The sequence below is a fragment of the Meles meles genome, chromosome 3 (assembly GCF_922984935.1).
Source record: "Meles meles chromosome 3, mMelMel3.1 paternal haplotype, whole genome shotgun sequence".
NCBI classification, from domain to species: Eukaryota; Metazoa; Chordata; class Mammalia; order Carnivora; family Mustelidae; genus Meles; species Meles meles.
The window spans coordinates 158,360,384-158,475,425 of NC_060068.1; the positions used below are offsets into that span (position 1 = coordinate 158,360,384).

Consider the following 115,042-nt stretch of genomic DNA (forward strand, 5'->3'; position numbering starts at 1 on the left):
CTACTTCAGGTCCCTGTTGGCAAGGGCAAGAGAAAGGTCTTGGCTGAGTGACAGCCAAGCCCAGAGGCTCTGGGGCTTTAAGGGTCTGACTGTGTCTCTGCAGGAGGATGACAACTCCAAGGCCTTCCAGGCAGAGAAAGGGTCTCTCAGTCTGGTGCTCCTGGCCTCCAGCCTAGCTGGGTGGCAGCAGAAAGGCGGGACAGACCGCACAGGTGGAGTGTGGAGTGGGCAGAGGAAGGGGAGATGAGGGGGCAGTGTGACAGCTAGAAAGCAGATTCAAGGTAGGTGGGAGTGGGGGAGCCGGGGTACAAATGACTGTATTTCCAAGATGTATGCAAATCAGATGTACTTAGAACCAGGTTTTTCTTTTAAAAAATCAATTCATTATACAAGGAGAACTTCTCAGCCACCACAAAAGGACAAATAAAGTCTTTCCCACCTCTTAGAAATTCTGGTCCTCCAGACCCTTTCTCCAAAGCTGAGCAAGTCCTCTAGAAGCAGCCTGATTATGCAAGCGTAGACCCAGAGGCGAAGGTGTAAGGAGCACAGTCCGGAAAGACCCAGCCTCTACTTCTGGTTATTTCTGACATAAAGGAGAATAAGGGCACTTAATACAAGTTCATTTTGCAAAGTTGGGATTGTTATTATTCATTTGTAATAAATCTCTATGTTGAAATGAAACTGGCTTTGGAATAGAAGTCGGATGAGTCTGGATATGGCCCCGTGGTTGAGGAGTTCTGTGATCTTGGACAGGTCACTTACCTCTCTAGACCTATTTCCTTATGTATACAGTGGAAGAATGGATTGGGTGGTATCTTATTTTACTGATTCTAAGATGTATGGTTTGTGGGTTGTTGCTGTTATTTTTCACATTTTAATATCTCTGAACTTGGAATGCATATATAATAATTATAATCAATTTTGTCTTACAATTATTACTGGCATAGTTATTTTCCTTCCTGCTTTTACAATCTATGGCAGATTAGAACCAATGAAATCTATTAAATGACATTTACTAAAAATTTACTTCTAGTCTGGGAGACTTCTGGGCCCTAGGAGAGACCTGACTCGGAGATACCAAGTACCTAGAAGAACTGTCCATCATGAACTGGGTATTATCTTCTCCCACCAAATATAAAATGAAACACATCTAATACCATCCCAAAATAAAAGTGGTATTTATATGAGACCAGGCTGGAGCAAAATACACTATCACAACCAGGTGGCCCAGGATTCCCCTGTAACTTGCTCCTAGTACTTTGCTCTCTCTTCCTCCAGTCATTGTTAGCTTCACCGGGAATCCCTATGATCAGTGAATGAAAGAGTCAAAAGTGGAAGAATCTTTGATCAATCTGTGTGCCATACTGCTTCCAGCTAGAACTGGAAGATTTTTGTCTTACTGCCGCACTCAGGGTAGCCCTGAAATATAGTTGTAAAGGAAAATCCTCCCAGAGGGCATTCCCAGAGGATTTAAGGTATATGCCTTATTATCTACTTCATGCGTAAATAAAGACAGACTGAGCATAGATCGATATTTATTAATGAGCACTGGCTAGTAGCTTGGCCAGCTGAGCAGGGACTTGAGAAAGAACAAGCCTAGAAAATGGTGACAGTAAGATCCAGGGGAGAGGTACCTGGGTGGACCTTTCAGAACGGTCACTGAATATGAAAATGTCCCCCCTATCCCATGTGTGGAAGGCAGAATAATGGTCCCCTAATCTATATTCTCTTACACGGCCAAACAAACTTGCGAAGGTGAGTATGTTAAGGATCTTGAGATGAGGAGAGTATCCTGGATTTCCCAGGTGAGCCTAATATACCACAAGGGTCCTTAAAAGAGGAAGACAGGAGGGGTGCCTGGGTGGCTCAGGAGGTTAAGCTTCTGCCTTCGGCTCGGGTCATGATCCCAGGGTCCTGGGATCGAGCCCCGCATCAGGCTCTCTGCTCAGCGGGGAGCCTGCTTCCCCCTCTCTCTCTGCCTGCCTCTCTGCCTACTTGTGATCTCTGTCTGTCAAATAAATAAAATAAAATATTTTTTTAAAAAAAGAAAAAGACAGGAGTGTCCGAGGCAGAGAGAGATTTGGAGATACTCTGCTGCTGGCTTTGAAGATGAAGGAAGGAACCATGAGCGAAGTAATGGGGGTAAACTCTAGAAGCTGGAAAAGGCAAGGATATAGATTCTCTTCTGGGGCTTTCTAAAGGTATGCATCCCTGTGACACTTTCATTTTAGCCCAGTGAGATTTCTGAACTGCAGAATTGTAAAATGATATGTTCGGTTGCAGGTCAAGAAGTTTATAGTATTTGCTATAGCAACAATAGGAAACTAATATGCCATGTAAATACCCACAACAGTGTGTTCCCAGTGGAAGCAGCACTCTACTAATCAAGTAGACTAGATGACCCATTTTTTTTTTTTGTATGTCAGTTGTCCTCTTTCCCAAGCCACCCCAATGCTAGCTTGAAGTGTATATATAGTCACTTAATCCTCCAAATCACACCAAATTTATGACATTAGTACTATTATTATTTTCCCCATTTTATAGATGAGGAGAGTAGGCACAGGAGGTTGAGCAAATTGGCTAGTCATATAGTAGAGTCAGGATTTGAAGATCATCTGATTCTAGTGCTGTACTATCCAATATGGTAGTCATTAGCCATATTTAGGTGTTTAAGTTAAACAACACTAAAATTCTGGTTTCTATCACCAATACGGCCTTCAGCATCACTCATTAATTTCATATCAATCTCTAAATGAGATCACAGGGGCACCTGGGTGGCTCGGTGGGCTCAGGTCATGATCTCAAGTTCCTGGGATCGAGCCCCTCATCAGGCTCTCTGTTCAGTAGGGACCCCGCTTCCCACTCTCTCTCTCTGCCTGCCTCTCTGCCTACTTGTGATCTCTGTCTGTCAAATAATAAATAAAATCTTAAAAATAAATAAATAAATCAGATCACAGCATGGCTTAGCCTCTTCTCCAAGCCCCTAAATACCTATTCTTCCAGGCTATTTTGAATTCTGCATGTTCTTTTGATTTCTTAGAATGTGTTACTAACACATAGAAGCCCTTACAACACTGCTGTTGAGATTTGGCAGCGGATAATCCGTGCGGAAGTATCAAGGGAACTGGGAGGACTAAAACAGGTTGAACTTCTCATATGTGCCTAGTACTGTGCCAGGTCATAATTAGAGGAGTGTAATGGGAGATATCAAAAATACATATCATAAAACCATTGTCCTCAAGAGATGAAGAACAGAACTACTCTCATTCATCCCACAAATAGTTATCAAGTGCCTACTATGTTCTTGCCATTGTTCTAGGCATTGGGAATTTAACAGAGGATGAAACAGACATGGTTCCTGACTTTGTGGTGCTTACCACATTCTCTCCCAGGGGAAAGAAAGACATTGAACAAGAAATGACAAGTTTGATGTATGTGAGGAAAATGCAAAGTATGGGATGCTTCAGAATAAAATAGAGAGTTGATAATATAAAGACTCCAAGAATTTATGAATGAGATACAGCCATGTACTATAAGTAATAGGCCATGTTTTTACTTTAGCCAAGCGGAAATCTTCGTAAGGACTTCGGCAGGGCAGATGTGTTGGCCAGAGGTGTTTCAAGAGGGTGGTATGTCATAGAGGTTAGGCATTCTGGAGTCAGGTTGGTGTTAGATTTAAATTCTGCCTCTGACACTTACTAGCTTTGTGAACTCAGCTTTATCATCTCTAAATGGGATACACATAATAGTCTCTACCTCAGATTTTTTTAAAGATTTTATTTATTTGTCAGAGAGAGAGAGAGAGCAAGCACAAACAGGGGGAGTGGCAGGCAGAAGGAGGAATGAGGGACTTGATCCCAGGAACCTGACATCATGACCTGAGCCAAAGGCAAATGCTTAACCGACAGAGAAAGATACCCAGGCAATCCTCTACCTCAGATTTTTTTAAAAGAATGAATTATTGTAATGTACATGGTTGTTCTATTATTAGTACCAGTTTTTCAATCTTAGGTCCTTTGATACTTATGTGGAGAATGGGATTGAGAGGATTAGATCCTTAGAAAGACCAATTAGTAGGCTGTTGAATGGCCTTGGCAAGAGACAAATTAGGGCAGTGGCTGTGCAGAGAAAGAGAACTTGAGATATTTAGAAAGTTTTTTTTAGGTGTATACCGGAAATTGCTCTCAGGAGAACTGAAAATACGTCAGTGCAAAATTTTGTATTAGTCAGGGTTCTCCAGAAAAACAGAACCAATATACAGTGATATATATAAGAGGATATTTATTATATGAATGGTTCACACTGTTACGGAGGCCAAGAAGTCTTGCAATCATCTATCTGCAGGCTACAGAACCAGGAAAGCTGGGAATGAAATTTAATCTAAGTCTGAAGGCCTGAGAATCAGAACCAATAGTATAAATCCTTGTTGGAGCTGAAAAGCCCAAGAACCAGAAGCTCTAAGTCCCAGGGCAAGAGAAGATGAATGTCTCAGTTCAAGCAGAGGGAACAAATTCCCCAGACCTCTGCCCTTTTGTTCTGTTCAGGACCTTGACAGATTGGATGATGCCCAGTCATAGAAGTGAGGGCATCTTAATTCAGTCTAGTGATTCAAACCCTAATCTCTTCCAAACACACCCTCACAGACATACCCAGAGATGAGGCTTTACAGCTAATCTTGGCTCAGTCAGGTTGACACATAAAATTAGCCATCACAAGTGTTCATAGTAGTGTTATTCTTCCTAGCAAATAGTGGAAACAACCAAAAATGTCCACCAACTTATGAATGATAAAAAGATGGGATATATCCAAACTATGGAATATTATTCAGTTATAAAAAGGAATGAAGTAGCAATACATGCTATAACATAATGGAAACTTGAAAACATTAGACTAAGTGAAAGCAGCCAGACACAAAAAGCTATATGTTATATGATTCCATTGATATTAAGTGTCCAGTACAGATAAATCCATAAAGACAGAAAAGAGGTTAGTGGTGGCCAGGGACTTGGAGGAACAGGGCCTGAGGAATGACTGCTAATGGTTTCAGGATTTGTTAATGGGGTCATGATTGCATTGAGCATTTGCTATGTGCCAAGCAATGTTCTAAGAACTTTTCACGTATTAATTCATTTAATGTCCATAGCAACCATATGAACAAGGTGTTATTAGTTCCTGAAAAGACTGAGTCTCAGAGAGGTTATATAACTTGTCCTTGGTCTACACAACTAGTATGTGGTACAGGTAGGATTTGAATCCGCAAAAACTACCCCTGGAAGAAACCACTATATCACAAACTCTCTTTGTTTGTTTGTTTTTAAAGATTTTATTTAGAGAGAGAGAGAGAGATCACAAGTAGACAGAAAGGCAGGCGGCTGGGGGGTAGGATAGCAGGCTCCCCACTGAGCAGAGAGCCCAATATGGGGCTCCATCCCAGGACCTTGAGATCACGACCTAAGCCGAAGGCAGAGGCTTAACCCACTGAGCCACCCAGGCGCCCCCCAAACTCTCTTTTAACAGAGATGAAATACATCATCTTTCCACTAAACCCCCATTTGCATCAGTCAGTGTCACTCTGTTTATCAAGGATGCATTTTATCTCTGTGAATTCCCCTAGTGTCTGACCTTGGACCACGGTTCTGTTTGCTCCTCAATTCTTTAAGAGTCCTTCATGTCTCTATCCATTTATCCACCACCCACCATCCATTGGCCAAAAACTCAAGAAAGAACTTAATTGGATTCTGAAGAATATCCTTACTACAGCACATTTCCAAGACCACACAGTTATTCCTCCAAGGGAAGGGAGGAGAGTAGAGGGGAAGGGAGAAAAGGAGAAAGGAGTAAGGGGAGGGGAGAGGACAGAAGAATTTAGAGGGGAATGCTTCCTGGTCTTTCACATCCCTACCACCTGGAGTACCTCTTTCAGTTAAGGTTTTCTTGATTAAAATCAGAACTTTTCCAGGGCTCCTGGGAGGCTCAGTTGGTTAAACTTCTGCCTTTGACTCGGATCATGATCCTAGGGTCCTGGGATGAAGCCCCACATCGGGCTCTCTGCTCAGTGGGGAGCCTGCTTCTGCTGCCCCTCCTGCTTGTTCTCTCTCTCTCTCTCTCTCCCCCTGCCAAATAAATAAATAAATAAAATCTTTTTTTAAAAATAATAAAATCAGAACTTTCCCTTTGAATCATGAACATTGTCCTACCCATTTGGCCCTTAAAATTCAGTCTGACAGGTCAGCTCCCTAGCCTGACTCTGTTGTCCTCCACGTGCTGTCAGCTCCTAGCACCATCTGCCTATGTTGGTAAAGTCCCGGAATGCCTGGAATCTCAGCCTGTCCAAGTCATGCCCAGAGCTAGAGCCTCATTTCCTGTTCTTTCTTTGTTAGCTCCAAATGCAATGGCTGTAACTAACTTGGGAGACCATCATAGGTTCCAAGTGAGTTTCCTGGCCTTCTTGCTCCCTCCCTTGGTTCTCGGGGAAACAATGACGCAGAAGCAGCCTGCCCCTTGCATTCCCTTGCATGCCTCATGCATGATCCTCTGTGCCCCTATCCCTTTCCCTGTCCCATCATGGGCTTGAGCTTACCCTTCCCCTACATCCCATCTTTTGGCTTCTTCTCTGGGTGACAGGAATGGGTGATGGTTAGAATAACCAACCAACATTCATAGTACTTGCAATGAACCCCACATTGGCCTAGGACCTTTACCTCTAGGAAGTTGTTAAAGCCCTATCACTTAGTGAGAGCTGAGATTTGAAGTCATATGGGTCTAGCTTCAGAGACCAAGCCATCATTCCCCAGGTCATACTCTCTTGCTATACAGGGTAGCTCATATACTATCCTTTCTGGCTGACAGGTTTGCATTTTAACAAGGCCTTTCAGGATACCAGGTCTCAACTCAAAGGTGTGACTAAAGGTGACTAGATGTAGCCTTCTCAGACTAGCTCCACCTTGTGGTTAATGGGTCTGCCGATTAATGTTTTCTCATTTACCTTCAGATGCTAATTGAAGTTCTTAATGATGACCCTGAGGCATTACAGGTTCCTGAAACTGCCTTCTGAATCATCAAAGATTAAGCTGGGCACTACCTGGTTCATTTATTCAATCAGTACTTACTGGGTGCCTATCACCAGGCACCCAATACCGGCACCCTGCCTTCATCAAGCTGTAGTTTGATGGCAGGAATAATGGTAACCAAACAATGGCGCAGTAAGTGTGAGATTGCAGCTGTCTCAAAGGCAACTTAAGGAGGGATGCCTGAGGCTCTGAGAGCATAATCAGGGGCTGATGGATCAGGGGGTCAAGGGGGTCAGAGAAGGCTGAGGAAGAATTTACCGAGTGGAGATCTTGAAGCATGAGGGTTAACTAGGTGAAGAGAGGAAGGAAGAACCATCCAGTCAGACAGAATATGCAAAGCCCTGTGGTGGGAGGTAGCATGGTAAAGACAAGGCCAAGGTAGCTGGAATGAAGAGAAGAAGGAGGAAGATGCTGGAAAAGGCTGGTATGTCCGACTGCAAGGACTCTATAGGCCATGTGAGAGGAAGCACAGAAGGACTTGATCAGATTTGCATTTTGAACCGATCACTCTAGCTGAGGTGTGGAGAATGACAGCTAAGTGTAATTTTTTGTATTCCAGTGCCAGCCGTTTCTGGACATGAAGGATGACGGATGTTGTGATTGGCTCCCTCCAGTCAAGTCTCCCACCTGCTTTTGGTCTAGAGGATTACAAATGATCATGTTGGCTAGACTGGGAACACTCTGGGACATAAAGCCCCCTAGGGCAGAGCCACCTACTTTTTGGTTTTAGGTGACTGACTTGCATAGTGCATTCACTTACTAGAAGGTAGATTTTGAAAGGATTCACAACCATCCCGCCTAGTTCTTTTTACATAACTACTCTGTGCTTGACATTGTTTTATAGAAGTGCTACCTCACTGAACCCCCACCACAGTCCTGTGAGGGAGATGTTATTATTATTCCTGTCATACAGGTCAAGAAAGATTAAATAATGTGTTCCGGCCGTTCTGCTACTAAATACGGACCCAAGGCTTCTTAATTCCGAGCCCATCCCAAAACTCCTTCCTTGAATAAATCCATGTCAAGGGTAAGTTGAGCCCTTCCTCCAGATTCTCTCTTTGAAGAGTACACTGTTGTAAACAATTTTCGCCACTGCCACACTTATTCTGAACTCTAGGAACAGTTACCAAAGAGGCACGCCTTCCTCTTCCTAGTTACCTGCTTGCTCACTGGGGTGTGCCGGTAGCCTTCCTCCATCCTCTAAGGGCCTGCCAAGCCGCCAAGCATAAAACTGGCCTAAAAATAATCTTCTTAGGCAGGTGATTAACACCTGTCTTTTCTCCTCCAGTTTTATTCAAGTAGCCTAGTAACTAATAGTACAAGTTTATCAAAGCAGTTACAGTCAGTGCCTTAAAAGCTTTATTGCTCCATGAAGTTCAAGACCTTTAAATGGGGTTCTAATATCCTATGTGTAGGAGACACTTTTTCCTAGCATCACACTTGGACTGCAAATAACTTTTGCCTACAGAAACATCAGTATTGTCAAAAACAATGACATTGATTTTTTTCCCCCAATGTTCCACATTTTCTCTTTTTTGAAATGAGTAAGAGGATAAATCAGACAGGTTCTTAGAACTCATACCTTTGTAGGAGGTGTGGGGGAGTCAGGTTGGCACAAGTAAGAATTGAAGTATTGTTTCTGCTATGGCATAAAAAGGTGGGATAAAGCCCTAAACCTCACGAGTGAGTTCTGATTCACCCTTTGCATTTCTTTTTAATGCTCATGTTAAGCATTGAGGAGGGGCACCTGGCTGGCTCAGTTGGAGGAGCACGGGTCATGAGTTCAAGCCCCACACTGGATGTAGCGATTACTTAAACAAACTTCTTTAAAAATGGTTAGATTACTTTTAAATAATAATTAATTAAATAAATAAACAAATACTGAGGAGAAGCCAGTAGCAGAGGGTCTGAGGCATGGAGAAGATGAGGAAGAGGTGAAATGGAGCATTTATGCATTGTTCTGAGGCAGAAAGTAAGGGGGAAGGAAATAGTCCATCAGAAGACGGACTGTAAGAAGAAAGAGTGGGTGGAAAACGAATGGGGAAAGTAAAGAGAAAACAGAGAGAAAGCAGAGGGAAGAAAGAAATGCTTGCATGAGGGAGAGTAGTCTTCCATCCTCGCAGGGAAAGATTTGGCATCCTTACCAGGGACCTTTCTGAATATCCTGTCTCCTTATCGCTCAACTCCAGCCTCACTAACTTCCTTGTCGCTCCTGCGCACTCCGGCTTTAGGGCCCTCCATTTGCTGTCCTTCCTCCAGGTATCTACCAGGCTCTTTCATCCCTTCCTTCAAGCTCTGCTCAGGAGACTGTTCTGTCCACACCCTACAAAAAGCACCTCCCTCCTATCTTTGCCTGGCTTTATTCCTAAAGCTGCAGTCACTGTCCACTATGCTGTTTGGTCCTTGTCTGACACCCTCCCCTTTTCTCCCCAGAAGGTAAATTCCATGTGGGCAAGGGACGTCCTTTTCTCCCTTGATACATCTCCCTGACATAGCCTGACACTTCGTTGGGGTGGGAGTGGGAGGGTTGAAGGTGGGGGAAGAGGGTGTTCTGGAGGGATGTTTGGAGTTGTGCTTCCAGCCCAACAGACTAGCATTCTGCTCCTCTCCTCCCCCATCTTTCCCTCCCCAATTTTGAGGCTGGGAACAAGAAGAAGAATGAGAGAATAAGGAAGTATCCAAATTCGTCTAGCTCAAATTTTTTTTTTAAAGATTTTTAAAAATTTATTTGAGAGAGAGAGAGAGAGTGACAGAGAGCGCACAAATGGGGAGAAAAGGGGGAAGCAGGCTCCCTGCTGAGCAAGGGAGGCCCACGAAGTGGGGCTTGATCTCAGGATCCTGGGATCATGACCTCAGCCAAGGCAGACGCTTAACTCACTGAGCCACCCAGGCGCCCCTCCAGCTCAAATTCTCACGAAGAGTGCACAACCGAGAAGGACTGAAACAGAGCGTTGCACACGAAAAAGTGAAAGGTTGAAAAGTAAGAGAAGGCTAACAGACGTCACTCTCTGTGGTCATTCTCCCTGATCCCCCCACGGCAGGACGAGGCTCTCCTCGCACTCTCCTCTATATCGCCCCTGTTGCGGCTTCCTTCCCCGGTCGCTTCCCGGTTGAGAGTTAGCTGCCAGATCGCCTTCTCCCGCGGGCTCCCCCAGGCCCGCCTCGGCCCGAGGCCCGGCACGCGCCCGCCAGAGCCGCGAAGGCGGCCGGGACTACAGCTCCCAGGGTGCCGAGCGCGGGGGGCGCCTGCGCAGTGCGGCGGGAGGTGGCGGTCTGTTCTCCGCTGAGGAGGAGCGGGGCAGAGGAGGGAGGCAGTGGGTGAGAGTTCAGAGTTCAGCAGCAGCAGCCCGAGCCCATGATTCCCATATGCCCTGTAGTTTCTTTCACCTATGGTGAGTATAATGTACCCCGCCGAGGTCCTTGCCCGGCCCCTTACCCGACCCGGGGCCGCGGGGAGACGCGGGGGTTGGGGCTGGCTCCGGGGAGGAGGCGGCGGCCGCCACCGGGGCGTGCGAGTGAGTGAGGGAGTGCGAGGCGGGAGGGGGAGGCGGCCGCGGCCCCGGCCCCGGCCCGGCGAGGGCGGCTTCTCACAGCGCCTCTCTCTCTCCCTTTCCCCCCCTCGGCGTTTCTGCCCCAACGCACCTCTCCTCCCGCCATGGGATCCGACTCTCCGTGTCCGCCGCAGTGCCCAGCCGGCTGGGGGAAGATGCCAAAATGGCGACCGGCAACTACTTTGGATTCACCCACAGCGGGGCGGCGGCGGCGGCGGCTGCGGCCCAGTATAGGTAACGGCTCCCCGCCCTCTCCCTTCTTTCCCCCTGCTCGCTCTTCCGCCCGGATCCCGTCGACACGACGCCCCCGCGCCGGCCCCCGCCCGGCGGCGCCGAGCCCCGGCCTGAGGCTGGCTGGGCCGGGCGGCCTCTCCCGCCCCGCCCGGCCCGGCCCGGCCCCGCGGCGGGGAGCGGCCCCCGAGGGGAGGGCGGGAGCGAGGGACGACCGAGGTGTTAAGACGTGGAGGGCCGCCGGGGCTTTCCGCGGCCCCGCAGCTAAAATGGCCTCCCGCGGCCTCGGAGCCCCGCCGCCACCTCCGCCCGGCCGGCTGAGGGAGGGAGCGAGGCCGAGGCTCGGATCTCCCCCCAACCCCCGCCCCGCCAGTCCAGTCCCCACCTCTAATCCCTCTCCCACTTGGGGAACGGAGAAGGTGGGCGAAGGGGAGTGCCGAGGCGCGCTGCCCACCGGCCTCTTCCGCGACGCCTCCCGAGCGCCCGTCTTCGCCCGGTGCTGCGGCCCCCAAAGCCCAGATAACGTGTCGTTTTCTCGGGTACCTTCTCCTTCGGCTCCTCCTGTCCCTCCGCTCGAAGCATGCAAACAAACTGCGGGTGTCACTACATTCATTGGGTTCCTTTAGTTTTTTTCCTCCGGGGAGAGATGTAAACATAGCAACCACCTGTGAATTTGTAGTTGGTGGACTGGAAAAGATGTGCGAAGTTTCTAATACTGAAAAATGAATCCCTGGCCTTGTTCTAACTATTGAGTTTAGGCTGGGGTGGGGGGGGGGGCGGTAATAATTACCCTTGGCGGGTCTTTCTCCCGGGAGTGGAGGGGGGGTGCTGGGGGGGGTGCAAGTGACATATTGACTTACTCTGATGCATCCTATGAAATCTCTACATTAAGGGAAGCTCTAATTTCTGAAGTGTCTGTAATTCATTATACATCTTACCAAATGAGAAAAACACGCTAGATTGTGTGTCTGTGTGTGTGTGTGTGTTTGTGTGGTCGTTGTTGCTTTTGAGTCAGTCTGAGACATTTTCTTTAGATTCAGACCATAAACCTACAGGGTTCCTAAGTGACAAGCTTTTTATAGAGAGAGATTATATTAGATAACTGTGTGTTAACTATTTGGTAAAACCCAGGTAATTTTTTCATCTCATTAACTTCACGTGTTGGGTTGTGTAATGGAAAGGGCATCACTGGGAACCAGAAGACCTGGCTTCTGTGTCTTTTTTTGCTCTTGAATTTATGACGCTGGGGACATACTTATTTGGGCTTCATTTTCCTCATCTGTAAAATGAGATATTGGGCTGTCTTCTTGGGTAAAAGCCTGTAATTCTGAGAAAGTTGCCGTATTTCATGGAATTCTAAGATGCCATTTATTTGTAAAGGGTGACGTTATTTTATGTATCATTAAAAAAAATTGCTGCTAATTAAAATACGATACAATGGTTACAACCCCATTGATTCTAAGAGCTGTTAAAGTGTGTAAATGCATTATATTTACAAAACTGGTATTAAATTTTTATAATTGTTTTGAGTGTCTTGAATGCATGTGGCATTTTTTTACAAATCTGTTCTATCTTGAGACATATTCCAGAAAAAGGACTGAGATGACAAATTATTGGGGCAAAGTCTTGGGGCTCTTTAGATATTAAATTCTTTGCTTATAAGTTGTGATAATTAACAAAGTGTCGGTTACTTTGATAAATACCTTTTAGACCAATAATTTTTGTGGGGAGAGAAAAAAATCAAACCATTTTTCTTTTTCTGGGAAACAAGATAGCTAATCAGCATCTGTGCTATAAATCCTGTGCTACCAAGTACTATGTGTTCCAGACAAAGCTGTATTTAACCATTAAAAATGTGACTTGTTTCACACAGTATTTTTTGTTGTTACGGACAGAGTGATAGATTTTAGGATTATTTACTTAGTAAAAATATAGTGGGTTCTTTGGCAGTTTTGAAGTATTTTTTCTATTGCAAACCTACAGACAGAAATGGAGGAAATGGCAACTTAAAGATACTTTTTTTTTTTAATAAAATAGTTGGATGTATGTAATTTATATACTAGGAGATTAGTACAGAATTTCTATATCTGATTTTTTCTTTGGCTTTGAATCTCAAGTTTCCGTAAACTGTAACAACCATCCAAATTACTAAATTGTTTGTTGTGTGTATGTCTAATGATGGAAGACTAGTCTTTGGGCTATACTTATTTATGCATACATATGTCAGCAAAACTAATTGTTAATATGCTGTGTCCCTCTTAAATAGATAAGGTACATGAAAAGTTTTTTGCTTTTAATGGGAAGAAACCAGGCCCAATAATGCTAATACTTTGGCTCAAGGAAGATAAGTAGCCATAATAAAAGGATATGCAAAGAATGCAGTGATGATGCTTATTTTTTTTCTGCCTAGAAATCGTTATAATGTAACTTTTAGATGGAAGACCAAGGCTTACTTTGCAAGTTTTTTATTGTTGTTTGTGGGGTTTTTTGTTTTAATTTAAAGGATGCAAACGTGGGGAAATTTTAAGCGTTTACATGTGGATGATGTGAGTAGTTGCTATGCCTGTCGTTGAATACAGATAACTGAAAGTAATCTAAATCTTCCTTGCATTCTGCTTCTTAGTTTTCTTGGTTATGTAGCTATGTAAAGCTCTGAATTCTGCTACTTCTAACTGTTAACCGCTAGATAAGCTAACTTTTTCATTTGTGTAATGCATATTAAATCTTTTTGTGATAAGCATTTACTTAGTCTTTGTGCTGCACGTTCCATCAGCTACTGAATATTTTTCTTCCTCTTTGTATTTTTTTTTAAGTAAATAAACCTATTATGCCCATTTGCCACTCTTGCAAATGCAATCTTTCATTTTCTGACCTTTCATGTGCTTTTTACCCTTGGAAATGAAGAAATCAAAATATTTTAAAGTATTAATTTGTATGTGTTTATGTATGTGTATTTGGTAGAATTAATTTGTGGGGCACAGGACAAAGAAGATCTCACGTACGGTGAAAAAATAGGATGGTTTCAAGGCAGAAAGGGGACTTAGTTGGGTATGTAACCGACTTTAATAGAGTTACCCTTTTTGTTTGAGAAGATAGGCTTATGGATAAATCTAATTTTGTAATCTTCGAAAAACGTATTTCAACAGTTAGGAGGACTTAGGGTAGCAAAGAATGTGGGGGAAGATAATCCCCAGTGGAAAAAAAGTTTTCTGATCATTTCATAGGCTTAAAATCATTTTTTTTTTCCCCACGCCTTCATTGGAGGTGATACAGAAGTTCTTATAGGTGTTCACTTTCAGAGAGGAGTTTGTGGCATACACAACTATATATATGTAATATAAATATAAAGTAATCCATTATATTCCACTATTAATAGGACATAAACATTTCTTTGAGTTTTAAACAGCCAATTTCCCTTTGTTATTTAGGAAAGCCTTAGACATCAATTCCTTGGCATCTATCTAATCAAGCACTTGTCTGTTAAAACCTGGATAATCTAAATCTTTTAGCCTGTGCTTAAACTAATTTCTTTGTCCTGTATATATTTAGTGTATCACTGAATAACTTCAATAAAGTTAGCGATTTGAAAAAACCATTTTGCAACTTTTTTTTAACCCTTCTTATATCTAGTATTTATTGAATTCAAAGGCTTTAGGGTAGAGATTATATAAAGATGCAAAATAATTTTCCCCCATAGTCTTCGAGTCTTAGCAAATATTGTTAAATGGTAAATGTTTACGTGAATCCTGTTTGCTGACATTAGTTTAATCATCTCCTACAAAGGCATCTCATCCAGTGATTCTTGAGATATCTTTACTATGTCTGTTCCTAAAATATAATTATTCTCTTCACATCATTGAGATAGATAACTTGGGTAGGCTGATTAGCTGGTGAATTTTCCTTTTCTCCTTCTCTTCCTTTTTTACTTTATTTTGAATGTAGTGGTAGGAAAACTGTGTCTTGAGGAAAGAATAAGAGTAACACTGGTAAGGTAGAAAAGGAGTAATCACTCAATGAGAAGGTGAAAAACCAGGTGAACAGGTTTTCGAAACCAATCATGGTGATGGAAATTTACTGGCTCTGGGGGGGGGGGGGGATTCTGCAACTGCTAATTATATCAGCTCTTTCATTGTTGAATCAGAGATCTTGGGATTCATATTGCATGAATGAGTTTGAAATAATGAAAATGTTCTAAAAGGATTGCTGCTGTTACATTAATGATACTTCTGTGTTAGTAATAGTTTTAAGAGTAGTTGTGAGCCAAAATATTCCTGTATAGAACGTTTAAGGTGTATGTTTTGTGCTTTCCTAAACGGCTTTACCATATACTCTCACAGGAAGAGCATGGATTTGGAGCTTCTGAGACTTCAGATTTGAATCCAAGCTCTATCCCATCAGTCACTTGGCCAAATCACTTCATTTTTCTGAGACTGTTCCCTCAGTTAACTTTCCTTCCATCAAGATTATATATAAAACCTTCTACCCTATTGCCCGATTTTCAATAAGCATTTTACCAATGTTATCTATGAAGTATAGGTATTTGAATAATATTGTAAGGATTTTTTTTTAATACTATAAGGATTTTAGAGGAACTCCTTAGTTGATGTCTTTCATATACTTTATATAGAGAACATCATAATCTTAAGTAAAATGTTTTAAAAGTAGGTATTTGAGGGGCGCCTGGGTGGCTCAGTGGATTAAGCCGCTGCCTTCGGTCATGATCTCAGGGTCCTGGGATCGAGCCCCGCATCGGGCTCTCTGCTCCGCAGGGAGCCTGCTTCCCTTCCTCTCTCTCTGCCTGCCTCTCTGCCTACTTGTGATCTCTCTCTCTGTCAAATGAATAAATAAAATCTTTAAAAAAAAAAAAAAAGTAGGTATTTGAGTATCAATTGATAGGTCTCAGGTTCCATGTCAGTTTAATTGGGAAGGAAGGAAATTCTTGATTTGCAAGCAATAGACAAAAATATGAGATATAATAAGTATTCAGCAGATTTTCTGGATCTAAGATTAGGCAAAAATTGGTAAAGTTACTGTTTCAGCAATATTGAATTAATAAATTTCAAATTAAATCTTGTTTTTATATAGCCACAAAGCCTGTTAAGTAGAAATAAAATGAATGAAATTTGCAGAACACTTAAGGAAAAAATACATTAGGATATAAAGCCCATAAAAGAAGACATAAATCAATGAGGATGGGCTGGGTTCATGGAGTGAAAAAAATCAATACTATCAAGTTATCCATTTTCGGGGCACCTAGGTGGCTCAGTCGTTAAGCATCTGCATTTGGCTCTGGTCGTGATCCCAGGATTCTGGGATAGATCCCTACATTGGGCTCCCTGTTCCGCGGGAAGCCTGCTTCTCCCTCTCCCACTCCCCCTGCTTGTGTTCCCTCTCTCACTGTCTTTCTCTGTCAAATAAATAAAATCTTTTGTAAAAAATTTATCAGCTTTCTCCTAAGTAATCTATATATTTAACGTAATTCCAATAAAAATCACAACAGGTTTTTTTGAAGTCCTGGATCAAAAGAGATTCTAATGGTGGTAATGAAGAGAGTATTTGTCCAAAAGTAGTCATAACAGATTTGTAATAATATGACAAGCAAGGTCTTATGTTACCACATACCCAAACTTTATTCAGTATAGGGATAGACATAGATCACTGGATTAAAACTGAGACCCAGAGATAGAATTATGCTTATGAGCAGTTGGATTATAAGATACAGCTGTTTAAATAGACATATTTATTTGTAAAACCAGCCAAATTATTTTTCGGAAGTACACTATCAGGTTAACCGGAAGACAAAGCTTGGGGCTTGGGCTTGTTAAAGTGTAGTAATTGACAGATTGTGTTAGAATTACTAGGTACATGATTAAATGTGTGGAGTGCACCTACTGTGCTCAGACAGTTTATGTACTTGGCACTCTTATCTCAGAATTAGGGTCACTGTTTGGAGTATAGCATTTCTGAGTGTTGTGTGAGAGCTGTGTGCTTTCATGCATGAAGAGGTCAAATAAAGATTAAATAAATATGACATTGGATTTTTTTGTTTTAAAATAAATCTTCTCATATATAATATGTATGTTAAAATACATTTTTAGGGAGTAAAACATGATATTTAATGAGTATCTACAATATGTGCAGTCCCTGCACTCAGGAATTTACGTTTATGTAAATTTATGATCATACCTGAATTTTAATGAAATACTAAAATGAGGAATTGGAGGATTCTGACTATGAAATTTGAGGTATGCTTCATAGTCTTCCATGCAGAAAATTGAGGGAAGATTATTGTTGTTGTTGTTTTTAAGGCATTTTATTATTTTTTTCTTAAGATTTTATTTATTTGAGAGAGCATAAGCAGGGGGAGCAGCAGAGGGGAAGGGAGAAACAGGCTCCTTGCTGATCAGGAAGCCTGACTTGGGGCTCCATCCCTGGGATCATGACCTGAGCTGAGGGCAGATGCTTCACAGCAGAGCCATCCAGGTGCCCCTGAGAGAAGATCATTTTTAGACAGGAAATGTGTTGAGCCAGGACAAAAATGTATGATGCTTGGTATGATTGAGAGTGGATGGGCTCTGAAGTCAGACTACCTGAGCTGAATCCTGGTACCCTATACCACTTGGCATTTGACAGTGGAGAAACAGTCTCTTGGTACTTGTTTCTTCATCTTTCATCTGGAGATAATACTGTTCCTTACCTCATAGGATTGAGATTTTTTTTTTTAAAAATTCTCAAAGTGCAATATATATAAAAAGAACTGCACGTATAATAGTATAGCTTCATGAAATGTCATATACTGAATATACCTGTATAACCAGCACCCAGATAAAAATAACAATATTATCAGCATCCCGGGAGGCTTCTACATTCTCCATTGTGTTTTGAGGATTCATTAACGTAGTATTTGCAGAGTTCTGGAAACAGTTCCTGGCATATATTACATCCCCATTAATGTTAGCTATTTTATTCAGTAGACCATTTGGAAATGGAGCTTAGGAAAGGGATAAGGGTTGGTAGTATGAATCTGGGTATCATTTATATGGTAGTGATCCCCATTATATACAGTGTATGACATGCATCATTTAGTAAACATTTTTGAATGAATGAAAGAAAAAAAAAGCCGTGATTGCAGACTTGGAACATCTGTGTTTAAAGTAGGGCCAGATAAAGAAACAAATACAGGGTAGGCAAAGAGCTATGAGAGTATGTCATAAAAACCAGAAGAAGAGAGGTGGTAAGCAATATTAGTTATCAAATTATAGGTATGATTTTAATGGATAGCCATTATAGAAAACCTCAAATCTACTTATTTGGAACTACAGAAAGACTATGATAAAATTTTGCTTAAAGTAAGTTTTGTGGTTTCTATTAAGGCATGCACAGTGTCCCTGGAGGGAAACGCCTTCTCCCTGTTTCTCCAGGCTCTCTGTGGGGTGCATAAGGTTAACTTCACTCCCTGTGTCCTAGATCTTTTGTTAGAAACCTGCTTTTCTGTCAGCATACCTTGGACCTTCATCCTGGGGGCTTAAAAAAAAAGTTTTGTGGTCTAAGTTAGTATTCATATAAATTCTTGAGGGTCCTAGATATCAAAGGGGCATAAAATATTGGGAAGCACTATTCTTGAAGATGAATGAAAATAAAATTTTTAAATTTTTTATTTCTGGGAAAATATAGTATATAAAATGCATTACAGTGGTGTGGTAGTCAGCTTGAACTAGGAAAGAATGTTCTTGAAAAGAAGTTTTGAAGAAATCTAATACTTTTTTGATAGGAAAAATAATATAGAAGCCATTTAAATAGTAACCTTATAGATGAGGGCCAAGAATGCTGTGATTTATGAAGATGGCTTTATGGCTTCTCTCACTCCAAGTTATACCCACCCCAAACCATTTTTTACTATAAACAGAATGCTCATCATAAAATGTAAATTCAGCACAACACTCTTGCTTACAATCTTAACTGGCTATCCATTAGTTTTAGAATATCTAGTTATCCTACCTTTAAGAATTTCAGGATCTTATTTTACACATAATTCATTTTCCACATTTATGAAATCAAAAGACTTCTGAAAATACTCCAGTGTGTTTGTAAAACATTTGACAATAAAAACTTACCTTAAGTGTTAGGAGGCTATTTTTAGTTTGTTTCATCTCACTTAGTGTGAGTGTTCATATCTTTCACTGGCGAAATTTTTCTTGAGTTCAGAAAGTTACAGGGCACTTTGGTTTAATTAACTTATGGTATCTACCAGCTTTTCTTTCACTGGCAAAATTTTTTTTGAGTTCAGAAAGTTAAAGGGTACTTTGGTTTAATTAACTTACGGTATCAGACTTATGGCATACATAATTAACTTACGTACCCAGACATTTGTGGGGTTTGATTTTTGAGCAGTTTTATTTACAAATAGTTAAAAGGATTGCCATATCATGACTTTTTCTTCCTTAGAGGTCTTCCAAAGAAAATCCTCTAATTTTTAAAAGTGGAATAGTGTTGGGGCGCCTGGGTGGCTCAGTGAGCTGGAGCCTCTGCCTTTTCCTCAGGTCGTGGTCCCAGGGTCCTGGGTTCGAGCCCCACATCGGGCTCTCTGCTCAGCGGGGGCTTGCTTCCTCCTCTCTCTCTCTGCCTGCCTTTCCACCTACTTGAGATCTCTGTCTGTCAAATAAATAAATACAATCTTTTTTTTAAAAAGGTGGAATAGTGTGCCTGGGTGGCTCAGTCAGTTAAGCCTCTGTCTTCGGTTCGGGTCATGATCCCAGGGTGCTGGGATCGAGTCCTGCGTCAGATTTCCCTGCTCTCCTAAGAGCCTGCTTCTTCCTATCCTTTTGCTACTCCCCCTGCTTGTGCTCTCTCTCTGTCAAATAAATAAATAAAAAAATTTTTTTTAAGTGGAATGAAATCCATTTTATCTTCCAATTACTATATGGATCCATTGGATCCTTTTTAATAAGACTAAGGTTTACCGTATGATAAATGATAAATGGATTTTATTTTTCCCTGTCTTGAAACATTTTGCTGTTTCATTACCTTAGGAATTATTTCCTCTTGTCACTTTTTGCCAACTACTCTAAAAAAGACGAATACGTTAGAAAAATGGAGGAATGTTGGAATTACTTAGAAGGGTGATACAATAGTAAAACAATTGGAAGACATTTCATTGCCCAAACTTTGCATCTTTTATTTTTTTAAAGACTTTATTTATTTGAGGGAGAGCAAGATAGCAGGGTAAGGGGCTTTCCTAGCAGGAAGCCTGATGGCTCCATCCAGGGACTCCAGGATCATGACCTGAGCTGAAGGCAGACACTTAACCAGCTGAGCCACCCAGTCACCCAATTTTTGCATCTTTGAAGATGGTATAAAAAAAGTAGAGACACTGCCTTTATAGTTAGCTTTTAGTTTTTTCCTTCAGCACAGCTGAGCATTCCAAATTGTCCATACTCTGTCCATATTGGCAGAGAAGAAAACACAGGAAGATGTTTGACAATTATTAGATAAATAACATGAATGCAAAAAACCAGCATCACTCTAGACTAATGATTATAGTTAGTAAAATTGATTATAAAAGCAAAATCTCACACCAAGAATCTTCAGGTACAGTGTCCTAGGTGAAAATTTTTTTAACTCGGAAGTCAGTGAGTGAAAGATTAAGTTTTTCTAAGGATAAAAAAAGTAAATATGGTGTTTTTATCAGGTCAATCAATAAGAGTGACTTCATTGTGTAATATTCCATGAAAAGATGTCAAACATCTTAGTTTGGAAAAAGTGTATGTGGCAGCAGTTCTTTGATCTTTTGTGATGTTTGTGCACCAAAATTTACTACATACGATTTATTAGTGGATAGATGCTGAAGGCAGGTATGTATTCAAAGATAATTTGGAGGAGATCAGTGGTGTAGAAAGGAAAAGATTGATTATATATTGATCATTCCAAACTTAAAATTGAAAATGTTTTGCGGTTATGGAGCAAAGAAGATGACTGTCTCTCTTAAAGCCATCAAATGTTTTTGTGGGTTTTGGGGGTTTTCGTTTGTTTGTTTGTTTTTGACTAAGGGAGAACTTGCACAGGCAGGGGGAGGGGCAAAGAAAGAGGGAAAAGCAGGCTCCCGGCTGAACAGGGAGCCTGATGTGGGACTCAATCCCAGGACTCTGGGATTATGACCTGGGCCAAAGGCAGGTGCTCTAACCCTAACTGGGCCACCCAGGCACCCCAGCCCATCAAATGTTTTTAAAAATTTTGCAAGCATTGCATTTTGGCGGTTCAGGTGCGAAAAGAAGAACCAGAAGTAATGATAAGTTAGAAATCATTAGAGATAATATTTGAAATCTGCAGTCAGCATTTATGAGAGAGAAATGTTCCAGGTTCGTGCATGAAAGTTGATTAGCAGTTCTGTTCAGAGAACATGGTTCGTTTTAAAACCAGGAGCAAATTAGGGTCTACTGCTGCTTTTAAGATTTCTGATAGGTTTTATTATCATCAATGTTATTATTATCCCTTGTTCTTGTGTACATAATTTGTCAAATGACTTCAAAAGTGCAAAAGGTCCAGTGGATCCAGGTAATGGTAATGAGTCTTTTTCTTGGTATACTATGAGTTATGGATCCCAAGAAAACTTAACAGTTTTCATATTATATTACATTTAACCACCCCGACCCACTAGTTGTCTGCTAGTGCAATGTGTTAGTAAAAGTTGCAGGATTGGTTATTTTATTTGTTCTAGTTCTTAGATGACATTCAACTTTCTTCTAAAATTCTGCAATACAGTTATTGTTTTAATAGTATTGTAAAGGTAATGGGAGCATGATATATAATATCAAGTGTATAGAATAAAGATGGTTTGTCTCTGGGCTGATTCTCTGAGGAAGTTTAATTTTGCATCTTTGTTACATCATAAAATATTAAATGTAATATAAAGAAAACTCTGTGAATTGGTAGATACATAAAATGGCCATAATTTGACCCAGAAAATAGAAAAGTCCAACAGGGTTGAACATTCAGTTTGGACTAATGAAAAGACCAAATTGTATTTTGTATGCCATGAAAAGGAAAAAAGCGTCTTATCTATCAGTTACTTTGCCATTTTATCCAGAATCGAAAATAATGCACACACACAGAATATGTTTTCCAGGGGAGGAGAAACATACCCAATAATGTGAGTACAGAAGCAGTCTCATTTTCTTGATTGAGACCTTGTCTCATTCCTTTTATAAGGTCAGAAATTGAACATTCTGCTTCTGTTTTATAGTGGTTCCTCTAGAAATTTAGCATGAAGATTTTATGCAGTTTAAAGTAAATCATTATCTTTATTTACATTCCTAAACAATACAGGAACTTAAAATGCTTTAGCTTTGATCAATCCTCTGGTGATTTTTGTGCTATTATTGTATAGTATTTTACATTTTAACCCCACAACCCATCATTGTTGAATACCATTATTTTATATAGTCAGTGATTATTTAAATTTGCCTTCATTTTTTTAACATGACACTTTTTTAACATGACATTCATCCTGAGATCATTTTCATTCTTCCTAAAGAAAATCTTTAAGAATGTCCTTTAATATGGCTGTACTAGTAACAGGGTTTTTTTGTTGTTGTTTTAATCTCACTGTCCTCATTTTGGAGACGTCCTCAGTCTCTGTAGGCACTTTTTTCCCCTCTCGCTGCTTCTCTAATTTGTTGGGGCTTTCAAATTAATCTTTCATTAATTTTGAGAAATCTCAGATATTCTTTTTAGATGTGTTTCTTCTATTCATTTTCTCCATTTGCAACTCTACTTAGATGAAACTTACCATTTATTATCCTATCCTCATTGTTTTTTAGCCTCTAATGTTTTTCATCTCTTTGTCTCTTAGTGCGTTCTGAGTAATTGTGGAGATAACTTTCTAGTTCACTAAGTTTTTTGTCAGCCATGTCTAATCAGTTATGTAATGCCTTTCTAAGTTTCTGATTATAATTTTTATATACTGTATTTCATTTCTGGAAGGTCTTTTAAAAATTCATCTGTTTGGTTTTTTGTTGTTTTTTTTAAATCAACTTCGTGGTCCTCGGTCTTAGTTTTGATAGTCTAATCGTTTACTTTTTTTTTTTAATTGCTTTTCTATTTTTTTTTTTTTTTTAAGTAGGCTTCATACCCAGTGCAGAGTCCAATGCAGAGTTGAACTCAAAACACCTAAGATCAAGACCTGAGCTCAGGAGTACCTGGGTGGCTCAGTCAGTTAGTGTCTGACTCTTGGTTTCGGCTCAGGTCATGATTTCAAGGTCGTGAGATTGAGCCCCTCATGGGCTCTGTGCTGAGGAGTTGGCTTGAGATCCGCTCCTTCTGCCCCTCCTTTCTCTCTCTCTCTAGTAAATGGGCTGAGATTAAGAGTCAAACACTTAGTAGACTGAGCCACTCCAATGCCCCTTTTTTACTTCTTTTTTTTTTAAAGATTTATTTATTTGACAGATAGAGATTACAAGTAGGCAGAGAGGCAGGCAGAGAGAGAGAGAGAGGAGGAAGCAGGCTCCCAGCCAAGCAGAGAGCCCGATGCGGGGCTCGATCCCAGGACCCCGGGATCATGACCTGAGCTGAAGGCAGAGGCTTTAACCCGCTGAGCCACCCAGGCGCCCCTACTTCTTTTTTTTTTTTAATTTTTTTAAAGATTTTACTTATTTATTTGACAGAGAGAGATCATAAGTATGCAGAGAGGCAGGCAGAGAGAGTGAGAGGGAAGCAGGCTCCCTGCCGAGCAGAGAGCCAGATGTGGGACTCGATCCTAGGACCCTGAGATCATGACCTGAGCTGAGGGCAGTGGCTTAGACCACTGAGCCACCCAGGTGCCCGCCCCTTTTTTACTTTTTTAAGTGTACTTATTTTATATATTGTATTCAATAATTCCAATGCTTTCAGACTTTTCAAATTTTTTTTTAATTCTGCAAACTCTTGCTTCTAGTATCTTGTTTCCTTATAGGATTGTTGTGTTGTTTCTATTGAGATCTCCTGTTTCTTAGAACATTGAAGCATTTAGAGAGGAAAATGTATTTTCTGGCATGTGAAAGTACTATCAGCTCAGAGATATACTAAACTAACTTCTTAGCTTGGAGTTTTCCTAGTCAGATAGGTAAATTCCAGAACCCAAACCTAAGGGAAGGCTAACTTGTCATAAAGAATTGTCACAGGAGGGGTGCCTGGGTGGCTCCGTTGGTTAAGCTTCTGCCTTTGGCTTAGGTCATGATCCCAGAGTCTTGGGATTGCATCCAACATTGGGCTTCCTGTTCAGTGGGGAGCCCGCTTCTCCCTCTCCCTGCATTGCCCCACCCCGCTCATGTGCTTTCTCACTGTCTCTCTCTCAAATAAATATTTTTAAAAAGAAAAGAAAGGAATTGTCAGGTGAGGAGCGTCTGGATGCCTCTGTAGGTTAAGCATCCAACTCTTGATTTTGGCTCAGGTCATGATCTCAGGGTCTCTCTGGGTCATGAGGTGGAACCCCCTGATGGGCTCCATGCTGGGTGTGGAGCCTGCTTAAGATTCTCTCCCTCCCTCTCCCTCAGCCCCACTCCCCCCCACTCCAGGCCCACACACTGCTCTCTCATTCAAAAAAAAAAAAGAACTGTTAGGGATATTTCTCTCCCCTTTACCCAGAGTCAAGGCTGAGCTAGGAAAGTTTTCCCTTGAAAGGGAAAATGGACTTTTTTCTAATTCACCTTCTGTGCTGGTTTCTTGTGGGAATCCCAGAGTTGTAGGCCATTGCTTCCCAATACCTTTCATGTCTGCTTACACAGAAAATGGTGTTTGTGAACAGCACACTAGGTAAACTGGGAGATTTGGAGCCCTGCATAGGAATAGTGCAGTTGTAGGCAACAGACCTCGGGCTCTAACCATGTGCGCTGCTTATTTTCCCTGAGAACTGTCTCCCTGTTACAGAATAGAAGAAGATGTTTTTGTTTAAAGGTATAAAGAGCAGGAAAATGAATGATGAATCAGAGTTAATGCTATATATCATAAAATGGTAGTTCTTGAAGCTTACGGTTTTGGGACCCCTAAAGCAGTTATAGTTATTGAAGACCCCTAGAGCCTTTGTTTATGTTGGTTACACTAATATTTACTGTCCTAGAATTTTTAATTATTAAATAATTTCAAAATAAAAATAAGATTACTACATGTTAACCCCAAGTTTCTTTATGTAACTAATAAAGAAATAACTATATCCTGTCCCCCAAAAATAGGGAGACGAGGCATTGTCTTATATCTTTACAAAGATTTTTATAAATCTTTTTAATATCTCAATTAAAATGATTGGTGCTTCAGGAAATAGTCAACAAAACCAAAAGACAACTGACAGAATGGGAGAAGATACTTGCAAACAACACAATCAGATAAAGGGCTAGTATCCAAAATCTATAAAGAACTTATCAAACTCAACATCCAAAAAACAATCCAGTCAAGAAATGGGCAGTGGACATGAACAGACACTTCTGTAAAGAAGACATCCAGGTGGCCAACAGATATATGAAAAAGTGCTCCACATCACTTGGCATCAGGGAAATACAAATCAAAACCACTGTGAGATACCACCTCACACCAGTCAGAATGGCTAAAATTAACAAGTCAGGAAACTCACAGATGCTGGTGAGGATGCGGAGAAAGGTCACTTAACTCCTGCACTGTTGGTGGGAATGCAAGCTGGTGCAACCACTCTGGAAAACAGCATGGAGTTTCCTCAAAAAGTTGAAAATAGATCTACCCTACGACCTAGCAATCGCACTACTGGGTATTTACCCTAAAGATACAAATGTAGTGATCCAAAGGGGCATGTTCACCCAAATGTTTATAGCGGCAATGTCCACAGTAGCCAAACTATGGAAAGAACCTAGATGTCCATCAACAGATGATTGGATAAAGAAGATGTGGTGTGTGTGTGTACTATGCAGCCATCAAAAGAAATGAAATCTTGCCATTTGCAACAACATGCATGGAACTAGAGGGTATTATGCTGAGTGAAATAAGTCAATCAGAGAAAGACAATCTCCCTGATATGAGGAATTTGAGAGGCAAAGTTGGGGGTTTGGGGGCTCGGGAAGGAATAAATGATACAAGATGGGATCAGGTGGGAGAGGGTAGTTGGGTTATGAACATTGGGGAGGGTATGTGCTATGGTGAGTGCTGTGAAGTGTATAAGCCTGACGATTCACAGACCCGTACCCCTGGGGCAAATAACACATTATATGCTAATTTAAAAAAAAATTTTTTTTTTTAATTTTTTTAAATGGTTGGTGCTTGATCTGCTTCTGCATTCAGTTTGTTGCAATAAATTGTTTGGATTAAATTATATGAAGGCAATCTGTAATTGAAAAAGGGATAACCTCCTGGATCCTAGCAGGCCTTGGATCCTATTTTGAAAATCACTGCTGTACAGAAAATAAAAGAGGTATTGGAATGTTTTTCCTGTTACCAGATGCCACTTACATGGACAGACCATTAGTATGCATAGTTTTTTTTAATGCTGGTAGTGACTATAACCATAGTATAATGTAAATCCAGGTCATAATGGAATTTGAAAGCACTAAGAAATGGGCTCAGAGTTGGGTGTAGGTTAGGGTCGAGGCCAGAAATGTAGAAATTAGAATTTAGTGTGCTTTTCTCTCTCTCTCTGCCTGCCTCTCTCCCTACTTGTGATCTCTATCTGTCAAATAAATAAAATCTTTAAAAAAAAAAAAATACATTGAAATATCTAGACAGGAGTATTTTAAATTTGTGGTTGGTTGGTCATTCAGCTAACTAGTTTGAAAATTAACTTTTATGCCCCTCCCCCAGAATAGTACATAATGTAATTAAAAATAGTATAGAAGGGAATTTTTTTAGATTTTATTTATTTTAGAGAGGGAGTGAGCACACGTGTGCGTGTAGTGGAGGAGGAGAGGGCGAGACTCTCAAGCAGACTCAACACTGAGCCTGAAGCCTGATGTGGGGCTCATTTGCAGAACCCTGATGAGATCATGACCTGAGCCAAAACCAAGAGTCACTTAACTGACAGAGCCATTCAGGCACCCATAGAAGGGCTTTTAATTCAAACAACATTCCCTTATTTTCTTAATCCCTTATCCCCAATTCCACTTTGTAGAGACTCCCACCTTTAATGCATTCTGGTTTTATTTCTAACTCCATATCATTAAATAATATGCTTCTCTGTGTCTTAATTTATTGACTTTTTATACATTATACTTTGATTTCCTATAATCATAGTTAAGATTTAGTACATATCCTCTCATGCTTCTCATTTCTCCTTCCAAGTTAAATGATATGGCTGTTTCTCTTATTTTCAGACACTCCCCCATTTCCAACAAAGGTAGTCAGTATCTCAGTACTCTCTATTTTAGGAAAAGAATCTTGAAACTCTGGTGCCTTACTTTCCCTCTTTCCCCACCCCATCCCCCAACTTAGCTGCAGTTCTACTTGAGATTAACATATATATTCTGTAATCATAGTTTATCTTCTGTAATTTAGGTTGATTCTAAAACTTGAAGGCAGAAACTTTATTATGACTGTAAATAGTACTTACTGTGGACCCAGGTGGTGGTGTTTTATGATTATTATTCCTAATGTGTTCCATTTTTATAACCGTGTACCACTTAATAGAAGAATATTCCTCAGTTCAAGTTCAAATGGATGTTTGCTATTTTTATATCCTACTAATTGCTTGACTGTGGTGTCTTTTACCAAGATCATGCCTTTCTTAAGCAATGTCATATTTGCTGAAGTCTTTTTTTTTTTTAATATTTTATTTTATTTATTTGACAGACAGAGATCACAAGCAGGCAGGGGGTTGAGGGGCAAGCAAGCTCCCCACTGAGCAGAGAGCCCAATGCAGGGCTCAGTCCCAGGACCCTGAGATCATGACCCGAGCCGAAGGCAGAGGCTTAACCCTCTGAGCCACCTAGGTACCCCTGCTGAAGTCTTTCATTACCTTTTTTCCCCCAAAATCTTTTTGGTGTCTTGATTGTATTTTAAAACTTTATTTATTTGTCAGAGAGAGAGCGAGCACACAAGCAGGCAGAGAGGCAAGCAGAGGCAGAGGGAGAGGCAGGTTCCCTGCCTAGCAAGGAGCCTGATATGGGACTCGATCCCAGGACCCTGGGATCATGACCTGAGCCGAAGGCAGAGGCTTAACCCATTGAGCCACCCAGGCTTCCCCTTGATTGTATTTTAATGTTTTTCCAGGCTCCTGGTCTACTGTCTGTAGTCCAGTCCTTTATCTTCCTGGGTATCACTCTCCTGGAGGCTTCTGTCCTTTTTCACTTCGAGTCCAAGCTCACTGCTTCTTTGGGCCCGATGCACAGCTGCTGACCTGGGCTTTCATCTCCCTCCTGGGTTTGGATCCACTATTTATAGGACATCATGATTTCTTTCTTGGTTTATTTTTTTGTTAAGGACATCTTCATGTCACTTCCAAAGAAAAGGTGTATAGGAGGTAAACTCAGTTCTTGAATGTCAAAAAAAAAAAGAAAGAAAGAAAGAAAAGGAAAAAAACCCCTTTATTCTGTCTTAGTGATTTAGCTGGGTACAGAACTCTGTATTAATAACTATTTTCTCTCACATTTTTAAGACTTCAGTCTGCTGTTTTCTAACCACTAGTGTTATCTGTTAACGGTCTGGTTTTTGTTTAGTTGTATGCAGGTGACTTTTTTTCTTTGGAGACTTTGGAAGATTTTTTTTTTTTTAACCTTGAGATGTTGTGAAATGCTGTTATGCTGTTATGTTGTCCCTTCATTCTATTTTGTTCTCTGTAGGCCCTTTTTAAAAGATTTCATTCGTTATTTAATAACTGCTTGCCTCTCTGCCTGCTTGTGTGCTCGCTCTCTCTGTCTCTGACAAATAAACAAGCAGGGGGAGAAGCAGGCTCCTTACTGAGCAGGGAGCCTGATGTGGGGCTCTATCCCAGGACCCTGGGATCATGACCTGAGCTGAAGGCAGATGCCTAACAAACCGAGCCACCCAGGCACCCCTCTGTAGACCCTTTAAATTTGAAAATATGTGCCTCCCTTCCAGAGTAGGAAGTATTCTTTCTTAATTTCTTTAATTTGCTTTTTTCTTTTCAGAATTCCTTCTAGTTGGATATTGGACTTCCTAGATTTATCTTCTCTTTCATAGTTTTTATATCCTGAGCTTGTCTGTATCCCTTAACTTTATCTTCTGACTGATGTTAAGTTCTTATTTTATGGCTACAAATTTTAGAGTTTGTGAAAATTCTTGTTTGTTGCATTGAGATATCCATTTCCTGCAGGACCATTCCTGTTTCTTTTGCAGTTTATATAGGCTTTCTTTGACTGGTGATTTTGTTCTGCTATTTTGTAAGGACTCTGGCTGGTTTCACTTTCTGGTAAGCAAGGAGAGAGCTGGCCATTAACCTCCAGGTTAAGTCCAAGAATATAAAAGTGTTACTACTTTTTAATATTAATAATTCTTTATACTTTATTTACCTTTTTCTCCTCCCAAGAGAAATACCCTTCCATTTTATGTATTTCTTAACCTTGCTCATCCCCTATTTTTGTTTGTTTTGTGATTTATTATTCAGTTTGTCCTGGTTTAAAACTGATTTATTAGATTTAATTTATCTGTAAAGGATATTATCCAAATAGAAGCTGCTTCTCTGCTGGATGAAAATGAAAGTCTTTGCATATTTCACAGATGTTTTTATGGCACAAGATTTGGGGTTTTTATTTACTTATTTTATTTAAAAAATCATTTAGTGACCATTAAGTCGTAAGTTTTATGAAGGCATATAATTTATACTTTTTATTTGAGTACTACAAACTAGGTGAAACCTTGGTTTAAAATATTTCAATCTAAGACTAATTTTGTTTAAACTAATTTGAATTTGATGTGACCTGAATTTTTTGAAAATTTATGTAGCCACTAGATACTTAATTGAATTGGTATAACCCAGGCTGGTCATATACATCACATAAAAGGCAATTTTCTAAGGATATTTCAGATTGAAACGAATTTCCCAGATGGGTTTAAGATAACACACTAGAAAATCTTTATTCTGAACAGCAGATCATTGCCCTAGCCCTTAACCATGGGAATTGGAACTAGATCATTATTCTTCATGATGCTGTTGGTAGAGGATATGGTTCCAGCCATATCCTGGCTATACAGAGCAGATCTAACTATACAGATCAGACTTAGGTTAGGCAGCCCTAGGCATGTAGTGTATGGTAATTGCTAAGCATACTGACATCCTATTATATGCTTTCTAGGAAGGGAGATTATAAGATTTATTGTTCAAACTCAGACACACAGGTGTGAGAGCATACTGTTAATGATTATGAGGGGGCAGTAGGCTTAAACCAGAGCATATCATCATCCCTTTTTTAGTCACATGGACTTTTAAGGATCAGAGTCAGTATAAGTCAGATTGCTTGCCTGGTTGACTTGATATTCCTATTCTGTTCCCACTCTGTTTTTTGTCCTATAGGACAAGTTTTGGAGACCAGGAAGTGTGAACAGATATGCAATAAAGAGCAATGGGATGAATGGAAACTGTATAGGAATCCAAGATTATCTGAATTTTTACATAACCAAACCCTTTTTATGCAGTGTAGTCTGAATGTGTGAAATTTTATCAGTAAATGTTAAATACAAGTTTCACAGAACTGGTATATTTATATTTTAAATATAATTCTTTTTTCAGTTCTAGGAATTTTGAAGAAATACGTTATTGGCATTTTTTCTTAAGGCTATGGAATTATCCATAGAAAATGTCAATCCCAAACCAATTTTTCCACTATTACAATTTAAATTTCCCTTTTCCTGTCTTTTAATTGTCATATATGTAGAAAATATTAGCTACTTTTAATATCAAAATGTGGAAAACCTCATCCAAATATAAATTATAAGAGTTTCTTTGGACTTTGTTCTAAGTTTTTGTTTTTTTTTCTTTTTCATATTGGGCTGAAATCTGCCACCCTTCCATCCATTGGTTCTAGTTCTGTTCTCTGGAGCAGCATGGAGTAAGTCTCTTCTATTAGAAGGCAGCTCTCATATCTTCCCCAGTCACCTCTTCTAGACTGAATGTTCCTCCACTTTTTATGTGAAATAGTAGCCATACTTATAAGCTTCATATTGATTCCTTTTGAATACATTGCAATTACTAGTGTTTTCTCTAATACAGTTAAAATGTGGTGGCCCCAAATTTTAATTCCATGCCATATTTGTATGGTAGTGTGCACACCAGTGAAGACTATGCTGTACTATAACCCATGAATCAGACACTTCTTAGAGTAGCTTCAGCTTCAGTCAGGTATTTTTTTTCTTCGCTATTCTTAACTGTTGGCTCATATTAAGACTTGTGGTCATCTAAAACCTGTCAGCTAAGTAACTGTTGGGGCTCTTCTTTTTTTAGAAGGCATTTCTGCCTTGGTAATAAAGCTTTAGCAAGTGTAATCGTGATTATTTTAGAGAACCTAGAACAACAAATAGACTTTCATGTGCTTAATAACATCTATAAGCCTTGGTTTTATGTAACATAGACTCTCAATTTAAAAGTTAAAATTTTAAAAAAGTTAAACATTACTCTGAATACTTTAGCTGGAAATTTATTTCATTTACATTGGAAAATGTTTTTGCCTCTTTGCGTTTTAAATTGTTATGATTGCAAAGCATCTGACTTAGGTCTCCTTTTGCAACATGTGCTACATTTTTGAGAGAAAAATAAATGTGTGTAATGAAACGCTGCCTGTAACTTGAGTAATTTATCTAAAATAATAGAGAGTCTGTTGTAGGTTTTGTGCCCGAGAGCAAGATTTCTCAACCTCAGCACTATTGACATTCTTCGGATAATTCTTTGTTGTGGGTAGCTGTCCTGTGCGCTGTAGGATATGTAACAGCATCACTGGCTTCCACCCACTAGATGCCAGTAGCACACACCACCACCTCCTCTGCAGTTTGACCATCAAAAATATCTCCAGACATGCCAGATGTCCCTGGAGGGCAAAATCTCCCCCAGTTGAGAACTACGACCCTAGAGTATCAGAAGTATTTAAGTCAACTGGGTAATAGTTTCTGCTTCAAATGTTTTCTACAGTTGGAATTAGAATTCAGTATTTTTAACATGATTCTTTGTAGAGATTTTTTTTTTAAACTGTAGAACATAATAAAGAACTCTACAAGCAACAAATACTTTTTTAAATTCCCAGTTTCATCGTTTTCTTTTCTTCCTACTACTGCTTTTTATCCCAGTTTGTCATCCCTGCTTTGTAATATGGTCCATGATTTTAAGCATAGTATGTGTGACTGTCTAATGCATTAAGATTAAGGAATAAAAATTATACAGTAGTAACAAATAATGGTATTGACTAGGCTTATTGTGTTCAAGTACTTGGTGTTTCATAGTCGATAATTAAATTTCTAAAAAATGTGCTTCTTATTTTATTAAACTCTTAGATTTTAAAATTAAATTGTATTGTGTTTATTCTTCTACTCCACAATATAGCCAGCAGCCAGCTTCGGGTGTAGCCTACTCTCATCCAACTACAGTTGCTAGCTACACTGTCCATCAGGCTCCAGTAGCTGCTCACACAGTTACTGCTGCCTATGCACCAGCAGCCGCCACAGTCGCAGTTGCCAGGCCTGCTCCAGTAGCTGTTGCAGCTGCTGCAACAGCTGCTGCTTATGGAGGCTACCCCACTGCACATACAGCAACTGACTATGGTTATACCCAGAGACAACAGGAAGCACCACCACCACCACCCCCAGCTACTACACAGAACTACCAGGTAAGAAAACTACTAGTTTCAGTAGTCTTAACACGCAGCCTTCACTGACCCCAGTGTGTGATAATAATGTCCAAGTCAGTGCTTGTCAAACTTGGGTCTTCCAAACTATACCTCAGATGTTAGAAATGAATGTGTATTCTTAGGTAATTTAGGGGCATAGTCCAAGAATTAAGTTCCCTTGCAGTGAATTTTTATTAATAATTCCCCAGTGTCCATTCCAATGCATTTTATATCTATGTCTGCTTTAATTAGAAGTAATTTGCTTTAATTACTGGTTAAATATTTAACCAGGGCTTCCAGAAAAATGAAGACATAGGGAAAATGCTCCTTGTTTGTACTATGGCGGTATTCCTCTGTCTCCTGTTTTGAGAACCATGAGCCTAAACTCTATGGGCCAAACAATTACATAGTGTCTTTTTGGTACTTTACAAGGGCAGAAATTCTGTTCCCTGCGCATTCTTCCTCTCAAAGTCGTCTTTCTTCATATGTAACAGAAATTGATGCTGCTCTTGTATCCTGTGGTTCCTTTTGGTTCTGTCTTATTTGGGACATGAAGATCTAATTCCCTTTCATAGTACTATGTTTATTATGGTACTAAATTACTACTTACTTACTTAGATTCTAATCCTTTATTTTTATTTTAAGATTTATTTATTTATTTGAGAGAGAACGTGCAGGAGGTAGAGGTGAGGGAGGGAGAATCTCAAGCAGACTCCCTACTGAGTGCAGACCCCGATGCAGGGCTTAGTCTCCTGACCCTGAGATCATGATCTGAGCCAAAATCAAGAGTCGGACACTTAACCAACTGAGCAATGTAGGCTCCCCTGGTTCTAATCCTTTAATAACCTGTTTTCGTTTTGTTTGTTTTAGGATCTTCTGAACTTTGCCTAGTTTTTCTGTTTTCTTTCTAATGTATATGAGTTTATTTTGTTAAGTAATGAATTGACATATAAATTATAATATTAGTATTTTTTATTAATATTTGACAAGCTGTGGGGCACCTGAGTGACTCAGCTGGCTGTGTCTAACTCTTGATAACAGCTGGGGTTGTGATCTGGAGTCATGGAATGAGCCCCACAGTGGGCGCTGCGCCTCCCTGTGTGCTCTCTCTAAAAATAAGTAAATAAACTTTAATTTTAAAAATTTGCAGGTTACTAAACTCAGAATTCCTTTTGCCATGTGTGATTGTTTTCATTATGTCCAGAGATGAAATGTAATAAAATTCCATTGTTTTTAATAAGGTGAATGAAGCCCATCATTCTCTGGGCCCTGCCTACTTCTTCAGCCTCTACCTACATACCTTCCCATCCCTCCTCACTTTGTTTAGTGCCAGAATTCACCCAGCTCACCTTGATCCTCACTGCCTTGGAGACTTATATGTAGTGTTCCTTCTGCCTGGAACCTGTGTTCCCCTTTCCTTTCCCTTATCCGGAAGTTTCTATCCATTATGTTAATAATTAATAGTGGTAAATAGGGACACCTAGGTGGCTCAGTCGATTAAGCATCCAGGTCTTAATCTCAGCTCAGGTCTTGATCTCAGGGTCATGAGTTCAGGCCCTGCATTGGGCTCTATGCTGGACATGGAGCCTTTTTTAAAAAAAATAAGTTGTTAATAATAGTAGTAAATAAAAAAGAATGAAAAGAAAGCTGGAATAGTCACAAAGCTTAGAACACACAGGTGGTCTTTACTGTGAGATCCAATTTTAAAGCAAAACTTCTATGAATTTCTTAATAGAATTTTTTTTTAAGATTTATTTTTTTGAGTGTGAGAGACACTGTGAGGGAGCAAGCAGGGGGAAGGGTGAGTGAGAGTAAATCCTCAAGCAGACTCCCTATCAAGAATGCAACATCAGACTCAATCCCAGGACCCTCAGATCATGACCTGAGCCTAAATCAAGACTGCCGCTTAACCAACAGAGCCACACAGATGCCCCCTTTCTTAATAGGATTTTAAAGATAAGCATTATTTTTAAATGTTTCAGTGATTTTTTTTTTTTCCCTGATGTGGAAGTTAAATAAACATGCTGCTTGAAATGGTTTTGATCTTATTTTCAAAGTCCAAAAATAGATGCCCTTTGTTTTAAATTTGACTCTTAAACATAGGTCTATAGTTAGTTTTTTGTTTTCCTTTATTACACTTTATAATAGAGTTAGGGATTTTTTCCTACCACTTCACTTATGGCAAGATCTTCTTTCACTCCCTTTCTTTAGGACTCGTACTCCTATGTAAGATCCACCGCTCCTGCTGTAGCGTATGACAGTAAGCAGTACTACCAACAACCAGCGGCAACTGCTGCTGCTGTGGCCGCTGCTGCCCAGCCTCAGCCTTCTGTTGCCGAAACCTACTATCAGACAGGTGGGTTTTATTAGCATACACAGTTTCATCAAAAACTACTGAAATACATTATTTAGTGTGCTTCATGAAAATACCCTTTTGAGTCCACCTAAGCTATTTTGTTCCATTACCTCAAGAAGCAAATTCTAGCCATGTCCTTTTCTTCTGCTATGTGCTCTGAGTACCAAAGAGGGGGAGGGCCATGGGGGCAAATCATAATCATGTTCTTCTCTCCCAGAAATGTATTTTTGTTCCTGGTCTTCAGCTTTACAGTTCTCTTTCTGCTATGAAATAAGCTGTACAGTAGGAGTTGTGATAACTTCTGGCCACATCCTTAGCTTCGCCGCCTTTGTGTAACCAGTGGAAACTCTTTGTGGGTCCTTATTTTTAATTCATCTTTCTCTGATCAGTAATGACAGTTGGTTCTGTTTCCAGCCTCTGATACTACAGTAAATGTAATGGTTCAAATACAGGAAATACTTTGTTTTCAAGGAAGCCTACGTATTTGTAGTCTTTATTTCTTTTTTCTTTTTTTAAAGATTTTATTTATTTGACAACGAGAGAGAACGCGGGTGTGTGCACAAGCAGAGGGAGTGGTAGGGAGAGGGAGAAGCAGACTCCCAGCTGAGCAGGGGGCTCAATGTGGAGCTCATTCTGACTCGAGGAACATGACCTGAGTTAAAGGCAGATGTTTAACCTACTGAGCCACTCAGGCACCCCAGGATTTATTTATTTTGCAGAGCTCGTGTGAGCAGGGGGAGGGGCAAAGAGAAAGAATCTCAGTCAAGAATTGGATGCTTAACTAACTGAGCCACGCAGGCACCCCTTGTAGTCTTTAAAAGATGGATTTTTTGATAGAGATTCTGCTGAGAACTTCTAAGAAAAGCTGAGTTCAGAAAAGTAGACAGTTCCTTTATTTTAGTTAATTTTTGAAGGACCACAGGAGTGTGTGTGGGTAGAGCCTTCCATTAGGAAAGAGTTGGACTGGCTTCTAGTACTGGCTTTACCACTAAATGTGGGTGAGTGATTTTTACTCTTTTCATCTCTGTTCTCTTATTTGTAAATGAGGTAGTTGACTCTGGGGTACTTCTACTTTTAAGATTTCTGTAAGTCCCATAAAAGTGATACAAAAATATTTTGAATTATAATCATCAACTTTTCTATAGTTTCTTCTCTAATAATTTGTGGGTACACTGATCTGTAGTGAACTTCCTGGTTAATTATCAAAGTTAGATTGTGTTAAAGAGTCAGAAGAGTCTTGATTTAGTCTTAGCTCTGATGTTGACTGTGTGCCTTGTAAGCCATTTAGCTCTTAGACATTAGTTTCCTTTTGTAAAATGTCCTCATCTGTGTGTTGTGTGGATTTTCAGGTTTTATACTTGTAGATAACAGTTTTATAAACTGTTAAGAGCTATTTAAGGTACCTTAACTAAGCATAAAGTGATTTGTGTGCTTTAGTGATCATTAATAAGATAAATTATTAATTTAGGGCTTCATAATAATAGTTCTTAAGCTTCTTAAAGCATACATTTATTTTGAATGTGGTCAAAGGTAGGGAAATGTGAATGGTAGCCCTTTTTTTTAAGATTTTTTTTTTTTTTTAATTTATTTGACAGAGAGATCACAAGTAGGCAGAGAGGCAGGCGGGGGGGTGGAGAGCAGGCTCCCTGCTGAGCAGAGAGCCCGATGTGGGGCTTGATCCCAGGACCCTGGGATCATGACCTGATCCAAAGACAGAGGCTTTAACCCACTGAGCCACCCAGGCGCCCCAGTGGTAGCCATTTAAACACAGCTGCACTCAAACTGTTGATATTTGAAGAGTTAAGTCAGTGGCACTTTGTGAGTTGGAATTAGACTGACATTCACTATAGATGAATTAATAAAAGGCAATGAATGGTATATGAACATATCCAATATAATTAAACTTTGAAATTTTTACTGTGAATTGAAATCATATTTGAGGCTCTTTATTCTGTTCACAATATTAAGCATAACCCTCAAGTTAAACTAACCGACTCAATACACACACACGCACACACACACACCCCTTTACCTAAAAACTTTATTAGTAACTGTTTTAAGTAGTACTGCTATTTCAGTTAGTTGTAAATTTGGACAAAAATGCCATTTTGGAGATACATAGAAAGCATCTGGGAAGGGATGATAAATGAATTTATGTAAAGGTTGTATTTTACTCAGTTGGTAATAAAAATTTCAAGCCTTCACCAGGAAGAAATTGCTAGCATCAAATTTATAGTTGGTGTTTATACTTTTTCTAATTTTCAAGAATATTGGTACAATAACTGTTGTTGCTAGCATCAAATTTATAGTTGGTGTTTATACTTTTTCTAATTTTCAAGAATATTGGTACAATAACTGTTTCATTTTCTGAAATCTCTTTTCCATTTTAGCCCCCAAAGCGGGTTATAGCCAAGGTGCAACTCAGTATACACAAGCCCAGCAAACTCGACAAGTGACAGCCATAAAACCAGCCACACCAAGTCCAGCTACCACTACTTTCTCCATTTATCCTGTATCTTCCACCGTACAGCCAGTAGCAGCTGCTGCTACTGTGGTGCCATCCTATACCCAGAGTGCTACTTACAGTACCACGGCAGTTACTTATTCTGGTAAGACAGATAAACTATGTTTAAATGAGTAAACAAAATTAGAAACTTCTTGATGTTCTGTGGAATAATCTTAGTCCCAGTAGCAAGAATTGAATTAATTGATAGGTGTCAATATATATGTATAATGTGACAAATGGACCATAATAAGTTGTGTTTTGGGGCTTTTTGTTTTTTTAAGCCAGGAGATAATTAACAACGTAAAATTCTCTTTGGGCATTTGAAAGCCAGCCATGAGTCCTGACCTTAGCATTGCAGTTAGAAAAAATAACACCTAGTATTTTACAGGGTCATTTTCTTTCTGACTTTTCCAAATGAATTTGAAAATTTAAGGTTAACATTCAGGGACAAACCCTGACAAATTGTATTGTTTATTTCAGCCATCAGGGAACTATTTATTATCAGGAATAAATCTTGAAAATATTGGGTAGCCTTTGTAAATAGCCATAAGATTGTTATGTAACATACGTCTCTTGGAAGGACAGAGAAGCTCTATTTTCTTAAATAATTATGTTTATTTTATTAAGAAAATTACTATTTCCTTAAATAATCATTATATTAAGAGAAATATCACTAAAATCTTCCTATGTCCCCTGTTTTTGCTAATTTCTAGCTAAGGTATTTTGCATTATTTCAGTGATTAAAACCACATGTTGCTTTTTTTGTAGACATGTAACCTTGTACTTCTGTATGGTTTATTTTGTTATGCATTTTATTTATCTTTCTGTACCTTGTCTTCTATGGAGGATTTAAGGCAGTATGGGCAGTTTTAGTTCTTGATATTTCGTCCAGTTTGGTTGTTACAAGCCTACTACTGAATTAAAATTTTGTTGTTGTTTTTCAGAGTTTGTTTGCTTTGAGAGAGTGCCCAGGCGTGTGCTTAAGCAGGGGAGGAGAGGGAGAGAGAGAGAGAGAGAGACCACACCCAGCACAGAGCCCAACACGGGACTTGATCCCATGACCCAGAGACAGCAACCTAAGCCAAAATCAAGTCACACGCGTAATGGACTAAGCCACCCAGGCGCCCTGTTTTTCAGAGATTTTTATTTCTTATCCTATGCTAAACTCTTGTGCTGGGTGCTAGGGATATGGTGATGAATTAGGATGACCTGGAGTATTTAGGAACACATTTTTTGTGGCTGGAATCCAGGATATATGGGGTAAATATCAAGAGATAAGGCTGGAAATGTCAGCTGCAAGGAAAAGCCTTGCAGGGTCTGTTATGATGTTATGATGTCTGTCTCTATCCTGAGGGCCAAAAGGGTGCCAAAAGGAGCAGTGGGGACAGATTTATAAATTAAACCATGCAGAAATGAATTGGGAGTGAGGAGAGGTTATTATTCCTAGATCTGTCATTCAGGATTGATCAGATACAACTTTTCTGGCCCTCTTTATCTCTGACTAGTATTTATTTATATCTGATTAATCAGTTATAACTCTAAGTGGAATAATTTCAGTGAGCTCTGACTGGACACATCTTTTTTTTTTTTAAAGTCCACGTTCAACAAAATAAGGAGTACAGTAGTATCCTTTCCTGTTACTGCTTTTGTCTTACATGTTGTCCTGTCTTTTCTGTCTCTCTTCCTTTGTCTCAGTTGCTTGAATATACCTTACACAGGATGAAGTTAATTATTTTTATTTAGTGCTATCTTATGTGAGTAATACATCATTTAAAACTAGAAACTATAGATAAAAAAGAAAACATTAAATCACAGGACATGTACCCTAGATGCCAATTGCCATTAACATTTTGGTGCATGTCTTTCTCGTTTTCCTCATGGCAGTATACATATGCAGTATATACATTTTTTTTTTAAGTGAATTTGGCCAACACATACTCTTTTGTTAATTGCTTTTTTCTGATTGTGAATGTTTGTGCATGTCACTAAGTATAAGATAAATCGTTCTTCTGATTTATGTTTTTCCCCAACTTCTTGTTTTAGAGAACTTTAATTCTGCAGAAAATTCAAAAAAATAGTGTAACGTCTGTATACCATTTACTTAGATTTACCTATATTTTTTCATATTTGCTTTATCTCTTGAAACATTTCAAATGGGTCAGCATTGTAAGTTGCAGATGACCTGGTGCTTTGCCTAGAATTCTTCAGCCTGTATTTCCTAAGAATAAGAGTATTCTGTTACATAACCACATGAAAATATCATTAAAAGGAATTGAACATGAATTTATCTAATTTTTTTTTTTTTTTAGATTTTATTTATTTATTTGACAGAGAGAGATCACAAGCAGACAGAGAGGCAGGCAGAGAGAGAGAGAGGGAAGTAGGCTCCCTGCCAAGCAGAGAGCCTGATGCGGGACTCAATCTCAGAACCCCGAGATCATGACCTGAGCCGAAGGCAGTGGCTTAACCCACTGAGCCACCCAGGCGCCCCGAATTTATCTAATTTTTTTAGTTGTCCACAAGTGTTTTTTATGGCTGAGCTTTCTGTGTTTGGTGTGTTTTTGTTTGGTTTTAAATTCAGGTTCTAATCAAGGATTGTGGATTATACTTGGTTGTCATATCTTGTTAGTTTCACTTTTCTTTAATGTAGAATAATCTCCTGTTTTTATCTTGTCTCTCCTGACCTTGACATTTTTTAAGAGTTCAGGCCAGTTGTCCTATAAAATCCACAATCCAGATTTATCTGCTTTCTTTATGCTTAGATTTTGTCAGTTTTTTAGTCAATAAAACTACCTAAGTGAGCTTTAGCATTTCATCACATCAGGAGCACGTAAGTAATGCTATAAATTCCTTATTGATGGCAGGTATAATCACTTATTAAAGTGGTGACTGCGAGATCTCTCCATTTTAAGGATACCTTTTCCCCCTTTGTACTTACCAAATAGTCTATGGGCCTATTACCCAAACTACTTTTGACTGTGGTGTTGGATCCTTTGAAAGTCTCTTAAATGAATCAAGTTCTACAATGATGAATATAAAATTTTTCTACATTGATTCTCAGCATTCTTCTCTAAGGAAGCGTCCGCTCTTTTTAGCATTACTATGGACTCACTATTTTTTGTTCAGTGTAGTATAATCCATTACATTCATTTTTCTTTTTGAGGCACATACTTTTCTCAATTTTGGCCAATGAGATCCTTTTCAAACTGGCTCCTGAGCCTTTTGGACTTGGCATCATCATTTTTTGAGCACTTTTTCCTTTTTTTCTTCCACAGTAGAATATTACTGATACGCTTCAAGCATTTCATGCCCAAGACTCACAGTCAGCCATTTCACAAAGGAGCTGTGGTTTCTAATATGGTATTTAGAAGTCAGAATCTACACTTAGAAATACATAGTTTTTAATGGCTGCATAATATTTTATTGTTTGATTGTACTGTATAGATTTTAAAGTTCTTTCTTGGGATGCTAAGTTTCATATTAGGGAAAAACTAGAAACAACAGTGGGTAAAATAATCCTTGTATGAAAAGATTTGTAAATTTGCCAGTTGTTTAAATTCCTGGAAATTGCCGATATGTCAAAGAGTATGCACTTTTTTTAAAAAAGTGATACACGGTGTGAAATTGCCATCCAAAAAAATCATTGTTAGGACTTCTGAGTTCTATATGTGCAATTTTATATCAGCTACAATTTAGGTCAGCTGTTTTACTCATCTCATTAAACTTAGTTCTGGTTTTTCTCATCTCATTAAACTTAGCATTTAGTGCTAAATGGTGGCTTGTAACATGCTGAATTTACTACTGAAATGGTATGTTTTTTTCTAATATTGTACATTGTGTTTAAAAATAATATTTCAGCTTAATTTGTAACTTACTAATTGATGAGGATTTTTTTTAAGATTTTATATATTTATTTTTTTGAGAGAGAGAGAGCATGAGAGGAGAGACATCAGTGGGAGAAGCAGACTCCCTGTCGAGCAGAGAGCCCGATGTGGGACTCTAGGATCATGACCTGACCGAAGGCAATCGTTTAACCCCTAATTGATAAGGATTTTTAGTAAAAGTACTTTTTTTCCCCTAGAGGTCAGGGAGAGGGAGAGAGAATCCCAAGCAGGCTCCATGCCCAGCACATAGCCCAACATGGGGCTCAGTATCACAACTCTGAGATCATGACCTGAGTCTAAATCAAGATTCAGATGCTAACCGACTGAGTCACCCAGGCCTCCTAATAAAAGTACTTTTTAAGTGAAAATGTTTTAGCCCTCAGAAATTGAGCTTTTATTTAGAGATGCAACCTTATATTTACTTTCTAGTAGTGCTTTTACAAGAAATGTACATTTGTTTGCCAGTAGTCAGTCATAGGAGATTAAGTAGTAAGCTACAGTTAAGCTTACCTTTTATTAGTTTTAGACTACAGATACACAAATGAAGATTAGTTTGTAACTCTTAAGCTTAGCCTGGTGATTTTTATGGTTTAAATAACTCAGGGTGGCTCAGTGGGTTAAGCCGCTGCCTTCGGCTCAGGTCATGATCTCAGGGCCCTGGGATCGAGCCCTGCGTCGGGCTCTCTGCAGTGGGGAGTTGCTTCCCCCTCTCTCTCTTTCTGCCTCTCTGCCTACTTGTGATCACTCACTCTATCAAATAAATAAATAAAATATTTTAAAAAAAAAATAAAGCACCTCACAGTCTCTTAGCCTGTTTTCTCATCTGTCAAGTAAGGATAATAATACTTGTTTTATAGATCTGTTTTGAGACTTCACTGTGTCTGGAATACTGCCCCTCATACTGTGGATTTTCAGTTAAAAAAAAGCTGAAAGTCCTGATCATGCAGCATTGTAGGATGCTATTGCCCTTATGCTACTTTTTATCTTCTTGATACATTAATTCATGAGGTTACATTTAAATGGTATTTTTACAGTTTCTCTACAAACAGCTAGTCATTTGGAAAATATCTTTAAAAATTTTCATGTAAAAATCATGGTCCTAGCCAGTTACAATTTAAAAAATAGCTTTGTTAGTTTTAACTAAACAATTTACGGTGCTTTAGAAGTGAAATTTAAACTGCGTATTTCTGCCTATCACTTTGAAGACATTTGGTCTTCTGCCACATTTTTAAGTACCATAGGACATTGGTAAGACTGGCCAGAAGAGTTTATTGATCTATAGTTTCTCCTTTGATCAGTTATATCAGTTGTTATCTGATTGTTTCTTATCTGATCATATGCTTATTACTGATATGCCTACCTGCTTCTTCATGTTTTTACTTTTAGATATTTTCTTCTCACAATACTTCCTATCTTTATAAGCATTTATATAATTTAATAGCCTGACATAAAAGTCTAGGAAGGTTTTTCATGCAAATTACTTGATTGCACTGTTTTCTAGATCTTTCAGTTTCAGGTGCTTGTAATTATCACTTACCATGCATCTTAAATCCTCACTTTTCCAATTCATGTTTTCATTCCTGTGTAAGTAGATGCCTCAGAGCTAGTGGGTCATAAGTCTTTTCTTTTCAACATAGCAGTCTGCATTTGAGAGACCAAAAAGTTTAGTTTTCCTTAAGTAGTTCTTCTGTGCCATCTTGGCAACTAGGAATATTTTTCTTGAGCCTTACATGTCTTTGCTCCACTCAATTCCACTTCAGAAGAAAAAAAAAAAAAAAAGTCTTGCAGTGTGATAAATAGGGAGTCTACCAAATTTCCAGAGATCTCACTTTAGAAAAGGGATAAGTTTTCCAGTTTTGAGATAGGCTTATAAGTAAAATCAGTAACTTTGTCAAATTTAAAACTTCTATAGATTTTTTAAGTCTATAAATCACTGAATATAAGCAGCAGGTATAAGTTATGTCTGTATCAGTAACTAGCTTGTGCTTATTCATTAGAGACTTTGAACAATGGAAATGGATAGAATCAGTCCATTCATTCAGCCAGAAAATACAGTGTTCTTTTTCTCTTGGAAAATAAGAACCAGTGTATTTGGTTCCTAATTCCAAAATTTTTTGTCTGTTTTCTTATATATTCATCTGAATTCCAGCTCCACATCACAGACTTCTGCTAAGGTTTCTTCACCTTGCTTTTCCAAAGCAGTTTCTGTCAACTCCTTGCTTTTATCAGTTGCACAACCCATCACTCAATCACCAGGATTCAAAGTCCTTTTCTGTTCTTTTAAATCTTCTGTCCTCTCAGGCATCAAGCATATACTTTAATGAATTTCTTTTTTTCCTGTCTAGTATCCTAGTTCAGACTGTCCCTCAAATTCAGCCCTTCCCAAATTATATGCAGAGGAATTCTTTTTGGGGAAATACTAACAGATTCTGTAACCATGTACATTTTATCACTGTTGTATCCCACCAGCTGGGAAGTTTCTCGAAGTCAAGGACCAAATCTTACACTCTTACATCTTTATAACATCTGATATGTATTGAGTTAAAAATGTGTTGATTGACTTACATAAAAAGAGGGTAAATAAGATTTTCCCAGGTTTTGTGAGTTACTCATTATTTGTAAATATGCACATGTAAACCTGCCTTTACTAGCAGAATTTATTGAATTTAAATTCAACGCATTTAACTTGGCCTATTGTAATTATGTAACATAATCTTTGTTTGATTTTATTTGTAAGGTACGTCTTATTCAGGTTATGAAGCAGCAGTGTATTCAGCTGCATCCTCCTACTACCAACAGCAGCAACAGCAACAGAAGCAGGCGGCAGCGGCGGCAGCAGCTGCTGCTGCAACAGCTGCCTGGACAGGGACCACCTTTACTAAAAAAGCACCATTCCAAAATAAACAACTGAAACCAAAACAGCCTCCCAAACCGCCCCAGATTCACTATTGTGATGTTTGTAAGATCAGCTGTGCTGGACCACAGGTACTTATGTTGTATGTTTTACCACGAGCCTTCAAGTTATTTTTGGTAGCAAGTATGGTTGATATTCTAACACTCACAGAAAAGGTTTACATTTTCTTTCCTGTTAGCTTTTAGCGAACACATACACATATTTCACTAAACAGTCTTTTTTTAAGAAGTATTTGTATTGAGACATAAGAATTCTGTTTTAAAAAACTTTAGAAATGATTATGTTAATAAAAATGGGCAAATTATACTTCTTTCATGAAAGTTACTTTGCCCTTAAATAAAACTTTAACTTAAAAGTTTTAATTTTAAATTAATTAGGGTTGGAGATAAGATTGACTTTTTATTTCTTTTAACGGTCACAGCTTGCTTTATAAAGCCTTTATACAAAATTCTTCAACTTATCACAGTTGGCTTTTGATTTCCTTAGCTCTTGTTGGAGGTCCATGAGTATATGAATAGAATGTTGTAGCTGAGAAAGGATGACCATAGAGATAATTCAGTTTTATATACTTGAATTAAAGATGAGAGGACTTTGTCAAATGTGTTATTTTTTGGAGCATATAAATAGCAGAAGAAAATTGTCTTTCTGGAGTTTTGAAAGTCCTTAAAATAAGTTCTTTTAACAATTGTAGTTTGCAGGATGACTTCTTTTTTATTTGCAGGATAACATTTCTATAAGGCTAACTTCTGTATATGCTTTATAGAATGTTACTTATTTCTGTGTAATTTCCTTTGTGAAGGAATAGAAACTTTGGGAGCAAGAAAGATGTGGGGAAGTGTCTTTTTCAAAAATATCAACTAATGAAGCATGTAAAATATTTATTCCCTTTTTCCCTAGGTTTTGGTTTTTTCCTGATTGTTACATCTTAAAAATGTGATTTCGGCATGAGTGTTTATAAAGTCTAATGTGTTGAACCCTTATCCTGACATTATTTGTTAATTTCTTTAAGAGTGTCTTTTTCTATAAGAATTGACAGGCAGTTTGTAAGATAAAAGGCATATTATTGTAAAGGAACAGTCTTTGCCTCTGTAGTAGGTTCTTTCAGTTATATTGTCTCTGCTCCACCTATGTACATTCTTCTTAATTTACTAGATTAGTTGTATCTACTTCTTAATACTGAGTTTTCAGATTATTTTCAATTATCAGCATTCCCTGAGTTACACAAATTAGGGAATAATTATGGAATATTTAATATATGTGACTAGTTACATAAAACCTTGTTTCTCCCTATTTTGAGTGTGATAGGAAATTGTTTCATTGTGATTACATGGTGGGGGGAGAGGGAGGAGGTAGGGAATGTTGGCAGGAACCCAGGATTAAACATGGAAGGAGTATATCCTATTCTGCAGTGGCTGTCTATGATAGGGGATGATGCCGTGAGTGGCAAATGAAGGCATAAGAGACATGTTGAGTATCTGGTACCTATATATAATGATAGAACATGGGTCTAGGATCATAGGTAAAAAGTAGCATTTAGAATGATATCTATAAAGCTGACCATCATTTTGGAGTACCTAGATCTTTATGAAAGAATAGGCCAGGGATACTTCTGCAAGTCCGAGGCAATGCCGTAAGGGGCTAATGAGAAAAGCATCATTGGCATTGTAAGTTAGAACTTAGGTCTGGACATGAGGAGGGAGAGTAAGGTTCAGGTTTAAGGTTCCCAGACCTGGCTCTGCCACTGTGTGGCTTTGGACAAGTTGGAGACCTTCATTTCTTTGGGCTTTTGTTTCCTCACTTACTAAGGACTTGCCCTAAATAATTGAGGCTCAGACTGCTTCATGGAGCCACTTCAGGCCACTGCAGATAATGAGAGGAGAATCAGATGACTGGGTCTTAGGTCTCCCTCTTTGTTTCAAAAACAGAGCAACTTCCCCTACTTCTGCATAAGATTTCATTTGGAGAAAGGATTCTCTTGTTTAAAAATTAAAAAATCAGGGGCGCCTGGGTGGCTCAGTGGTTAAAGCCGCTGCCTTTGGCTCAGGTCATGATCTCAGGGTCCTGGGATCGAGTCCCGTATCGGGCTCTCTGCTCAGCAGCAAGCCTGCTTCCCTCTCTCTCTGCCTGCCTCTCTGCCTACTTGTGATCTCTCTCTGTCAAATAAGTAAATAAAAAATCTTTAAAAAAAAAAAATTAGAAAATCATTGTTTTAGGTAATCTCTAAAGTTCCATCCAGTTCCTAAATTCTGTGATGAATATACAGTTTTATGCTAATGATACGTCTGTCTTAAGAACAATTTTAAAAATAAAACACAGAAGAGGAACTATTTGGCCCCACGCAAGGAAAAAGAAACAGCAGTCCTTATTAACCCCCTCATTTTAATAAATCTGCTACCTTTTATCAGCTGATTCCAGACAGTTGTTTTTTGGGGTTTTGTTTTTTATTTTTTTGCTAAGGATTTTATTTATCTATTTGACAGACAGCGAGCACACAAGCAGGAGGAGCAGAAGGGAGAGGGAGAAAGAGACTCCCCTCTGAGCAGGGAGCCTAACCTGGGCTCAGTTTCAGGACCTTGGGATCATGACCTGAGCCGAAGGCAGACACTTAACTGACTGAGCCACTCAGGCATCCCCAGATAGTTTTTAATAAAGTTTCACTATTTTATTGGCTAGTATTACAATAATACTGTTTTTCTTTGCAAATATATGTAATTTTGGCTGTTAACGTATTTTAAATAAGCTTTTGTTCAGGATGGTATGGGTTCTATATGAAAACACATTCTGAGTTAGAAAAGTTAGTTTTATAAATAAACATACCTGTTCATAAAATGTCTTGTTACCGTTCAGTAACTTTTTTTTTCACGATATAGATACATTTCTCTCTCTTAATTCTACAGTTAAATAGTTTGTGGAATGGTCACTCTGTCCATCATTATACATAAGCAATAGAAGATTCAAATTCTTAAAACTGGGTGTGGTTACCTTATATTGTTAATATGGCTATGTATGAAAGTCCTTTGCAAATCAAAGTGTTGGATAAGTATTCTCGGTAAGCAAAGTACAGAGACCTACAGATGCATCACATCTATAGGAATCCCACATGCTCTTGTTCAGTCGCTTTTACAGTTGTTTAGCCCACATTATTAAATGAGTACTAGAGATTAGAGAATTGAATAATTTCAAATGATATAGATAGAAAATTAGCAAAGCAACATTTATCCTTTTTGTTTGAAACAGACTTACAAAGAACATTTAGAAGGACAAAAACATAAAAAAAAAGAAGCCGCATTGAAAGCCTCACAGAATACCAGCAGCAGCAACAACTCTACTCGTGGGACTCAGAATCAGTTACGTTGTGAGCTCTGCGATGTGTCTTGTACAGGAGCAGATGCATATGCTGCCCACATTCGTGGTGCTAAGCATCAGAAAGTAGGTGTTTTTTTTCCACACACCCTTATGTCTTACTCTTTTTTCTTTTACTTTTTCAATGGAGGGTTTAAATATAGGTGCCTTTAAAACTTGAAAACTTTGGGTGGATTATAGGGCTTGTTTATATGCTAATATACATAAAGGTAACATCAAATAGTCATTGCTTAAAGAGGGAAAGATTGGAGACTTTTTTTCCTTTAAATTAAACTAGATCATTTACTCTTCCAGTTAGAAATTTGTTGTATGATTATTTTCCTTTGTCATGCTCAGAGCATCAAAGGGTATTTACAGAGTTCTCAAAAAAGGACTGGATTTTGTTTAGATTATGTTGTTTAAAGCAGAGAGTGTGTGTATGTGTGTGTGTGTGTGTATTTTTAGGGTTTTTATTTAAAATGATAAATATCCATTTCCTTCATTTCTAAAGAAAAAATAAACTCTTTTAGAAAAAGTTAAAAATCAATGCTTTTTGAGTTTCCTCACAAATGTGCTTTTATTTTGTAGGTGGTTAAATTACACACAAAACTTGGTAAACCCATTCCTTCAACAGAACCAAACGTTGTTAGCCAAGCTACTTCTTCAACAGCTGTGTCTGCTTCAAAACCGACTGCCTCTCCCTCAAGCATTGCAGCAAGCAATTGTACTGTGAATACTTCATCAGTTGCAACTTCTTCAGTGAAAGGTCTTACAACTACAGGAAACTCGTCCCTTAATAGCACATCCAACACTAAAGTATCAGCGGTGCCTACAAATATGGCTGCCAAGAAAACATCTACACCCAAAATAAACTTTGTTGGCAAGTACTGAAGATTCTTTGTTCCTCCTAACTCTGTCAAAGTGATGTTTCTCCTCCATTCCAGGCCTAGCCCTTCTGTTTTATGCTCTTGTACCCAATCCCCTTCTCCTCTGGGGTCTTGATCACATACCTGGTTTTTTCTCTTGAATTTTTAATCAGTCCTCCATCTTCTAATGGTTTCTTCTTTTGGTTTACCTGTGTCTTCCATAGTCTTTAAAAAAGGTAAGAGAAACTAAAGAACAAAAAATTAAAAACCCAGACCTTTTCTCATTACTGTAATCCTCCCACGCTGCAGCCTAATTCTTACTTTGTCTGCTTCTATACTTCTTATCCAGTCCTCAGTCTGTTCCATTGTTCGCACTCTATTCCTTTGAAACTTTCAGAAGTCACAAAGATCTAATTGCCAAATCCACTGACCAGTTTTTAGTCTCACACTGGTGAGTCCTCTGACATTTGCCACAGTTGACTGCTGTGCCTTAAAGCTTAGTCTCTCTTCTGTGTCTACCCACCCCATTCTCAGGTGTCTCTGTTGGGTCTCCTGCCTTCATGTTCATTAAATGGTGGTGCTCCTAAAATTCTGATTCTAGTTCTCGTCTCACTCTTCTCACCCAGTATTCACAAGTGGTCTCATTCATTCCATTATGCAGTAACTTTAAAATCTCTTGGGCAAACTCAAAACTCCCACCTTTTCAAGCTATGTTGTAGGAATTACCTGGTTATTATCTATATGGGTTTCTGTGGGCATCCAATGTCTCATTCTGTCACAAGAATGTCATGAAATAATCTCTTCAAATTGCTGCTTTTTTCACGTGGAAAATTTTACTGACATTATTTCTACTTGTTCACTGTCTCCATCAGTTGTTTACTTAGTCTTTTTGTTTCTGTTATTATAGTATTTCTATAAAAAGATGTGTTTTTCTTCATAGCTACTGCCTTGTTGTAGGCCTTCAAAGTCTCTTCCTCAGAGTTTTGTCTTATACCACATCCAGTCTCTCCAAGCTTATCAAAGTCATTTTGTTAAAATACATGTCAAATTGTTCTAGTCTCCTGCTTAAAAATTTTTCAGTGGCCTTCTCCTTGCATGTAGGAAAAAACTATGTTCCTTAATTATCCATCCAAGGCCTTCATAGTCTGAATATGTCATCACGTCTCCCTACATAGTAATTGATGCTGATGTCTTCCTTGAATAGTCTTTTAAACTTCATATTGCTGTGTATGGTATTCTATTTAGACATCATTCTCTTCCTTCTGCTGGGCCAAATTCATACTTAATTACTCTTCTTTTAAAGCCCAGCTCAAGGGTCACCTGGGTGGCTCAGTGGGATAAAGCCTCTGCCTTTGGCTCAGGTTATGATCCCGGGGTCCTGGGATCGAGCCCTACGTCGGGCTCTCTGCTCGGCAGGGAACCGGCTTCTCTGCCTACTTGTGATCTCTGTCTGTCAAATAAATAAATAAAATCTTGAAGAAAAAAAAAAAAAAGTCCAGCTCAAGTGACACACCCTTAGTGAAGCCTTTGCTAACTGGATCATGTGAGAGGGTAAAGGGTCTGTGGGCTTTTTTGTTTGTTTGTTTTGTTTTGGGGTTTTGGGGGGTGGGTTGACTTTTGGTGTTTGTTTGTTTGTTTGTTTGTTTTTAAGCATTCCCACCTCACTATGTTCCTACTTACTATAGCACTTAACATAGTATTTATTTGTATCTTCCCTTAAATTGTTGGTACCTCAAAAGCAGCTACAGTATCTAATTCTTACATTATCAGGACTGGGTGATGCCTATCACCCAATTGCTTGGGAGGGGACTAGGGATACAAACATGAATTGTGCTTAGACCCTACCTTTTTAGGTACTTGCTGTCCCCTTTTAGGTATTTGCTGTTACGAGAGTCATGGTGGGGACAGGATCATTCTGGAGAAGGGAAAAATCCAGGTATATTTCATTAACAGGAGGAAAAGGCCAAGTTGTTGATGTGTTCTTCAAAATTCTGATGTATGTCAACCAGGAGTTGGACTAATGGTGAAAAAAAAATAGAACTTTGTCGGAAATTTCTTTTGTATCAGATTATACATTTACAAAAGAAAAATGAAAATTATTTTAATTCTTTTATGCTTCTCTAGGTGGGAATAAGCTGCAATCAACAGGAAATAAAACAGAAGACTTAAAAGGAACCGAATGTGTTAAAAGCACTCCTGTCACCTCTGTACAGATTCCAGAAGTAAAGCCAGACACCGTCTCAGAACCGGTCACACCTGCATCTCTTGCTGCTTTGCAGAGTGACGTGCAGCCAGTGGGCCATGATTATGTGGAGGAGGTATTGACTTGAGAATACCATCACTGTGAGATTAGTATAGGAAAGAAGTGTGTCAATTTGTTGGCGCCTGGGTGGCTCAGTTGATTAAGTGTCCGATTGATTAAGTGTCCGACTCTTGGTTTGAGCTCAGGTCGTGATCTCAGGGTTGTGAGTTTGAGCCCCATGTTGGGCTCTGTGCTGGGCATGGAGCTTGCTTAAGATTCTCTCCCTTTGTACCACCAACCCCCACCCCCTCCAAAAAAGTGTCATTTTGTTGCAGGAATGCTTTATGTGTAAAATTAGATTTAGGTTACTTATAAAGGAATATCACAGGTATCTTTGTTAAAAGTTTTTAAAAAGCATGCCCTTGGGGCACCTGGATGGTGGTCGGTTGAGCTACTGACTCTTGGTATTGGCTCAGGTCGTGAGATTAAGCCCCATGGTGGTCTCCACACTCAGCAGGGAGTTCACTTGAAGATCCTCTCCCTCTGCCCCTCTGCCCTCAAATAAATAAATTTCTTGCTCTTTAAGCTTGCCTAAGTGACATCATAATTTTTTTTTAAACTTCATTCCTACCAACACCATCACTGTGATGTAAGATAACTTACTATTTGTTTGGTAGGCATTCTTGTATCCTTCAAGTATCTTGCATATAAAGAGTAAAAAAAAAATTGTGAGCCACAAAACAATAACAAAAAGAGTATTTCTTTCTGGACAGTCATGTAGTTTCGTGTATAAAATTAAAGTTGCTGACTTATCAGATCATGTTTATTTCATTTGTCCAGCTGATTAGAAATCTTCCTATTTTCCAGGTAAACTCAGTAAATTGAGGAATGAGGGTACATTGGAGGGGCCTGACAGATATTTGCTATTAGCAAAAAGCCCAACATAAAGTGGTGTAGCACTACTCTTTATTTTCAGTGTATTGTAGAACTTTTGTAAGGTCTCTGAGCTTCAGTGTCCTGATGTGTAAAACTTGGATATTTCCAAAGTTGTGAAGATTAAATAACAGTACCTAGAATAGTACCTAGCATATTGTAGATTTTTGTTAAATAGTTCTTCATTTTTTTCCCTCCCATCAAGAAAAATTACATACTATGTTGTCTTTGCCAGAAAGAAAAGTGGATTAATATAGTTTATAAATAATTCACAATTTTAAAATGTCAGATCTTGAGAGAGTAAGGTTTGGGTATCTAAAGAAATGTATATGGCCAGGACATCTTAATCTTTAAGGATATTTTTCAATTAATAATCCAGAACTTCAGAGAATTGAATTCAGAGCCAGTCTTTAAAGCTTCCACAAATAATTTGAACCTAGTATCCATTACAGGCATCTTAATAACCCTATACTTCTCTTCCTAACTGGTTGTGCATTTGGAAAAAAATTGACATTGATTTTCCATAAAGTTACATATATAAAATCTTAAGCTTTGTAGACACTTGTATGCCAAAATAATGTCTTTAATTCTCTTATTTCCATCTCCAAGAGCAATAACTAGCCAGTAGCAGTTGTTCACTATTTATTAGAGAATTATTATCCAATTTCATTTAAATCTAAATGTTTACACATAGATAAAGGTATTGAAATTAAAGTTAATACCAAAAGCAAATACATGCAAATTTAATTGTTTACATACATTCATCACAGAATCTATGAGGGTGTGTTAATGAAGTCTTCAACTATAGTATTTTGTTAATGATTCTTGAATTCTTTTTTCCCATGTCAAGGTACGAAATGATGAGGGAAAAGTAATTCGATTCCATTGTAAATTATGTGAGTGCAGTTTTAATGATCCCAATGCTAAGGAGATGCACTTAAAAGGACGAAGACACAGACTTCAATATAAAGTGAGTAAAATTTCAACTGTCAGGCGGTTCAGTCAGTTAAATGTTTAATTCTTGGTTTCAGCTTAGGTCATGAACTGAGTCTCTATCTCTCTGCCCCTCCCCCTCTTGAAAAAGTTTTCAGCAGCTGCCTTCAGCTCAGGTCATGATCTCAGGGTCCTGCGAGCCCTGCGTCAGGCTTCCTGCTCAGCGGGGAGTCTGCTTCTCTCTCTGCCTCTCCCCTCTCTCATGCCTCTTAACTCACTCTCTGTCTCTCTCAAATAAATAAAATCTAAAAAAATTTTTTTTTGTCCCTCTGCCTTTGGCTCAGGTCATGGTCCCAGGGTCCTGGGATCGAGCCCCACGTCCGGCTCTCTGCCTAGTTGTGATTTCTCTCTGTCAAATAAATAAAATATTTTAAAAAAATGTATTTTTTTTGTGTGTTTTCATTTTTTATTTTTTTAAACAGAGCTTGGAACCTTTTCCATAGGAAACAAAACATCTAAATATAACTCAGTTCATGAACTGTATGCTAACATTAGCATGTCATGTCTCACATTCAGATGTTTGGGTTTTGTCGATTAGTTTTTTATACTTAGTCAAGAAGAGTATGACCAGACGAGATCGGGCGCATTCAGGGTGGTATGGCCGTAGACAAGAAGAGTATGACCATATTTGATCATTTTTAGTGAAAGTAACATTGCCTGGATCAAGTAATCATGTGTATATAGATAATTGCTTTACATAAAGTATTTTGAAAGAAGTATTAGGTCTCCATCTATTTACATTCTTTGTCTTGGTAAAATTCCCACTAAAATGAATTTTAAGATGAGGAATTCCTCATTGAAAACACTTCAGATGTTAAGTTAAATCCACATCATTTAAAGTTTTTAATTAGCCTAGACTAATGCACTAGATTCATGTTTTCCCTTCTAAACAAAGAGGTGGTGAAAGTTAAAATAGTCTGTTTTTTAACCTCCACCGTCAGACATTTAGAATCATCTGCTTACAAACAAGTAAAGGAAAAAGAAATATCCATTAGTTCACGAAGGATTTCTTCCATTGGTTAGTTATGTACTTTTTAGATACTAAGTATGTCACTGTAAATGTAGACAGTTAAGAATTTAGGGGTGGGAGGGAAAGAAGAATGTTTATTAATGTATTCTGAATCTTTCCTCTAGTACAATTTATTTTACTGGTTTTACTCTTACAATGAAAAATTTTCAGCTGAAAACCTCTATGATGAAAGAATATGGGGGATTGTATGATTAATAATATGTGTAGATTATTAGAGGGCCTGCTGATTTTTTTAAATGTCTGTATTGACAGAAAAAAGTAAATCCAGATTTGCAAGTAGAAGTAAAGCCCAGTATTCGAGCCAGAAAGATTCAAGAAGAGAAAATGAGGAAGCAAATGCAGAAAGAAGAGTATTGGCGAAGACGAGAAGAAGAAGAACGCTGGAGAATGGAAATGAGGTAGTATCTTTAACTTTTAGTACCATGATAGACAGTGGTTCAGCCTTTCTAAAAAACTTAGCTGTTCTGAGTGACTCCCATTCAAAGCAATCCAGATTTATTTGATGTACTTAAGTTTTCACTTTTCAGGAAGATCCTAGGTATAGGAAAGAAATGCATTACAATTAAGTTATTGGCTATTCTAGTATTTGACCATGGCCTTGGTGGTATTTTATATATATTAAGTATAAGTGGTATCTTATATATATTAAGTTCATGAAGAAATAGTTAAATTATATATAGATTTTTTTAATAAACTGTACTCTACTTAGTGTGGGGCTTAAACTCAAAAACCCAAGATCAAGAGTCACCTGCTTTACTGACTGAGCCAGCCAGGTACCCCAGAATAGTTAATATTATAAACAAATGCCTCAGTTTAAAACAAAATAGAACATTTGGTTACATGGTAAAAATATCATGAGTATAGGATCTGGTAGATTCTAGACAAAAATGTGTGCTTTATAAAAAGAAACATCTATTATAGAAATTTGAGGCTATAGGGAATGAGAAAGGAGAAAACATGTCTTCCAGAGATATGTTAATGTTTGGTTTTATTGATATAACTGACGACTTTTTTTTTTTTTTTTTTTTTTTTTGAGAGAGAGAGAGTGCATGCAAGCTGGGGAGGGGCATAGAGGGAAGAGTGTGTGTCTTAAGTGGGCTCCATGCCCCGTGCAGAGACCCATATGGGGCTTGATCTCACAACCCTGAAATCATGACTTGAGCCCAAATCAGAGAGTCAAGTGCTTAACTTTCTGAGCCACCCTGGTGCCCCAGCATATCCTTAAATAATATAATTTATTATTTTAGAGCATGGTGACTCTCGATTTCAGGGTCATGAGTTCAAGTCCCACATTGGGTGTGAAGGTTACTTGAAAAAATTAAATGGTACTGTTCAGTGGTTTTTAAGTAATATTCACAGAGTTGTACAGCCTTCACCACAGTCAATTTTAGAACCATTTTTGTCACCCCCGCCCCCCCAAAAGAAACCACAAACCCGTTGGTAGTCACTGCCTATTTTCCCCCAACCCCTACATCTACCCCTGGGCAACCACAGCATACTATCTGTCTGTAGACTTGTTCTGGGGATACCTGCGTGGCTTGGTAGGTTAAGCGTCTGCCTTCAGCGTAGGTCATGGATTAAGTTCTCCATTGGGCTCTTTGCTTAGCAGGGAGTTTGCGTCTCCCTCTCCCTCTGTGTACTCCCCCCCCCCCCATGAATAAATCTTTAGACTTATTCTGGAGATTTCATATAAATGGAGTCATACAATGTATGATGTTTTTGGTCTGCCTGCTTTCACTTCACTGTGTTTTTAAGACTCATGCATGTTGGCTTGCCTGGGTAGCTCAGTGGGTTAAAGCCTCTGCCTTCGGCTCAGGTCACGATCCCAGTGTCCTGGGATTGGGCCCCACATCGGGCTCTGCCTGGTGGGGAGCCTGCTTCCTCCTCTCTCTCTGCCTGCCTCTCTGCCTACTTGTGATCTCTGTCTGTCAAATAAATAAATAAAATCTTTAAAAAAAAAAAAAGATTCATGCATGTTTTAGCATGTAACAATACTTTGTTTCATGGCTTAATAATATTCCATCATAAGAATGTGTAACACTGTTCGTTTATCAGTTGATGGACATTTGTGTTGTTTCCACTTTTGCGGTATCATGAAGACTGCTGCTAGGAGTATTTGTACAAGTTTTAAAATATATTGGGGCACCTGGGTGGCTCAGTGGATTAAAGCCTCTGCCTCTGCTCAGGTCATGATCTCGGAGTCCTGTGATCAAGCCACACATCAGGCTCTCTGCTCAGCAGGGAGCCTGCTTCCTCCTCCCTGTCTGCCTGCCTCTCTGCCTACTTGTGATCTCTCTGTCAAATAAATAAATTTAAAAAAAAATTTTTTTAATAAATATAATTTCAGGGGCTCCAGGTCATGGGATTGAACCCCACATTGGGCTCCCTGTGAAGCAGTGTGGAGCAGTGTGGAGCCTGCTTCTCCCTCTCTCAACTCCCCCTGCTGTGTACGTACTCACTCTGTCAAATGAATAAAATCTTTTAAATATATCTATATAGATATAGATATAGATTTAAGAAAATAAGCATAATGTACACTTTCTTTTTTTTAAGATTCTTTTATTTATTTGACAGAGCATAAGCAGGGGGAGTGAGAGAGGGAGAATCAGGCTCCCTGCGGGGCAAGGAGCCCAGTGACGGGCTCAGTCCCAGCACCTGGGATCATGACCTGAGCCAAAGGCAGATGCTTAACCAACTAAGCCACCCAGGCACCCCTGTACACATTTTATAATTCACTTTTTTCATTTATATGTCAATTTAAAAATTAAGCCAGGATTATTTTCTTTTTTGTGATAGCATAGTATTCTTTTTTATATAGATGTGTAATTTTCTTTATAACTTGTCCTCTGTTAGATCCTTAGGTTGTTTCCAGTGTTTCTGTACCATGGTTATTCCATTGACCATGCTTGAGGCTATATTATTCATAAATTATGATTTTATGTTAGTAATAATAATATTTCCAGATATGGAAATACTTGTTTGATGGAAACCCATCTTCTGCCTCTACTGAGTACTCTAACTTCAATGGTTTTCAGACATTTTGGTTTCAGGGCCCTTTACACTCCATTATTACTGAAGATAAGAATTAAAGATATAGTTGAAGAATAATATTAAAGATAAACTCAGTTCTGAGTTTCAGGACCCTTTATACTCAGTAATTATTGAAGATTCCAAATAGTTTTGGTTTATGTGGGTTATAGCTGTCAAGATTTCACTGTATTAAAAATTAAAACTAAGAAGTTTAATATTTATGAATTCATTTAAAAATGACAATTATAGTTGTTAAAATATAAATATATTGGGTGCGTGGGTGGCTCAGTTGGTTAAGCAGCTGCCTTTGGCTCAGATCATGATCCTGGAGTCCCAGGATCAAGTCCCACATCAGGTTCCGTGCTCAGTGGCGAGTCTGCTTCTCTCCCTCTGCCCCTCCCCCCCTCTTGTGCTCACCCACTCTCTCTCATTCTCTCTCTCTCAAATTCCTTATACTGTGCCTCTGTGACTTACTCATTTCATAACTGGAAGCTTGGATCTTCCACTCCCCTTCACTCATTTTGCCCATCCCCTCACGCCTGTTCCCTGTAGCAAACATCAGTTCTCTATATTTATAGGTCTGATTTTGCTTGTTTGTTTGTTTACTCATTTGTTTTTTTAAGATTCCACATACGAGAGAAATCATATATTTGTCTTTCTCAGTCTGACTTATTTCACTTAGCATAATACTTTCTGTTCCATCCATGTTGTTGCAGATGGCATGATCTCATCCCTTTTTATGGCTGCATAATATTCCGGTGTGTGTCCATCCACATCTTCCTTTTCTGTTTGTCCATCAGTGGACACTTGGGTTGCTTACATATTTTGGCTATTGTAAATAATGCTTCAGTAAACATAGATGTGCCATGTATCTTCTTAAATTGAACATTTGTGTTCAATAATAACAAACTATTCAAAACTGGAATGAGTGTAGTTTTTCAGAGCCTTCAACCTGTTATTCATTTTCTCTCAAGGCCTAAATAACAGAGAAGTATATTTCTATACTACTTCTAAGTCAGATGACCCAAAAAAGCACTGCTTATTCCCAACCTGAGGAAATTGGTAGTTTCTAAAAAGCTACTTGAGAAGCATACTTGGGTTTGTTTTTGTTTTTGATTTGGAGAAGCGTGCGTCTTTCTTTTACATTAAACAAACTAGTCTAGTAAAACCTTATTCCTATCAAAATTTGCTTTAGAGACATAATTTCTCTTTGTAGTTATCGGTATCCTAGTTTGAAGCTAAAAGTAAGTCAGAAGTGAGAGTGAGGTAGTAAAAAAGAAATTAGATTCTGAAAATGACCATTAAAACAGAAGTTATACAATAGCTGCCCACAGTCCAGGTTCAGCCCATGGAGGTTTCATTTGATACACATAGTATTTTTAATTTGAACCAACACTAAAGATTCTGAAAAACATTAAAATGCTGATGATCTTGGAATTGGAACCCTGTATTCCCTTATGGCAGTAATTAATTGGGGCTGAGTAGCAGCTACTCTCTTTAGCCAGAACATGTATTTTCTCCCCGCACCGTCAAATTTTTATTTAAATGCTAGATAACAGGCATGCTTTCTACTTGACCATAGTCCTCCCCAACCTTAATATGTCCCCACAGATGAGACAATGTGAGTTGCCATCCATCACTGTCTTGCACTGTTGTTTTTCCTCAGACAAATTTGTGTATGCCTGTATCATAAATGGGGAAATTAAAAATAGTCTTAAGAGGTTCTCTCTACATAGAAAATAGGAGGGAGCACATTTCTGTGGAGACAGGAAGAAAATTCCTGAATATGTGCTTCAGGTTTTTCATTCACACACGTTACTGGTCCAGCCACTCTAGGTAGGCATTTAAAATTCTAAAATCTTAAAGAAGGAGAGATTGAAGGAAGCTCTGAGGTTTCTAGTGTTTGTTCCTTTGGCTTTGACATCAGGCTATGAAATTTTGTGTTGCTTTTCTCTTTGTTTTCTTACCTCTTTTCATTCATACTCACATCCATTTGTAGATGAAAGCAAATAAAAGATATTAGTTACACTAGGGAAAAAGGAAGGTGTTAGCTAAGCTAATCTGGGACAGTTTTTTTAATTGCATTTTTGTCATTATTGATGTAAGTTCTTGGGTTGTATTTTTCTTGTAATAAGGTTTGTAATATCATTCTCCGTTTTCAGACGTTATGAAGAGGACATGTATTGGAGAAGAATGGAGGAAGAACAACACCATTGGGATGATCGCCGCCGAATGCCTGATGGAGGCTATCCTCATGGTCCCCCAGGCCCATTAGGCCTTCTGGGAGTCCGACCAGGCATGCCTCCTCAGCCACAGGGACCTGCAGTAAGTGTACACATAATTTACTTAGGAGATGAAAGTGTTAAGATTGATTCAGCATTAGTTTGAGGAGACTAATTCTTAGATTTAATAGTCTCATAATGTCAGCATAAGTTTTTCATCTAATTTAGAATTTTCCCTCCTTTATTATAGCTTCTAACTCATGTCTTATAAAGGACTTCATAGAGTGTCCATGAATTTTTCTTAACCTTCAGTAAAAGCTAAACAGCAATGGAGCTTTTGTTCTGTCAAGTTTTCTTTAACATTAGAGATTTTTTTTCCTTTGTTTTTCTTGACGTTTGCAAGAGCAACCACTTTTGAAGGCAGCTGCTTTGCCTTCAAAATTATTATCTTCCCGGGGCACCTGGGTGGCTCAGTGGGTTAAGCCTCTGCCTTCGGCTCAGGTCATGATCTCAGGTCCTGGGATCGAGCCCCACATCAGGCTCTCTGCTCAACAGGAAGCCTGTTTCCTCCTCTCTCTCTGCCTGCCTCTCTGCCTACTTACGATCTCTCTGTCAAATAAATAAATAAAAAATCTAAAAAAAAAAAAAAAAATTATTATCTTCCCATTACCTGTTGTTGAGAATCTTTTTTCCTTCTTCAAAACCTGACCATCTAAAACCTGCTACTGCTTCCGAATTGAGTGCAGGATAAGGGGTATGTAAATGGTTCAACTGAGCATCACAGTTGATGTACTAGGAAAACTATAGGAAAGATAATGCATCTTGAGGTTTGTGTTCCATAGAAGCTGTGTAAGAGAAGAGACACCAGCTTATGAAGAGCATTCCATAGAAGTTGAGACTACAAAACTAGAGAATTTTTTGTTTGTTTTTTTCCAGAGAGCATTTAGGAGAAACAGCAAAGTCCTCCTCTTTAACTTACTCTCTTTCTCATTTGTCTTTACACAGAACAAGCATTTGTAAGACCTGTTTTATCAAAGTCAAAAAAAATTTCACAATCACCGGTCTTTAAAGTTGAGTAAGAAGTATTTCCATAACCTTAGATACGGTGTTCAGGCAAAGCATAAAGAGATAAGCAAATGCATACATATACAAGCATCCGACTCTTGATAGTATAACTTTCCAAAGTTTGCAGTTTTGTTTTTACTGAAGTAGAAAAGGGGAAGATAATTTTAAGTGGACATTTTGCATAGTTGACTTTTTTATTAAAAAGATATGACAAACATACATATAGTTGAAAAATATGGGGGTTTTTTGCCCAGGAAACATTGCTTTTAAATGAAGTAACTTTTTTTCTCTAGCCCTTACGTCGTCCTGATTCATCTGATGACCGTTATGTAATGACAAAACACGCAACCATTTATCCAACTGAAGAAGAATTGCAGGCAGTTCAGAAAATTGTTTCTATCACAGAACGTGCTTTAAAACTTGTTTCAGACAGTTTGTCTGAACATGAGAAGAGCAAGAGCAAAGAGGGAGATGATAAGAAAGAGGGAGGTAAAGACAGGTGTGTTTTCAGAGTTATTTATTTTTTGTTTTTCTTTCAATGTACTTCTTACACTTGAAATAAAAAGTTACAAAGACTAAAAATTCTCTGATGTGAATGTACATGTCTTGTTTGGGTAGATATTTAATGTATTTAGCTGCTTTTTGCTAAAATAAATACACAGTTCCTTAAAATCTCCAACCTTGTGATTTTACTAATTTTAATTTATATAAAACTCTTAGGAGTCTTTTTTCAAAGCCGCCTTCATAATTGCATTCAGCTGCTCTTCAGTTTTCCTTTGTTGTATCTGTCTCACATTCAGTCCTTGTTTTAGCAATTTGTTTCCTTAGTTCGTTGACCATAAAGCATGAAGAAACTTAAGCTTTGCAAACTGTTTTTTGGGTAGGCTCCAGGCCCACTGTGGAGCCCAACACAGGGCTTAAACTCATGACCCTAAGATCAAGAGTCAGACACTTAACCAACTGAGCCACTCAGGCACACCTAGAAACATCTTTCATATTAAGTTTTACATTATGATTTTTCCTTTTACCTTTCGGAAATATTTTTACATTACATTAAAGATGACTCTTGGGGCCCCTGGGTGGCTCAGACAGTTAAGCATTTAACTCTTGATCTTATTAGCTCAGGTCTCAGTCTCAGGGTCATGAGATTTTTTAAAAAGGAACCATGACTCTTATTCTGATTTGTAAAATGAGACACATAAATGTTAATATTCTTTGAAATTGTCCCCGTGAGATCTTAGTTCTTGATTTATTTATCTATATATCTAATCTAAATGAAGGCTGCTTCTTAAAAATATTAAATATTTTTTAAACTGTAGTTGATAGCATAAAATTATTTAATTTACTATTATATACTTAGAGATTATCATGGCTGTGGCTGGGAAGACAAATGTCATAATATAATTTGATTTCACCGCAGAGCTTTAAAAGGAGTTTTGCGAGTGGGAGTATTGGCAAAAGGATTACTTCTCCGAGGAGATAGAAATGTCAACCTTGTTTTGCTGTGCTCAGAGAAACCTTCAAAGACATTATTAAGCCGTATTGCAGAAAACCTACCCAAACAGCTTGCTGTAAGTATTATGGAAATGTTCATTTTTACCCCTTGTCTGGTTCAGAAGTTTTTGGCAGGACTAACTGTGCTTCAGCCTAAACCTAAGCCAGCCTTTAAATTTTTGGCTTGACTTTCCATTTTGAGTTTTTTTCGTTTTTTGGGTTTTGGGGGGGGGGTTGTTTTTTTTTGTTTTTGTTTTTTTTTTGCTTCATTGTGCAAATTGCTAGGACTATTTTCTAGTTTGTCTTTTTAGGTTTATAGTGCTTATATTCGACATGAAGCCATCTTGCTAATTTATTTAAAAATGTAAAATTGTAGCACATGTCCTCATCCTGGTTTTTTTCCCCAAGATTTGAAGCATAAGAGAGAAGGCAGTTGTTGACAGAAAATGGTTTTTCTTTTTCTTTTTTTGTTACAAAGCCCCTGTGTAGCAAGCTTAAATTTTTAAAATCTGTGAACTCCTCGCCTGTTTAGTTGAATACATGTTTTTTGTTTTTTGTTTTTTTAAGATTTTATTTGTTTATTTCACAGACAGAGATCACAAGGAGGCAGAAAGGCAGGCAGAGAGAGGAGGAAGCAGGCTCCCTGCTGAGCAGAGAGCCTGATGTGAGGCTTGATCCCAGGAACCTAGGATCATGACCTGAGCCAAAGGCAGAGGCTTTAATCCACTGAGCCACCCAGGTGCCCCTGAATACATGTTTTTAATAAAATTTAGTAAGAAATAGTCTTTCCAATTTGAATTTCTCTGGTCTTACTGGGATTTTTCTTTTTCTGTCTTTATAATGATAGTACTTAATTGTGATGCTTGGGGGCGCCTAGGTGGCTCAGTCATTAAGCATCTACCTTTGGCTCAGGTCATGATCCCAGTGACCATTGGGCTCCCTGCCCTGCTGGAAGCCTGCTTCTCCCCCTCCCCACTCCCCTTGTCTGATGATCTCTCTCAATGTCTCTCTCTCTGTCAAATAAATAGATAAAATCTGAAAAAAAAAATTATGATGCTTAATAAAACTACGAAGCAGGGAAATGTATCCTAAGTAAATAATCAAGCAGTTAGACTAAAAGCAAAATACCCTTTTCAAATCAGACTGTACTTACTACACAAGGGAATAAAAAAAGAATTCTTCATCATCGTCATAGTTAACATTTATATAGTACTTAGTGTGTACCAGGCACTGTTTTGGGTTTTGGTTTTTTTTTTCTTTTTAAGATTTTATTTATTTATTTGAGGAAGAGCACACAAGCTGGGGGTGGGGGGAGTGGTGCAGAGAGAGAATCTCAAGCACACTCCCCACTGAGCACAGGCTCCAACATGGGGCTCAGTCCCAAGACCCCCAGATCATGACCTGATCCAAAGTCAGAGACTTAACCGAGCTGACCAGGTGCCCCAACCAGGCACTGTTTTAAGGGCTTTATATAGTTAATTCATTTAGTTCTATAGGTTAGGTAACAATTTCTGTCCCCATTTTACAGAAACAGGGTAGAGGAGTTAAAAAATTTGCCCATATTCACAACACTGGTAAAGTAATAGTTGGAATTTGAACTTACATATTGTTCTATAGACAATGTAATTTCTGTAAAGCATTCATTCATAGAACTGGGGCTTATCTATATCAAATTACAGTGGAAACTGGGGCTTGTCTATATCTATCAAATTACAGTGAATCTTGGTTTTTCTGGATCTTAAGACTTTTTGCTCTCCGATTATGATGTATAGATGTGTTGATTTCAAAATGTACATACAGTGGGAATGGTTGAATTCAAGGGTCTATTTAGTTTCATTCAAATTCTGCAGATGTAGAAGAACTTAACTACCCAGATGCAATTTGAAGGTACAGTAGTAAATACAGCAGTGTTTCTTGTATTCAAGAATTTATAATCTAAGAGGGACATATACAAATAACTCCCAATACAAGTAATGATAAATACTAGCTCAACAAAGAATTGTAAAAGGAAAGTATAATAAGAGATTAATGCTATTTGCATTATTGTAAGGCTTCTTGGAGGAGGAGTATATTATCTACTCCTTATAAAAGGATTGAGGTAGGGCCCTGGCTCGTTCCGTCAGTAGAGCACGGGACTCTTGATCTTTGGGTTTTAAGTTTGAGCCCCATGTTGGGTGTAAAGATGACTTTAATTAAAAAAAAAAAAAAAAAAAACAACTTTTAAAAATAAGTAAATAAAATGCTTGAGATGGTGAGAAAATGAAAGAGCCATAATGAAACTGCTTTGTCTGATAATGTAAAAGTTCAGCTAATTTTTTGTGCTCTTCGTTACATAGGTTATAAGTCCTGAGAAGTATGATATAAAATGTGCTGTGTCTGAAGCGGCAATAATTTTGAATTCATGTGTGGAACCCAAAATGCAAGTCACTATCACCCTGACATCTCCAATTATTCGAGAAGAGAACATGAGGGAAGGAGGTTGGAAAGCCATTAAACGTTCTACTTTTCTATTAACTTTTTTTTCATTTACCTACTCTTTAAGATGGCGTTAAGCCCTAGAAGGCAACATGCTGGCATTACATATGAATTTGATAGATTTGACTTAAGTAGCAACCAGTTTTGCTTAATAAGATCATTTCCCAGAAAGTAAATGCTCTTTTTAGTAATGTACTTTATATAAAACACTCATGGTATTATTGACTTTCTTGATTTTTTTTCTTTTCTTGCTAACCTCAGATTTCTGGAAAAAAAAAAAAAGTTCAAAATTATTCTTGCTGACATAGTGGACACATGAAAAAAATGAAATGTTGGTAGTAAAGGGCCACAAATTTAACTTCTGTTAAGAAGTTCTTGTTCTTGCCTTGTCTTATAAAAAAGACGAGGGTTTCAAATAAAATTGGTTATATACTTGTAATGTGTTTTAAGAGGCATTGTTATATGTGTAATCATGGATTTGGCTTGTCCTGAGGTAAATATTTCTAGTTCTCTGAGGTTGCTCTTTGGTTTGGAGAGTTTTCATGAATGCAGAGCATCCTAATGCATATAGATTTGGGCATTTAAACCCAATATTATTATACTAGAGATACTGAAAAATAAATGGTGTAGGCTTAGTAAGTTACAGTACAGTACAGGATTTTTAAACTTTACAATTGTAGAATATGAAATCTTGCTGGTGCCAGCAATGTTGCTTTAGGGACTGTTCTATAACATTTTCAAAGCTTCAAAAGCTTTTAAGCCAAAAAGCATGGTCAGTGTCTGCCTTATGTTGGTTCTGTTGTTTTATGGGTCAGATAAAATTTACTTTGTTTCCTTTCATGTTGTTTTTGTACATCTTAACTTGTTGAGTATGAAGTTATATAGTCTACACTAGTATTTCTTTGTAATACAGATAGAAAAGAATACTATATATTAAATACTAAAATTGTTTAACATAGTATCAGTAGGCTGTTAGTTACTGTCCCTTTAAATTTGTTTTCTTACAGCAAAGCATTTTTTTTTTTTAAAGGCACTGGGCTTTCCACAACCCAGAAAGAGAACACTTTATTTAAAATGTGGTCATTGGGAGACAGGTCTAATCTTGCATACTTCACATATATATCATATCAGGACTTGTATGTTGTATAAGCTTTGCATCTTAAAAATAATTGGGTTTTGTGTAAAGGATGTTTTATCTGAACATGAGTTTCCATTCAAGGTCTGACAATGGATATTGCTGGGGGGAAAAAACAGTTCCTGAGTCGATCTGCTCAATTCATATGCAACATATGACCCTTAGGATTTGAAAAATCTTCTAATATAAAAGTTGTTATACTTAGAATGAAATTACACTCATATAACCATTTAACTATTTCAGAGCACATCTTATCCAATTACATTTAGCCTTAAATTTATACAATATCAGGTTACTTTATTATGTTCCAAAAGTCTAAAGTTCATACTGCATTTGTAGTAGAGTCTTTGATAACCTATTCCTTCTAAAGGAAACAAAATTATATTTTTGTCTGACCCAGACTTGAGTTAGAATTACTGTTCTGGATTTCATAAATACTCTGGTGAGAGAAGTGATCAGTCCAAAATTAGAAGATTTTACTTCAAGACACTGAGCTGAAAAGTTGGATGTGCAAAAAGTATAGAAACATTGATAGAGTGTTCCTTGCTGCAGATAACTGCAGTAAACTATGTCTTTAGCTTCATTATGAAGATTGCTTCTTTCTTGCTGCAGAATAACGGTATGTATTCTCTCTCACTGCAGCTCCCAATGCTCTGTGTCTTAAAACTTAAAGCCTATAGCTTGCTTTGGGAAGTTAGTACAGGGGGTAAGGAAGGCTTTGCCGGAAGAACAAATACAAGTCTTGAGACTTGCGCCCTTGTGCAGTGTGGTAGCTCTTTAATGGTCCTGTTTAATACCAAAAATTACTTTTCAATTATTTTTTAAAAAATTATTAAATTGCCCAAATAACTGTTAAACGCATGTCAGATCTATTTTATGGTACTGTGTTTGACAGTTAAACACTATTGAAGCTTGAAATGTTGGAAATGCTCTAACCCTTGCTACAGAGTCTTTTCTGCAGCAAGTCAAGTATGTGTGTGTTTTTTTCCACCTGTAGCTTATCAGGCCCGGTCCAAAGCCTTCTAGCAGAGGGGATTGATTCCTGTCAGGGGTTGCTGCCAAGACATCGGAAGGATTTTTGACCAAGGTTTTCAAAAGCTCAGTGTCACACCTGCCATTTGATTAAGGAGGGATTTTGGATGCAGAGTCTGGCATTTATTGTCCTTTGTGTGGCTGTTTTGTTTTGTCTTTGTCTATTTCAGAATTGAGCAGTGTTCACACTAGTTTTTAAATGGTTGTGGGTGGATTATATATTTTACATAACCATGTTAATTTAAATTAATATATTCCCATTAACTTTTAATCATAAAATAGTGTGGACACAGCATGTCTTCTAACTAGTGATTAACCCCTTAAAATATATGAAATACATTTATGTAGGATAAGATTTTGCTCTTTTTTTTTTTAATAAATTATTTTTGTTTTGTTAACTGGGTGTTAGGCAAGAAGTATAATTTTTTTGTTTTTAGTACAATATACCTAAGGGGTTAATCCACTTGAAATACAAAATGGGTGCAAAAATCCACACTCTAAATTTAACAGAAACTTTCTACTTAACAGCTGTTAATTTGTTTTTAAATTGCAATAGGTGTCTTGGCATCTTTGAAATTGTATCATTAATTAAAATTTTCAAAGTTATAAATGCCTGTGTGCAAAAAGAAAAATTTTCTTACATATTGAAGGAAATTATAACATTGTGAAAATAACATATAGAAATTCAGAAACTTTTTTAGAAAGAGATTGCACGTTGTCACCTATTTGCATTTTAGCTTTAGCAAGTAATGTAAATAAGGGAATAGAAAGAGGGTCCTTAAGCATTTCGTAATCCTGCATTAAGAAGTGGTTTTTTGTTTTATTTTTTCTTTCTTTTTTTTTTTCCCCCCTTAGTTAGCTGTGCTTTTCTGTATCCCTTTTTTTCCTTATCTCAAAAGAGCCCTATATCTTATGACGTATGTTTCTGATTTTAGTAGTATGTCTTGCAGGTTTTGAGATTGTCCACTATTTTTTTAAAATCACTAATATTTTGTCTTGATAGTTTCTTTTTAGTATCCACATTCTTCTTTCAGTCTTAATTCTCAGAATGCTACACAGTGTTCTTTGATTATCTGAAAATCGCCTTTCTAACATGTCTTCTTGAAAAATCTGGATCATTTGATCATTTGAGAAGAACTAAGAATAGAAAGCCCAATGGATAAAGTTACAATTTTTAGAATATGCTTCTTTATGTATTATCTCCTCAAAATAAGGACAAGTGTCTTTTTTTTTTTTTTTTTTTTTTTTAGGACAAGTGTCTTTTAAGATAACTGAATGTTCATACAAAATATATACAATTAAATAACTTGCCTAAAGTGCAATAATACTCTAAAAATCATCTTCATCTTCTTTTATCATATTATTTCTTTAGTCCCTCATACTCATTTGGTAACCTCAATGATTTATTAAATTACATTTTAAATACCCCATAATTTTGGTGCACTTTAGCCAGTAGACTGTGAAATTCAATAGATTACTCACCTCATATGTAATTATGCTGTGTTTAGAAAATACTTCTACTGTTAAAATCATTAAAAGCTATGAATTAGATTGACTTAGTTGCTATTTTGAATAGCTTGATTAGCAAATATGCTGTTATTTTTATACACACTTTACAGTTACGTTTAGATGAACATAGCTGGCCCTCTATCATGAATGTAAAATTAACTTCTTGTCCTAGTTAGGTTCAGATTTTCTCAAGTTTTTTAGATGGCTCCTTTATGTTTTAACACAATAATCAGATTTAAAATCAGTTATTGTAATTTTAGACCATACCTATTATTTATCATCAAAGAGTTCTTGCTGCATCTCTTCTTTTTCTATACTTATCCTATTTAACCATGCTAGTTCCTATAGCCCTTTTCCTCTATACCCATTATTTCTCTCCAGTTATTCTTCAGGATATTTTATGGAAACTTACTTAAAGAGCATTTCATATTCCCTTAAAGCTAAAATCTCCTTGTAGAAGAGAAACCATTGACCTCTTAGAAATGTGTATTTTTGGCTCTTTGTTTTTTTCCATAATTATTACTGTATTGATCATTCCATATTTGTTATTAGTTCTTTGCTATATGAGCCCCAGAATAACCTCTGACCATTTAGAATACTGAACAAACTTAATAGTTTATCATGAACTCTCATTTATTAAGGTGGATTTTTGTGTTCCCTCTTGTCTTGTCTTTGTGCTGGTGCGCTGTGTCCAGTAATCCTTCCTTTTGATTTTATTTTGGTGGGTAGGGTTATTTGCAGAAATCATTTATTACATTTCTAAAGAGTTTAAATACTTCTTTTGATTTTCACATTGGATTATATAAATTTGCTGAAAATAACTCTGGGTACATGAAAGTGCTGGTAAACTCGCAAATGGCTCATGTGACACTGATGCTACTTTAAGGAAGTGTCTTGCTCACCTGGTCAAACACCCATTCCTCACTGCATTTTGCCAATTCAATCCATTTTAGATGTAACCTCGGGTATGGTGAAAGACCCACCGGACGTCTTGGACAGGCAAAAATGCCTTGACGCTCTGGCTGCTCTACGCCACGCTAAGTGGTTCCAGGTTCGGAACATCATTTTACTTTTTTCTTGTAGCCTTATGAGAGAGTAGTTCAGTAAACATGTTTAACTGTGTTTAAACATTTCAAAAGATTGCCCAAGCAATACTATTTTAAATTAAATCTCAGAAAATATGTTAACATAGAAAGCTGGGTGTGAAGATCTGCATATTGCAGTTACTATTAATTTGACAATAACCTTAGATTTGGGGGTGTTTTGTAGTCTGGGTTTTTTTATTTTTATTTTTAGTGGCTATATTTAAAGTTTACTTCTTTAGGAACATCACATGTTTGTGTATATATATTATATTCCATAAGGCTGCAGATTAACTTTTGCTTTAAAATAATGGAATATGTGTTTAAAGCTTTGTGTATAGTTTTAAGATTTTTTCCCCCTCTTTCTCTAAGTTAATAAGTGTAGGGAGTGAAAGGTGAGGAAGCAGCTGTTTGGTTTAGTGACTTTGCAGTCATGCAAAGGCACAGAAGGGAAACCAAACAGATTTCCTTAACCTTTCAGTCCCTAGACAAACTTTTTAGCTCTTTACTTTTTCTTTTATTTCTCATGTAGGCAGAATTTTTTTTTTAAGTTTACTGTTTTAAATGAACACAGGTCAAGGTTCACAGGGGATCAAGAAATATTATTCTTGTATAATCTGTTTACTTTGACCTAAAATACCAGCTTTTAAATACTAACCCTGGCATAAAATATTGCTGTAAATGGCAGCTCATTGAATCCAATTTTAAGTGTGGTTATTTTTGTTTTATTTTTATCTGAGCTTCCATTGAACAGTGGTATTTTAACTTTTTTTCATCAAGGGATATTTTCAGTATTTCTAAGATTAATTCACCTGGATTTTTGTGTTGCTCTCAAGGCTAGAGCTAATGGTCTGCAGTCCTGTGTGATTATCATACGTATTCTCCGGGACCTCTGTCAGCGAGTTCCAACGTGGTCTGATTTTCCAAGCTGGGTGAGTAGTATGTAACTTTATGGTATGAAAAATAAATGTTTGGGAAACACTATCAGAGTTTTTATAATCTCCTCTTACATTTAATTGTCAACTTTATTTTCATTTGCTAAATGTACTTTCTTTCCTCTTCTAGGGAGAAACCCTGAGGGTCATAGTGTGTCTAACTTTCTGAGATTTTTTTATTTAAAGAATTGCACTTGATGTTTCTTTTTGTATTATCCTCTTTTTATTTTCTTTTGCTCTTAGGATGTTTATTTTTTAAGATAACAGCAATTGTTAATTGGCTTTTACTTATATAAAGGTACAAAGACTAAAAATTAAGCTATTAATCTCCCTATGCAGAGTTCTGTTAACAGGTTTTTTTAAAATAATGTAGGGGTGCCTGAGCGGCTCAGTCAGTTAAGTGTCTGACTTGGGCTCAGGTCATTATCTCAGGGTCCTGGGAAGAAGTGCTGCATTGGACTCCCCACTGAGCAGAGAGTCTGCTTGTCCTTCTGTCCCTCCCCCTACTCGTGCATGTGCACACTCTCCCTGTCTCAAATAAATAAAATCTTTTTTTAAAAAAGTTTAAAAATTTAAAAATTCCAGAAATACAGGTTGTGAAATAAAATGTGAGGAAGAAAAAGAAATATATGAAGTTAGGAAATTCAAATAATGCAGAAAGTCACCAAAAAATGAGTCTTCTTATTATTTAATGGCAAATTATCTCTAACATTTGTTGTGATAACTTCCAGGAAAAAAGTGCATGTATATACACCATATATGTTCTTATTTTTATATATGTACTAGTATCCCTGTGATGTTTGAGCCCTTTTGGTTCCTGAGTAGCAAGAATTCAGATGGGGCTGGGGCACCTGGGTGACTCAGTAGGTTAAGCCTCTGCCTTCGGCTTAGGTCATGATCCCAGGGTCCTGGGATCCGAGCCTCGCATCGGGCTCCCTGCAGGGAGCCTGCTTCCCCTCCTCTCTCTCTGCCTGCCTCTCTGCCTACTTGTGATCTCTCTGTCAAATAAATAAATAAAATCTTAAAAAAAAATTCATATGGGGGGCAGTATTCAAAAATATAATTGAACCTATTGGTTTCAGAGTTGGGTTAGTGAGAAGTGAATAGCCAGGTTACTTGAATTCTTTAATTTTTTTCTAAACATGAGTGTTCATGCTATTTAATTATTTGCATTTTCTTAATAAAATGCATCTTCGAGCTCTTTGAGAAAGGCATAGTCAAATCCACCTTATTCTTTGCATTAACTACATGGTATTCCCTTTGTGTGAACATGCCATATTTTATTTAACTAGTATCCATTTGATGACATTTGGTTGTTTGCAGTGTTTTGCCATTAAGTCTTCATTATACTGTTGTCAGGCTTTTGTATTATAATTCATGTAATAAATTGCTAGGGCTAGAATTCCAAGATCAAAGAACACGTGCCAGTTATTTTTGAGAAAGTTGGATCATTGAAAACATCCAGAAACTGGTGGATTGATCATTTCCTTCACACCCTCACTAACTCTGGGATATCATCACACTTCTTAACAATATAATTAATATAAAGTGGTCTTATTTTTTATTTACATTTTTTTATTTGAGTGATTGCTGGCATTTAGAATTATTTTTCTCTTAACCAGCAGTTCCTGTTTTACTCATCATTTTCTTATATTAAATCTTTTTATAAGAAATTAGTCCTTATCTGTAACAAAAATTATGTTTTCCAGCTTTTCAGCTATATTACCATTTTTGTTATATCAGAATTTTTAATTTTTGTAAATTCTAATCCGTTAATCTTTGATGACCTCTGTGTTTTATATTCTACTTATAAAAATCCTCTTGTATTTTAGGTTATAAGTTAGTTCACACATGCTTTCTTCTAAAGCTTTTTTTCCCCATCAAATTGCATTTTCTACAAGTGCATATATATATATTTTTAATACATAACAAAAGCTTTGATAAGGATATATTCCAACTTATAATAGGGGTTGTTTCTGAGGAGTAGGAAAAAGGGATGATTATGATAGAGATCGTAATGTTTAATTTTTACCAGGACAAAATGTATATACATTACTTGTATAATTAAAAATAATTTTATATTTAAAAAAATATTTTAAATCATAAATGGATTTAGCTAAATGTTTTTTTAGACCAATTGCCAATTACTCCAGTACCACTTAATAATTTATTTAACAATGTTATCTTCCAACCCCCAGTTTGAAATACCACCATTATTATAAACCTGTGGTTGTCAACCAGGGGCGGTTTTTGTCCACCAGGAGACATTTGGCAATGTCTGGAGATATTTTTGGTTATCAGAACTGGTTATTGATATCACCGAGGTTGAAAAACCCTGTCCTAGACCAAAGTTCCTTTTTTGTGGGCCCATTTCTGCAGTTGTTGATTCCTTAGTCTGTTTTCTTATGTAGTACTGAACTCTTCATGATTGAAGCTTCAGAGATTTAAATTTCTGATTGTCCTCATCGTCACATTCTTCCCTCTCTGTTCTTGTAAACACCATCTTGCTCAGAAGAATTTTTTTGGCTTTTCTTACGTATTTGTTTTTCCAAAGGAACTTGACTACAACTTTATTCAGTTTCTCCGAAGTTCTTGTGATGTTTCCTTAAGTAGTACTGCATTGAATTAATAGATGTTGGGGGAATTATCATCACTTTTATACTGACTCTTCTTACCCTAGAGTATGTGATGTCAAGCTTACCTAAGTTAATTTTACGTACCTGCTTAAATTTGAGTATGTTCTGTACGTGTTAAGTTTTGGTTTTGTTTGTTTGTACCTAGGTATTTTTATCTTGTAGAGGCTTTTTCCCCTTCACATCTTTTTTCTGGTTATTGTTTGTGTATATAAAAACTGTTAAGTTTGGATATTAATTTTGCAACCCCTATCACCTGACTGCATTCCTTTATTTGTAATAATTTTTTTCATATGATTCTCTTGGGTTTTCTAATCTTAGAATCATACCTAAATGATATTTGTCATTTTCTTTTTTCTAATTTAACTGATACTTCTAGAATAAATAGGAAATAAAACCAAATGCATGCATGCTGTGTTCCTAATTATAAAGAAAATGCTTCTAAGGTGACTAGTGTACTAAGCATGGTGGTTAGCCTTTTATTTGAGATACTTATCAGGTTAGAATTACCAGTCCTTTCCTAGTTTGCTAAGTAATTCTGAATCAGGAATAGAGGGACACCTGACTGGCTCAGTCGTAGAGCATGTGACTCTCGATCTCAGGGTCGTGAGTTCAAGCCTTAAATTGGGTGTGGAGCTTAACATTTTTTAACAAAATTTTTTAAGGTTAAAAAGAAAAAGTCAGGAATGGAAATGGAACTTTATCAGAAAATCTTTCAAGGTTTATTTACCTAAATGTATAGTTTTTTTCCTTTCAACCTGTTCAGTATTATTATACAAATAGATTTCCTCATACTGAGCTAATTTTGCATTCCAAGTGTGACTCTTATATATGAAAATGATATTAATGAACTATTAAGTTTACTGATAACCTGGTTAGGAATTTTCTTGGTGACACAAAAGAAAATTTTACAGTTTTATTTTGTCCTCTTTCAGATTTAGAATCACTGGTGCACTAGCTCTCTAAAAACAATTTGAAAGTTTTTGTTCTTTATCCAAATTCTGAAACACTTTTAAAGGATCAAACTACTGTCATTTGATGACCTTATTTCCCAATCTGTATTAGTAAAGGGGTAACATTTTCTCAGTTTTTTCTGTTGCAGTTAGTCTAATTTTTATCTCTCCTATTTAATTTTGGCAACTTCTCTTATCCTAGGAAAATTGATCAGTTCAGCTATTCACATTTTTTTTTTAAGATTTTATTTATTTATTTGACAGAGAGATCACAAGTAGGCAGAGAGAGAGAGAGGGAAGCAGACTCCCTGCTGAGCAGAGAGCCCGATGCGGGACTTGATCCCAGGACCCTGAGATCATGACCTGAGCCGAAGGCAGCGGCTTAACCCACTGAGCCACCCAGGTGCCCCCAGCTATTCACATTTTTATATGATAGAATTTTGTTCTTGGGGGTCTTGGGATTTTTGTTTTTGTTTTTTGCTTTTTTTGTTGTTGTTTTTCTTTTTAGGTTCTTGGACAGAGGTAAGATTTATTTATTTATTTTAGAGAGAGACTGCATATGAGCCAGAGGAGGGGCAGAGGGAGAGAGAATTTCAGACTCCTCCTGCCATGCCACCCCAATGTGGAGCTTGATCAACCACAACCCTGAGATGACCTGAACCAAAATCAAGAGCCTAGAGACTTAACCAGCTGAGCGGCCCAGGTTCCCCCTCTCAGGGTTTTTTAAGGACTTGGAGCATCTTCATTATTACTTTGTTTTTAATTCTTAGCTTGATTGATTAGACTAGCCAGCAGTAGTAGTTGCTATATAGGAGCAAAATGACAGATGGGTGTTTCATTATTTGTAATGTGGTCAGAATTCACTAAATTCTTACTATTTTTTTTTAAAGATTTTATTTATTTATTTGACAGAGACATAGTAAGAGAGGGAACACAAGCAGGGGGAGAGGGAGAGGGAGAAGCAGGCTTCCTGCAGAGCAGGGAGCCCAATGTGGGGCTCGATCCCAGGACCCTGAGACCATGACCTGAGCGGAAGGCAGACGCTTAATGACTGAGCCACCGTGACGCCCCAGTTCTTAGTATATTTTAATATAAAAATCTGTTCACAATTATCTCACTTCAAATTTTTTAATGTATAAAAATATATGCGCTGTAGGGGTGCCTGGGTGGTTCAGTGGGTTAAGCCTCTGCCTTCAGCTTAGGTCATGATCTCAGGGTCCTGGGATCAAGCCCCACATCGAGCTCTCTGCTCAGCAGGGAGCCTGCTTCCCCTTCTCTCTGTGCTGCCTCTCTGCCTACTTGTGATCTCCGTCAAATACATAAATTAAAAATCTTTTTTTTTTTTTAAGTTGCTAATTCTTTTTTTTTTTTTTTAAGATTTTCTTTATTTATTTGACAGAGAGATCACAAGTAGGCAGAAAGGCAGGGAGACAGAGAGAGGAGGAAGCAGAGAGCCCGTTATGGGGCTCGATCCCAGGACCCTGGGATCATGACCTGAGCCGAAGGCAGAGGCTTTAACCCACTGAGCCACCCAGGTGCCCCTAAAAATCTTAAAAAATAAATATATGCACTACACATCATCATTCTGCTTTCTGCTTCCTTCAACTTCAGTTCCCTACACCTGTGTGCCCTTGAAGCTGTTTCTGTTGTATTAAGTGCAAGATACAATACTTATGAGACTGGACTCTCAAGCCATTCTTTCTAGGCTACTTTTGGAGTCTAGAGGTTCATCACTATAGATGGCCCTGCCCTACAACTTTATTTTTCCTCTTTATCAGAGGGAGATGTGAACTTCAGACACCCCTTTGAGGGAGCAGAGCTTTATGAATTGAGTGGAGAAGGGAGAAAAAGGTGTAGAAGGAATTAGAAGAGCATAGGCCATGGCAGGGTAATGATAGGAGAGTCAAAGAGGGCAAATGAAGCAGGTGGTTATTCTTTGAAATGATGTACATAAAATAAAGTACACCGGTTTTTTGATTGTTTAAAACACACAAGAATGTCAGTACTTTGACATTTTAAAATGTTCCTAGTATTGTCGTCTTTAGGCAGTGGCTTACTTTTCATATTATTTTTTCCTTTCCCCAGAGAATTAGCTCCTTGGATTTATCTGCCAGATCTACCATTTTCCTATTTAATCCTAATTTCATCTCTAATTTTCCATTTTCCTTGTTTATTTTATTTTTTTACAAATTTCTTGAGTTGGATACTTGGTTCATTCGCTCTTTATTTTAATTCCAGTATAGTTAACATGCAGTGTATTAGTTTCAGGTGTATAATATAGTGATTTAACAGTTCCATACATCCCCCAGTGCTCATCAAGACAAGTACACTCTTGATTTGTCTTTTTGTAGTATTTATTTATTTATTTTGGTTTTGTTTGTTTGTTTTTGAAGATTTTATTTATTTGAGAGAGAGAGAGAGATCACAAGGAGGCAGAGCAGCACACACAGAGAGACGGGGGAGGAAGCAAACTCCTCACTGAGCAGAGAGCCCAACACAGGGCTCAATCCCAGGACCCCGAGATCATGACCTGAGCCTAAAGGCAGAGGCTTAACCCACTGAGCCACCCAGGCACCCCTATTTATTTATTTTGGAGAGAGAGTGCACATGCACAGGGGTGAGGGGTGTTGAGAGAGAGAATCAGAAGTAGACTCCCTGCTGAGCACAGAGCCCAATGCAGGGCTTTATCCCATGAACTGAGGTCATGACCTGAGCTAGAATCCTGAGTCAGACACTTAACTGACTGAGCCACTCAGACGCCTCCTTGAGGGAAGATCCTAATTCTGTGTGATTGAAGGCAGGCTGTTTTTGTTCCTGTAAATAATTTCTAGTTTTTGTAGCATTGTAATTGGATAAATACATTCTATTTACAACTTTTGGAATTTAAAGTTTCGCTTTATACTCTAGTATGTACAGTTTTTATGATCTGTGGGCATTTTTTTTTTCTGCGTATGGGCACCTTAAAGAGGTGTTCTCAATAAGGTGTAACACACAGTATACACCTCTTAGTTCAGCTTAATCATTTTATTCATACCTTCTGTATTTTTTCCTTACTTATTTTTTGTCTACTGCATCCTTCCATGGATTGATGAAAGTGAATTAAAATCTGTTTCTATTATGTTTCCATTTCGGTTCTATTTCCTGTAGTTCATGCTTTATTGTTTTGTTACAGGGATAATTTTGGACATAAGCAATACAGTTATGTCATCATTGTGAATTTGAACCTTTGCCATTATAAAGGGTCTCTTGTTTAATTTTCTGTCATGAGTTAATAAGCCTTGTCCATTGATTAACATTGAAACTCTAGCCTTCTTATCATGGGTATTTGTCTGGTCTGAGTATATTTATATTTCCTTCATTTTCTTCTGTGCTTTACCTTAATTTTTATTCTTTCCTATTCTTGTTTTTGTTATGTGAATGTTTTTTCTTTGTGACAATTAGTTGTTGCTCTTCTAATTTTATATGATGTTCTCATTCATCTATTAACAGTTTTATATAGTATCTGTCAATTTTCACCCATAAAAGCTGAGAAATTTTTCACTTATATCCCCCCCCATCTTTCTTTGGGTTTCTTGTTATGTAATCTTTCATTTGTTCCATTAATTTTTTTAATGTATTTAAACCTTTTTGATTAATTTACTTTAAAATTTGTTAATTCCACTTGGAAAATAGACATTTACACACTTGGGCTTTTTAAACTTTAAAAGTGTAAAATAAGTGCATTTACCTTCTGTATTCATATTCTCTGATTGTTTAATGTTCTATATTTAAATGGTTCAGTGCAGACCACTAGGTCCTGTAGTGGGGCTTTTCCTTTTCATTTCCTGATTGCATTTTATCATCAAATAATTTTTGTCGAAAGGTATTTAAGTTTTTTAAAATTCTGTCATGTTTGAGAAACTCTGCCAATCGCCATTACTTTAATGAGAAATATATTGTTAGGTCACAGTTTTTCTCCCTCCCCAGTTTTAGTTTCACTTCACTACCTTCCAGCACTGGGTATTGGTAAGTCTAAGTTCAGCCTAGTTTTTTTGGCCCTGACTTTTTTTTTTACAGGCTGTTGAAAGAATTCTTTCTTTATCTTTGCATATCATTAACTTTAGCCAAATTATGTCTTGGCATCTTGTTTCTCAATATCAGCATTTTATTGAAATCTTTGTCCTTTTGTCCTGCAGATTTGCTTTTTCTTTCCGTTAGGGGAGAAAACCATCCTCCATTGTGTCTAATTAATAGCATTCTCTATTGTAGGGGCCCCATCCTTATGTTGGATATCCTTATGTTGGGTTGATTTTGTCCTGCATATCTTTTATCTTTGTAATTGTTTTATTTTTTAAAGATTAATTTATTTGAGAGAGAGCACCTCCGCATGGTGGGGCAGAGGGAAAGAGAGTCTTAAGCAGTCTTCCCTGAGTGTGAGCCCAACATTGGACCTAATCTAACCACCCTGAGAGCACGACCTGAGCCAAAGCCAAGAGTTGGCCACTTAACTGACTCTGTCACCGTGAGGTCCCTGTAATTGTTTTAAATCTCGTCGTCTTTCCTCTTGTGTCTCCTGTGATTATCGCTTTGGCAGTAACTTGGTTTTCAGCTATGTCCTAGTCTTCTTTGCTGTTTATAATTCATTTATTCTCTAATAATGGTATTTTATATTTCAGTGTGCTTTATTAGTTCTGTAATCTTCCTTTTCATCTCAACTTTTAGTTTTTAATTTTACTGGTTTTTTGCTCATCAAGTTCTCTTATAACTCAGAATACTAGTAGATTGATTTTATCTTTATTAGCTTAAACTAAGATCCTTCCAGAACAGGTTTTTTATTTTCTTTTTTTAACAGACATTATTTTTTTAGAGCAGTTTTTGCATCTTCTACTCTCACACATGCATCAGCATTTCTCCCTAGAGAGGTGCATTTGTTATAAGCAGTGAGCATAGATCACACATCATTATCATTCAAAGTCCGTAGAGAATAGACTTTTCATCTCTATTTTTCGTGGTGTGTGCCACCCAAATATAGAGATATCATGCCTGTTTTGGTTTTGTTTTTTTCATCTCATTAGTTTTCTGTTCCATTACAAAATCATCTTTTTGTGCTCCAAAGAAGAATTGTCTTTGAACCTTTCCTTGCCTTTTTAAATAGCTCTCCTTTTTCTTCCTCTGTGAGCTCTGCTTTGAGGATTAAACAAAAGATATATGGATTTGCTGCATGCAGCCTTATTGCAGACATCGGTGGTGCTCTCTACTACGGCTTGATTGAATATGCTCTGCTACCCTGTGAGGTAGATTCCATTGGCATACCTTCACGCTTTGGTTTTCAAACCCAGGGTGGGTACCTATAGCCTTCACCTATGCAGAATCTGCACTTGCTTTCTCTTTTTTTCTCTTTTCCCTATTCACCATCCCTTTTTAGGGACAACTTCCATTTCCTTGCGCCAACAGAGTATTTTGAGTATGTGAAGCCACTTTGGGACACATCTGTTGAGAGTTTACAGCCATCCTCAATAGTACCTTTTCCCTATCACTTCCTTCTTTGGCAGATCTTAATCTTACTTACCTTTCTTATACCTGCATATTAGCCAAATATCTGTTTAGACAGGATTGGATGTGGATAATTAGGATTCTTTTATTCTTCTCTTCCTCCCTTCTGCAAGAGTCTTCAGGATGGTGAATTCTGTTTTCCTCTCTCTGATAAGGAAGGGGGGAGTAGAAGGGGTTTTTACATTTAGGAAAATTTATTTTTCTGCAACTGCCTTTGGAATGACTTATTTATCAACTTCTCTTAGTTGGGCAGTTATTGGTGAATTTTTTTGATTTTTTTCACTCAGCTGCCAACCCTACCCTCATCTTCCCTCTAGGTAACCGAGTATGGGCTCCATGGAGAGAGTTACCCAGGGCACTCAATTCCTTGGAAAGAGTCTTTCACTGACCTTTTCCTCTGTTTTTGGTTAAAACTGTTAGATTTTTGCTTGGGTGTGTTGTAACATATTTATTGTGTGTTTGGGCAAGAGATTCTGAAATTAGGCTTCATACTATCACCTTAAGCAGAAATAACTTTTGTTTCTGGTTTTTTTTTTTTTTTTTTTTTTTTTTTTAAAGACTTTATTTATTTATTTATGTGAGAAAGAGAGCGAGCAAAAGAACACAGGCAGGGTTGGGTTGGGGGGACAGGGAGTGGCGGACTCCCCACTGAGCAGGGAGCCTGATGCAGGGCACCATCTCAGGACTTCCGGATAATGACCTGCGCCAAAGGCAGACACTTAACCAACCGAGGCACCCAAGTGCCCCAAAAGTAATTTTCTTGATTTTCAAAAAAGAAATGTGAGATTCTTATGAACTTTATTATTTTCAGTTTTATTTAGCATTCAGTTTACTTTGAGTAAAGAAGTAACAGTGCCTACTTTTAGGCTTTCCTTCACTGCTGCAGTGAGTACTGAAAATGGTACTCTGCCCTCAAATTAGTTGCTCTTTTGTCCTGAACTCATGGTAATGAAGAAAAGAAAATACAGGTAGAATTCTTGTCAAATTGGTCTGACATCAGAATTATGACATAGTATCTAAACCTCCTTTGGAATGGTATACATGCTAGAATTTATAAAAGGCATATACTTAATTTTTTAATGTTTATTACATGTTTTATTTCTGAACAGTGTAGATTAGGTTAAGAAATATTTTACAAAAAAGGATGATTTGTAACAATGGATAAGCCTCCAAAACATTACGTGAAGAAAGTCAGACACAAAAGGTCACATTATATTATTGCATTTATGTGAAATATCCATAAAATTCATACAGACAGAATGCAAATAGGTGGGTTGCCAGAGACTTGAGGGAAAGAGGGAATGGAAGAAACTACTTAATGGGTTAAGGGGTTTTACTCTGGGATTATGGTGTTGTTTTTGTTTGTTGTTTGTTTCAATTTTTTTTTAAGATTTTATTTATTTGTCAGAGAGAGAGAGAGTGAGAACAGGCAGACAGAGTGGCAGGCAGAGACGGAGAGAGAAGCAGGCTCCCCGCTGAGCACAGAGCCCTATGTGGGACTCGATCCCAGGACGCTGGGATCATGACCTGAGCTGAAGGCAGCCGCTTAACCAACTGAGCCACCCAGGCGTCCCTATGGCGTTGTTTTGAACTAGATAAGAGGTGGTCATTGTACAACATGGTGAATATACTGAATACCACCGAATTACTCACTTTAAAGTACTTAATTTTATATTATGTGAATTTTACCTTGGTTTTTTAAAAAAGAACAGTCTGTCAAATGTAAAAGGACAGTTTTCAAAGAAGAGGCTGAGAGAACTACCGTAATTCTACTTTGTGCTCAAATAGCTGTTGAAATATGTGATTCAGGGGGCGCCTGGGTGGCTCAGTGGGTTAAAGCCTCTGCCTTCGGCTCGGGTCATGATCTCAGGGTCCTGGGATCGAGCCCCGCATCGGGCTCTGTGCTCAGCAGGGAGCCTGCTTCCTCCTCTTTCTCTGCCTGCCTCTCTGCCTACTTGAGATCTCTGTCTGTGAAATAAATAAATAAAATCTTAAAAAAAAAAATATGTGATTCAGTATTTCTTGATTGTATTTCAAGGGGTTTGTGTGGGGGGGGGTATGTGTGTGTGTTTAAGAACATAAGTAATTTAGATTTTACTGGTGATAGCTTGTAGTAAGAGAGTTCCTGGCTGTCATTCCACCCCGTCCCCCCTGCCCCCCTCATCCCGTAGTAATCTCTACCCAACACGGGTTTGGAACTCAAGACTCTTTATTCGAGTTCTGAAGTCTCAAGACTCAAGAGTCGCCTGCTCTACTGACTGAGCCAGCCAGGCGCCCTGTCTGTCACTTTTAGAACCAGTGAAGAGCTTTTAAATGATAGGAAACTGACCTTCATGGCAAAGAACTGTTGTCTTAGCTTGCAAAAGAGTTCACAAATTACACTTAAAGTGTATCATCTCATTCACTTTAGCTTAAAAATAATGTATGTCTAACAGAAACCATCTACTTAAAGGTATATGCACTACTGAATCCCCAAAAGCTATAAAAGTCTTTTTCCTACAAGACATGACAATTTTTACCAAGAATTGTTGAGTATGAAATAAGGTGCTATACATAAATATAATACAAAAATAGAACATCCTACACATAGACTTAGGAATGGAAGTCTGTCATGCATGTATCAGTATTAGCCTACATCAGCTGGAATGTAGAAATGGTTTTTGTGTATACAGTTGCTTATCGTAATGGTATTCATAAAATTCTATTTATTAATATGAGCATCTTCATCTGTAAAGTAGGAATAATAGTCAAATCTATCCCCAAAAGGTGATTGTGATGATTTAAATTGGTTAATGCTTAGTATATAATAAGTTCTCAGTATTAGCTATAATGAAGGAGATAATTACTATTCTTTTTATTATTTAACCAGATTTTCTCATGTTAGATATCTTTTGTGGTTTCATTTTTTTAAGAAAGATAAAATTGATTGGAGAGAAAGAGCATGCGAGCAGGCAGGAGTGGGGAGAGAAAGAGAAGCAGCAGATTCCCAGCTGAGCCAGGCTCCTGACGCAGTCCCAGGACCCTGGGATCATGACCCTAGCCGAAGGCAAATGCTTAACGGACTAAGCTATCCAGGCGCCCCTTTTTGTGCTTTCGTTAGGTATAATACCCCTATTTAAATTTTTGACTTTGTCAGTTATACGCTAAAAAAGGTTTTACCTGTTTACACGGCCACCAAATGAAAGTATTTGTGTTACCACAATTTTATAAGGTGTATTTTTAGGCTGTGGAGCACCTGGCTGGCTCAGTCAATGGAGCATGTGACTCTTGATCTCAAGTAGTGAGTTGGAGCCCCACGTTGGGTATAGAGATTACTTGAAAATAAAATCTTTTTAAAAAAAGGAACTAATACGCAAGAAACTAGTTATCAGTCTGGATCCACCCATTGATACGGGATATTTATTGAAATATAATTGTGGGTTTTTGAAAAACAAAAATATATTTTAAGTCAGACCTGGGTTTGAATCCCAGCCTAATTTTTGTGTTTTAGCTGTATAACGTTGGACAGCCTGTTTAAGTTGTTTCCCCCACCACCCCCATTTTTTAAATTAGGGTATAATAGCATCTAGTTATGATAATTAAATGAAATCATACATATAAAGTGCTTAACATGTTGCTTGCCACATGGTAAGCATTATTACGGAAAAATAGGCTTCACTGAGTGGTAGGGTAGGGAAGGCACAAATTTTTTTTTTTTTTTATAAATACACCAAAAAATCATGCAGTCCTTCTGGCATTGAATGAAATCCTGGGCTACAAGTCTACATATGCTTTTGCAGCTGATTCTGTGATAGCAGAACCTTTCATTTTGCCTTTATTGTTTACTGTTACTGCAGTATCTTCAAAATAGAGATACACACCTTCTTTTCTCCTGTATGACTTTCATTACTGAATTACCACTGTTCCATGTACCTTCTTTCTGAGCTTTGGTTTGTCTTTCTTCATTGTGGCAGTCACCATCTCACCCATGCTAGCAGCAGAAAGTCAGTTCAGTCATCCCTTGGTCCCCTTCATAGGGATACACAGATTGTTGGTTCCTGTGTTATCAGCACAGTTGATCATGGCTCCTACCAGAAGACCCAGGGAAAGCTGGAATTTCACACCAGAGGACCCACCATATTCTCACTTCAACATCTTGAATGCCAGAGAGGGATATTGAGTGGTTTTGAAAGCAAATATTACAATCATAGATTTCAAATAATTTAATATGGAGAGCTTTTCTCTCTAAATAACTTAGGCTACCAAGATCCTTTATGGTACAGTCTAAATACTATTTCTTTGATTGAATAGTATGTATCTTTGATGTCCTTTTACTTTGCATACATTTCTGAGCTTATAAACCATGTGTATTCTGCTTTTGCCTTCCTAACTTACAGATATCTGCTTGGCAAACAACTGTGTTCTGTAGATAATCAGTATTTTTAAATTGTTCACTTCATAGCAAGTGATCTCAAGGCACATAGTGGACTTAGTTTTACTGTGCATGTTGATGTATTGACTTTTGGTTTTCCATAAGTTATTTCTTTCTTGGGTTTTAGTTTCTACCTTTATATGCAACTATAAATCATAAATTCTCATTTTTTGGAGCGCCTGTGTGGATCAGGTGGGAGTCTGCTTCTCCCTCTCCTTCTGCTGCACCCGCTACTTGTGCTCTCTTGCTCTGTCAAATAAAAAAAAAATCTTAAAAAAAAAAAAAAACGTAAAAATAAGTTCTCATTTCTTAAGATCAATTAGTAAGCAGATTTTGTTAATGTTTTGAATTACTTGGAACACATCCTGTATCTTGACATACCAAGATTATAGCTGATTATTTAATACTTTTCTCTTAACGTTCTCTGAAAGTACTTAATAAGAAGTTTGAGATACAGTTGACCCTTGAACAATGCCAGGGGTTAGGAACACCAATCCCCACATAGGTCAAAATTCATGTCTAACTTTTGAGTCCCCAAAAAGTTACCTACTCACAGCCTGCTCTTTCCTGGAAGCCTTACCAGTAACACAGTTAATACATTTTTTGTGTTGTATGCATTAAATCCTGTAATCTTTTTTTTTTCCTCAGAGATGGGGAGGGTTGGGCAGAGGGAGAGAGAGAATCTTAAGCAGGCTCTACCCCTAGTACAGAGCCCAACATTGGGCTTGATTTCACAACCCTGAGATCATGACTTGAACCAAAATCAAGTCAGATACTTAACCAGCTGAGTTGCCCAGGTGCCCTATATCTTGTATTCTTAAAGTAATACCTTTTTCTTAAATTCTTTTGGTATTTCAAGGCTCTGTGGTTCATCTGTCTTTTCAAATTGTCACAGATGTCCAAAAATTTTCTGATACTTTTATTGAAAAAAAAAAAAAAAAATCCACATGTAAGTTGACCAGTACAGGTCAAACCCATGTTATTTGGGGTCCACTATATTTACAAAAGTTGCATATTTTGTGACTCAATTTTGTAATTTAAGCATAGCATCAATAATTTTGATAATTATTACCTTTAATTTCTCTTACAAGCAGGATTATTTTCAAAAGTATTTTCTTTTCTAAGCATTTTATTATTCAGTATTTTCTTTTTTTTTTTTTTTTTTAAAGATTTTATTTATTTGATAGAGAGAGATCACAAGTAGGCATAGAGGCAAGCAGAGAGAGTGAGAGGGAAGCAGGCTCCCTGCCGAGCAGAGAGCCCGATGCGGGACTCGATCCCAGGACCCTGAGATCATGACCCGAGCCGAAGGCAGTGGCCTAAACCACTGAGCCACCCAGGCGCCCCTATTCAGTATTTTCTATATGTTGGCCACTTAAGCTAGGCACAGGAGCTCAAAATAAATGACATTGGTCTATCCTTAAGGATTTCATAGTTTATTAGACATCTTAAAATAATATTTGGTTTGTTTAAAAAGTGAGATGCATAATACATTTCTTAATACATTCATAGAATTATCGAGTAACTGAAGCTGATTTCTTAAGATACTAAAAATTTTTAATGAAAATCCTTTTTGACCTGTACCTCTGAAACAAATAATACATTATATGTTAATAAAAATAAATTAAAAAAAATTTTTTTTTAAATTTTGAACATCTCCCTGTATTTTTTTTTTTAAGATTTTATTTATTTGTTTGACAGAGATCACAAGTAGGCAGAGAGGCAGGCAGAGAGCAAGGAGGAAGTAGGCTCCCCGCTGAGCAGGGAGCCCGATGCGGGGCTCGATCCCAGGATCCTGGGATCATGACCTGAGCTGAAGGCAGAGGCTTTAACCCGCTGAGCCACCCAGGCACCCCATCCCTGTATTTTTCTAATGAATAAAATGAACTATATTTTTTCATTGTGATTTACATTTTTTTTCTTTTTTGTTTTCAATCCTGGGCTGCTCGGCTATCATTTTTTGTAGTTGTTAATGTATACTGTTTAAATTTCCATCTCTCTTATAATTTATTCCTAATTTGTTTGGAATTGCAGTCTCCACATGTCCAAACTTTTTAGAGTTATTCCTATTTAAAAGATCTGCGAGATGACCTTGGATGAATTGGTGGATATGGTTTTTTACCTCAGGTTACATCCATAAGCTTCTTAGGTACACAACTAAAAATAGGTTCTCACGGGGCGCCTGGGTGGCTCAGTTGGTTAAGCAACCGCCTTCGGCTCAGGTCATGATCCCAGGGTCCAGGGATCAAGGCCCGCATGGGCTCTCTGCTCAGTGGGGAGCCTGTTTCTCCCTCTCCCTCTGCTGCTCTGCCTGCTTCTGCTCTCTTGCTCTCTCTGTCAAATAAAGAAAATCTTTAAAAATAATAATAATAAAAATAAAAATAGGTTGGGGCGCCTGGGTGGCTCAGTGGTTTAAGCTGCTGCCTTCGGCTCAGGTCATGATCTCAGGGTCCTGGGATCGAGTCCCGCATCGGGCTCTCTGCTCGGCAGGGAGCCTGCTTCCCTCTCACTCTCTCTGCCTCTCTGCCTATTTATGATCTCTCTCTGTCAAATAAATAAATAAAATCTTTAAAAAAAATAAATAAATAAAAATAAGAATAGGTTCTCACTAAGGTATTTTCAGCTTCATTATCTTTTTAAGGATGTCATTGTAGTTCCAGTCTATTCAGTTTCCTTGAATGTTATATTGGTGGTCATATTTAAAATTTCAGTAAAGGCTATGATATGAGTGAACCTTAAACATTATGCTGAGTGAAGGAAGCCAAATTCAAAAAGCCACATTTTATATAGTTCCAAATCTATAGACATAGAAAGTGATTTGCCAGGGGTTGGAGGAAAAGAAGGATGAGTTTCTTTGGGGGTGGTGAAAAATATTCAGGAATTAGATAGCGAGTATGGTTGAATAGCTTTGTAAGTATACTAAAAACCACTGAATTGTACACTTTAAAAGAATGGTTCTTATATGAATTATATCTCAAGTTTTAAAATCTAAATGAGGGCGCCTGGGTGGCTCAGTTGGTTAAGCAACTGCCTTCAGCTCAGGTCATGATCCCAGAGTCCTGGGATCGAGTCCCACATCCGGCTCCCTGCTCCTTGGAGAGTCTGCTTCTCCCTCTGACTTTCTCCCCTCTCATGCTCTCTCTCTCAAATAAATAAATAAAATCTTTAAAAAAAAAAAATGTTAAAATCTAAATGAAGGCAAATTTTTCTAATAACATTCAGAACACTTCATGTCTCCTTTCTAAGTCTATACTTCCACTTTTCTCTTTCACTTTTCTCTGGTTTAAATTTTGAGTCTCGTGTAATTTATAGCAAAAGCATAAGTTATATTTTCTTTAAAGATAAAAGAAGTTCATTTGTGCATTAAGTGAAAATTTAGATAACATACATCGTTTATAAAGAAAGAACAAGTCTTCATTATTTGGGATATTAACCTGTTCTAACTGTAGGGGGGGGTTGTTGTTTTATTTTGTTTTGGTTTTTTGAAGATTTTATCTATTCACTTGAGAGAAAGAGAGAGAAAACACATGAGTGGGGAGAAGGACAGAGAGAGAGAAGCAGACTCCCTGCTGAGCAGAGAGCCCAGTGCAGGGCTGATCCCAGGACCCTGAGATCATGCCCTGAAGCAAATCCTTAACTTAATCACGCCCTAAGCAGATGCTTAACTTAACTGGGCCACCCATGCACCCCTAACTGTAGGTTTAAAGAACAAACATGTGCGCCCTAAATATGTAATTTTAAGGAATTTTAAGGACTGAAGTGCCTGGGTGGCTCAGTCAGTTGGGTGTCTGCCTTTGGCTCCTATTGTAATCCCTGGTTCCTGAGATCAAGGCCGGAGTCAGGCTCCATGCTCAGCAGGGAGTCTGCTTCTCTCCCTCCACCCCTCTCCCCACTCATGCGTGCTCTCTCTCAAATAAATAAAATATTTGGGGTAAAAAAGAATGTTAAGGACTGTCATTTCATAGGGAAGACCAGCAGTAATTAAAACTAGAAACCAAAAAACCCTATTAATCTACTTTACATTTTTCTTCATTAAGCATAAATTACAGTATCTTTTTAAAATGTAAGTTACATATTGCCTCAAGGGTTTTGTATTCATTGCTTGTTTTATTTCATTTTGATGGTTTTTATATGTGATGCATATTCTGGTTTCGTGATCTGTTCTGTGTAACGTTTTCAGTCTTTTAAAATTTTTAATGACCACTTCATAAGTAAGTTGTCATTCTGGTGTTTGAAAATAAGTGATTCCTTTGGGGGCGCCTGGGTGGGTGTCATTATGCGTCTGCCTTCAGCTCAGATCATGATCCCAGGGTCCTGGGATCGAGCCCATTGCACTCTCTGTAGGAAGCCTGCTTCTCCCTCTCCCACTCCCCCTGCTTGTGTTCCTGCCCTTGTTCTCTCTCATATAAATAAAAAGCTTAAAAAAAAAAAAAGAGTGATTCCTTTGGTCTGTAAGCTGTTAAACACATTTTTTATGTTTTTATTTTTAGGCTATGGAGTTACTAGTAGAAAAAGCAATCAGTAGTGCTTCTAGTCCTCAGAGCCCTGGAGATGCACTAAGAAGAGTTTTTGAGTGCATTTCTTCAGGCATTATTCTTAAAGGTAAATTTTGCTTTGTTCTTAATGTTTGGGTATTGACAACTGAATAAAAACTCTTTCTTTTACAAATGTATAATGCTGATGCCTTTTTCTCCATATATTGATTGCTTATAGGTAGTCCTGGACTTCTGGATCCTTGTGAGAAGGATCCATTTGATACCTTGGCAACAATGACTGACCAACAGCGTGAAGACATCACATCCAGCGCACAGGTACCAGTGTGTTCTTAATCCCAAAGCTTTGTTGTTGGGTTATTGCCCTTAAAGTTTTGGTTTTTATAATTGTCCTTCAAAAGAAGTCACTGTATAATATTTATTTCTCTTCTTTAGTAAGTAAGCCCTTGGAGGACATATAATTTAATTATATTTCACTAACATAATCTTAAATTGTATTTAACTATAGTATGTATGTCTGAAGTAAACGTATTATATAAAAATAACAGCTGTATCTCCAGTGTTTTATTAAATGTAGGAATTAGGTTATATGTCATGATCAGTCTGGGAACTGTGTACATACTCTGGTTGTAAGAAGCGATATGCTGTGTGGTTTGTGGTAATTATTGTTATAATTTATATGTCTCTCTTGCTACTGGAAGAGCAAGTGTAGTTAATTAAAAGTGTGTGTTCAGGGCACCTGGGTGGCTCAGGCAGTTTAGTGTCCGACTGGTGATTTCAGCTCAGGTCATGATCTCATGGGTTGTGGGATCCAGCCCTTTGTCAGGCTCCACACACAGCAGGGAGTCTGCTTGAGTTTCTCTCCCTCTGTGCCCCCCTTCCACACACCCCTGTGAGAACTTGTGCCTGTGTTCTCCCTCTCAGATAAATAAAATCTTTTGAGGGGAAAAGAATGTGGGCTCTAGAGTCAAGACTCCCTGAGTTTGAATACCACCTGTGCTGTCTCACCTGTAAAACAGGGATAAAAGTATCCTGTCTCAAGCAGGATTATTGGGAGGATTAAATGAGTTAATGTGTTTATCTGTATTAACAGTATCTGATGTATGGAAGGATCTTAACAAATGTTGGCTATTATCATCATTATCAATTGATAATTTTATTGGAAAAAGATTTATGGAAAAGAAAAGATATGTGAACCTTAACGAATGAATGAAAAAAGTCAATCTAAAACTACTATAACTTTCGTTTTTTTTATTCCAAAACTGTACTAAGGGGAGAAAAGGCAACTAGCAATGAACTAGTAATAATTGACTCTTAAGACATTTAGGTACTGGACTTAAGTTCTTGATTTGTTATCTCTTCTGCCAACAATAATTTGGAATTTGGAAGATATCAAGATTAAAGTAAATTGTTACATCATATTAAGGGATTAATTTATTAGACAAGTTTTGTTTGTATTTCTTTGGGTTTAAGTTTTGGGGATGGAGATACTTACTCTAAGTGGCTTTTTTTCTTCCTTGGTGCTTAAAGGAGGAATTATTTGTAAATTCTAAGGGAAAGAAAATATAGGGTTAGGAGCAGGGCATTCCAAAACTAAAAGAATTCACATTCGAAAGGCATTTTTTTTTTTAACGTCACTTTGAAGAAAGTGGTTGGCTTTAGGTGGGAGTGACAGATGTCCTTGTTAAAAGTGAAGGAGTTAATTGCACTGTTCCATTTATGTAATATTCATGAAATAACAGAGATGGAGAACAATAGTGGTCCCTAAGAGTTAGGGGTGGGGGTGAGCGTAGGGATTATTAATGGTGGCTGTAAAGGGAGTCTCTGGTGGTGGTACAGTTAATATCTTGATTGTGATGTAGCTATGCAAAGCTACATAGGACAAAATTGCAATAAAGCTAAAGACACACAGGAGTGCATATATAACCGGTAAAATCTGAATAAGCTCTGTGAATTATAAATTGTACACATGTTGATTTGAGTTTATTTCTTGGTGACCTATAGCACCCATGTTAATAATTTTCTACTTCCTCTGTCTCTGTCTAGGTCTATCCCCCCCTCCCCAATAATGCTTATCTTTATTTTTGTGTATTTCTGTAGTCTTACTCTTTTTTTTTTTCTTTAAGATTTTTTTTAATTTATTTACTTGACAGAGATCACAAGTAGGCAGAGAGGCAGACGGGGGAGGGGGGGAAGCAGACTCCCTGCTAAGCAGAGAGCCCGATGCGGGGCTTGATCCCAGGACCCCAGGATCATGACCTGAGCCGAAGGCAGAGGTTTTAACCCACCGAGCCACCCAGGCGCCCCTCTGTAGTCTTATTCTTCAGTAATCTTTACAAGTTGCTTCTTCAAGATACAGCCTTGGTAATTTATTCAGATCCCTTCGCATAGGTATTAACCCTCCCCCTCAAAAAGTAAAGTAAACCTCAAATCTTCTTTGATGTTATTTTAAAATTCCAAGATATCTTTGAGAATTATTCCAGTATCAGTCCTCAAATTTTGTTTGCTGCTAAATAATTGCCAATTGTGTGGCAGAATTTTCCCTTGTTAAAGTTAAAAATACATACAGAGCAAGAGGTTATAGGATGCTCACTCTAGCTTCAGATGCTTAGTTTTACTTACTGGCGTATTCTTTCATTTAGAAACTTCTAGTATTCAAATAGGCTTATGATTAGCAGCAATATCCCTGTGGTAGAAATGTATTAGTATTCATTATGATATATCAGATATCTTTGGGTATTTTCCATGAATACAGAAGAAAGCATTATTCTGTTTATCTTTTCTAAATCTCTCAATAAAGAATTAGTATTCTATTAACTATAAATATTCCTAGTTCTCACTTCAGAGGGTTATCAGCCTTATAGCTTAAATGAGTAGAGAAGCACCCACTACTGGCAAAAATCCAGAATTACGGACTAAATAGAATGCTATATCGAATCCTTAATACAGATGATTTGGAGACTTCCAGGATTTCAAAAGCCAACATATGAGGCAAAGTTCTAAGGAATTGGAATCATATAATAGGGTAAATAAAGTTCTAGAATAATAAATTCTCATACAGATAATTATAACAAACAACTAAATCCCAGCTGAAGAAAATAATTAGGTATTAAAAATAGTCTCAGGGCACCCAGGTGCCTCAGTCAGTTAAGTATCCAACTCTTGATTTCCTCTCAGGTCCTGACTTCCTGGTCATGGGATCAATCCTCACGTTGGGCTCAGCTATGGGCATGGAGTTTGCTAAAGATGTGCTCTCTCCCTCACCCTCTGCCCGCCCCCAATCCCTCACCCGCCATGTACACACTCGCTCTCTGAAAAACAAGTGTGTGAAGGGGGGAGCCTGGCTCAGTTGGTTAAGCCCTTGCCTTTGGGTCCTGGGACTGAGCCCTGTATCAGGCTCCTGATAGCCTGATTCTATATATATACGCGCGCGCACACACACACCCCGCTTGTGCTCTCTCGCTGTTTCTCTCTCAAATAAAATCCTTTCTTAAAAAAGTAGTCTAATTAGCAGCCGCTTTGTTAAGTGAAAGAAGCCAAGCCAGATGTTATATGAAATATCCACAGCATGCAAATCTTGTAGAAATGGAAAAGTAGATTAGTAGTTACCATGACCTAAGGGTGGATGGGTTCAGAAATGAATAATATTGGATCATGGGGTTGTGGGGGTGGAGGTGTGAAAATGTTCTGTAATTAGAGAGTGGTTATGGTTGAGTAAGTATACTAAAAAACACTGAATTGTATCCTTTAAAAGGGAGACTCTTAGGATATGTTAATTATATCTCAAAAAATAATCTAAACATTTACATTGAAGGTTATAACCATATAGTGAAATTTGCCATATAATCAAATGACTTCATCTCCTTGAATCAATTTAAGAGGTATATATTCCCAGAAATTTAATTAATGTCTTATGAAATCTTGTGACATTGATGCCTAACATATTTCTGTATTACATAACCATTTAGTGAAGATTTTGATTTTAGTTCATGAAGTAACAAGTTGAAGAAATGTGACCCTTTTTTGTAAACCTGGGAAAGTATGTGTGTATATGTGCAGCCTATACACATGGGCATCCACAGAAAAAATGGGAACATACATGGGTAGAAACCGAAGAGGGATTTCCTCAATGAGATTTACATTCCTTTTGCTGTGTATTGTTTCAGTTTCAAGGATTTTTAAAAATGACATAATAACTGAATTTTTGTAAAGACTTATTTCTTAACTTATGTCTTTTTTGGGAGAATACAAATGCATGCAAGCAGGGCAGGGAGGGGTCGAGGAAGCAGGGGAGAGAATCTTAAGCAGGTTCCATGTCCAGCGTGGAGCTGACTTGGGACGTGATCTCATGATTCTGAGATCAGTACCTGAGGCAAAACCAAGAGACCCTTAACTGACTGAGCCGCCCAGGCACCTCTTAGCTTATGTTTTAAAAACCAAAACGGGGGGGGGGGGGGGCGCCTGGATGGCTCAGTGGGTTAAAGGCTCTGCCTTCAGCTTGGGTCATGATCCCAGGGTCCTGGAATAGAGCCCCGCGTAGGGCTCTCTGCTCAGCAGGGAGCCTGCTTCCATTCCTTTCTCCCTGCCAGCCTCCCCGCCTACCTGTGATCTCTGTCTGTCAAATAAATAAATAAAATCTTTTTAAAAATAAATAAATAAAATAAATTTGTTTAAAAAAATGGCATGGGTACAGAAAAGCCTGAAAATATAAACACTAGAACATACAGAGCATTTAGGTTGTGAAACTTAATATTATTCAAGGTGTTTAATTAAATATGCTTTTTTATATTATATGGAGATATAAGCCTAGTTAATTAATATTTTGGTTTTTAAAATTAACTCTGAATTCTGGCTCTTTTTGTTGCAGTTTGCATTGAGACTCCTTGCATTCCGCCAGATACACAAAGTTCTAGGCATGGATCCATTACCCCAAATGAGCCAACGTTTTAACATCCACAACAACAGGAAACGAAGAAGGGATAGCGATGGAGTTGATGGATTTGAAGCTGAGGGGAAAAAAGACAAAAAAGATTATGATAACTTTTAAAAAGTTCCTGTAAATCTGCAGTGTTAAAAACAACAGGTGCCCATTTGTTGGTTGTTTTTCATTCATAATAATGTCTACTTTGAAAAATTTATCAAGAATTTAAAGAATTTCATGGAAGAACCAAGTTTTTCTGTGACATTAATATCTTAATGTACAGTGTTAGGTATTATATGAATGGAAAGACACCCAAAAAAAAATTGTGCCCCAACTAGGGGAAAAACAATGCTTCAGATGTTTTCCCCATTATTTTGGTTTTATTTACTGGTTGCCCTAGCACCCCCTATTTTTGTGTCTTTTATTAACTAGTCTTATTAAATCTTTACTGTATTTAATGCAGTATTTCTGCTTCAGTTGCTATGTGTATTTTGATATTTTTATTTAGGAGTTTTGTTTGCTCTTTGACACTAGTTGTTACTTTGTGTTATAGGTGATATCCTTTATCCCTTCTTAATATTTTACAGCAGTACGTTTTTTTGTAACGTGAAACTGCAGAATTTTTTCCTTTTGTTTTGTTATTCTGTATGTGATGGATTACAACACAAAAAGTTATCCTGCCATTTAAGTACTCAGAACTGAATGTTTCTGCAGATCTTGTGGCATTTGTCTCTAGTGTGATATATAAAGGTGTAATTAAGACAGATTTCTGTTAATCTAATCAAGTTTGCTGTTAGTTGTGCATTAGCAGTATAAAAGCTAATATATACTATATGGTCTTGCAACAGTTTTAAAGCCTCTGCATAATTGATAATAAAAATGCATGACATTTTTGTTTTTAATAGACTTTTAAAATTATAATTTTAGGTTTAACACGTAGATCTTTGTACAGTTGACTTTTTGACATAGCAAGGCCAAAAATAACTTTCTGAATATTTTTTTCTTCTGCATAAGTGGAAAGGGCATTTTTCATATATAAGTGGGCTAACCAATATTTTCAAAAGAACTTTATCATTGTGCAACTAACAACAGTAACTAGCCCTTAATTATGATGACAGTTCCTTATTGGTGTGTGTGAGATTACTCTAGCAAACTATTACAGTATAACACAGTTGAATGATTCCTCCCCTGTGCCCTCATGCCCCATCACCCAGGTAATTTACAGTTCTCTTAACAGTGAGGTTGATAAAGTATTACTGATAAAAAATTAAGGTTATCTAAGGAAAAAAAAAACCAGAAAATTATTTGGTGTGGCCATCTTACATGCTTATGTGTCCTACAAAAAGCTAAATATTCTAGCAGTGGTGTAATGAGAAGTTACATCTTACTGTTGATGTATGTATGCTCTGGTACACAGATGTCATTTTGTTGTCACAGCACTACAGTGAAATACACAAATAAAAATTTAAATTCACATAATGACTTAAATGTATATTATGTTAGAGTTGACTCAAACTACTTTCGCTTTGAAATGACCATATTCAGGTTTATTTGGGTACTTATATCTTGTTATTCCTGACAACTACTTGTTGCCTGAGCACATAATTTCCAGAAAAAAATATAATTCAATAGTATACAGTGTCTTTCTGGAGTTAGAATCTTTCCCTGGACCCTTAGTAGACCAGGAAACCATAGGAGACAACCACTGGAGAACTAGAAAAGGAGACATAGTCTTTTCTCCCAAGCTTGTCACATACTATCTGTGTAACACAGACAATTCTTTTTCACTCCTGCCCCCAGTTTTGTGTTTCTTAAATGTTTCTGGCTCTCATTTTACTCTTTCCAATAATTAGTTTTGAATAATAAGTTTTTTGAATGATTGAATATTTGAATAATTAGTTTTGCCCAGTAAAATTTTGGAATGTTGTTTCTCACTGTTCTCTTAGGGAAGGCAAGAACTTAACATCACACCCCAGTGACATGCTAGGTCATTTCACATGTTTTCCCATCTTAAACAAGAAGTGACAGTGCTGTATTTCATATTTTTCAGATGAGAAAATTGAACCCCAAAGTGGCTAACAAGATCACAAATAACTTATGTGACAGGATTGAAATTGAGTCAGGTTTCAAAATTCATGCTCAGCACTTTTCCAGGCTGCTTCCCTTCAGCTTGCAGTTATGTTCTAAACATGTTTTCAGCCTGTTACAAAATTTTGATTTGTTTTGGGTGTCTTCATCCAGATAAACAGTTGGTGCCATTTAAATTTTTTATGAAAATAATTGTTTCACTACCAAGTTTTTGCATGACTTAATTTCCATTGTTGTGGCTAGACCCACATTAACCATCTTGTATGAAATAACTTGGATTCATTACTATCTTCTGCTTTGACATTTTTTTTTTAAAGATTATTTTAGAAAAAAGAGAGCAAGCAGCGGGAGGGGCTTAAGGAGAGGGAGAGAGAATCTCCAGCAGACTGCACTCAGTGTGGAGCCTGATTTAGGGCTCGCTCAATCCCACAATCCAGAGATCCTGAGACCACAGTCTGAGCCAAACCAAAAGTCGCTTAACGGACTACACCACCAAGGAACCCCATATTGATAATTCTTTTTTTTTTTTTTTAAGATTTTATTTATTTATTTTTCAGAGAGAGAGAGAACATAAGTAGGCAGAGTGGAGGCAGAGACAGAGAGAGAAGCAGACTCCCTGCTGAGGAAGGATCCCGATGTGGGACTCGATCCCAGGGCTCTGGGATCATGACCTGAGCCAAAGGCAGTGGTTTAACCGACTGAGCCACCCAGGCGTCCCGCATATTGATAATTCTTAAAGAAAACTATAAACTCTAGTGAAAAGATGTATCAGGAGGAGCGTGCATGGATGGCACAGTCAGTTAAGGGTCTGTCTTCGCCTGGGATAGAGCCCTGGGTTGGGCTCTCTGCTCAGTTTCTTCCTTTGCCCCTCCGCCTGTTTGTGTCCTCAGGCACACATGTGCTCGCTCACTCTCATAAAAAAGTTAAAAAAAAAAAAAAAGGTATTGGGCATCATCCTAATACATTCTTGAACCAATTGTTTTGGCAACTATCAGTTATCTCTGCATCTCAGGCTGGCTTTTCCTGTTAGAGTAATTTAATGATAAATAAAACAAATTGATTACTTTCATCCACCCCCAATTACACAGTGCACTCCAAATTAGTATTTTTTTTCCTTCACTATTCTTCTGTTTCTTAGAATAAGTTAGAATTTAAAATGCAGAATTTGCACAAACAGCACAGAAAAGATCTGATTTTTTTTAAGATCTCTGATTTTTTAAAGTCAGTATTTTAAATCATTTTTTCCTGCTTCTTAAAAATTTTTTTTTGTCTTGCATGGTCATGCTATTATGTTGTCAATGTATGTTATGAGTTGAAGTTATAAACAGCTGCTTCAATGGATCCACTATTTTTTTTTTTAATTTTATTTACTTGACAGAGAGAAATCACAACTAGGCAGAGAGGCAGGCAGAGAGAGAGGAGGAAGCAGGCTCCCTGCGGAGCAGAGAGCCCGATGTGGGGCTTGATCCCAGGACCCTGGGATCATGACCTGAGCCGAAGGCAGAGGCTTTAACCCACTGAGCCACCCAGGCGCCCCGGATCCACTATTTTTTATACTGAATTTGACAGCTATCTAATTTTTGAAGATTTTCCCAATAAAGGGCACGTTTTTATATCCTAGAAAGATAATACAACATTGGTCTCAAATTTGGCTGTTCAATGAGAGTTATCTGGGAAACAAAAATTAATATTTTTAAGCCCTAATTCCAAAACTTGAGGAGGGCCAGAATAAGCCTAAGAATATTGTTTGAGTGGATGGTTCATACACTTGTTTAAAATGTAAAAGATGTAAAGAAGTATATGGCATAAAATGTCTTCTGCCTCATAAGTTGCCCCTTCCCAGAGGGAGTCAATATTAATCCATTGTATGTCCTTCTACACATGGTCTGTGCAGATGGTGTGAATATGTGCACCCTTTTGCTCTTCTATAAATGGCTGCATACTGTGTATATTCTGTGGCTGCCTTTCTTTCATTTAATATCTTGGGAGTCCTGAAGATTGTTCCATATCAGTATACATAGGAAAATAACTTTTTTTTTTTTTTTTTTTTAGATTTTATTAGAGTGTGCGTGTAAGCGGGGTAAGGGGACAGAGGGAGAGGGAGAGAGAATTTCTAGCAGACTCCACTGAGCATGGAGCCCAACTTGGGGCTCGAAATCACAACCCAGAGATTTTGACCTGAGCCAAAACAGTCTAGGACACTTAACTGAGCCACCCAGTTGCCTCAGGAAATTTCAGTTTTAACAAGCCTATAGGATCATTCCAAATTAGGTTTTTTTCTTTCAAGATAGGTGGTTCTGGTGCGAGTGGTACATTGATCATGTTTGAAGGAAAAAAACATGCTTTATAGCAGTGACCATCATATACTCTTAAGTCCAAAAACTATTATTTTTTTTTTTTTTAAGATTTATTTATTTGACAGATAGAGATTACAAGTAGGCAGAGAGGCAGGCAGAGAGAGAGGAGGAAGCAGGCTCCCAGCTAAGCAAAGAGCCCGATGCGGGGCTCGATCCCAGCACCCCGGGATCATGACCTGAGCTGAAGGCAGAGGCTTTAACCCGCTGAGCCACCCAGGCGCCCCCAAAAACTATTATTTTTATGTGTATATATATATATATATATATATATATATATATATATACATACATTTTTTTTAAGATTATTTGTTTGACAGACAGAAATCACAAGTAGGCAGAGAGGCAGGCAGAGAGAGAGGAAGGGAAGCAGGCTCCCTGCTGAGCAGAGAACCTGATGTGGGGCTCGATCCCAGGACCCTGGGATCACGACCTGAGCTGAAGGCAGAGGCTTTAATCCACTGAGCCACCCAGGCGCCCTGTATATATATATATTTTTTAAGGAGGCTCTACACCCAGCATGGGGCTTGAACTCATGACCCTGAGATCAAGAGTTTCATTCTCTACTGGCTGAGCCAGCCAGGCACCCTGCAAAACTGTATTTTAAATTTAGTATCAAAGGTATTTTATTATCAGCCATACTGTATGTATGTATGTGTGTATATATATATATATATATATATATATATATATATATATATATATATATATATACATATATGTATATATATATATATATAGCAATAGGCTAATTGGGATATTTAGCAAATCATAATACCCCATTCTCTAAGCATTTTACTGATTAACTGTAGGTAATTTTAGTCTTTATCTTGTTTAGTGTGGGGGCACCTGGGTGGCTCAGTGGGTTAAAGCCTCTGCCTTCAGCTCAGGTCATGATCCCAGGGTCCTGGGATCGAGCCCCACATCGGACTCTGCTCTGGGGGAGCCTGCTTCCTCCTCTCTCTCTCTGCCTGCCTCTCTGCCTAGTTGTGATTTCTCTCTGTCAAATAAATAAAATATCTTGTTTAGTGTGATAATATTAGATGTGAAATAAAATGTGAAAATGGAAAACAGTAACTAAAAGCTTGAGTATTTTTTAGAAATACCTAAACTGGGGCACCTGAGTGGCTCAGTGGGTTAAAGCCTCTGCCTTCGGCTCAGGTCATGATCTCAGGGTCCTGGGATCAAGCTCCACATCGGGCTCTCTGCTCAGCAGGGAGTCTGCTTCCCTTCCTCTCTACCTACTTGTGATCTCTGTCTGTCAAATAAACAAATAAAATCTTTAAAATAAATAAATAAAATCTTAAAAAAAAAATACCTAAACTGGTATGTTAAATACAAACCTACTATATTCACCTCTTAATATAGTTCCAAGTAATACCAGGTATTAGAGAAATAGGGTTTTCAGTTTGGACAGGACTATTTAATCAGTTGAGTAACAATGTGAATGCTTCCTTACAGTCAGAGTCAGAGTGTGAAAAGGCAATTAGTTAATTTCCATTAGCTTAATCACTTTTTTTTTTAAGATTTTATTTACTTATTTGACAGACAAGTAGGAAGAGAGGCAGGCAGAGACAGAAGAGCAAGCAGGCTCCCCGCTGAGCAGAGAGCCCGATGGGGGGCTCGATCCCAGGACTCTGGGATCATGACCTGAGCTGAAGGCAGAGGCTTTAACCCACTGAGCCACCCAGGCGCCCCTAGCTTAATAACTCTTAAAATAAGTTCAGAAATAGGGAAAACAGCACATACCTAGGGCTTGGATCAGTGGAGCCCTATGTTAAAGAAATACAGAGTAATGCAGTATGACAGGTTCCTGATGAGAAAAAAACTCCAGGGTGTTGTAATTTACCTTGAGCTTTGCTATGAGCCGTTTAAAAGGAGCCTGCTGCCTGTCAGTGCAATTTAGTGTGCTTTATAATGTAGATAAAAAACAGAAGACCTGGGGCACCTTTCATGTGACTGGATCTCAGGGTTGTGAGTTTGAGTCCCACATTGGGTATAGAGATTATTTAAAAATAATAAATCTTTGGGGCGCCTGGGTGGCTCAGTGGGTTAAAGCCTCTGCCTTCAGCTCAGGTCATGATCCCAGGGTTCTGGAATCGAGCCCCGTGTTGGGCTCTCTGCTCTGCGGACAGCCTGCTTCCTCCTCTCTCTCTCTGCCTGCCTCTCTGCCTACTTGTAATCTCTGTCTGTCAAGTAAATAAATAAAATCTTAAAAAATAATAATAATAAATCTTTAAAAATGTTAATTCAGGGGCGCCTGGGTGGCTCAGTGGGTTAAAGCCTCTGCCTTCAGTTCAGGTCATGATCCCAGGGTTTTGGGATCCAGCCCCGCATTGGGCTTTCTGCTCAGCAGGGAGCCTGCTTCGCCTTCTCTCTCTGCCTCTCTGCCTACTTGTGATCTCTGTCTGTCAAATAAAAAATAAAATCTTCAAAAAAAATGTTAATGCATGGGTAAGGGGTTTGGAGGGAAGTTCAAACCTACATTAATTTTAGTGAGCTAGCATTGAAACTTAACCCAGAAGGAGCTACTTCTGTCCTTTATCTGACACCCAAAATGAGAGATACATATCCTTGGCATTGGTTACACCATATCTGGAACCATGGTGTTCAATTCTGGGCATTTTTTTTTTTAAATAACCTTTATACCCATCGTGGCCCTTGAACTCAAACCTGAGTCAAGGTGCTCAGGCACCTGGGTGGCTCAGTTAAGCAACTGCCTTTGGCTCAGATCATGATTCCAGGGTCCTGGGATCGAGTCCCATGTCAGGCTCCCCCTGCTCTGTGGGGAGCCTGCTTCTCCATCTTCTGCCTGCTACTCCCCATCTTGTGCGCTCTCTCTCTCTCTCTCTCTCTCTCTCTGTCAAATAAATAAATAAAATCTTCTAAAAAAAAAAAAAAGAAGAGTTGCATGTTCTATTGACAGCCAGCCTGATGCCCCTCTGGGCATCGTTTTTTAAAGTGATACTTTGACCGAGATAGTGAATTTCCATGTAATTGGAACCACAGAGCAGGAGGCACTAGAGATGACGTGGGGGAGAGAGGATTATAAGTATCTTCAAGTATGAAAAGCTATAGAAAAATCAATTGAAGAAAGAACTTCTTGAAAATATTAACTGTAATAGTAAAATAGATAGAGGTCATTTATAAAGTTGTTGCCTGTGTTCAAAATTACAACCACCTGCTTAAGATTTTGGTTAAAAGTCCTGGTATGAAAGTGTATAAGATAATCAGATCTTTTCCAAGTTGAAGGTGTGATTACCAGGCATACCTCAGAGGTACTGGGAGTTTCAGTTCCAGACCACAATAATACCGTAAATGCCACAATGAAGTGGTTTCCCCATACATATAAAAGTTACATTCATCTATTAAGTATGCAATACTGTTAGGTCTTTTGTTTGTTTAAAAGATTTTATTTATTTGAGAGAGCATAAGCGGGATGTGGGGCTGGGGGAGAAACAGGCTCTCCACTGAGCAGGGGGCCCAATGCGGGGCTCAATCCCAGGACACCGGAATCATGACCTGAGCTGGAGGCAGATGCTTAACCGACTGAGCCACCCAGGCGCCCCTACCACTATGTATTTTTAAAAACAAAGTTTTTAAAAATAAATTTTAAAGCTAAAAGCTGCTAATCATCATCTGAGCTTTCAGAGAGTCATAATCACTGATGACAGATTGCCATAACAATTATAATGAAAAAGTTTGAAATATTTTGAGAATTACCAAAATGTGATTTAGAGGTGCGCCTGGGTGGCTCAGCTGGTTAAGCAACTGCCTTCAGCTAAGGTCATGACCCCAGGACCCTGGGATTGAGCCTGCTTCTCCCTCTTCTTCTCCCCCTGCTTGTGCTCTCTTTGTCTCTCTATCAAATAAATAAAAATCTTTTTTTAAAAATGTGATTTAGAGTATGTGCTATGGTGAGTGCTGTGAAGTGTGTAAACCTGGCAATTCACAGACCTGTACCCCTAGGGCTAATAATACATTACATGTTTTTTAAAATTTTTTAAAATTATTTTTAAAATGTGATTTAGAGACACTAAGTGAGGAAAAATGATACTGATAGACATGCTTGATGCAGAGTTGCCACAAACCATCAATTTATTAAAAATGCAGCATCTGTGAAGGGCAGTAAGGCAAAGCACAGTAAAAAGAGTTATGCCTTTATATTGTTAGTCCATGTACCCGCTAAAGATCATTTGAGTAGAAGTCACACAGCGAGTTGCCTCAAAGTTGGTATTATTTCATGGCAGCCAAAATGCAGGCATAAAGATGATTTTGGCCATATGGATGCGGATTTTGCTATCTAACATGTTAATGTTTCTCTTGTTTTCCAGGGCACTGGAATTCCTGGGTTGTTGTGTTCTGGGGGTTTTTTTCCCCTTGTACTTCTCTGAACATTCCTTCTCTGCTGCTGCTTCTAAGTAGCACCATGGTTCTGTCATCAGCATTTTCTGTATATGAACATGGTATTGAGGATCTCATCCATCCTCCAAGGTTTAGATATTCCCATTGTTAAAATTATCTCCAAATCCTGCCTTTTTCTAAACTCCAATCTTGCTTTTTTTTCTTTCTGCCTCCAGTCTCTCAGCCAACAGCCCCTAGATTATTCCTCCCGAAGCGCCTGTGGGAGTATATTGCTGCTACTCAAAATACCTGCAAGCAAGTCCGCCTCACTGTGCTGAACAGTGTATGTTATTTCATCCTCAAAACATTGCTCTATGTTCACCATTACACATGCGTGGCTTAGGGTTTGAGCTTAAGTAGCTTGTCCTTTCTGTAATAAAAGATCATTTGAATAATGTAATCTCTTGAATAGGTCAGATCATCAGAAAGCTACATACTTGGAGAGTTCTGTGGACCTCAAAGCCCAGCATTTAATCCTAACCCTAACCTCGCATAGATGTGTCCTGCAGCCAAGCCTCTTGCTGTAGAATTTTAACGCTTAAGACATGGTGTACCAATGGTTTTTAAGTAACCCAATTTTGGTCTCCTCCAAAGGCCCACCCATCAGCCCCCTTTCACCTCTTCATTCCAAGGAAGTTACAAAGCTATATCTTTTTGAAAGGTCAATGATTAGTTAATTCTAGGAAAAGAGGGAGTTCCATTCTCCTTTGCTCTGCATTTCAACCTTTACCTGAGCCAGAAGTCATATCTTATGTACTAGATCCAGGATACAGCTGTGTCCCAAACACTTAAAAACAGCCCGTATTAAGGATTTCACAAAAAACCTGGGGCACCTGCGTGGCTCAGTGGGTTAAAGCCTCTGCCTTCAGCTCAGGTCATGATCCCAGGATCCTGGGATCGAGCCCTACATCGGGCTCTCTGCTCGGCAGGGAGCCTGCTTCCTCCTCTCTCTCTCTCTGCCTGCCTCTCTGCCTACTTGTGATCTCTATCTCTGAAATAAAATAAATAAAATCTTAAAAAAAAAAAAAAGGATTTCACAAAAAATGCCAACTTGACTTCTCTTAAAAAAAATGGAAAGATCGATGACAAGGGGCATATGTTCTTGTGCACTAACAATTAGCTAAAGCTGAGATTAATGGCTATTCCTTCCAGAGGATAAATTTTTAAGACAAAATCTTTTCTGGAAAGTTTACCATAGCCTCTAACATTCCCTATTTGGCCTATCAGACTGGCCTGTGTGCATTTGATTTTATGATACCAGAGACCCCAGCCATTTTACCTATACACTCTCCAAAATTCTTCAATTCTGTGATTATGTGTTTCTCTCCTATACAGTAGGATATTGATGTGCCCCACACTTCATATAAAGGACGGTCGTAGGGGTATCTGGCTGACGCAGTTGGTGGAGTACCCGACTCTTGATCTCAGGGTTGTGCGTTTGAGCCACATGGTAGGTATAGAGATTACTTTAAAAAATAAAATCTAGGGCGCCTGGGTGGCTCAGTGGGTTGAAGCCTCTGCCTTCGGCTCAAGTCATGGTCTCAGGGTCCTGGGATCAAACCCCGCGTTGGGCTCTCTACTCAGCGGGGAGCCTGCTTCCCCCTCTCTCTCTCTGCCTGCCTCTCTGCCTACTTGTGATCTCTCTCTCTCTGTCAGATAAATAAAATCTTTTTTAAAAAATTTTTAAAAATAAAATCTAAAGGACAGTCATAAACACAAAATGTACTTCCTTCATTGATTGTTTCAAGAGAAATGTCGGGAAGGAGGCCTGAAATTTAGGCAAACTATGGCCTTAAGGGAACCCTTTATTTTAAAGCAGAGACCAAAAATCTGAAAATCTCATAGTAGCATTGGAGCAGGCTGTCTGTCTTCCTGTCTGTTCTTTGGCTGGATTTTTTTTTTTTTAAGATTTTATTTATTTATTTGACAGAGAGAGAGATCACAAGTAGGCAGAGAAGCAGGCAGAGAGAGAGGAGGAAGCAGGCTCCCCGCGGAGCAGAGAGCCCGATGCAGGGCTCGATCCCAGGACCCTGAGATCATGACCTGAGCCGAAGGCAGCGGCTTAATCCACTGAGCCACCCAGGCGCCCCTGTTCTTTGGTTGGATTTAATGAAAGAGGTAGAAGGTTATGGGAGTTGAAGAGAAACAAAGATGGGCTCAAAGGGAAAAAAGATTTTGTAGATGCCAAATTCTTACTTGTATGAGTTCTTAAATTTTCTCTTTTCCTGAAATTTAGTGTACAACAAAAAAGAAAAAGAGGGCTTAATATATAATAAAGTGGAAAGGCAGCTACGACTAGATTATTTTTTTTAAAAGATTTTATTTAATCATTTGAGAGAGAGAGCATGCACAAGCAGGGGAAGGGGGCGGGGAGCAGTCTCCCCCCGAGCAGACTTGAGTGGGCCATGATCCAGGACCTGGAGATCCTGGCCTGAGCAGAAGGCAGATGCTTAACTGTCTGAGCCACCAGGCACCCCTAAATTATTAATTGAAACCAAATTTATGAATCCCAGTTCCCATTAAGGTGAAGTAAGCCCCCTCCTCCCTGTCTCTCCCTCTGAATGTAATTATAAAGTCTGGATAAAATACATAGATCAGCAGTTTGAGGACTCTAAAACATAACTAGTGACAGGAAGATTGGAGAAGACAAGAACTCAAGTATCATCAACTTAACAATTTGCCATAGTTCCACCTTCCAAAGGTAAACTCACTGCTTAGCCACAGACAGGAGTACAGCCATAGAAGTGTGTTAAAAGGTAGTAGTAACTAAAACCCCAGATTTCTGGCAGAGAATTGAAAAGGGGAGTCCTGGGTAACTGGAACATACTAGACAGATTAGAGAGTGGGAGGAGCTAGGGTAAGTGATCCCATAAAGTTACTTATGAATAACTTTATAATAATTTTTTTCTGGGGCTCAAACTCAACTTACTTTATGAGGCCAACATTGCCAGAATATCAAAACCAAATAAAAACAGCTCAGAGAAACTTCGGGCTGTCTGGCTGGCTCAGTTGGTAGAGTGTGTGACTCCTGATCTCAGGGTCATGAGTTCAAGCTCTACATTGGGTGTAGAACTTACTTTTTTTAAAAAAAGAAAGAAAGAAAGAAAAACAAAGCTCAGACCAATGTACCTGATAAGAGTGAAGAACCCTTAACGAGAGATTTATCTAATCATACCCAGCAATATATATAAAGAATAATATAGGGACTCCTGGGTGGCTCGGTTGGTTAAGCACCTGAGTCTTGACCTCAGCTTAGGTCTTGATCTCAGAGTCATGAGTTCAAGCCCCACATTAGGCTCCATGCTGGATGGGAGTCTACTTAAAAATAAAAAAGAAGAAGAAGAAAGAAAAGAAAGTGATAAAGATGTATCACAGGGTGTCTGGGTGGCTCAGTCAGTTTAGCCTCTGCCTTCAGCTCGGGTCATGATCCCAGGATCCTCGGATGGAGGCCCACACTGGATTTCTTGCTCAGCAGGGAAACTGCTTCTCCCGCTCCCTCCACCCATGCCCCCCACTCGTGTGTGTGCATGGGCACACATACTCTCTCTCACATCTCAAAAAAAAAAAAAATCTTAAAAAAAAAAGGTTGCCTGAGTGGCTCAGTCAGTTAAGTGTGTGCCTTCTGCATGGGTTATCATCCCAGGGTCCTGGCTTTCAAGCCTCGCATCTGGCTCCCTACTCAATGGGGAGTCTGCTTCTCTCTCTGTCCCTCTCCCCTACTTGTGCTCTCTCTCTCTCTCAAATAAATAAATAAGTAAATATTTTAAAATACATAATATTTATTATATTTATTTAATATATAATATATAAATGTATTATATATAATATATTTATATATAATATTTATAAATATATCTATATACCACAGTCAAGTGGAATTTATCATGGGAATATCTGAAAATCAACCAATACATGAGTTTTACTACAAAAATATAAAATTCCTGTATCCCAGAATAACATTTAAAGAAAATAACTAGGGTGATTCCACTAAGAAAGAATGGGACACAGGCATAAGGATTTTTATTATGTTACCTAAGTGTTCAGGAGCTGAACAAATGGAACATCCACTTGGTGGATCATTAGATACAATGATGTAGCGAGGTTATTTACTGGCACGCTGAGATGTTCACAGCGTGTGTCAATCTGTGTAAAACCAGTATCTGTGTAAGAGTCCACTTCCGCAATACATGCATCTAACTATACACGCACACATAGAAGTTCTAACTCCAAACTGTTAACATTGCTTATCCTCAATGACTTTTTCAACAGATGCAGACGATTTGACAATGAACATGGAAAACTTTTGTAATAAATAGTAAGATAAATTTCTTTGTTTGAAAGTGTAAATGAACAATGTCCATGAGTGGGAAATTCTTTTTTAAAGACAATTCTTTTTTTTTTAATTCTTTTTTTAATTTATTTGTCAGAGAAAGAGAGAGAGAGCACAAGCAGGAGGAGCGGCAGGCAGAGGGAGAAGCAGGCTCCAAGCTAAGCAGGGAGCCCGATGCGGGACTCAATCCCAGGACCCTGGGATCATAACCTAAGCCAAAAGCAGATGCTCAACCAACTGAGCCATCCAGGTGTCCCTATCCCTTTTTGTTTTAATGGATAAACATATGTACAGACCATTCTTCACCAAAATGTTTTCAGTGGTTACCCCTTATGTAGTATAATAATGGCTTGTTCAGTGTAACACTTTTATTTCTATTTGATTAGGAGATTTTCTTGTTTTTTTGTTTATATAATAACTTTTACTACACAATAAATGATTATTTAGTAATTCTTAAATAATTATTACATAATAATTCTTTTAAAAATATTTTATTTATTTGACACCCAGAGAGAGGGAGCACAAGCCAGGGGACCAGCAGAGAGAGAGGGAGAAGCAGGCTCCCCACTGAGCAAGGAGCCCGATTCAGGACTCCATCTCAGGACCCTAGGATCATAACCCAAGCTGAAGGCAGAGGCTTAACCACTCAGGCGCCCCCATAATAATTCCTTAAAAAGAAAAAAAAGTAGTATAAAAAGTCTTAAATATCTCCATATACCTAAGGATAAATTTTAAAATCCTTAGCCTGGCATTCAGGGGCCCCAAAACTGTAGCTCCAGCCTGTCCTTCCAACCTCATCTCCCGCCACTGCCTGATTGGAACCAGCAGCGTGACCAGGGCCAAGCCCTGGCTCTTGCTTCTCCCCATTGGTGCACATATTGGTCCCTCTGAGGTCATTATAGGTCATGGGGAGCTCCTTTCCTGACCACAAGGGACAGAGCCTTTCCTTCAGGGATGGGGCCGGTGTTGCCCTGGCAGAGGAGGAGACCAGGAGAAAAGGAGAGCATAGAAACTCCAATTCAGGGGTGCCTGGGTGGCTCAGAGGGTTAAGGCTCTGCCTTCAGGTTAGGTCATGGTCTTGGGGCCCTGGAATCGAGCTTCATCGGGCTCTCTGCTCAGCAGGGAGTCTGCTTCCCCCCACCCCCACCCCCGCTTCCTCTGCCTGCTTGTGATCTCTCTCTGTGTGTTAAATAAAAATCTTTAAAAAAAAAATAAAATGAGGGGCGCCTGGGTGGCTCAGTGTGTTGAAGCCTCTGCGTTCAGCTCTGGTCATGATCCCAGAGTCCTAGGATGGAGCACCGCATCGGGCTTTCTGCTCGGCAGGGAGCCTGCTTCCCTTCCTCTCTCTCTGCCTGCCTCTCTGCCTGCTTGTGATCTCTGTCTGTCAAATAAATAAATAAAATCTTTTAAATAAATAAATAAATAAATAAATAATAAAATGGAATAAAAAATAAAAATAAAAACGAATTCAGGGGCACCTGGCTGGCTCAGGCAGTGGAGCATGTGACTCTTGAGCTCAGGGTTGTGAGCTTAACCCCCAGGTTGGGTGTAGAAATGACTTAAAAAGAAAAAAGGAAAAAAGAGACAAAAGGGAGAAGAATGAATGCGCTTCTTCTCTAATATGAGGTTTGCGGGCGCCTGGGTGGCTCAGTGGGTTAAAGCCTCTGCCTTCATCTCAGGTCATGATCCCAGGGTTCTGGGATCAAGCCCTGCATCGGGCTCCCTACTAGGCAGGAATGAACAATGTTCTCCCATCCCTTGCTTGTGTTCCCTCTCATGCTGTCTTTCTCTGTAAAAATAAATAAATCTTTTAAAAAATAATAACAATAATAATGGGGCGCCTGGGTGGTTCAGTGGGTTAAAGCCTCTGCCTTCGGCTCTGGTCATGATCCCAGCGTCCTGGGATCGAGCACTGCATCGGGCTCTCTGCTCAGCGGGAAGCCTGCTTCCCCCTCTCTCTCTCTGCCTGCATCTCTGCCTACTTGTGATCTCTGTCAAATAAATAAATAACATCTTTAAATAAGAATATTAATAATAATTTATTGTGTGGTTTCAGGTTAAGTTCCTCCTAGTATTTTCTCTTCAGTCGATGTTGTCTCACACGAGAGGGGAGCATGAACTGACTCCCCTCCCTCTTTCTGCCCTCCCCCCAACGCACCGTTTCAGCGGAGCCACAAAACTTCTTTTCAGGTTTCTTAAACCTGCGTAAGATGTCTGCAAAGCCTGCGATTGCCTGGCTTGGTGCTTTGCTTGGCTGCCCTCAGAATGTTCCAGAGACCAGGTGAATGAATGGTGAATAGACTCCAGTGTTCTGGAGGGGAAGAGGGAAATGGCCAGCCATTAACAGAGCTCAAACAGAAAAGTGACTCTGTAAAAATACCGAGATGTTTCTTGGCAGCTCAGCCATTTCTATTCCTTGCATTCTCTTTTTGCCTTTGGACAAAGGGATTTTAAAAAAAACAATTTTGACTACATCTTCACCTTGGGACAGATAACTTTTTCAGACACAAAACAGCAGACCTTTCACAACCTTTGTGTTCTTCTACCACTACCTGAACAAAAAGCCTGTCAGGGCTCCAGTGAGCAGGAAGGGGTCAGCCAAGCCCCAAACAGGCCCGACTGCACTTTCAACAAAGATCAAATATCCCAGGAGGGAGGCATGCGCAGACTGTTTTTATTTGAGAACGTTCTCCTGGCTCCTATGACAGCAACCACTTCCTTCTTCCCTCTAAGATGATTCGGCTCCAAACACCAGTGGCCCCTCTTCTGTGAAACAGAGGTGCCCTCCCACCTTCCTTCCAGATTTTCAAACCAGACGCAGCCCTGAACAAAACTGGGAAGGAAGAGAAGATTCTCTTAGTGTCCTCTTCCTTCGAGTTAGAGCAGAAGCAGCCTGGATGCCAGGTCCCTCGATTTTTCCCAACCAGCGCTGGAGTACCAGAAATTCTACCATCTAAATGGAAGGTTCCGATCTCAGTTAAAATGCGAGGAGAAGTAATACCTTGTTTTAATTTTGTGACACACAGCCTCCGCATAGCTGGACAACATGAGAAGCATGACATGTCAATCTTAATAATCTGAGATATCAACGAGCTTTTTTCATTCCTCTTTCCTGGAGATCATCTGTGAATCCGATGCCAGATCTTGACTTCTTTCATCCTGGAATGAGTCAAGAGAAATTTGAAATGGAGAGCCAAACAAAAAAAATAACAGGTTTTTCTGCCTGCTGCTTCCTCCCGCCTACTCCTGACACACACACACACACACACACACACACACTCTCTCTCTCTCTCTCTGCCCTATGCTCTGAGCTGGGGAGAGAGATAGCCTGGGAGAGAAAAAGCAGAGTGAGAAAGCAGGTAGTGTCCCTGCATTTACTGCCCCACCGTTATCCCATCACTTAGGGAAACCAAGGAAAGAAGGGACGAGCTAGCCTGAGTCTGGCACCCCCACAGGCAACTTTTTTCAGAGCGTCGCCCTCCCCACAGTCTCTTCTCCACTGCCTCCAGGCACAGAGGAGTTGAAATTGTGGCATGGACTTCCAGGCCCTAGAGAACTTGCAGAAGCCCCCTGGCACTTTCGGTCCTCCCAAGGGTTTTGGGAATGGTGGCCCCCAAGTGAGATCCAGAAAGTAATTAGGAAAGAGAGCCAAGGTGCTGCTGGGAGGCTGCCTCACAGAAGAAAAGGGCACACCCGTTCCCAGATAGGGCACAACGTGCCCCAGGGTGGAGGACTGAGCTGCATCTCTAAGGAATCGCCACCTCAGCCAGCTGCAACAGGGGCAGGGCCGAGGGACTGCAGGCCCAAGTCCGCACCCCCGGAACCAGGCACCTACCAGGGACACAGAGGACAATGGGCCTGAGTCAGGGAGATGGGCAACCCACCCTGCCCCACCCCAGGCCCCGCTGGGGCTCATCCTTTAATTCACCCCAGAGAGTAGGGGAAGACACACAGAAGGGAGCTCTGAAATGGACTGTGACTGACTTAGAAGACTCAAAGTGACAAAGATAAAGCTTAGAAATAACCAGATTAAGTTGCCTGTGTTAGACCCCTCTGGTTTAGAATTCATGATCAGGAGGAAGATTGTGTTACTCCAGGAGTTAAGTCGCAGAATCAGTGCAACCTCGGGCAAGTTGTTTTACTTCTCTGGGCCTGGTGACACCGCCACCCCCACTCCTCAAATACAGCCTCTGGGGGTGGCCTGGCCCCTGATGGAAGCACGGTTTGTACTGAGACCCAGCGGGCGGGCGCCGAGGAGGCCTGGTGAAGGAAGACAGAGAGGGCCTGGGCCTGGCCTCCTCCCTCTATGTCATTTTCCTTGATCCCGTGCTGGACCTGAGGGACCCCCCCTCCCCACTCCGCAACGTGTGCTGTGAATTCAGGTTTCCCCAGCTGAAAGAAAGCATTCCTATGAAATCTATTCTAAGCCACAATGGCGTAAGCAAAGAAGCAATTGCCATTTTGTTAAAAGCAAACATTGTCTTTGGATTTTTTTTTCATTAACAAAACAGATACTAACGGGGGTCTTTCGTGAAGCGGAGTGGGGTGACAAGAACTTTAGGATAGTCGGGGAGACCTGGACATTCCTTGCTCAGCATTTCCTAGATTGTCCTGTAGAGGGCACAGTTTCCTTGTCCCAGAGACCTCCCGGGTTCAGGAACCTTCAGTAGCTGGGGCAAGTTCTGAAGGCTTTCCATCAATGTGATACCCTCTTCAGAGCACCAAGGAGAGCACCGTAGGAGATGACAACATGCGCGAGAGGGCCTCCTCTGACTTCGAGAAGCTCCCAGGATAACTCTAGGAGAGAAGCCAAAGGTGAGGAGGCCCTTTTGCCGTGATTCCAAGGCATATTCCAGTTCATGGGCCAATGCAGCGTACAGATACTGGAGGCTTAGGGATTCAGAAGACCTCTAGACTGGTTCCAACAGTCTCTAAGGAAGATGTCAAAGAGGTGGTGACATTGAGGTTAGACCTGGATGGATGGATTGCTTTGGCAACTAATGCCAAGAGAAGCAGAGACAGAAAGTTATAATGTCATATAGAAGCCTCTTTCTTTTAAATTAAAATCAAATATATTTTAATTGTTCCCTTCAAAATGGCCAATTTTATGTCATGTCACTTTCACCCCTATCTAAAAAACCTATAGGAAATAATTCTGTGTGTGAGTTTGTATGTAATTTTAAATTAATTTTTTGTTGAGCTAGATAATAATTCTGATGGTTTAAAATCCAGACATATAAAAGAACACAGTGAGGGGCAACTGGGTGGCTTGGTTGTTTAAGCACCTGACTCTTGATTTCGGCTCAAGTCATGATCTCAGGGTCCCAACTGAGCCCCATGTTGGGCTCCACGCTTACGGGGAGTCTGCTTGAGTCCTCTCTCTCTCCCTCCCCCCTCTGCCTTCCCCTTGCTCATGCTTTCTTTCTCTCTAAAATAAATAAATAAATCTTTTTATAAGAGTATACAGTGAAAACTCTTCTTTCAATCTTTCTTCCAAATACCATGTTTTTAATGTCATAGTTTCCTTTATTTCTATCTAAAGGTGTTCTGTGTAAATGTAAGGACATAGGTATATTCAGTCTTTATTTCTACTTTTGTACACAAATGGTAGCCTACTCTGTCTACTGTTTTGCCCCTTGCTTTGATCACAGACTATGTAACAACATGTAACAGTGTAACAACAGAATAACCACTGTGTATTCATTAACTTATTTAATCCTCACAACAATCCTAGGAGGTAGATGCCATCATAATCCTCATAACCCTCAGTTTAAATATTTTTAAAGTTTATTTATTTAGTAATCTCTACACCCAATGTGGGGCTCAAATGCCTGACCCCAAGATCAAGAGTCTCATGCTATCCTGACTGAGCCAGCCAGCCTCCTCCATGACTCTCATTTTATAGACAAGAAAATTGAGACCTAAATAGATAAATGCCTAATTGAAAGTCACACACCTATTAATTGTTGGAGCCAGGTGCTCCAGAATATTTACCAAAATTTTATAGCCTCCACTTAAAAACTTTCTCATTCTTTTTTACAGTTCCATAGTATCCCACTCTATGACTGTGCCAAATTTTATGCAACCTATCCCTGCTGATGAACATTTAGACTTTTCCAAACGTCTGCTGTTACCAAGTTGCTACAATGAGTAGGCTTAGGCACATGGCATTTCACACATGTATGGTGTATCCACAGGTTGCATATAGATATGTATGTATGACACTGTATGTTTCAGAAGTGAAATTATTCATACAGTTTTTGATGGATATTGCAAAGTTGCCCTCCCTACTGCCCCATCAATTTACCCCCATCCTCCCCCCACCCCTTAATGGGTGAGAATCTTTGTTTCTCCCCTCCTGACTAAAGTCTTACTTAATATTGTAGCATCCAATTCATGGTTAAATGCTAGTTATAAAGGAACTATCCATGCCCTAAGGAACTTCCGATCTTATTTATTTATTTATTTACTTACTTATTTGGCTCCACCAAGAGCATGGAGCTCAATGCTGGGAGTGAACTCATGACCTTGAGATCAAGACTGAGCTGAGATCAAGAACCTGACACTTAACTGACTGAGGCACCCAGGTGCCCCCCCCCCCACTGTTTTTTTAATTTCCAGTCTTATTGGGAGAGGCTGGGAGACAAGTCAGAATGAGCCATTAGTAAATCTTTATTAATGAAAAACCAATCAGGCCATGAACTTGTGTTCTGATGAGAATCAGATCATAGAGTAGGCTCATCAAGAACCCCTACCCCGTGACCATCTTAAGTTGCATGTTTTGTGGGGGAAGAAATTACCAGAACGTCCTTGTTTACAATTTCTGAGTCTCCCTCGCAGGCCCTCATATTGTAGTGCCACAAGATTGAGAATGATTCAAATGCTTCTTGATCCAGCTCTGTTACTCACCAACCTCACAGGAAGGTTGAAAGAGCCCTGGCTGCAGCAAGAGGCTAAGAAATTTTCTATTTTAGGCGAAAGAAGAGGGTAAATCTTCGGATCCAGATCATTTGCTAAAACTGAAGTTGGGCAAGTGGTCATTAAATAACATGTGCCTCTTAGTCCTTGAATATTATATATATGCAATATAACATAATATATAAAATATGATATATATTTGGATTCTTGCTTCCCCCCACCTAATAATCAATTGCCGCCTGGGATACTTTTCATCTGATTACATTTCACTCATCTAGGTGGCAATATTGAGTGAATTCCTACTGTGTACCCACACGAGATAAAGATGAGTCACACACACGGACAGGCTGCTTCCAGTGACTCCAAAGAAGAGGAAATGCAAATGTGGCTAGGCTAGGCCCAACCATCCACCAGAGGCAAACCCCTTTTTCAGAGTACACTGTCGGTTTCACTTGTCTGTGGGAAGCACTGCCTTTGGTCGGGCACTTGTTTCTATGTGAGCTAAGATTTGTTCCTATTTATAATTCTCCAAGTAAGCTTAGGGCAGCATTAGGACAAAAGAGTGACTTGAACCTACTGTGTGTAAATTAAAATATTTCAAGGTCTAAGGGCTTCCATCTGTGTTTATTAATAGATGGAGAATTATTTGACCTCAGCATGACAGGAATTTTTCAATCAGTTGGGAGAGGCTCTCCCAAGGAGATCTGACCCACACCCTAAAGATTAAGTAAAAATATGCTGATACCCAGGAAACCTTAAGAGCAAGATGGAAACAGATGGTAGTTTATATTCTCTGTCCTCATTTCCTTACTGCTTCTTAAAGAAATCCTGTTTTCTGTTGTTGTTGTTGTTGTTGTTTATGAGGCACATGGCTGGCTCAGTCAGTGGAGCATGTGACTCTTGATCTCAGGACCGTGAGTTCAAGCCCCATGTTGGGTGTAGATCCTACTCAAAAAAAAAAAAAAAAAGGTGTGGATTTTCATCATTGAGTCTAAAGTGCTTCTGGAGGCAGCCAGCCTTTCCACTCTCTAAAACCTTTCCTTGCTTGCTGTATTGGCTAGTTTCCTGAGGGTGTATGAATGCAGTGGTTGTGTCCAGTGTCCAGAATTATCACACTGCAAACCAATTTGACCATAGATGGATGCTGAAGAGTAGGATAAAGTAATTATCATAACATGGGATGGCTTGAAGAGTGGGAAATTTCGTGTAGTCGATTAAAAATAAAAGCTGTTATTCCTAGTCCCAGGACTGGACTAGAGATTAAAAGCAAAAACAAACAAGCAAAAAACAAAACCTCTTTGTTATACAAAGTCCTACAGTTGGTTATTGGGAGAAGTCACTTTGCTTCTCCTTCTACAGTCTGGGGTGGGGGAAAGAGGCTAAATTATGTCCTGCTTGGTAGGATTGTACCCAGACAGCAGTTACCTTTTCAGTTCTTGTTGCTTACTGGGCATCACCCAGATCATCTTCAGGCTTCAGAACAATCCACAACGCCCTTGAGATAATTATCACTGCTACTGTCATCACTATGTAGAAACAGAGGCACGGAGACAAATACCTTGCTCAAAGACACAGAGATCATAAAGGGCATGGGCAGGGCCGGCTACATAATTTGCAAAGCTCAATGGAAATGGAAATTCCCAAATGGAAATGTGGGGTTCTGGCCAGGGACAGGGAAGTCAACTACTATTCCCACAGTGCACGAGTGACCCCCAAGGAATTAGAACTGCTGTGCCTGGCCACATTTGGTATCTGCATGGAGATGGGCAAGAGATTCCCACCAGTAGCCATGGCACTTCCAGTCTCCAGCAAGGATGGTTGTATACTTCACCCAGGGACATAGGAAGAGGTGGGGTGGGGGGCTGTGCCTGACCCTAATCATCTCCTAGTCCGTGTCCAGGCACCCATGGGGGTGAGAGGTGGATGGCCATGGTGGAGTGCAAGATTCCCTTCTCATTCCTTCCTAGCAGTGACGTTGCTGCCCCAACAGAGTGGGCAGCAGTCATGGGATTGGCTTGGGGGGTTGGCAAGGTGCCAGGGGAATGAGCACCAGGGAAGAAGTAGGGGCAAAGATGGGAGGCAGGACTGTGTAGGAAATGAGGCCCCAAGACCCCTGGGCTTGCTCCATCGGCCCATCAAATTTCACTTAAAAAACATAAATTCAAGGGCGCCTGGGTGGCTCAGTGGGTTAAAGCCTCTGCCTTCGGCTCAGGGTCCCAGGGTCCTGGGATCGAGCCCCGCATCAGGCTCTCTGCTCAGCAGGGAGCCTGCTTCCTCCTCTCTCTCTCTGCCTGCCTCTCTGCCTACTTGTGATCTCTGCCTGTTAAATAAAAAAATAAAATCTAAAAAAAACAAA

General features: G+C 38.7%; 1 protein-coding gene and 1 pseudogene across 3 annotated transcripts; one reads left to right on the forward strand and one right to left on the reverse strand.

Annotated features, from left to right (window-relative positions):
- The first annotated feature begins 10,318 nt into the window (after nucleotides 1-10,318).
- Nucleotides 10,319-94,066, forward strand: ZFR (zinc finger RNA binding protein). 3 transcript variants are annotated; one of them, XM_045999271.1, is made up of 21 exons: nucleotides 10,319-10,462; nucleotides 10,756-10,855; nucleotides 30,817-30,840; nucleotides 32,322-32,604; nucleotides 34,816-34,960; nucleotides 37,351-37,569; nucleotides 44,088-44,335; nucleotides 47,502-47,693; nucleotides 48,195-48,486; nucleotides 50,597-50,790; nucleotides 52,498-52,617; nucleotides 53,923-54,068; nucleotides 58,863-59,025; nucleotides 60,281-60,486; nucleotides 61,408-61,558; nucleotides 63,818-63,959; nucleotides 68,586-68,683; nucleotides 69,551-69,646; nucleotides 87,669-87,780; nucleotides 87,892-87,989; nucleotides 92,539-94,066. In XM_045999271.1, exons 1-21 carry the CDS (start codon nucleotides 10,426-10,428, stop codon nucleotides 92,716-92,718), a joined length of 3,246 nt encoding a protein of 1,081 aa, XP_045855227.1. In that variant the 5' UTR covers nucleotides 10,319-10,425; the 3' UTR covers nucleotides 92,719-94,066. The 3 variants fall into 3 exon arrangements, with proteins under 3 accessions (XP_045855227.1, XP_045855229.1, XP_045855230.1); XM_045999273.1 differs by lacking the exon at nucleotides 30,817-30,840; XM_045999274.1 differs by lacking the exons at nucleotides 68,586-68,683; nucleotides 87,669-87,780; nucleotides 87,892-87,989; nucleotides 92,539-94,066.
- LOC123938340 lies at nucleotides 82,485-83,252 on the reverse strand (annotated as a pseudogene).
- Nucleotides 94,067-115,042: the final 20,976 nt, after the last annotated feature.

Coding starts and splice junctions, on each gene's coding strand:
- ZFR (XM_045999271.1), top strand. CDS start 10,426: ATGATTCCCATATGCCCTGTAGTTTCTTTCACCTATG. Junction 37,570..44,087: donor CACGGCAGTTACTTATTCTG/GTAAGACAGATA, acceptor TTTATTTGTAAG/GTACGTCTTATTCAGGTTAT. Junction 52,618..53,922: donor GACACAGACTTCAATATAAA/GTGAGTAAAATT, acceptor CTGTATTGACAG/AAAAAAGTAAATCCAGATTT.